At 31.5% G+C, this 121,896-nt stretch overlaps 14 protein-coding genes, 1 long non-coding RNA gene and 1 pseudogene across 20 annotated transcripts; 8 read left to right on the forward strand and 8 right to left on the reverse strand.

Annotated features, from left to right (window-relative positions):
- The first annotated feature begins 742 nt into the window (after window positions 1-742).
- Window positions 743-9,618, forward strand: AstC (Allatostatin C). The gene is made up of 4 exons (XM_085194320.1): window positions 743-869; window positions 7,516-7,616; window positions 7,859-7,992; window positions 8,885-9,618. Exons 2-4 carry the CDS (start codon window positions 7,530-7,532, stop codon window positions 9,042-9,044), a joined length of 381 nt encoding a protein of 126 aa, XP_085050446.1. The 5' UTR covers window positions 743-869; window positions 7,516-7,529; the 3' UTR covers window positions 9,045-9,618.
- An 11,741-nt stretch (window positions 9,619-21,359) lies between these two features.
- LOC146533895 (ovarian-specific serine/threonine-protein kinase Lok-like) lies at window positions 21,360-27,542 on the forward strand. The gene is made up of 9 exons (XM_085194893.1): window positions 21,360-21,674; window positions 21,763-21,892; window positions 22,232-22,368; window positions 22,454-22,581; window positions 22,928-23,053; window positions 23,170-23,373; window positions 24,132-24,343; window positions 26,293-26,494; window positions 26,739-27,542. The coding sequence occupies exons 1-9, from the start codon at window positions 21,503-21,505 to the stop codon at window positions 26,997-26,999; spliced, it is 1,572 nt and encodes a 523-aa protein (XP_085051019.1). The 5' UTR covers window positions 21,360-21,502; the 3' UTR covers window positions 27,000-27,542.
- On the reverse strand, window positions 27,532-52,879 carry spin (lysolipid transporter protein spinster). Of its 3 annotated transcripts, XM_085194896.1 has the most exons (10): window positions 52,428-52,879; window positions 37,357-37,553; window positions 36,626-36,777; window positions 33,957-34,157; window positions 33,629-33,760; window positions 32,245-32,512; window positions 30,312-30,410; window positions 29,613-29,799; window positions 29,396-29,421; window positions 27,532-29,263 (listed from the first exon to the last, which is right to left on the reverse strand). In XM_085194896.1, the coding sequence occupies exons 1-9, from the start codon at window positions 52,630-52,632 to the stop codon at window positions 29,402-29,404; spliced, it is 1,461 nt and encodes a 486-aa protein (XP_085051022.1). In that variant the 5' UTR covers window positions 52,633-52,879; the 3' UTR covers window positions 27,532-29,263; window positions 29,396-29,401. The 3 variants fall into 3 exon arrangements, with proteins under 3 accessions (XP_085051022.1, XP_085051020.1, XP_085051021.1); XM_085194894.1 differs by lacking the exon at window positions 29,396-29,421; XM_085194895.1 differs by lacking the exons at window positions 29,396-29,421; window positions 32,245-32,512 and adding an exon at window positions 31,360-31,621 and having other exon boundaries at window positions 52,428-52,878.
- A 436-nt stretch (window positions 52,880-53,315) lies between these two features.
- On the forward strand, window positions 53,316-55,240 carry boca (LDLR chaperone boca). Its single transcript, XM_085194898.1, has 3 exons — window positions 53,316-53,569; window positions 53,633-53,887; window positions 54,744-55,240. The coding sequence occupies exons 1-3, from the start codon at window positions 53,439-53,441 to the stop codon at window positions 54,916-54,918; spliced, it is 561 nt and encodes a 186-aa protein (XP_085051024.1). The 5' UTR covers window positions 53,316-53,438; the 3' UTR covers window positions 54,919-55,240.
- RPA2 (Replication protein A2) lies at window positions 54,742-58,355 on the reverse strand. The gene is made up of 6 exons (XM_085194897.1): window positions 58,189-58,355; window positions 58,020-58,102; window positions 57,357-57,578; window positions 56,837-57,022; window positions 56,487-56,692; window positions 54,742-56,141 (listed from the first exon to the last, which is right to left on the reverse strand). The coding sequence occupies exons 1-6, from the start codon at window positions 58,196-58,198 to the stop codon at window positions 56,057-56,059; spliced, it is 792 nt and encodes a 263-aa protein (XP_085051023.1). The 5' UTR covers window positions 58,199-58,355; the 3' UTR covers window positions 54,742-56,056.
- A 1,116-nt stretch (window positions 58,356-59,471) lies between these two features.
- LOC146533899 (uncharacterized) lies at window positions 59,472-66,007 on the reverse strand. Its single transcript, XM_085194892.1, has 12 exons — window positions 65,705-66,007; window positions 65,451-65,614; window positions 65,223-65,379; window positions 64,631-64,816; window positions 63,662-63,819; window positions 62,558-62,717; window positions 62,374-62,442; window positions 61,858-62,001; window positions 61,322-61,529; window positions 60,750-60,927; window positions 60,140-60,243; window positions 59,472-59,698 (listed from the first exon to the last, which is right to left on the reverse strand). Exons 1-12 carry the CDS (start codon window positions 65,819-65,821, stop codon window positions 59,550-59,552), a joined length of 1,794 nt encoding a protein of 597 aa, XP_085051018.1. The 5' UTR covers window positions 65,822-66,007; the 3' UTR covers window positions 59,472-59,549.
- An 806-nt stretch (window positions 66,008-66,813) lies between these two features.
- Lap1 (leucine rich repeat containing protein 7 lap1) lies at window positions 66,814-69,831 on the forward strand. Its single transcript, XM_085194494.1, has one exon. It carries the CDS (start codon window positions 66,946-66,948, stop codon window positions 69,688-69,690), a length of 2,745 nt encoding a protein of 914 aa, XP_085050620.1. The 5' UTR covers window positions 66,814-66,945; the 3' UTR covers window positions 69,691-69,831.
- Window positions 69,832-79,388: 9,557 nt separating this feature from the next.
- On the forward strand, window positions 79,389-84,105 carry LOC146533901 (cationic amino acid transporter 4). 3 transcript variants are annotated; one of them, XM_085194498.1, is made up of 7 exons: window positions 79,389-79,525; window positions 79,680-79,829; window positions 80,122-80,388; window positions 80,466-81,448; window positions 81,539-81,755; window positions 82,428-82,589; window positions 82,806-84,105. In XM_085194498.1, the coding sequence occupies exons 2-7, from the start codon at window positions 79,688-79,690 to the stop codon at window positions 83,024-83,026; spliced, it is 1,992 nt and encodes a 663-aa protein (XP_085050624.1). In that variant the 5' UTR covers window positions 79,389-79,525; window positions 79,680-79,687; the 3' UTR covers window positions 83,027-84,105. The 3 variants fall into 3 exon arrangements, with proteins under 3 accessions (XP_085050624.1, XP_085050626.1, XP_085050625.1); XM_085194500.1 differs by having other exon boundaries at window positions 80,140-80,388; XM_085194499.1 differs by having other exon boundaries at window positions 79,525-79,586.
- Window positions 84,106-84,108: 3 nt separating this feature from the next.
- On the reverse strand, window positions 84,109-90,604 carry LOC146533902 (acetyl-coenzyme A transporter 1). Its single transcript, XM_085194502.1, has 8 exons — window positions 90,464-90,604; window positions 90,143-90,373; window positions 89,669-89,958; window positions 89,072-89,429; window positions 88,502-88,621; window positions 87,540-87,722; window positions 86,768-86,989; window positions 84,109-86,672 (listed from the first exon to the last, which is right to left on the reverse strand). Exons 2-8 carry the CDS (start codon window positions 90,353-90,355, stop codon window positions 86,505-86,507), a joined length of 1,554 nt encoding a protein of 517 aa, XP_085050628.1. The 5' UTR covers window positions 90,356-90,373; window positions 90,464-90,604; the 3' UTR covers window positions 84,109-86,504.
- A 377-nt stretch (window positions 90,605-90,981) lies between these two features.
- PNKP (Polynucleotide kinase 3'-phosphatase) lies at window positions 90,982-94,456 on the forward strand. The gene is made up of 6 exons (XM_085194501.1): window positions 90,982-91,366; window positions 91,443-92,131; window positions 92,405-92,674; window positions 93,281-93,430; window positions 93,722-93,927; window positions 94,285-94,456. The coding sequence occupies exons 1-6, from the start codon at window positions 91,234-91,236 to the stop codon at window positions 94,406-94,408; spliced, it is 1,572 nt and encodes a 523-aa protein (XP_085050627.1). The 5' UTR covers window positions 90,982-91,233; the 3' UTR covers window positions 94,409-94,456.
- On the reverse strand, window positions 94,451-101,136 carry tadr (torn and diminished rhabdomeres). Of its 2 annotated transcripts, XM_085194495.1 has the most exons (13): window positions 100,954-101,136; window positions 99,981-100,171; window positions 99,595-99,905; window positions 99,388-99,516; window positions 99,144-99,298; window positions 98,822-99,063; window positions 98,596-98,745; window positions 98,358-98,504; window positions 98,015-98,235; window positions 97,691-97,856; window positions 97,174-97,338; window positions 96,582-96,738; window positions 94,451-95,554 (listed from the first exon to the last, which is right to left on the reverse strand). In XM_085194495.1, the coding sequence occupies exons 2-13, from the start codon at window positions 100,159-100,161 to the stop codon at window positions 95,551-95,553; spliced, it is 2,028 nt and encodes a 675-aa protein (XP_085050621.1). In that variant the 5' UTR covers window positions 100,162-100,171; window positions 100,954-101,136; the 3' UTR covers window positions 94,451-95,550. The 2 variants fall into 2 exon arrangements, with proteins under 2 accessions (XP_085050621.1, XP_085050623.1); XM_085194497.1 differs by lacking the exon at window positions 94,451-95,554 and having other exon boundaries at window positions 96,578-96,738.
- A 2,029-nt stretch (window positions 101,137-103,165) lies between these two features.
- LOC146533905 (uncharacterized) lies at window positions 103,166-104,811 on the forward strand. Its single transcript, XR_014878568.1, has 2 exons — window positions 103,166-103,527; window positions 103,885-104,811. It is a non-coding gene; the product is annotated as an uncharacterized LOC146533905 (long non-coding RNA).
- A 1,582-nt stretch (window positions 104,812-106,393) lies between these two features.
- LOC146533906 (sodium channel protein Nach-like) lies at window positions 106,394-111,139 on the reverse strand. Its single transcript, XM_085195054.1, has 9 exons — window positions 110,988-111,139; window positions 110,573-110,767; window positions 109,697-109,984; window positions 109,267-109,348; window positions 109,104-109,189; window positions 108,568-108,767; window positions 108,046-108,211; window positions 107,280-107,386; window positions 106,394-106,726 (listed from the first exon to the last, which is right to left on the reverse strand). Exons 1-9 carry the CDS (start codon window positions 111,089-111,091, stop codon window positions 106,578-106,580), a joined length of 1,377 nt encoding a protein of 458 aa, XP_085051180.1. The 5' UTR covers window positions 111,092-111,139; the 3' UTR covers window positions 106,394-106,577.
- A 579-nt stretch (window positions 111,140-111,718) lies between these two features.
- Window positions 111,719-113,652, reverse strand: LOC146533907 (uncharacterized). Its single transcript, XM_085194438.1, has 3 exons — window positions 113,493-113,652; window positions 112,264-112,466; window positions 111,719-112,064 (listed from the first exon to the last, which is right to left on the reverse strand). Exons 2-3 carry the CDS (start codon window positions 112,459-112,461, stop codon window positions 111,885-111,887), a joined length of 378 nt encoding a protein of 125 aa, XP_085050564.1. The 5' UTR covers window positions 112,462-112,466; window positions 113,493-113,652; the 3' UTR covers window positions 111,719-111,884.
- Window positions 113,653-117,466: 3,814 nt separating this feature from the next.
- LOC146533908 (sodium channel protein Nach-like) lies at window positions 117,467-121,631 on the forward strand. The gene is made up of 9 exons (XM_085193810.1): window positions 117,467-117,667; window positions 118,084-118,249; window positions 118,601-118,749; window positions 118,864-119,005; window positions 119,104-119,184; window positions 119,293-119,545; window positions 119,779-119,974; window positions 120,956-121,062; window positions 121,369-121,631. Exons 1-9 carry the CDS (start codon window positions 117,480-117,482, stop codon window positions 121,629-121,631), a joined length of 1,545 nt encoding a protein of 514 aa, XP_085049936.1. The 5' UTR covers window positions 117,467-117,479.
- LOC146533909 (acylphosphatase-2 pseudogene) lies at window positions 120,294-120,641 on the reverse strand (annotated as a pseudogene).
- Window positions 121,632-121,896: the final 265 nt, after the last annotated feature.

The raw sequence follows: 121,896 nt of genomic DNA on the forward strand, positions 1-121,896 counted from the left end.
ACAAAGGTGTGACTTTAATCAAGTCAAATCAGCTTCACGATGTATCCCGCACACAACAGGGTAGGCAGAGGGAACCTAGTGTCAAGACATTTCGTTCTCCACTTTCCGCTGAATTCTGGAGGCATTGCGTGTTGAATGGCGGAACTCAACACCCGAGCGAAGAAATGAAAATATAAATATAAATAATTATGTTATTACCTCGAGTGGGGAATAGAACCCATAACCAGTCGATTTTATAGACACACTTTGTGCCCCTGCGCCACGACTGATGACACGATATTATTTATTAATTATATAACTAAGACAAAAGCCCGGCGTTAGGTTCCGCCACTCAACACGCAATGCCTCGAAAGTACGTAGGTATCCTTGTTACTAGATCTCTAATTATAATAATAGTTTTATTAAAAAAAAAAAATATGTATTCTGTTTCTGATTTATACTTCAAGTGGTAGTTCTGATTCTACTCAGTGTATTATTGGCAAATATAGCAAATATGTAGACAGTATAAGCACTTATGAATACTCGGTACGGTACTTGTTATTTCAATGCAATAAACAATTTGTCTGTAACATAATGCGTAAAGCACCTCTTTAACGTGATACAAAAATGAAATAATAATTATTATTGAGGCTTTGTTCTAATCAAGAGTAAAATAGTATTTTCTCTTGCATAAACTCGAATGAAACAGATTAATTAACCCTCTTGGTAGGGTTGTAAGGCCGTCACCTACGCGCGAGGACGACGCCGCGTGGTATATAATCGCGTACGCCGTCATCAAGCTCCCATTTGCTTTAGAACCATCGACTCGTCAGCCTCCAGATATCCTGATAGTACTGAAAGTTCGATCTTCACTGTCTAGCTACGGTCAAGTAAGTCAATTATGAATGTGTTTTTATTATTTTTGTCATAATAGAAAAAGTTTTTTTTTAAACATACATATGTATATTATAACAAATATACATATACATTCATATATATAAAATCTTTTATTATTTCTTTACGTCACTGTTTACTTTCTATATGTATGTTTATGCATATATATACATACATATGAATAAAAAATATTCTAAAGTTCTTCATTGGTACAAAATATAAATATATCTCTATCTCTATTTCTATTTATAATTTTTAACTTTGAAAAAGTATATTTACGCATTAAATACAACTAATAATATTTTTTTATTCTTCGTCACTATCATTTTAAATTTTTACATGTTTGTATTATACGACTAAAATTTTATTGGTAACGATACCTTTTAAAATCAATTCAAAATAATATATACATTTTTATATATAATACATATTTAAATATTGTTACGTATATAAAAATGTATTAAAAAAAATCTTCAATTACCTGTCTTTGCGATGATTATGAATAGAAAAAAAATTGTTTGCCTGTTAGATAAATCAAGAGATTTTAAAATTTACACTAATGGTTTATAACTTATTTCGTTTGATATATTATTTACTAAAAATAAAAGAACATTCGTATAGTATTTGTAATAAAATTTCATAAAAACGTATTTATTTATTCAATGTTTTTTTAATAACGTATAGAATAAAAACTCTTTTCTGTCCAAAAAAGACAAATCAAAGAGAATATTTACATAACAGCGATAACTCTAACAAAGGTATTAACATTTTTATTCAGCGAGCTTAAAGATAAATTGAAAAAACTTAATTAATTTTAAATCCAATACTAATTTCAGACTCTACTGAATATTGAAATTAATATGGAAGTACTGTATTTATGTAAATCTCTTTAAGTAACCTTAAATTGAAAACTAAGGTATTTAGGCTAAAACAAAAATAAAAACTTTAATTATGCTTTATTTATTACATATAACTTTGTATTTTTTTTAAATAAACATACATTCTGACCATTATTAATTAATTATTGTAACATCATTAAGGATACTTATAAAACAGATATTATTAAATTGAAATAAATGATATCACAAGGTTCGCTTTGGTTCTACAACATTCAGAAAAATGTGAAAATAAAAAACGTAAAAGTTACTGGTACACAAAAAAAATATCATGTTTATGACAATGAAAGTCAATACTTGGGAGATTATTTTTTATAAGTAATAAAGTTTAGTTTTAAGCACATAAGACAGTTTTTTTTTTGTAAGAAATATAATGTAAGTATTTTTTTGGTTGATGCTGTATAGCCCACACAGCTGTTTAGGCAGAAAGAACGTTTCCCAGGTTCTTTCTGCGTACTTAGTGTTAAAACATTTCCTTCCTTTAGGACAGTTCCGTTCTTCACTGTTCGCCGAATTCTGGAGGCAAACCTATTTACCAAACCGTTAAATAAGTTGAAAATATATATTCTAAAAGTAATTTTAAAAATATTTTAAGAGGTACTCTCTCTTCTATATCTTCACCTTCAATTAGCTCTGTATGACGTTTTAAATATGTAGCACAATTAAGTTCCGGGGCTATAGCCAGCTTAATGGTCATTAAGCTTAACCTTATTTATGGCTATTAAATTTGCATAACACCGAAACCGTAGAATGTTGAAAGTTATAAACTTTATTTATTCTCGGCATCTATCATATTAAGAAAAAATAGCTCAAAAAATAGCTAAAAATATTTGCTATAGCTCGGTAACCGAACACCACCACGTTATGAAATATATTCAACTTACGTAAATACTAAGAAACTTTCCTAATAAATGCAAAGAATCTTTATACTGTGGTCTTACGGCAAACATTGCAAATTTATTCATTTAATACATAATAATGACATATTTCATAATTTTGTTTTGAAAAGTTTCATTTAAATAAAACTATGTGGTCCGTCTAATATCTATTGGCGGGAAAACTTACAGATAAATTTCCTTTTACCAATCGAATATTTGTGACAATGACAAGACATTTCGGTAAAACTAAAGTAATATAAAAATAAATATATTATTCGTAGTCATAGGGACACAAGGGGGTTCACTACTCGGGAGAATGAATTATTATTATATTTCCATTTCTTCGTTCTGGCACTAAGGCAAAAGCCCGCCGTCGAGTTCCGCAACTCAACACGTAATGCGTGGAAATTCGGCAGAGTGGAAACGGAGTGTCTTAACACTAGCTTTTCTCTGCCTATTCTGTAATATGGGGGATACAGCGTGAAGGAAAAAAAATACACAAGTTGCTCTAAATATCAATAACTAAATAAGCGAAAGTGTTAAATAGAAGTTAGAATTTGGCTGAAAGATACCTAAGTGTGGTTATTAATTAGGTCAAAACGCAGAAAAAGCTTTTAGAGTTTTTAAATATAAAGGTCTACGTAGCACTACTTAATATTTAAAAGAAAGGTGTAGGCGTGATTTTATTTTAACTACATCCCCCAACAAAACAGGATAGAATCGATTAGCATTCTTCTAAATTATTTATTGAAAGCTGGTTTAGACCAAAATATATTCATTCAGTCTTTTATTATTAACATCTCTATATAAATTTTACTATGTTCGCAAATTGAACTGAATGAAAAGATGTATCTAAAACAGATTTCGTACTATGTATTTGACATGAATTAATTTAAATTATAGTACCAGCTATTAAGACATGACATACTTCTCGAACGCTCATCGACTTAACGGTAAATTATAAATATTTGTAAAATATACTTTCAAAACATATATAAACACTCGGTGTTGCTCGTTAATGTAGTTTAAATGTGGCTGTGATTTCTTTAGACGTAACTATTGTATTCACTTAAAAAACTTTTAACGGGAAGGATACTTCCAAAAAAACAAAAAAATCGAACGTAGAGGAATTTGAACCCACGCCTCTTGGAAACCGTCCAAGCGCTCTGACCAACTAAGCCATACGTTCTCATCGGGCTACGTCAAATATGCTTGTTGCAACTTATTTATATTGCTAGAATCATTGTAGGATATGAAGGATAGAGAAAGGAGGAGGTTATTAGGAAGTTCTCTCTGCTCATACCGCAGAATACGAGCAGTTGGATAAAAATATAAGCTTAATACTTCCTACTAGATACCGTAAGTATGCATGTACTGTAATTTGCTACGGGATATTGCTACGACATCTCGTAGCATTATATAGAAAATGATACGACGATGTATTTGTTCTTGATTATGTGTTGTATTATTATTTTTGCAAGACAATTCTTATATATTTGATTTATATATATATATAACGCAAATAAATACGTGTTGTTCAGTATGTTCAGTAATTTATTATATGGAATAAAAATTGAAAATATAAAAAAATATATAAATTATTCCTTAGCAATTTTCTTAAATTAAAATATATTTTATAGAGGGCTTTTATGCTTTTCTTAAGAACTAGCTACTAAGACTTTAAAAAGTTAATTGCACTCGGCACTATAAAGCAGCACTTAATATCGTAGACGGATGTCCTTTTTAATTGTCTTTAATAGATAATTCAATTAATATTTATTTTATCATTTAAGTTGAGAATAACAACACTAATTGAACTCTATCATATATATTTATATAAATCCTTAAAAAATAAAATCACATTTATTACCAGAATTTCCCATGCGAAATATAAAAGGCAGCCATTTATATAATTCTCATCACGCAAATTTGATTTTAAATGCATATAGGCCAACAAATTGTGATTGATACAGCCCATCTTCAATCTATAACGAAATTGGATACAAAAAACTCGTTACAGCGATTCATATAGCACATATACGAGTATACACATGTACCTAATATATGCATCTCAGAAGACATCCACAACATCCTGCTTCATTTATTTTTTCACTTTCAACGCCTTTGCATACTAATGTTGAGCTTAATCGAACTTGTATAAAAGTCTCGTTACTGCCAATGGAATTTTTATTTGAAATTATTTTTCATTTAAAATATGAAATACCAATCTAGGATAGGAAGCAATCTTTTTATATGAATTTCACATTTTCATTATTGGGAAACCCATTAGTATATTCCAGTAGGTGGGGTATTTCAACAGGTTATCACAGCAGTATGTTCATAGTGGATGTCATAAATATCACAAAATGTCTTTGTGTCCTTCAGGACCCTTCAGGGTTCATTGATAAATAGCATCTCGTGTATCCAATTATATGTCAAGGCGAATCTGGAATGCCGCGATTGTGATATGATGCCTTCTGGGACTTCCCTTATAAAGAGACGCAAAACGTTATTCTCATATTTTTCAAAGAGTGATATCTTTTTATTTAATAATATCTAATTCTATATATGTTTGCTATAATATCGAAAGCTTTTACAACTTTAATATATCTAAATATTAATGTACAACTTTGGAATATAATATAAAAATCATTAGTAAAAAGAATATATACTTTCTATTTGACTGCCAGCTGTCGTGGTGCGTGCACAAGCGTGCAATTGCAACAACTGTAAACGTGAAGGTTGTGGGAAATTGGAAAATGAAGTGTCTTAACACTGCGTTCCCTATGCCTACCGTGCTATATGCGGGATTCAGCGTGAAGCTAAACAAAAATATTACTGGAAGCAGGGTAGGTGGGCAGGGGAGCCAGAACGGTTTAAATTTTAATTAAATAATATTTATAAATAAAATGTATAATCGGAAATAGATACGTTATATAAATGCAGTCGGATCACTCGCCTGATCGCTTAATTGAGATATAAACTTCGTAGGCGACATCATAAAAAAGAAATAACCTTCCATTGGACAGTTCATCGCATTTCCCAAAGGTTCGCACATATGGGGTTCTTTCTTTATTTCAACTTGTACTATTTAGATTGTCTTTTTATTTTATGTACTTTTTAAATTATGTTACATTATTTATATTATTTATTTGTCAAATATTAGTTATATATATGAAACTAACTTAAAATAATTATATTGGATCAACTTATATTAATTCTTTATTTAAGTTTTCAATATGGTAGATATTTTATACCAAACCATCTAAAGCTACAATACTATTAACTTATGTCCACCAACGCTTTCAATCTTTAAAACTATAAACGTCGAAATAAGCCAAATGGAATTTGTGTTTTCTGGATTGATATTGCAATGAAAATAAATGTGAGCTTTCCAAATTATATTTATTTAAAATATTTCTATTATGAATGAAATATAAAAATTTCATCGTTTTCAAGTACAGAGAATGATGCGTTTTATTATACTTTTTGCCATTGCGTGGTAAGGAGAACTCAAGGCTGCACTTTATCGCAAAGAGCGGAGAAATAAATATATTACCTTGAATGGGAATTGAACCCATAATCATCAAAAGTTTCCCATTGCACCGTTATAGCCTTCTCTATTATTATTTTGTTTTAATATATTTTTATTATTTTAAATATATTAATAATCCATCCATTCATCAGCCTTTTGAAGTCCACTGTTAGACATAAGTCTTCCCTATTGTTCGCCACTCCATTTGATCCTGCGACCTTTGAGTCCAATGGATTTTCGCTGTCTTCTTCATGTCTGATTGAAGGGCGGCCTTTTTGTTTTTCTATTTCGAACTACGTTAATGCTGTTAGCCTTATTGGCTTTTACAGCGACACCAGGTGGATAGGGAAGAGCGTACTCTGTCCCCGAAAAAAACTTGTAAGAATGCCGACGGCGGTAAGTGCGTCCCTTGCGGGACTCGAACCTCGGCTTGCGGCCGTCGAGGGGACTGGGAAGGGCGGCCTCAATATATATTTATTGAAAACTTACTGGATAGCTCCAATAAATTTACAAGAAAAGAAAATAAATATTCTACATAAACAGAAGAACAATTAGCTTATCTATATTTATGTCAAGGATTAACTAACACTTAAGAACAGTACATGAAGTGAGTAATTAAGTTGCCCACGATCTACATTTTCTCCTGCTGTGTATTTGTCATTGAGATTTAGTTAAGCAACGTTGCAGCTGTGGTAAACCACTAATTGTGTATATAATTAGATAATATAGGTGCATATATGTATACTATAATTTTAGTTTCTACTAAACCTAAATGTCTTAACTATTTGTTATTATTATACTTAAAAAGCTTTGGTTCAGATACATCATTGAAACTTTACGTTTATTTTACTAATGCTTATAACTAAATAATTTGAATAAAGAGTCATTTATAGATAGACAGACAGACAACACTTTTCTGGAACAATGTCTAGAAGTAATTTTGAACCCATCTACGTGAAAGAAACTTATTTTACATTATCAGCTTCAAGCTATATGCCTATAGCAGGGTAGGCAAAGGGAGATTCCACGCCCTATTTTTCGCCTAATTTTGGAGGCATTGCCCAATTGAGATTTTTTATATTATTTAATATTAGATAATTAATAAATAATTTTATTATATGAAATATGCTTCTTTATGCTCGCGACGATAATGGGTTTGATTTTTATTCGCTAAATGCTTATAATTAAAATTATTTTCTTTTCTGGTCTGGTGAGGTGAGAATTTATTAAGAATTATTCAGTTTATTCATACATTTAAAAATTATTTAAAAGAGAGAACAATGGATTGAGTGAGTGTGAAATAGGCATGGAAATAAAGAAAAAAATCTTCCAGGTTTTCTCCACACGATGAACACGATGTCGTACAATACCAGCCTGATGCTCGTGATGGGTGTCCTTGCTACACTCATTATGACTGTAGTTGCCGCACCAATGGTAAATAATTATTATTAAATATAATAATATAATAATTCTTATAATACAGTTATATACAAAAAATTAAAAATAAAAAAAAATACTAATAATATTACAAGAACAATAGAAAATAAGAGAATTTATTAAAATTTCCATATAATTTAAAACGTTTCATATATATTAATTGTTTTATTCTATTGTTATGCTATTCTTTATTATAACACATTAAAGTACATATAATAATATTGAATCAACTGTATTAGGAGAATGAAGACGAGCAAATCGAAAATACGATGATAGCTCGTCCCGACGATCTGGCTGACCTCTCCGTACCGTGGGACGCTCTGAACACGGCCGCGCTACGCAAACTACTCTTGCAACTCGATACTGATGAAAGGTAATATTTAAATTCCATTGGTAATATTTTTTTTTCACAGCTAGGTAAGCAGAGGGAACCTAGTGTTAAGACACTCAGTTCTCCATTTTTCCGTCGAATTCTGGAGGCATTGCGTGTTAATGGGTGAAGATAATGGAAATATTAAAAATTTCATTTCCTCGAGTGGCAATCGAACCCACTACCTGCACTACGTTCACTTTGTAACCCTGCATTAATACTGGCCTCTCATTATTACCGTAACTTATATATAATACTAATATTCAATTGATAATCAATAACATGTTTCATAATTATAGATTAAAAAATTAGGTTAATTCGAACGAACAAAGTACTTTCTACCGGAGCTTACAACTGCTTAGCATATTAATTGCATGTCTCTTTGTAATTGCTCGCTTTTATTCTACCCATCTGATTTCTATTAGCACCGAGTTACCTAGAAGCTAGAAAAGTAATGCTCAATGTATTGAACTAAATAAAATAAACTATTTATTTTACAATCTTTTTAATATTTGTAATTTCTTAAAGATTCATGCTGTATTCCGTACAGAGCAGGGAAAACAGAGGGAACCTAGTGTTAAGACACTCCGTTCCCCATTTTCTGCCGAAATCTGGAGGCATTGCATATTGAGTGCCGGAATTCAACGGCCGCATACGATACCAAATACCATACAGTTACCAGTAATATACGATTCGATACCAGAGCTAAGAGATGAAGATATAAATTTAAATAGATATTTTATTTCCTCAAGTGGAGATCGAACCCACAGCCAGTCGATATTATTCGACTCGACTGGTCCCAAAAAAGATAAATAAAGAAAACTGAAGGTCGTATTTTAGTAAAATTGAATTTACAGAGGTCTTAAACTTCATTGTTTTTGGCAAATATCTTTAGATTGGGAGGACGTGTCGGTCGCTCCTGGCCGCAGGCAGAGCCACGTGGATGGGGCCTACGAACGGTCGACGGCAGGCTGGCTCGGCAGTGGCGCGCCGACAAACGGCAAGTCCGTTTCCGGCAATGCTACTTCAACCCAATCTCCTGCTTCCGCAAATGAATGCACCGACGCTTCCTGTATTAGTATTTTCCTTGCAAGACAATGTTTAAAAACAATTATGTAAATAAATCTATTTCGCAGATCAATAAAATTAGGTCGAGTATTATTGTTCTTACCTAGACGTATTCGCTATCCTTGTCTTACTGTTACATTTATATATATTAAATATGTTATATAAAATTATTGTAATTATTACGCTGCATAGTTTATTTTGAAATATTATTATTTTGTTATCATTTGATAATTTTACATCACTGTTACTGACAAAATAATATTTCTTAAACTGGAAAACCTTAAAACCTAATACATCACTAACAAAATTACCTCCTTGACCAATAAAATTAAACTCTTTCATTCACAGATTAAATACATTGAATTCCCCCGGAAATTTCTTCTTTACATATTTTCTTATCAAAAATGCGATTATATTTGTTCATTCATTTCTATGTATTTTAGTAACTTATTAATATATAATTTTATCTATCTAAATAACTAGTAGAAAATAATTTAATGTACTTTTAGAAATATTTCCTGTACACATCTAGTCAATGAATAAATTTAATGTTTGTCTTAATTGCGTTTTATTATCCTTTCTATTATTATTCTTTCTAAAATAGTCACAAACAATGGGAATTTTAAAATTGAGAACTAAAATTTATTAATTGAAAATTAGATTTTCAATGATTGCATTTCTCGTTTTCATTTATTTCCATAAAAGAAATGGCATTTTCTACTTTGTCCTACTTTCAAAACAAGCGTTAATTGCTTTGATCAACATTTTTTCAAACGTTTGCGAACGAGTCGGAAAATAACTAGAAATCTAACCAAGGTGCTATAAAGAAAGCTATTTTTTTATAAAAATAATACTTTTAATTATAATATAAAAAAAAGAAAAAATGTTATATATTCAAGCCACGTCTATGGCCTTTGAAAGTTAAAATAAAAGGAATATTTGTTGTAGTCCTTTATATCATAGTAACTTATGTCTTCAAGGCTATGTGTGTGTGTGTGTGTGTGTGAGTAGTGCACGGGCACAAGCGTATGACTGCGACAGGTTATGGATTCGATTCCTATTTGAGGAAATCAAATATTCAATATTTTCACTTCCTCGTTCTGGTAACGAGACAAAACTACAAAAGTTCGGAGGAAAAGTGGGGAACCAAAGTGTTTAATGGGAAAGGCTAATCATCATCTTAAAATCTCTATTATCAATAATAATAAATATTACAAAAAAAAAATTTACAATATAAATTGTTAACTAAGAATAAGATACCCTTCAACGGCTATAAACTGTCCAAATAATAAAGTCACATCTTTTGAACATTGTTTAATTTTTAAATAAGGCTTTTTTGTCTTTAAAAATTTTTTGAAACTCTTTGTCTCTTCATTTTAAAAATGAAATTATTTTCTTTTGTTTCATTTTATTCGTGTACTAGTAAAATTTAAGAACAATACATTCAAAGTAACTATGCAAGTACATAAGTAAGCTTCTTAGTATTTTCCCAAGGCCTATAATTTTGAATCCGTTTATTTATATCAGTTGTAGATTATTATTTGTTAATATTATATTTCACGAAACTAGTATTACGCTATATTTCATACAATAGACAAATATCTATATACCTATATAAAAGGACTTGTCCTCATTGACTGAGGTAAGACGCACGCACAGCCGTAACCGCTGTGCGTAGAAACGTGAAATTTTTTTTTTTTTTTTTTTTTTATTTTAAAAAAACTACATCCACGGGCTCATAGTTGCCCGTGCCTTTTTTTATTTTAAGAAAGTTCTTTTAATGTGGCGTACTTAATTTTGGGACAATTTAAACTGTACTTATATCTAGAGCTTATACTAGAGGGGTTGGATGAGACCCCTACCGACAATTTTTTTTTTTTTTTTTTTTTTTTTTTTTTTTAATTTTAAAAATATATATTATAATTATTAGAGAAATTATTAGAATAAAAATTATAATTATTAGAGTCTTTTGTATAATTATTATAGTCTTTTGTATAATTATTATGTATATAGGTGTGGAATTTTAGATTTGGCCTGGCTTATGCAGAACGCCTTCCTTAAGTTTTTGGATCAGTGCCTCTATCACCCTATCGTCTCTTTGTGACATTGCCCCTTTTAGGTTCGCCTCCACCACCTCCGTAAATGAAGCGCCCACCGCTCGGCTGATGAAGTTGCCTATTGCGTCACCGCCATCGTCAGAGTAATAGACACAGGTGTTGGTGTGTCTCGTCACTGCGACGACTGCGTGAGAGACGCTCTCATGTACTCGGATCCGTGCGCGTCCGGTTCGGACGATGACGACGTCTGCGAAGGTCTGCCCCTGAGCCTCATGGATAGTCATGACTCGCGAACCTGCTCCAGCTCCATATCCCTGGTCTTTCAGCTGCCTCTTCTCCTCCTGCGTGTGGACCAGATATAGGGTGCCGTCGTTACAGTGTGGTATTCGCGCGTCGGTATATCCGAGAACCTTTAGGGAGTGGACAATGGGGCTTGCGGAGTAAATGCTGTTATATACTCCGGCGAGGGCATAGGCGACGTCCATTGGGCTCTGATGTGTGCAAGGCAACTCGCATGTGATGTTGGTTGTCAAGCTAGGCCTACAGTACCTTAATTCGAATAGATTTTGTCTGTCGATGTAAGGCAGCTGATTGATATCTCCGATGAGTGTGACCTCGTTCGCTCCTGACAGTCTGGCCGCCATAACAATGGCCCCGAAGTGGTTCATGAGGGCTTCGTCCACCGTTAGCCGGCTTATAGCTATTCCCTCATGAAAACCATTGACTAAGATCGAGGCCATTGTTCGCACTCTCTTTGTCGCTTTCGTGCCAAGGCGGTGCGCCAGCTTCTCTCTTAGATCTTTCGCGGCCTCTACTGTGGTTGTCGCTACTACTTCCGTGTCCTCATCGAAGTGCTTGATAATGTGAGTTGTCTTACCACACCCCGGAACCCCATTTACCCAGGAAAGTTTTGGTAGCTCCCAATTCACGAAGGCTGCGCCCGGCTCAGGATCGCTTGAAATGGCGTTTGCCATTCCGAGTATCCTATCGTCCAGCATCACCCTCGTGCATTCGGCCACTACTACCACTTGGTCGCTCTCTGATGTAAGGAATTTGGGGGGATCGTCTACTCTTTCACTTTCGACCAGGCCTATAAAGCCCTTGGTGCTGCCATAGGCCGCCATGTACTGTCCCGTCATGCTTCCGTGAATGACACGGGAGCTGACGTTGTCATAGATGGCGGCTTTGGCTTCATCGAGTTCTACTTCCAGGAGTTTGAAGTTCCCTCTCTGGAAAGTCTGAAGGATCTTTTTACAGATATTGGTGTTTGCCTCGCGGGTTGCCTTTAATGTGGCTAAGAACTCGATGAACGCATTTATAGCATGTTCCTTTGGGCTTCTGGCTATTTTTAGGTCAGGTAGTGTTATGTTGCCTCTGCTGTGCTCTAGTACGCCTTCGCGGTGTCCTTTTTGTTCCCGTTGATTTCGGGTATCGAAAAAGGCTTTGACCTCTCTCTCTTGCGTGCTAGTTTGGCGCGCAGCCTTAGAGGCAGAACATTTTGGAGTTTCTTCGACTCCCGGAATGTCCTCTCCTTCTTCGGTGCTGGTTTGGCGCGCAGCCTTAGAGGCAGAGCATTTTGGGGTTTCTTTTTCCCTTGGAGCGACGACTCCCAGAATGGCCCTCACCAAAGTCCTCGAGATGTTATGTTTGGGGGTGGGTGTGTTGGTCTTGCTTGTGGATGGCTCGGGGTACAGCTTCTCTTGCAGCCTCTCGGATCCGCTCTGCTTCGGCGTTTCGGTTGGAGCCTCTGTTGAGGGGGAAGGTAGATGTTTCTTTGCCTTTAGGAAGTCAAGGCATTCCCCCCTGTCTTCGTAGACGACTAGCTGGTGTTTGTGGGCCACCTTGAGGCATTCGTAGTAATTTGCTATGCTGCCTCTATAAGGTTCTACCCTCATTGCGTCTACGCTTATGGTCTTAGGGGCTCCTTGCGGCGTGCATTCCCGAACTCTTCGGAGGATCGAGTCAAGTTGGGCAAAGGGAGATTTCTCCCCACATTCGAGCAATGCGATCACTTTGTTCTGTGACCGCAGTATTCGGCAGGGGGGTTCAGCCAGCCTTTGCCATGTCAGTGAGTCTATTTTTGCTGACCTCACCGATGTTTTACTCGTGCTTCCTTTGAGTAGGGCTGCTAGTCCTGGTGAAATTTGGACTCTATCCGGCGGTTCCGAGCGACTGAAAGCTATTCCCACCCTTTCTGATCCCTCGGCCATGAACAAGGCTACGCTCCTGACCCTTATTCCGGGTTGTCCGTCCGCTGCCTTCTCATTTAGCATTGCCATCACGTTGGTTGTGGCCAGTGTTGGTGGATTGTGCTGCGTCCAAAGGGCGAAGGGGTCCGGCCGCCTTGAGGGAAGCCAGTTAGCAAGCTGGTCTAAATTGCTTAACCCGTTCAGATGAAACTTTACACATCCAGTATAAGTTTATTCAGTACAGAAACGTGAAATTTGGACAGATGTTTACTTTCGTAATCTGGACATCCACTAAGAAGGGATTTTGAAAAATTTCAACCCTAAAGGGGTAAAATAGGGGTTGAAAGTTTGTATGGAAAAAAAATTAAATCGGCACCGATTTTTATAAGATTTGAAATATAGACTCTTAAAAATATTTCATTGAATACATGTTTCGTGGTTTATTAGAATTCACCCCTAAATAGGCAAGCGAAGCTGCACGCGTCCGCTAGTCTTTCTATAAATGGTGATAATGGATATTAAAGAAGATAGCATAGCGCTACACATACTACCTATATCGCCGGAGTCCCTTCAAAGATTCCTTTATAATTTGATCATAATCGGCCCAAGAACTTCAAAGATAATTCATAGTCCCACTAAATTCAATAATGATCGGCAGACAAAACAAACTTGTATGTATAGCACGTATAATATATTAGTTATGCGGTCAATTCAATCTAAGCTCCGAAATTACTCACTTAAAAACTTATTTAAAAACAGTTTCTTGAACAAATAAATTAATGGCTGCTCTCTGTCAATAAAAGCAAATAAAAAATACGTTTTATATTAAAAAACGAAGAAAAAAAAAGCACCGCAATTATCAAGCATTTTTTAAACGAAAATATAATTTTAAGTCAATAGAATTGAAAATCTGGCATTGAATTCCGCCACTCTGTCCGTCACGTGCAGAGTGTGTTAACACAAGGCTCCCTCCGCCTACCCTGCTGCAGGCGGGAACAACAATAAAAACAATATTTTTTATAGAACAATTAAAGAACTTTAAGCATCCTGTGAAGCCACTAGGTATAAATTAGGTCACTTATTGAATATTGCTGTCACAGCTCCTTTGAAGGATACAATTAAGTTAAATTCACTTTAGTGATGTGCAATGGATTTATAGTACACAAATATGCTACTTTAAATAAGTATGCTACTTTAAAAAAAACCTAGTGTTAAGACACTCCGTTCCATTCTTCTACATAAATGCATGCGTTAAAATGAAGTACCTACTAAACCTTACTTAATAATAGATTTTTTTAAAAATATATTATAATTTTCTAGATTGAATTACGTATTAAATAAAGATGCATTGATATCTCTTTTTTGCTCATTTTGATAATAGCAAAATAATAAATGATGTATCGTTTTTAATATAGCGTATAAAATTACATTTCCCCGCGCCTTTTATAAAAAGCTTTAGGTAATTATGTTATTGTAAAATATAACATAAGTAACGGTTTGTTTATAATAATTGATACAAATAGTTACTTAAATTTAAATAGAATTATTATTTTTTTAATAATACAAATAGTGATAATTTATTTATACTTTATTGCACACAATATTAAAATATACATGCCCAAAAGGCGGGCTAACACTAAAAACTAAAAAACATTATCTACTAGCCAACTTTGTCAATTTTAAAGTTTAATTTGAAGTAATAATAGGCGTTCCTAATATAAGTTGGGTATTTTTCATTTTGTTATAAAAAATTAAAATTTAATAAGATTTTTAAAAAACGCATTCTTATTAGTATTATTAGTTATTTGATAATTTTATAAGCTCTCACGTTGTACCCTAACTATTGCATAGGAAATAATATAAATTTAATAAGGAATCTGCTTCCTTGTATTTTTCTTGTATCAATAATAAAAAACATCACAATTTAATAATTGACTACTAAAAAATTAAAAAATTGACGTTTACGTAAAAATTAAGTTTATAACTTTTGTTTTTACACCAGTTCGTTAAAACTTTTATAATTAAAAAAGATAACAAATATTAAAACTTAGGGGAACATTTCATATTGCTTTACTTATTTAATGGTGTCTCGTGTATGGATGCTAAAATATCGTTTAAAAAATATTGTAATTAAAAGATATACAAAAACATATTATGTTATAGATAATAATTCACGAGTGGGAATCGAATCCGTAAATTGTTGTCCGTATCCGTAATCCGTAAACTGTCGCGTTACACTCACACCCTTGAGCTCTTGCGCCATGACGGCCTTACTATACGGAATATATTGGAATGATAAGACAGCCAGGCGTGGTCCTAAGGGGGGGTCACAGGGGACATGACTACTCCCCCCCCCCCCAAAATCGTCCATGTTAATTTTAAAAAATCCAATTTTTTTTTAAATAACTATTAACTAGCAATTTACTCGACACATTATATTAGTGACCACCCCCCAAAATTTTAAGATGAGACCGCGCCTGAAGACGGCACGTAGATTTTGGGCTTATTTAATGAATTTTATTATATCAATTACTTATATAATAACTGTTGAGTACACGTGTCTTTATGTTCTTTATGCCTTACACGGGAGTTGATAATATAATTTGAAGCGAATAACTTAATTTCATATGAGCCGTCGCCGCCTATCTCAACGGGCGGTGCCGTCGCTCTGGGTAATTTCACTTTGTATGAATTACCTGTATTAGCGTTATAGAAGACTATATATTAAGTATATTTTTATTCGGCGAAACGATTGAATAGTGTTTGATTAAACTAAAAATAAATAATCAAACATTTGTATAGGTTTGTTAATAATAATGATAATTATGATTATATTGTTGCACAATTGGAACATATTTGACTGGATACTTACAAAAATATGTTTACATATATAAAACCTTTACTTTTCGAGACCACCGCGGCGCAGTACGACGGCGTCTGATTGTAAAAACAGTGGTTGTGCATTTGATCTCCACTTGAGGTAATCCATTTGTTATTGGAACTCTGGGTTTTGATTTATTACTACCCTGCTGTGTGCGAGATACAGCGTGAAGCTGATTTAATTAAATTTTTTATGTGTAATAAAAACGACAAGATATTAATCAATATATATATATTGTAAATTTTCAAATACTGTATTTATGTAGACATACCACCGAGAATTAAGATAATGTATATTGGCACTTACGTTGATAATAATAATTTGACAAATTTACTTACTAAAAATTTTTATATGGCCATAATCTAGCGAATCGTTTGAATATGACAAAATGTGTAAAAATATAAACGGTGTGACGTAGGTCAGAAATCAGAAAATTTCGTCGTCACAAAAAAACAAAGTCTATATAAAGGATATTTCAATTACAAATTCTTTTGAAATTTTTTCATAAATACACTTAGGTACCGGTCGCACAAACGTTTTATGCAAAAGGTTTTATATTTATTTTCTCTCTAACATAAGCTCTTGCACGTACACGAGGCTCACCTACGTAGCTTTGTTGGGAGTAAAAATGAAAAACTTACCACTGTAAGTCTAAAAATATTTTTGACTTGCAGTCGTGAATATATGCATAAAATATGCATTTTATGTACATTTAAAATATGACTAAAACATTATAAATGAGTATATATTGAAAAGTCATGATTAATATAGAACGGTAGTTTATTGATAAGGAGCCGAGGTCCCATACATATAAAGGGGTGAAATGGATAGGTGCCTATCCATTTAAAGGTAAAGAGAGAAACTCGATCAATTAAAGTTAGCAGTAATATACATTGCACAGTTCTAATGACTTCTGAAACCTAGACTTGGTGTCAAGTCCTAGGCACTTGTTCTGTCGCACGGCACTGGGCACGGAGCCCGCACGATAAATACATGGAATACCAAGTAATTTCATCTCTTGGCATAATATTATTTTCGGTCTTCGTTTGTCGAAATATATAGAATATGTATCTAGTAATTATATACTGAATTGTCCACAGTTGAATTATTATATTATTTTTTTATTATATCCTTTGATAGACAAGATGTAGCGTTGAGTTCCACCACCCAAAAATATTTCGATTTTTTCGCCACTCTACACACAATTTTCCAAATTCGAGTGGAAATAGGAGAACGTAGTGTCATGATACTACCTTATGCTTTACAATACAGAAAAAGAACATTTTATATATACGAATATTATTGTTATTTTAATGTTGTCTATCTAGAAATTCTCTGTATTTACATGAATGTTGAACAAATAGCAGTATTTGCCGAATAAATATTTGAACACTTAGAAATAGCATATTAAGTAGGCCGCGGAAAATTATAACGCCACAATTATATTAGCTTGTGAGATACACACGCCCGATGTGATATTACAGTTTCAGTAGAATAACGCGATCAAAGGCATCAAAACAACACACTTAATTTGAACAATTGAACAATTCAAATATGTGCTAAGTACAATATAAAAAATATCAACAGAAATAAAAAACGAATTAGCTTTTAAAGTTTACAAAATAAAAGAGAGAGAAAAATCCTAAGAGACTCTTATAAAAAGTATTTTAAATCATTATACAGTAAAAACAATGTCGCAATTCTATAGTACAATTATATAGTACAAACATATATTATACTAGTGGACCCGGACGCGGCTACGCCTGCTTGAACTATAAGAATAGAATATTATATAGTATATTTATTTTTATAAGGATGAATATCAAAATATAAGTTCATTTTGGGTGACATTTTCTTAAAACAACAAAGAAACTTTGCAAACCGTTGCTTAGCAACGACGGTTGTTATTAACATGGCAGAATAAATTGCATGTCAAATTAGAAAGTATTTTAATTTATTAGTACATATGAGTAATGTAATATTATATAGCCTATAGCAGTTCTGAAGAATGCAGCTTTCATACAAAACAAAAACATAGTAAATCGGACCAGTAGGTCCAGAGATCTTAGCGTTCAAACAAACAAACAAACTCTTCCACTTTATTATATTAGTATAGATATTAAAACACGAAAGTAATTAAGTAAATAATTAGTAGTATAAGCGGACGAAGTCGGGAGCTGGCCTTCGGTTTATTTATAAAAAAAACATTATTTTTAAACAAATAGTAATAAAAAGCAAAGAATGTACATAATAAAATTATTTATAAATATTTATAATATATAAAACATAATCTAGGTTTACCATTAAAAATCCATAAAATATTTTAAGCCCATATTAAACAGCACATACGTTTAATACTTACTTATTGACGAAATAATTTTGTGTAACTAATTAAAGTGAGCACGAAGTTGTCAATTACTTCCTCCGAAAACTCATTTATATTTTTGAACTTTATTAACTTTTAAAATTAATTATCTTTAAAATTATATAGATTTTCCAAATATAAAACAAATTTAGAACATAATACATGGCTGTTGCTTAGGTTAAGTTAGATTAGCATTGTTTAGAATATATAAATATAATAATAATAAATACTATGGAAAGCCAATATTCAATTATGTTTTTTTTCTGCCTTTATTAGATTATTTTTAAGCTACAAATCACTACAATAAAACTTTTAAAATTATAAAAATATTAAATAAATAGCATTTCCTCTTGCCAAATGATAATTCTATGTAGGTACCTAACTATCTTTGGGTAGCGGAAATTTCTAAAAATCTTACACGGCTTACAAGAGACGCGGGTTCAAAGCTATCTGCGTTTAAATTTTTATACGCTTCTAATAAAGTATTAATATTATCTTATTGCTGTATATCAGAATATTTAGCTTGGCCTCTTAATTTTATATTACCTCACAAAATTTGATTTCAGAAAAATTATCTATATATTAAATAAATAAATATTTAATATACTAACCTTTTTGGCTTCTATAGGTAGTCTATTAGTCTATACACAATAGCAATTAAGCTATTCTCTAGAAAAGCATCGCCCACTCTAATGTTTGCTTTACCATTTCTTATTTTCATCATTTGAGTCTTATAACAAAGTCTTATACATTGTACCTATAATAATAAAAATAAAGCCAAAAAAGTCTCATGTTCTCTTTTAGAATTGTGTAAACCCACCATTCGAATTTCGAACCTCTCTAGTGGTAACGATCTAGTAGTAAAAAACAGAACTTTTGTCCGAAAAAAACTGAAAGAAAAAAAATTAAAACTTAAAATTTATACATAAGTATTTCATTAAAAAAAAATATCACGAACATCATCACGATCATTTGTAGTTTTTTCACAAAAGTTTATACATATTTCATAAAAATAAATCATTACGAGCTTATATTTGTAATTCTTTTCATAAAATAATGAATGTATTTGTTAAGGAACTCTTGGTGGTGAGTCCAACTCGCGTTTGGTTGGTTTTTTGTTCTTTATCATATCTTTATGATACAAAGACTAAATTATCTATAAATATATTATGGGTTAAAGTATCTAAACTATTTTGATATCCATGTTTCTTTTTGAGCATGAACCCTCAATATCAACCTATAAAGGACACAAACACATTTTTTCCATTTACTTTATTGCTAACACGTGATACCCGTCCTCAATGCGCAGGACATGCGATAGGATTTTGTTCATTAAAAGTTAACATCCAATTTATAAAAAAGCTTAACAAAGGTTCTGATCTATAATTTGTTCGTGATATCAATTTAATTAGTGAATTCTTACTTTCCAATATCCTATATATAAGTAAAAACCACATATACGATGCTCGTATACAGGATGGAATTGTCAGCACCACTTTAAATGAAACCACAGTCTTAACTACTCTATAAAAGCCTAATATAATTCGGAAAAAAAAGAATTCCCAAAAATACAAAAGTTATTTTTTCAAACAAAATAAATAATAAAATTATCGTTTTAAAATAAAACGCCATTTGTAAAATATAACATAGGCACGCACACACTTACCTGTCAAAGCGGCAATGCCGCACGCGTATGTGTGCGTCACACGAAATACAGGTATGGATAAAAATCGTGAAATGAAAAAAAAATCCTACGTCCAAACTGTTGAGGTACCTTGATTAATTTCTTAGGTGTGGGTTTGAAATATATTACCCTATATGCAGTTTCAATAAAAGAAGCGCTGCCTCTTCCACTGTGTATATATATATATATATATATATATATATATATATATATATAGCAGGGTAGGCAGAAGAAACCTGAGAAGGAGAACCAAGTGTCATGATACTGTATATATAAAAGAGCGATTCATTATTAAAGCAAACAAGACACATTCATTAAGATGCAATATTGCAATGTCAGGGGTAGAAGATTTTTTTTTATGTTTGAATTTTTCTATTGATTGCCAGTAATAAACTTTATGTTTTAAATATTTTATCTGGCTCTACTTTTAGTGTTCACTACAAAACTGAAGTGCAAAACTCAGCTTAAGTCTAGCGAACTGTATAATTGAATTTATATTTACAGTATTGTAATAAATATGACTATAAAATTATAATCAATGATACAATCAAAAACAAATTCAAAATTACTGACCGCTGTTTATATAACATTGCTGGATATTTTAAGAAAATTTGAATTTTCGATAAAGTTTTTTTTTAGCTTCACTCTGTATTTTGCACTTAGAAGGTAGGTAAGGGGAACCTGACTGCCTAGTGTTAAGACACTCCTTCCCCATAACACTTCCTCGCCTCATCTTCTGTCGATATCTTTCCTCATCTTCTGTCGATATCTTTGAAGAATTGTGTGTTAATGCGTTTTTCTCTCATTACCATGTGAGATGAATGAGAAGTTGAAAGTATCGAACACTTTATTCCCCCGAAATGAACCTAAAACCGTCGCGTTTACAGTCTTGTACACCTATGCCATGTATATCTTAATTAAGTTATATAAAGTTTAATTTATTATATTGGATTTTCGCAGTCTTATAAATAAATTAATAAAGATTATTTAAGGTAAATAAAGATACATTTTATATAATCTTTATTATTATTATTTTCCGTAATATAATAAATGATCAAAAGCCTATAATCTAATCCATAATATTTATAAAAAAAATCGTTTGTCTTTGGTCTTTCAATTTCAGAATTTGAATCTATGCAACGTGCATTATTTTCTATGATCTGTCAAACGACTTATAGCCGCCTAACTTAAAACTTTTTGAACTTTTATTCTTTTTTACTAGATATTTAATATAATTTATGGCAACTAAAATAATTAAAATATTGTAAAATGGGTGACGATTGTGAAAACACGCAAACACAAACTCAAAATTCGCAAGTCGAATGGAGCCAAACGAATACTCCGACTTTTATACCGAATATATGGGGTAGACTTTATTTAACAAAAGTCTCTTCAACTGGAAAACATTGCTGGAAAAAAACTCAAAATCTTGAATATTATGGTAAGTACTTATTATTAATTTATCAAGAGTATCTAAAATATATTATTGTTAAAATATTTTTTGAGTCATAAACCGACCTGTGTTTTAGATCTTATTCAAGGTGAGTTTACATTGGGAAGATCTTTAAATTGCACATATGTAATGAAAACTGATATTATTAAGGATAATATAATCAAAAATGTTAGCAAACAACATTTTCTCATAAAAAAAGATTTAAGGTAGGTTGAGCAAAGCAGATATGAAATTTTGTACTAGAACTTTTATAGTAATTCTAATCGATTATTAATTGTAATATAAATAATTTAACTGAACTTCATTTTTAATATGTTTAGTATCTAAAGAAATATATGATTGTAATCTTACATTACTTAGTTATGTTTTATGTTCTTACAAGCAATTTAAAATGCTTATAAAACTTGTAACCATGGTTAATAATCGAGGTATAAGCAATAAAAGCATGATTTTTTGTACGATATACTTTGGAATGATAAAATTAAATTTATGCTTAATAAAAAATCTTTACGTATTCATTACAACTACATTGTATTTTTTTACAGTGAACCTCTTAGTCCTGCTATTATAACTGACTTATCCCATAATGGTACATTTATTAATGGTGAAAAAATTGGTAAAGGCAATAGTAGAGTGTTAGATGACAATGATGTAATATCTGTTACACACTGCATTGTTAAAAGTATGTACCTCTTCTTCTACATTTTTAAATCATAATAATCATATATTTTATTTTTTTATATTTTTTTCTAAAATCTTTTTTTCAGTTTTTTTGTTTAAAAATTTATTAAAAAATGAGCAAGACGAAGTACCCAAAGAAGTTTCTAAGAAATATTATATCTCAAGGGTACTGGGACAGGGTGCTTGTGGAGTTGTTAAATTGGTTTATAACAAAGTTTGTAATTTTTTTTACTTGTATGTTATTGTAATAATGTAATTGTAGTATGGTTTAATAAATACTATTTAAAACAAATTGCATATCAACCATTTTCAATCAAATAAATTATTCATATAGAAGCAAAGAAAGCTTTATTAAGTTTGAATTTAATAATATTAATCTGAATGAATCTCAATTCACATCTTTATCTGAATTAAGATTCTAAAATTAAAATAAACATGCTTTTCTAATAATTTCTGTTACATTTCACAAATATTATGGGACTATAATTGACATACATACAATAAATATTGTGTATTTCTATTTTTTTATTTGCTTCTATATTAGTAAATATTTTTTACAGTTGAAATGTACCAAATATGCCATGAAAGTGATAGCAAAAAGTAAACTGAGTAATGGACATAATAATCATTTGAATAATCCTGACAAAATTATGAATGAAATTTCCATAATGAAGGCACTGAGACATGTAAGCCTAATTAAATATATAACTAAAATAATGCATAATAAATAAGATAATATATTGTCTATCTGACCTGTATTTATATTTTTTAAATATTGAAATTTAATTATATAATGTTTTAGCCCTGTGTAGTCTCAATAGAAGAAGTATTTGATTCCCCTGATGCAGTGTACATAGTACTGGAACTAATGCAAGGAGGGGAGTTGTTTGATAGAATTACAAAACATGAGCGGCTGCCAGAGAGACTTACTAGATTTCTGTTCAGACAGATGGTGCTGGCGGTCAAATATCTTCACTCTAAAGGAATCACACACAGAGACCTTAAAGTAATTACTTTTTCACTTCATGCTGTTTCCCCTAAAGTATGTATTAGGATACCTATCCTAACTTGACAACATTACATTGTCAAAACTTGAAGCAGTGCACTAAATTAACTAACACATATTTTCTTTTATTTTTGTAAATAAATATATTCTATTATTGTGTTTTAATAATTACTTTAGTTTCTACTATTTTAATTTCCTCCGGTAATGAGGCAAAGTAATGTGTTGACTTCTGCCTCTCAATATGCAATGTCTCAAGAATTCAGTGAAAAATGTGGAACATCTTAAAGAGGAATAGACTGTTTTAACACTAGGTTCCTAGGTTAATTCTACCTAGAATTGACAATGTAATGTTGTCAAGTTTTCAGTTATCTAAATAATCTGATGGCAATATCTTATTGGTGAGATATCTTCTGATGGCATAATATAAAATTCTTAACACTGCTACTTCTGAATCTCTAAAAGATTTTGGGTTGTTCACAATTACAGCTATAAACGGCTTTAACCACTAGACATATCACAAGCCAAAGCATTAATTATTAAATAATATTTTTAAATATGTTTGGGATATCAGGTACAATCTTATTTGATAAATAGTGGCAATCAACCCCAATCTTAATAAACAAGAACGGGAAATTTATTTCATTATAATTATACAATCATAGCGTTTACAGATGCTACCCCATTGCGCCACATCGGCGATCATAGTTACTAATATATTTTAAGATTAATTATCATACACACATAAATTTTCTATTTAGCCTGAAAATGTGCTACTAGAGAGTGGGGATGACGAGACGCTAGTAAAGATCACCGACTTCGGCCTCAGTAAGTTTGTTGGCGAGGACAGTTTCATGAAGACTATGTGCGGCACCCCTTTGTACTTAGCTCCGGAGGTACTTAAAGCGAATGGACAAAAGCCCTATGGGCCTGAAGTTGATGTTTGGAGTTTGGGTGTCATATTGTTTGTTTGGTGAGATATTTTTTTTATTTAAGGTAGGCTCTATATTGTTATCTTATTTCAATGTTTTATTGCACTAAATTTTCGTCGTGATGCAGGGACATGTGTGGTGTCACTGTAACAAGAGGGGAGGGGGATACCCACTTGAGTGAATGATATATTTAATATTTTCAAACTGTCAATAATTGAAATTTCGATGCCTTGCGTGTGACTGCCATGAAATTAGGGTATCTAAAAGTTTAGTACACTCAGAAAGAAAATAATACAAAACCAGCGACCCTCTTGCGGCTTCGCCCGCTTTTACTACTGGATTATTCATATAATGTATGTTTGCAAAGCACTTAAGATAATGTGAAAATTAATTTAACCCTAAGCAACCCGCATTTTCGTAGTTTCAATAAGGATTTTCCAATTGTTTTACAGCAAAGATTTTTTAGTAGGTACCGTAATTTTAAATCTGTGCTACTAATCTTTTCAAGTACTTATTAAAATATTTTTAAATGACTATTTTTAGATAGTTAAATGACTATTTTTAAACGGAAGAAATTATAAACAAAAGCCTACCTACTAATAACTACTACAAAATATATGAAACCAAATATATAGCGCTGAAATAATACATTCAACTCCAATTATCCAATACGTGCAAACGCATCTAAATCTTCGTTGCTATAGAGACAGGCGGGTTTTTTTTTTCGAGCTTGTGGTTAATGCTGAAGAGGGTATTCTGTCCCTGATGAAAAGCAAGCACTACGTGGCTGCCTGTGAGGAAAATTAAATAGAATGCATCGGCCGGGAATCGAACCCGGGCCGCCCGCGTGGCAGGCGAGCATTCTACCACTGAACCACCGATGCCTGTAAGTCAGGCGGGCGCGGCGGACACATGGCGAGAGGCGAGCCGTTTCGCAGCAAGGATTTTTTGATATTGTAACAACTTCTAAAGTACTTATTAAAATGAAAAATAGTAAAAGACAGTTTTGATCTACATTAAATGGCCAACGTAACTAATATACTTATTTATATGCTAAGAGTAAAAGATAAGTGAAACTTGAGTAACATACAGCTGATGTGTCAACAATTAAATGCGTTTTTCTGTAAAACTATTCGCAATTTCGAAATAGTGTAAAAAGCAAATTTTATCTTCGTTTAACGTAGAAATTTAATAAAGTGTTTTAAAGGATAAGGATTAATACCATTATGGAAAATTATCGCTCACAATAAAAAATATATTGAAATTATTATTTTTAGACAGAAATATGATCACTACACGTTATTCTTAAAAGATACGAATATGCCATCGCGGACTTTTTTGTAGATCTTATTAAAAGGCACAATACTCCAGTACATTATTTTCATGTAGTACTTACCATTAAAGCAGCGCATGCGCGAAAGTGTCTCAACGGGTAGGACTTTATATACATTTATCGTATTTATGTTAATTTAAATAAGAATGTACAAATAATAATCTATATATAAACTTCTACGAAAAATACTCGACCTAATGGTGAAAACCGCATCAAAATCCGTTGGGTGGTTTAGAAGAAGAAGAGTTAGAAACAACGGACAGACACGAAAAGCGACTTTGTTTTATAAGATATAGGATAGGATAAGAATAAAATTTAGGCCAGTTGTGGCATAGAGGCGCAAGGTGCGTATGTAAAAGCGACTGATCGTGGGTTCGATCCCCACTTGAGAAAATGACATTTATGTACATTTATATTTCCATTTTTCTTTGCTCTGATATCGAGACAAAGCGCGGCGTTGAGTTTCGCCACTCACCACGCAATGCCTCCAGAATTCGGCGGTTAAAGTAGGGAACGGAGTGTCTTAACATTATGTTCCCTCTACCTACCCTTCTATGAGCAGGATATAGCGTGAAGCTGATTTTGATTTTTTTAAGAATAAAATCGTAAAATGAACTCTGTGCAGCCACCCACAGCTAACTGATTGTACTGTCGCAGTCTAATGGGCTACCTGCCGTTCTCGCCGCAATACCGCGAGCAGTCCCTGCGCCAGCAGATCTGCGCGGGCGCGTACCGCGTGTCGGCGCCGCACTGGCGCGGAGTATCGCCGGCCGCGCGCCGCCTGGTCGCCGCCATGCTCACCGTGCCCGTGCGCGCGCGAGCCACGCTCGACGCCGTGCTGGCTCACGAGTGGATGCAGGTAACCAGATGCTGGTGTGAGTGTGGTGGTTGGGAGGTCGATCCCGTTTTTTAATTAGTCCCGTCATTCAACATGCTCCGTATCTTAAGTAGGAAGCAGAGAATAAAGTGTGTGTGGAATATGGATATTTTGTTTACAATATTTTATTTTAACCATATAATGGTTTATATAATAAAATGATTTAGTACTATTGGAATTGTTCATAAATATTTACACTGATTATATGAAATCTATTTTTATACAGGACAGAGACGTAATAATAAGGATAGATAAATTGTTGTCGCGAACACAACTGAAGGAAAATCAAGATTCTATTCTGCCAAAAGACGATTCAGAAGAAGAGAACAATAACAAGAAAAATGTTACAGTTTTAAAATTAGTGGCGACCGGGAAGAGAGCACTGAGCGACAGTTACAATTCATGTGAACCAATCCCAAAGAAATTACGAGTTGAACTCGATACTAACGATACAAATTCCACTAATAGCTACTGCTCAGAAGAATGATTTATTCTTTTTGTTTTTTCAAAACGGTGATGCCTCAAAACTCCTATTGAGGTCCTAAAATGACTGAATACATTGTTATTTTTTTTATAAACTTAGGATACTTTTAACGCACAAAATACGCTCTGGTATTGACTGAATAGCGTATAGCTAGAAGTGCGGCTTTGAATCTCCGTAATTGTGCGGGTTGATGTTTTAATGATTATAATTTTAATTTGTTATTTTAATTAAAATCTAGTTTGTGATGATGACACGACTGTGCAAGATTTTATGTTTCTGTTTTCAATTCTATTTTAATTATTGATTGTTTTTTGATTATTAATAATATTTTTAATGATTATTCTTCAGTGACAATTTGAATTGTAATATTTTACATTAGTTAGAATAGAAAAATTTAACAGTATTTTATAATAAGTTTTGAATAGTTACATTGTTTCCAATTTGCCCACCGATTGATTGATTGATTGTGCCATGTTTTATCATGTTATTAAATGATTGTGACGACAGGGTTCGTTATACAAATAAAACCTTGTTATAAAAAATAAATTATGTATTTATTTTCAATTCCATACTTTACACGATATTTACAAACAACTCTATTATTATTATTAGGATTTTTTAAACAAACAATTCAGTCTTATTAATATTCTATACAGTTTAACTTCCAAACAAATCTAATATTAATTGACACTACTGGTATATATTTCAATAATTTAAAAAAATATATTAATGTATGGATATTACTGAAATTGCTTGGTGATATCAATTAATAATAAAACAATGTCATATAATTAATCTATTGCTATTGCATATCATAAAATATGTATTTGTGATAATTTTTAACTAATACAAATACATTAAAATATAATAATGAGATAATCGCAGTTTTGTCTAATTGGACAAACTATCAAATATAAATTCTTCTGTAAGGCAAGTTTGTTAAACTGTATACGAATACATAACATGTAATTCCGAAAACCTTACTTAAGTAACATTCCATTCAAAATTGCATTTATAGATTCAAAAAAATATTAATTACAAACACAAAAAATAAATGAATAAATAAAAATAAAACTTTGAATCTATTTTTTTTGTAACAAGGTCTTGAGGTAATTTAAATAAACATTTAATTCCCGTTACCATTCACTAAAAAAAAAACATCTGATTAAGATTACACCCTCGTATTCACTAAATAAGCAAATAATAATTTTAAATTTAAATCCAAAATGTGTAACTTACAAATACAAAAATATTATTTATTTAAAATAGTCATGTGTTACACGGTATTAGCCATTATTTAAATCAATATATTTTATTAGCTTCACGCCATATCCTACATCTATATGTAGGATATGGCGAGATATGCAGAGGAAACCTATTGTTGGAACACTGTTCTCTGCACCCAATTATTAATTATAATCAAAAAACGGACCAATATAACATTATTTTTTTCCAAACATATATCATAATTTAAACCTATCTAGTAAATACGAAGCTAAAACTAATTTGGTACCGATATAAATAGTAGAGAAATAGTATTTATTTATTGATTGTAATCTGGTAGGCACATGTGTCAAATGCAGCCAGTAAGTATGGGACGGCCGGCTCCCTTTCTAATAAACCTATCTCACTTTCATAACTCCATACTCTTTGATCAAGTGCTGTGCAATTACGGATCAGTCTTCTTTATAACATTCCAATCAAATCATTAGCATTTCAAATTTATTATAATATATATTATAACTCCACGCTACATCCCACATATAGCAGAATAGGCAGAGGGAACCTTGTGTTAAAACACTCCCTTCCTCAAGTGCCGCCTATTATTGAGTGGGAATAGAACCCAAAACCATTGCGTTAACAGTCAGACACTGTCTTCTTGAGTTACAAATGCCTCTTTCTATTTTTTTTTAACAATACTAATATTATAATATTATATTGTTGAGACATAATACTTTTTATTCACTAAATGTATGATCAAGCTAACATAATACAAACAACCAAAATAAAGCATCAATACATTCAAATTTATAATCGATATAGGAAGTTTCGAGACTCGCATTAGATTAATAATCGATTGAAGCGAATTGTAACAACACTTGCATTTATGATTTGATCGAAATATGTTTCAGCATTAGTGAAAGTTTATAGCTTTCAAAGATCTATGTTTAATACGACTGATGTAACACCGCTCTTGCTTTATTCACCTTCTAAGTTGTCTTCTTGGGCGTTACTGTGAGACGGTTCAGCACTTTGTGCTTCTGCCTCTGTAATAAAGAAAAATAATATATAATTATTACTAACGAAATATAATTTTATATTTAAGTATGTAAATATCCCCATTGTTTAATATAAGAGCTAAAATTATGTAAGCAGTTAGTCATATCCTAAACACTCACCCAAAACTAAACTATTTTCGAAGCAACTGAAACAATGTAAAGTTTCACTAATTGTATTGAAAGCTATACTAAATATATAAACTAAATCAAGGTTACACTACAGAAAAATACACAAACAAAGAAATATGAAAGATATTATACAAATAAAAGTCTAGTATTTACAAAAAGAAAAAAAAGCACAAATATCAATTTTTAAACAAATATTGGAAGTACCAACCTGCAATGGCCCTTTCAACTTTTAACTTGTCTCGTACAATGTAGATAGCAGTTATTAGGAAGAAAATGCCACCAATCACTTCAACAAAGCAAGTTATGAACAGTGCGTACTGCAGTGACCTGAATTTCACAGCCTGAGACGGCACTTCCGTGGCAGGTGATAATGACTTCTTAAGAGTCTCCGAAATCTGAAAGAAACATAGTATAAAACATGGAGATTAATGGAAACATAGCATAAATAAGTATTATTAATTATTATTTTTCATCATGAAATAAATTAATGACACATGTTATCTTTGTTTTCATCATGGACCTGGTGAGATATAGTGATAACAAATGATAGTTAAGGATGCCAAAAATATATATTTAGTATCAATAAATCCCTTGAATATACAAACAAATGAAGACTATATATAGAAATATTTGCAAATAAAATATAGTGCGACTGTAAACGCGACATGTTATGGATTCGATTCGGACTGGAGGGAAATAAATATTTATTATTTTCATTTCCTCGCTCTGGAAACAAGGCAAAACATAGCGTTTAGTTTCGCCACTCAACACGCTATGCCTCCAGAATTCGGGGGAAAGTGGGGAAACGGAATTGGCTCATGGGTTAAGTTTACTCTGTATACTCTTTGCTATGGGGCGGGATACAAAGCAAAAAGGAAAAAAATATATAATGTTAATGAAATCTTACCAATCCCACTAAATAAGGACTTCCAGCGTCCCCAAACATATGAGAAATCAATATCTGGAAAGCTTCAGCTGTGGATCTTCTAGGTGGAACAACCACATACTGAAAATAATATAAAATAAAATGTTACGATACGTGTGATAGGTATTAAGTGTAATGTAAGGAAGGATAAATTTTAACAAATATCCTTTAAAAACTAATGTTAAACACGGACAAATTTTAATGAAATTAAATACTTTTTTATTACACTAATCAAATATTTTATATATAAAAAAATCAGCGCCATCTATGTAAATCATACTAAATTAGAACAATAGATTTATATAAGAGAATCAAAGGCCATAGAAATTTGCATAAACTCCAATAGATGTCGCTGTTTTGCAAATATTAAATGAAATCAGTCCTCACTGTTTATTTATTTATTTATTATAAATATTCGAAATATTCCAACGAGAAACTCGTACACAATAAAAACAAGATTTTAGATATTTTTTTTAATAAACATTACTGTACTCGTGACTGACTGATTTCAACTGCATGCTTATGAAGCGACAACATACTCGGAACACATGCTACCAAAGATATTATATATTTATTTACACTAATGTGTCTACGATCAAGATGATTTATTTTAATAAATCTCTTTTATTTATTACTTTAATTTACATTAAAATATGGGTATTTTTTATTTATCTAGTGTAAATAAATATATGTACCAAAAGAAAACACCCATGCAAACCAAACCCATTTTTTTAAGACAAACGAAATGACATGTACGTAATCTCACATTTTCATACCATGCTATACAGCAACAGTGCACAAGGCTTAAATTTTATATTGTACCTATTGCACTATAAATAACTATATACATCACAATGGGATTCGACTTATAGTGAGATTTATACTAACTAGTGTTGTATAGGTAATTACTATAAAACTACATAAAATCTTACACATATGTAAGACTTTTCTAAAGTAGTATAAAACTAAACTAAAAAATAAAAACGTCACAACCCTATTTCGTGAACCCAAACCCTTACAAAGTTCTTACCAGCGACATATCGGCAACGATGGCCCAATTGAGATTGAGCGCTAACTCGCCGAAGAACATGAGAGCGAATGGCGCGTAGAAGTAACTCTCCGTGGTGATCATGGCGAGGGCCATGGCGGGCGCAGAGAGCAGCAGGCCGACGCCGCAGATGACAGCATGGGCACGCCCCCAGCGCTTCACCAGCGCCGCGCCCAGCCACGTGCCCAGCGGCACGCCCACCAGCCCCGACATCATCGTCAGCGAGCCGAAGATCAACGATACCCTTCGTGCAACACCCCGCGTCAGTACACCAGTACGGCAGTACTCCGCGGCGGTATACGCATCGCACGTTTTCTTTATTTTTTGTAATTAGACTAATTTTGCTTTAACCGATTCATATTTTTTTGTTAAATTAATAAATAAAACGTGCGATGCAATTTTTTTGATCACGCATTTTTGCGTGTTGGCCGTAAGCGATTGTCACTGGTAAGAGCTAATATACACATAAATAAAAGTAAATTTGTGATATAGTATAATTTAACTATAATATGAGTTGTACCAGTGACAGTCGTTTACTTAAGTAATAATAAACTTAAGCTCTACTAAATATAACTTAAAAATAACCCTAAACGTGGTTTTAGACCAAACGTGAATGACGTAACCAAGCAGAAATAATAATACGCTACACGAGCAAAAAAATGAATATATACGTTCAGTGTAAACCCTACTATTAAATAATATAAAAGATTGTATGCAAACGTCAAGCAAAATGAGCTCGCAATATATATGTATGTAATGAGCATGCTATCGATGGCGCGCGAATGACGACAATCAGTGAGTCTCGGTACAGGCGTGAGGAAGGGAGGTCTTGTTGGAATATCCCGGGGGTCGGAGGTCGGCGCTCACCAGCACGACGTCGGCGACGATGGACCAGGTGAGGTTGAGGGCGAGCATGCCGAGGAACACGAGCAGGTAGGCGAGCGGCGCGGCGCCGGGCCGCTGCAGCGCCACGAGCGCCAGGTACACGAGCGGCGCGGATACGAGCAGCGCGCCGCCGCAGATGAGCGGGTCACAGTCGGGCGCGCGCCGCCGCAGCCGCTGCGCCAACGCCGCGCCCGCCGGCACGCCCAGCGCGCCCGCCGCCATGCCCGTCAGCCCGAACTTGTACGACACGCTACCACCATACACCACACAAACACCCTATACTTGTGCGCCATCACTCGTTCATTTTACATTTTCATTATTAATATTTCCCATCAATATTATTGTAACAATATAAACATCTAAATATGACTGTGTAATAATTTGTATTTTCTAGTGTCTTTGCGTATGTAAAGTGAAATTAAAACTTTTATGCATATATCTGAATACAATTAGTGTTTATTATCATTTTTCTTTAAGTATTATTCGAAAGAAGCGCAAAGAGTGACGAGTTAAGCATTTTCATTTATAAAATATATTCTTAAAATTTTTAATGACTATTGGCTCAAATAGTGGAATTGAATTTGTAACTTACCATACGAATAATTACAGATACGCAAAACGAAAGCAAAATAATTTCAATATGGCACAAAAGTTACAGTTTTCATTATCTGTGTCGGCTGTAAAAAGCTGAAGTCAACGCGAGCGAAGCTACAGATAGAAGCGGATAAAATAAAATATTGAATTATAATAATTAATTACTATTTATAAAATATGTAAATTAACAGTGTACAATTATTTTTATTTGTTTTTACCCCTATTAAAGTATAAGTGTGTGGCTATAAAATTTTAAGATGTAGTTAAATGATTAACTGTTAATATAATATGTATATTAGTAATTGATGTGAAATTAATTTCATGTAAATGAACATTTATCGCAGTTTTTTTGTAATATACACATTATTTTGTCCATTTTTCGGTATAATTATTATGGATATTCAATTAAAATAATAAAGGTTACAATTAGTTCTTTACCCATGTTATTTTCGTCATTATTCTATTTCTCTTCACAAGTTTATAACTATATCAGACCCAGGAAACCCTTCTATTTAATGCCACGAGTTCGTAGTATGACTATGAAGTAGTTCCTAACTATGGGCATTGCTTATATATGTCTAAGACTTTTAATAAAATTGAAATAAATATGCTGCAAATATTTTGATTTCTGTTTATGTTTTACCATACAAACAGAACTACCATACTGACCTATGTATTTATTTAAAAATAGTTGCTCTTCTATTTTTAGACCAATAATTGTAACCTTATGGAAAAAAATATTTCATCTTGTGATGAAAAGTTAGTTTCTCACCTCTCCAAAGTGACGTCATTGCCGGGCTGAAGGTTGAGCCCGAGGAAAATGAACTGGGGCCCCCACCACGCCAGGGCGCCAGTGACAAATGCAACGCAAGTAAATGCCAATGTCGACAACATGAATGAAGGACTGAAATATACATATCTTATTATAAGTAAAAGTAAAATTTAGATTGTTTAGTTCTTTAACTTAAAAGTAAACTTTAAGACCTATTCTTATTTGTTTTGTTTTAAAATGTGTGAAACAATTAAAAACAGTTTAACGCTCTAACTACACTTGCATATACAATAAATTACACAAAAAAAAAACATTAACAAGTACTCACTTCCTTACAAGAGATTTCAAATCATCTTTATACGACGTAGGTTTCATGAGACTCTCTTCAGCCTGACCCCGCTCCGGATTTTGCATGACCCACATTATGAGCGCTACGGCTATAGCGCCCAAAAATGGGGTGACTCGTAACCCCCAACGCCAGTTGCCCGTTGCTGCACCCATTACCGACCCCACGATATAGCCGAAACCACTAAAATGGATGATAAAATAAATCAATATTGACTACTATTGTGTTTCTTAATACACTGTGGTAAAAGGTAAAATGTAAAAATGTTGATAATATAAAATAATGATAAATTTATATATTTCATATTTATTTTGTAAGAAGTTTTTGCATATTATATGAAAAACAAAACATGCCTCAATAAAATGATTTGAATGAGGTGCAATTGATACGTGTCTCCACGATTTTGAGTTCAAATTGCATTAATTTTTTTTATTATTTAATTATGTAGCTATTTGGTCGGTCATTCGCCTAAGTATTGGATTTCAACAGAAACTTCGACAGAATACTTTAAAAAATTAGGTAAACATATGAAAATATTAATACAAAAACCCTTTACATAATAAGATTTCCATAACGATATATACTAACTTTAGAGTTCCTAACGGGAACGAAGTGCCTTAACACTAGGTTCCCAGGTCCCCTCTGCCTACCCTGCAATGTGCGGGAAACAGCGTGAAATTTAAAAAAATATGGAGATAAAAATGGATAATACCGTCAAAATAACTATCTAAATAAGTTTAAGAAGATCACGAAAGAGCCACAAGACTTAGCCGTTCGAAAACAATAAAATTTCACACTCGACTAGCTTGAGCATGATGTGAAAAATTGCATGATCATGTTACTTCGGCACCAATTGCATGTCATGAGTGAAGGGAAAGTTTGAATATCAAACTTGCTAAACCTTTTAACTTCTATATTATTTTTAATTATGTAACCTTAATAGATACGCTTACGAAAATAAACAAAAAAAGGTTTTCAGTAAACGATGTCGGAGTGTTGGATTTTTATTTTTATTTAAAACTGGCCCCCTTGCGGCTTCGCCTACATGAACTACGTAACTAATAATTGACTAATTTGCATTACTTTCGTTTTCAAACATCAAATATTAAAAAAAAAGAAAAATAGAAGAAGCTTGCCGAAATACAACAATGCTAAACTGTAATTAAATCGTTTGACCGTTTCAGAAATTAGAAGGCAAAAAAATTAAGTATCATTGTTTTTTGTTCTATTACGTTATTAAATGTCATCAATAACATTTTTTTCTTCTGTCTCACATGTACAAACATCGATCCGTTACGATTTTATTATATTTATCGATAAAAAAATCTGCAATAGTTGTAAAGTAATATAATAAAATAAATACAGTGCGAAACTGATTTTATTTTTAACATTATAATTTTATTAAATTTTAAAAGTTCATATAAACGTTAAAAGCATAGTAAAGTAAAATGTTTATAACATTGAAACTAAGTATACAATTACAAAATTGTAAAAAAAACATTAAATAATTTTTATTTTCTAATAAAAAAAAGTTTTACGCATCAACCAAAACAATCTTATCGTCACAATATAATACATAATTGTATACAAATAAAGATCGTACAATCTTAAAAACCGTACATTTCGCACCAAAAACGTAAACACTAGTAGCGTAATATGTATGAATCAAATAATTTATCGGATAATTACTACGATTATTAGTAAGATACCTATAATTAAAAATCTAAATCACACCATACTTGGGGCTGACTAATCACGCTATTTAAAGCCCGGCAATCTGTTCGTAATATTCCACTCGACGACTGTTCCGTCTGTGTCTGCCTGCGTGTCATCATTATATTATCAGTCGACCCAATGGGGTCTCTGTCAAGGGTTTTAGTTGAATGCATATCTCGAATGTATACAATGTTGTGTTGAAACGTCTGGGCCATTGTTTTGAAACAAACATTTTAATATACAATGAATAAATGTTAAGAAATTTTTCAACTTAATTATATACTTAATATGTTTTAACTTAAGCTTGAAATAATTATTTCGAGTTAATTTTAATACATTACGGATAATTCATTAATAATATTTTTTAAAGTACATTAATATGGAACGTTACATAAATAATACATTAACGTTTACCTGAACAATGAGGACTATATGGTTATAGGAAAGTATAAGTAATTTAACCCGCACGTCGTATTGGACATTAAAAGTCATAAAAAAGACGTTACATTTTTTAAACAGAAATATTTCGCAAATATTTCTTATATACAATTAAATGAATACTAACAAACAGAAAGATACGAGTATAATGGCGCATTCGAGGAACGCCAAGTACAAAATTTTTGACCTACAATCTTATATTTTCTGTCTAATTTCTACTCCCACGTCTTCAAAGTGAATTAGATAGAAGATAGAGAATGTAAGTCCAAATTTCCGAGAAGTCGCATAGCGGCAATAAGCAAAACACAAATGAATTAGCTAAAATTGTATTATGTTCAAAGATCAAGAACAGACCTTTATAATTTCCTACGGTCGATTGGTCATCCTCTAATTGACCTCACTTATATAATATAACCGAAAACTCTACAACTGTTGACCTAAAAACCGAACTAAACACTAAACAACAGAACAAAATAATAAATAATTAAATAAATTACCTTCCTACGGGAATGGCGAAGTAGAAGAATGCTAGCATTTTAGATCGGACATTGCCGACGAAGAGGTCACTTATGAGCGTAGGAGCTATAGTTGAGTAAGAAGCTTCACCGATGCCCACCAGGCCACGGAAAAATGCGAATTGGACGAAATTCTGAAAAAAGATGCGTTTTACAAATCGTACAAAAATATTCAACGTAGCAGAAGTGTAGAACAAGACTTTTAAGTTTTTAAAAATAATCCTAAAAAAAGTTTGTTGTAAACAAGTACTATTAAGAATCATTATAATATATTCAATTTTATCAGTATAGGGAAATCCATATTGGATTTCACATCACGCCACTCTAAATGCTATAATTATAGTATATATTGTATGTTTCCAGAATACATATATATAATTGTTATTTTTTAATAGAAACAGTATTTTGTTTCCCTGTGGGAACCAATTTTATGACGTCGACGTTATGTATTTACTACAATAATATGCTGCTATAAAAGTACGATATAATATTTTTATTAAAACTATAACATTTCTCAGCTTCAGGCTATTTCCCACATGTAGTAGTAGGTTTAGGCAGAGTGAGCCTAGTGTTAAAACACTCCTCTCCTCACTCTCCACTTAATTCTAGAGGCATTGCGTATGGAGTGGTGGAACTTAACTCAAACTTTTAAATTACACCACAACAGACATATAAAAAAATACTACATAAATACGTTCGAAACTCATACGTACCGTTATAAAGGAGCCCACAAAAGTGGTTATGCACCACAACGCTACTCCAAACGCCATTATGGTTCGTCTCGAGTAACGATCTCCCAGGTAGCCGAAAATTGGAGCAAATACCATGTAGGCAATGACAAACACCGTCTGCAGGAGGCCAGCCAAATCATCGCCGATAGAAAATTCTTTTTTAACATCATCTAGGACCCCTGTAAAAAATAAATATTTCTAGTCTATATTCTATTAGAGATATAAGTTTTTTTTTATACAAAATAAAAAATATATATAAAAAGAAAAATGCATTCTATGCTTCATTCTTAATTTATTCAAGTGGCCGCTAGAAAGCACAACGGAATTTCTTAAGTAAAGACATGTGATGTTTGGTTCAAGTCATTCCCAAGGGGCCTTTTATACTTTCATAACTTTAAAGCTATCCACATATTATCATAGATATTCTTGCTTATTCAACGATTAAAGTAGTTAATCATTAACAAAGTGAAGTACTAATTGTAATTGAAGTAACAAACACAAGTAAATAAATATTATAGTGTAAAGTCCACCTGTTTCAAGCTTAAGCCATACAATTACAACGTAAACGTAAACGTAGATTACGTTGTAATTGCATGCATTTTCTTCAACAGAAATATATAATTACTTAGAAGCCTTCAAAGGTTAAAACAAAGAAAGAGTGTTAAATTAACAGTATGCGACAATTTTCATTTCAGCAGCAGTTGTATTGATTTCTACGTTGTGCAACCTTAAAAGTGACCTTGCCGGGGAGAGTGGATACTCGCCAAAACGATAAACCGGAACATGGGTTATGTCTTTTTGCATGTTCTTTTTTGCTGCAGTGTACGAACATTTTATATGCCTTTAAACGATACCGGAATCAGTTTCTAAGAATTTTTAAAATATTTCAATATATTTATATTTCCAATTATTAAATTTTATTTGTTGAATGCAATTAATATTCAAGCTCGTATCTTTTACAAATTCTACTTAAATAAAAAAACAAACATAAAATCAGCTTCACGCTTTATCTTTCACAATCGGGTAGGTAGGCAGACGGAACTTCGTTTATTTATTTTCATATAAATTAAATAAAAAATATTTTGCATAAAAATATTAGACAAGCCCTAGTAGAACATGGAAAATATTGATACAAGGACCATTCAATCAAACGTAAGTGGTTCCATTATAATGCACATCGAAATCAAATGCAAGATAATTTTGGACCAATAGCGTTAGAGTACTTTATAGCAGTACCATATCAAATCAATACCCATCGTTGATATCGAGATAGCAAAACACTATCTTAATGTATTAAACACACTGCACTGGCAGTTACATATATAGAATGTAAATAAATGCAATATAATAATTGAACAGATTTGAAATGTTATATATATGAACATGTAATATATATGCACACTGGCGACTCACAAGCGGCTTCGCCCGCTTAAATTTATTGTTATATTATATTGTGGGCTACAGTATTATGGCGATGTTGATAAGACGAGACTTAATATTGAACTCTTTTATTGTATTGTATCTCTAATTTGGTTATTTATACGCTACAAAACAATAGTGGAACATAATTTCACAATTGCATTAGTAGCGAATAAATTCGGGGCGCTGATATAACGTGTTTATAAAGAATATAATAAGACTTGTGTAATACCCCTACAATATCAAATTATACAAAATCTACAAAATTGTAGTCTATGCTTTATTTCGATGTAATAGTCATATTTTGTGTGAAAGTGGACCAAACCTTTATCCTCACAAATTTTCACATTTATAATGTAAAAGGATAGCATATCTTTTGCTTCTGATTTCCACTAAATATCTGTTTGTATCTGTATATTTGGACATAGCTGTGCCTCGATTTTCTATTTTCTTCCCATAATCCGGAAGTATAAAAATATAGGTATACAAAAATATATAAAAAATGTAGGTCTATCAAATTGCAAAACATATTGTCACATATTTTCTATTTATTCAAGCAACGGAAGGGAGTGGTTTGCAGTTTGCAGAACAAACACACATGACAGATAACTAGGGGGTAAATAAATAAGACCTCTCAAACGTTGGCATTCGTACAATATTCTCGCCAGATATTAATTTTCCTTTTTTTTTGTATTCACTTATTTAAAGTTAACAAAAACGAGACTAGCCAATTAATACAACGACTTCGATAATGATACAACCTGTTCAATATAGTGGTTTACATAAAAACTATTTTAGGTATTTAAGTATTGGTTGTACAAATTTATTCTTAAAATAAAGTTGAAAATAAGCAAAATAATTCAACCAATGAAATTCTTTATAAAATATAGAAAATTGTTAAATATTGTAATTTGTTATCAGTTTGATTAATAACTAAAATTATTATTCTAGTTATAGTTGCCTAGATTATTTTCTATAGGTAAATATTTAATTGAAAATCCGTACGTAAAACCGTATTTGCCAAATATTAAATAAAATTAAAAGTACGCCAAAAAGAAACAAACATCTCCAAGTAGTACTTACTTTGCCACATATTTTTTATTTATACCATACGTTCAAACGTTCAAAAGATTTATTTGGACACGTACATAAATCATCTCTTATACGATCCCCTGTGTTTAGAGCCATTATTGTTGAGGCCCCAACTTTATACATTCAACACGATTTTTTGTCGTCCCTTCATCTTTAATGAAATAAAACGAAAGCTTTAATCGATAGAATGATGTAGTAATTTTAGTCAGTTGTCACGCTGACATTTTATTTGTAGTTAGAACAGCAGGGTAGGCAGAGGGAACCTAGTGTTAAAACACTCCGTTCCCCGTTTTCTGTCGATTTTTTTTCGAGGCACTGCTTGTAGAGTGGCGGAATACCACATCGGGCTTTTTTGCCTTGGTGCCAGAGCGAAGAAATTAAAAATAATCCATTGCCACGAGTGCGATCAAACCCACAACCGTTGCTTCCATGTGCTTCTGCGCCACGAAAGCCTCACAATAAAGAAAAATAATAAAAACATATTGTGTGGCTTTAATGAAAATAAGGCCAAGAAAATTCTATAGCCAGCCGGGCGAAAGTTAAAAATCTCAGGTAGGTACTCTTGCAAGTATGTAAGCGTCGCTAGAAAGTTCGCAAGTAATGGAATTGTTGATTAGTTTTATGATGGTAACTATGTTTTCTGGTATATACAATATCATTAAATAATAAATATGAAATATTTAATATCATTGTTTATTATGCAATGGGAATTTCATTTAAAAATAATTCATATAAAAACAAACTGTTCAAAAACCGTTCAAAAATCTTAAATTTACATATATTATTACATTACGCAAAATATTGAAAATAAAATATAAAATTATTTATTCATATTAAGCAATAATATAACAATATTAAAGTAAGTAGTAGCGACATTACAATCATATTTCATCATTGAGATAACTAAATAAAAAACATAAGACCTTTGAGAAGACTGTTACCCAAGGTTCTGTGTTATTAATTTTAATGATAAAATAAATAAGATATATATATATATATATATATATATATATATATATATATATGTAAAGTTTTTGACGATTAGTATGTAATCTCCATACACTAAAAATTAATCTTATACTTGCATTAGATAAGAACCACATAATAATATAACCTAGCTTTACCTACGACAACGGAAGAGGTCAGTATCGGACACAAAATAAGAAATGGACCGCGACATGCTACCAATCCTAATGAGTCGCCGAAATTCGTAATGCTATTAACGCGATGACCTTCCGTTTCTTTGGTGATTTACGTCAGAGCGCGTGGCGTGACACCACGCGTACGCGGTGCCTACGTCACGTACACATTAGAAACGTGGTCTGTGGCGTTGCATGGGGGCAGCACCTCCGCCAGTCTGTCAGTAGCAGTACAAACACACCCGCTCGCTGTGTAACCTCACGCCATCCGCCTCGACCAATGGCGAGCGAGGAAACCGTGGCACGAAACAGCGCATGAGTGACTTCATGACTTGTCATGCGGTGCGCCGGCTCAGACGCGACGCCTAAATGATCTTGCGGCCAAAATGACGAAAGTCGGTTATTTATTTATAACACTTATATAATGATTTGCTAAAATAGAACTACAGAATACCTGTTTCAAAACAGGCTAGGGTTTCAGTCACTATTATTGACAATATTAAACGATAACGTAACTGTCATATATTACAAATACATAAGCAATCTTTTCATATAAGCAAAATTCATAACTCTATTAAAGTATAATTTATAATATATATTTCTTTATAAAGTAATTAAAAATATATCTACTTAACTAAAATTTAAATATTTTTTAATATATTTGTCCACTAGTGTTAATACAGTACTGCACTAACTACTGCATCACCTTCAATCGACCTGCCAATGCTTCTATGGTGTGGGCGTACTAAATATATGTACTTACTAGCAGACGCGCGCAGCTTCGCTTGCGTATTTAGGGGGTATGTGTTATTGTGTTTAATTAAATATTTTTAAGAGTCTAAATTTAAAATTTTATAATAATCGGTGGCGTTTTAAAGATTTTTCCATACAAACTATCAACCCCTTATTTGCACCCTTAGGGGAAGAATTGTAGAAAACGATGAAACACGTGTTCAATTAAATACTTTTAAAAATCTAAATTTCAAATTTTATAAAAATCGGTACCGATTTAAAAAATTTTCCATACAAGCTTTAAACCCCTATCTCACCCCTTTAGGGTTAAAATTTTTCAAAATCCCTTCTTAGTGGATGTCCAGATTACAAAAGTAAACATCTGTCCAAATTCCACGTTTCTACCATCAGCGGTTACGGCTGTGCGTGCGTCTTACCTCAGTCAGTGAGGACAAGTCCTTTTATATATATAGATAATTAAAATACTGGTTTATTATGCTTGTAGATTATTTCAGTTCAATTTTTATCGAAATACAAAAAATATGTAAATTTATATTGTAAGCTGCACTTAGTATATATTATATTTCTATTGTGATAATGTATTAAAATAAAAAATAGATCTAAATATATTATAATATTTTACTATTCTACATTTATCCATGTCTTTCTATGTATTGAAAGGGGATTAGGCGTGAGTCAATGCATTTTATTTCCGGAACAATGGTCCTCTAGATGGCGTTCCATCACGCACGTTCTTCATAGAAGAAAAAGCCATCTTTGTGTAAATCTGATGAATAGAATAAACCTGATTTAAATGTTTCTCTTTTCTCTATTTAAAGAAGATTCTTATAAGATATTAAAAAAAAAGTTGATGAAAAAACAAACGCTTCAAAAGACGTTTTGTCTGTGGTCACAATTGTTACAACAGCTGAATTTGTTGCAAGGTTAGATATTAATTTACCTTCACAAGTACCTACTGATAAGCCTTCTGTAAGTTTTGCTTTTAAAATTTATATTATAATACAGATTACCAATTTGATAATTGTGATAAATTATCTATATGTAAATAGTTTACAAAAAACCGGAAATTATTTAGATTTTAAGTACTTACTATATAAAATTCTTTATTTTTCATCTGTTTATTTTAAAAAAAAATTAATGATTAAAAAAAAAAAAAATTAAAAGTAAAGCAAATGCATGTTGAAATCACGAATATTTTCAGTACACACATTATGAAATCAAGTGAGGATAAGCTATTGTTTGTTTTGCTGTCTTAGAACTAACTAACAACTAAATACAATTTTTTCTAACAGTCTTTATTCTACAATAGGACGGTAGTAAACATTGGAGGGACACAATATTAAATTTGAATAAATAAAAAGAGATATATAATTAAATATGTTCATATAATTAACTTAGGTTATAGGCTTAATTTTCTATAACAATAATAATATTTTCTATAAAAATAATACGATTTCATTTAATCACATCTATAACATTTTATACAATAGACTAATATTTAAAGTTATTTTCTGTGTTTTAAACAAAATCTATTAGAAATACTAAGAAAATGATCTACAAAGCTTTATGGGCTTCAAGAGAAGATCGTAAAACGTTATTCTAAAAATATAGGTAGGTACATATAGGTATTTCTAAGCATATAGGTAGGTCCTCTCAGGAGAGATTTTTTTAATAACGTGCTTTTCTTGTGTTGATGAAAGTGAAAAAGAAGAAAGTACACTGACCACAAGACCCTCATGTTTTTATAATTCATGTTAATTAATAGGTAAGTACTCTTTGAATTTTTTTCTTTGAAAATTCCCATACACCATTCCCCAAGCATTCCGGTTAGTGTTAGTATAGCACAGTTTCACATACCCCGTAGATAAGTAATAAGACGCTACGGATATGACCAAAATAGTTTACTTTTAAGCTGTAGATATGTATGGTTATTTTTATAGCCCACTTAACAAAGCGCTTCCTACAATACGCACTAAAAAAGTTTTATTAGTCAAGAAAGAACTTTGAGCTAAAAGTCTTTTTATATTTTTTATTAAAAAAAATGTTAAGTAATTGTATATTGTTTCGCAATCATTTGCTATTTAAATTATGTAAAATAGTTGTGTAACGATTATATTTTTTTATTAACTCTTGCGATTCATTGTTATAGTCAATTGTGTATATATTTAATTCTGTTCCTTATATAAAATTATACTCCCGGGTTGCCAACTTATAGTGGCCGTGGGAAATGACATCAAACATGGTGTTTAGGCACTCTGTTCTGCAACTTCCCTCGCTGATATTGTAATATTTGCTTCAAATAATCAATTTATACTGTAAAATAAGAAAGTATATCTCTTTTGAATTCTTCAATTTGATATAGGCAACTACATTCTCTTGTTTCATTGAAAATCCAAACTTTGATTCCTTTGAGGTAACGGTGGCCGCACAGGCCCACAAAGGCACACACACCGCTGGGTTTATTGCTACTTAAATTGAAACAAGTATGTATAATTATCACCGTTTCACGTACCTAGGCTAGTGCAGGATATATTTCAAGTTATCATCATAAGAAAACGTTAAAATCAGGGATTTATAAAAACGTAAATATTTTGTCGTTATATTATAAAATAATCAATTGTAAATTAATGATAGAGCTCTTATAATTATAAAAAGAAATTTGACGGTGCTATAGTGTAATTAGAATGGGTTGTTGAATGAATGAATGAAAATGAATTTATATCCCACTTGGAGACATAGGTAAAATATTAAAAATAAAGACAATTAGGAATTATATATGCTTTCTTGAATTATCCATATACATTTAAAAATAATTTCTATGTTGGTAGCTGTACCTAACAATACTTACGTTGCAGTAGTTATATTTATATTTATAAACTTATCCTCGAGTAGGTGTATAGATAAAGTACACTTAATATATGTAGATTTAAACACAACACCTTAAGAATAAGTCACTTTAGAATGTAATTTGAATGAAGACGAATATAAAGCAGTAGTGCACTGTATCATCTCCAGTGGAACTAATTGGCTCCAAGTGCATACAAGTCTCGATGAGCTCTTGTGTGGAACACGCTTTACGAATAGATATAATGCGGGTTCAGAGCTGCAGCAGCTGTGTTTCATCATATCAAAGACATTACTGTGGTAGCAAACCTCATATAATATCAATAACATTGCGTTTGATTGCAATTTCAGTTGCGAATACAACATACACGTAAGAACGTATCGAGTGACTTATTGAAATTAAGGTTAACAACCTACACGACACTAGATGTACAGAGTACAGGCACGAACGTCATTTCAATATTGATGAATCAAGATTTATTGTAAATAATTTGACCAATAGTTTGATTTAAGACATGTACATATAAAATGTTTTTTTTGTTGCTCGGAAATGCATTTACGCAGACGGCAAAATCGACGTAGTAGGATCGCATGTCTATGCCACTACCACGCCCTGGTGTTCCATGGTTTCTTCTAGGTCACCCAATGACTTCCAGGACGTTTGCTCTGGCCCTCCCGCAGTAGCTCCTCTTGGCGCCTCCTTCGCCCCCAAAGGCGTGACTCGTTCGCGGAACGGGTGTTCCGCGATCTTTTTTAATACGATAACAGATTTGACCAGTTTACAGACCAGTTCTCCTCACTATCCAACATGCCCCTCATCAAACTCGACAGTGAAATATTCCTACCCTTAGCATCTATGAAAGCGTGGCGTTGTGGGACAAAAGCGGGGCCTACGCTGCCAGAGTATGATAGACTGGCGACATCTCTTGATAGGCAATTTTGCTGTATTTTGTGCCATCTTATTAAGTACCTGATCGCGAAAGCAGCCATGCCCCGTCAGCACCTGCACCTGAACGTCAGAACTCTGAACCCTCCGGTTTTTAATCAGCGGATTAGGTGGAAGCGAACTGTCTCCACTCATTGGTATTTTACTTTGACCTTGACATTTGATAATTAATTCAATAAGTCCCATATTTATATTCAATAGTCAATGCAAATTTGTATTAAAACTCTAAAAGTATTAACTTTGTAATATTATAAAAAAAATACAAATACTTCCCGCTCAGATAGATACAATTCAGTAAGTGGGGTTAAAAAAACATACTTTTTCTTCAATAAATACCAAAAGCACGTTACCCGACGGAGTAAAATAAAATAATGACAAAACCGAAACTGTTTAGTCATCCTGTTATAATGAGAGAGATAAAGTTAAGTGCACAAGAATAGAATGCACATTATGAATAGTAAACATTCTTCCAATATTAAAGTCGATAAGAACGTTTTTTAAAATGTTTCTATGTTCCTTTCTAACTTTGATCTTTGATATTAAATAATAAAAAAAATAAACAAAAAGAATGTACTTACTAATAATCTAATATAGAACAATAAGGATTAAATTTAATATTATTGTAAAATAAAAATTGAAATAAATCAGCTTCACTCTGTATCCCGCAAACAGCAGGGTGGCCAGAGGGAACCTAGTTTTAAGACATTTCGGCGGACACTCCGCCGAATTCTGGGCGCATTGAGGTAAGTAGCGCAAGGGCGCTTTAGTAATTCTTGAGGTCTTAGGGGTCTTGAAGTAGGTATTTACAATTTGCAAAAAGTAACAAGATATTTTGTTGTAAATATTTTAAATCTTATAAAATACCTATGATATATTTTATGTATTAAAAACATAATTTCTATTAAATAAGAACGAAATATCTATTATTTCATCCCATTTTTTTTATTCCTTCTCTCTCTACAATGTTTCTTGAGGATATTTTTTTTAGTTGATGAAACTGTTCGGTGGAAACATATAGATAGATCTTCGTTCAAATAATATAATCATAGATTTTTAAACAATCAATTCTAAGTATACTACTTTATTACATCTATAATTATTGAAAGGAAAAAACGAAAACAATTACTATCATTTATATTATGAATAATTATATAAATATAATGCGTACTATAATAAAACGTGTTTAACGAATAGCATATAATAAACATAATGATGACATAAAAATTGTGCTTGTTAGAAAAACGATTAGGTTCAGATATTACGGCCTTTTAAAATGTAGTAAATATTTTTTAATCTTTAATTAAATATTAAAAAAAATATATAACAGATAATCAATTTAAAAATAATATTTTTCCATTAACTTTAATTAAATGTGTCTTAAGTATATGTCAGTGTATGTATCTTAAATTAAACACTAACTATTAACAGCACGCAACGCCTCCAGAATACAGCGTAAAATGCGTAATGGAAGTGTCTTAATGAGTACGGAGTGTCTTCTCACTATGTGCTATGTGCGGGATACAGCGAAGCTAAAAGATATTTATAAATAATTACACTGAGGCAGTCGTGGCGCAGCGGTACAAGGATGTGTCTGTAACGCGATGGTTGTGGGTTCGATTCCCACTCGAGGAAGTGAAATATTTATTTGCGTTCATATTTCCATTTCTTCGCTCTGGTGTCGAGGTAAAGCGCGGCGTTGACTTCTGCCACTCAACACGCAATGCCGCCAGAATTCAGCAGAAAGTGGGGGAACGGAGTATCTTAACACTAGGTTCGCTCTGCCTACCCTGCTGTGTGCGGGATACAGCGTGAAGCTGATTTAATTTTTTATTTTTAATAATTACAAATATGGCAAACTATAAGGGTCGTAAATAAACGCAGGGAATGTTTTAATCAATATCTGGACACCGCATTTTTAACCCCTCACTGAGAACCCGACCTACGCTACGGCGCTTCCACATATTTCATTTATAAACGTGTGTACACACCCGCACCCCATAATAATTTAACAGAATGGGAACAGCAGGGTACCTTTTATTAGACATCACAATTTTTTTTTATGTTTCATACTAGTCACAATGAAAAGTAATAGTTAATCTTTTTGAATTACACAAACAAACATTAATTATTAGAAATGGCGTTCAAGCAGTTAAAATAAAATATATCTTTTGCCATTTATGGTTTCGTGCTTAGTAATTATTCAATACAATAATTATTTTGATTGCCACTATTACTTTTTCGATCATAACAATTATAAAAGAATGTGGAAATGTGGAATGTTTACGAGTCATATAAATATGCGCTAGCTACGTATAATGTACGTACGAATAAAATAATTTAAGCAAAGTATTTTAGGTTAATTATTCCAAATAAATAGAACTGTTTTTTTATATAAAAGACTAAGAAAGAAGAAGATTTTTACCTCGTAACTTTTATGTAATTGATGAAAATGTAAAAACTACTTACACTAGCTATTTGTTTAAGCTTTACAAACGGTTCTTTTTAAAAGAATTTTTTTTTACTCTAACGAGGATTCGTATATCTTTAAAGAGTCTCTTTACAAATCTACAAGATTAAGAATTATAGCTCTACTTTTCCTAAGTGGATTTACTGACTGAAAATAATCAAATGTGAGAATTAAATAAAAACTATTTTAAAATATAACTTCGTGACCCGTTTACCCTTGGAAAGTGATTTAAACAAAAAACGTAATAAAACATGTATTGATTGAGTTTTTTAGAGGTATTATTGGAAGCAATTATTTGAAAAATTACATTCATTTGATAATATAATCTTCATCATAAATTAATGAAGACTTGCTAAGCATACATGGTACATATTCAATATTTTTTTGGCCTGGTTATCGTAAGGTGTAAGGTACTATAATATAAATAAAGCAACTTATGATGTGTAGAATTATAGCACAAAAGGTGTAGCAAGATAGATAGACTCATATAACGAACTAACTTTACCTGAGGCTTCGCCCGCTTCGTCAAATGGAAATAACTAAGACTTTTTCATCATGCTCTCGTAAGCTCTCATGCTCACTATCTAATACAAAAAGATTTTTTTAAATTCGCATTCCATTACTTTCTGAGATTAGTGCGTGTTCAACCGAACAAACCCTTAAGTTTAATAATATTAGTAAATCTGGACGCGCGTTTCCTCCATATTCAAAACATAATTATTCAAATAAAAGTTTTGAATCTTACTAAGATAGTATACAACTATTTTAGTTTTTGCCTTTTTATTAGTTTTCGGGCCATTAATGCAGAAAAGCTCTTTTTATTTTTGTCGATCAGAAACAGAAAGCAGAATATATATAAAGATTGATGATGTGATAGTATTTGCTCCATTTCAGCATATAAGAATGGTAAATATTATATAGAGTACTAACATGAAATGACTCACAGTTATATACAAACAACCAAATTGCAGTTATATAAGTCGAATACTTTGTACAAAGAAATAACTTAGCACGTGCCAAAGTATCAAAATGTTTGTTTCCTTGAAGAGTTGCCAACTTAATATCATATTGTGTAATATCTCCCACTTTAAACACGCCAACAACATATCAAACCTTTGTACCTACTCTAGATTTAACCTGGCATTTCTTTATTCGGCGGCGTGATAAAACACTATCACTGTAACACTATATCGTGCATTTTGCAACAGGTGAAAAATATTCAGACACCTGCATTTCGTAAAACCGGTAATTGCATACATTGTGAATTATACAAACAAATACATACTGGCATTATTGTTCACATATATATATATATATATATCTATATATATAAAATCGAAAGGTCACTCACTCATCACGAAATCTCAGAAACTACATGTGCTAGAAATCTCAAATTTTGCATAGGAGTTATTTATAGGACGTAGGTGCTCGCTAAGACGGGAATTTGCAATATTCGACTTCTAAGGGGTTGTTTTTGGGATCGAAAGTTTGTATGAAATTTCGTTACTACAAATGCTAGGAGTCTCAAATTTTGCATAGATGTCACTAGGACGTAGTCATGGAGACAGAAATTAATAATAACATAGTTCACGCGGGTGAAACCGCGAACGGGCCGCTAGTATATATATATATATATATATATATATATATATATATATATATATATATATATATATATATATATATATATATATGGCATAAAGATTTTAATTTAGAGAAAATGAATTCAAGAAGTGGCACAACTGGGGACCCAAACCCCAAAATCTACAAACAAACAGAGTGTCGATTGTGCCTCGGGGAAATCATCTGCCTTATGCAAATATCAGTAGAGATTACATATTTGCTTTACGCTGAGACGCGTCCCCTATATTCAAACATAATTATTCAAATAAAAATTTTGAATCTTACTATACTATAAAACTATTTTCTTTGCCTTTTTAAAATTTTTAAACCATCAAGGTAGAAAAGTTAATTTTTTTTTACAATCAAAAACAGAAAGTCTACTTATTCAAATATCAGATACACATTGTACATACATATTTTATTATGTAATTTTTGCATTTACTTAGGCCAAATGAGGTTTAACCGCAATAATAACGTGTTCTTTAAAAAAACTTTTTTTCTTTTCGCGCTGTAACTCGCGTATATAGCAGAATAGGCAGAGGAGACTCAGTGTTAAGACACTCCGTTCCCGACCTTCCGCCGAATTTTCGAGGTATTGCTTGTTGAAAGGAGACACTCGACGTCGCGCCTTTGCCTTGGTATTAGAACGAAGAAATATTAATAAATAAAAATTTATTCCACCGAGTGGGATTGAACCCACAACCGTCACGTTACAGTTACACACTTGTGCCCTTGCGCCACGAAGCCATCTTTAAAGAGTGATTAACAAAAAATCATTAAAGTATTAATAGTTTTGTAAATGCCAAACTATTTTTTTATAATTTACGTGCATGTTAAAAACATATTCATTGAAATTTAAATAAGCATTTCATATTTAATTAGTCTTTAGTGTAGTCTTACTTCAGGTACTACAGGTTTTTTTATTAGTTTTAAAGTGTAAATATTTTGAGCACTCGGGACAGCAGCGGGACTCAAACATCAAACCCACACCCTCTTGAAGACTGTCTAAGCATACTGACTATAGGTCAGAGCCTATCAGGTCAGGTCAGGTTCTTATCAAGCTATCTCAAAATTCTTCTAGGCTTGTTACAATTTCATTTATTTTGTTAGAAGCCCCACTCATGATTGCTAATAGACTGAGATCCCAGGGCCTCCAAACCTATGTCATTATAGCAACGCTGAAATTTTGAGGATCAATAGTCTAGTATGTAGTTAACACTTCTGTTCTCTTTCCTCCCAATTCTGATGGTATTGCGTATTGAATGGCAGAACTCAAACAAAATTAAATTTTTAATTCCCTCCAAGTGGGAATCAAACCTACAACGGTTTTACAGTTGCACACTTTTATGTTTGCATTCAAATTGTCCTCAAGTCCTATGTATAAAGATAAAAATTAAGCTCACATCAAAGCTGTTGGAATTTAAGTTATATATACTGATAAACAGAGCTTTATAGACCTGGTTATGTAATAAAACAAACTTTTCTAAAGCCAAGAGATATTAAAACTGTGGCAAGCTTATTACATCAACAATATTTATTAAGCTTACACATATTTTGTAACCACTCTTTTCAAGTATATCCTGAATTATGAGATAATATGATAAAGTGTAATCTCAGTTAATCTCAAAAGCACTTTTATGAATAATTTCATCATCGACACAAGTTTAAAATTTTTGCTGGAATCAGAGGTAAATTGTTAAACATGCCAGCCTCTAGTTACCCAGACTATTAGTGCTGGGTAACTAGAGGCTGCAAATTATTAGAACACCCCTAAAAATCCTATTTTTCTTGAGCAATGCAAAACCAAATAAACACTATTTATTTCCTTTTATCAATTCAATATTTCTCTCTATTTTACTAACTAATGTTATTACTACAATGCAGTGCAGAATTGTTGATTGGAAAATTTATAAATAAAAAATTGGTTGTCTTTAATTTATAAATTAAAAATTGGTTGCCTTTTCTTAACAAAACTTTAAACTTTGAAATTATTCATAAAGTGATAAATTCCTCTGGATGCAGAGCAATCCCCACAGAGAATTTCATATGATAATAAAAATATTTAATTCTTTCTAAATGTATACATATCTATATAGGACTTGAATATACAATTTTCCATATATTTAACATGAGATACAAGAATATCAACAACATAAAAAATTCAGCTTCACATTTAATGGATATTAAGATCAAGATTTATTGTCATACTTTTTCTTATCAGAGTAAGGAAATGGAAATAGTTTATTCTCCCAAGTGGGAATCAAACTCCCAACCATTGTCAACAAATAGATTTTGTAGTACAGCTCCAACCTAACACTGTCATATAACTCCAAAATGGTCACCAATTTTTTTTTTTACTAAATATCAAAATGCTAAATCTAATGTTCTATAAAATTGGGCTCAAAGTAAAGCAAAGAGGGACTTGATGCTATCCCTCTACCTAGTCTACTACACTTATTTCATTCGTGACTAGCTTGAAACAAAATAGCTCCTACATAATATAATGAGAAAGTACCTATGAGTACATAATATAATATACATCAAATAAGAAAGTTCATATAAGAGTTATCATATAAGAATTGAAATTTGGTTTGTACTATAATTGTTTAATTTTAATAAAACATGGATAAGCATCGTTTTAGTTTAATTGCTAAGCTTGGTGAAATTAGTGTAATATATTCATCATATTAAAATTACAGTATTAAAATCATATTAAAATTCTATATTTATTGTATTGATTTAATTGAATGAATGTTTCTTTTAAACTTACCAGCAAGGGTGAACCTGTCCATGTAGTTGATGAGGTTAACGAAACACAATATGAAAACCGTCAGGAATTCCATGAAGGTTACATCACTTAAAGTCTCTCTTCTTCTACTCTCCTTCTCGTGGAGTAAAGTTGTCGCAGAATCATTGTCCCCATTTGTAACTAACTGCTGATTCGACGTGTTTGGAGTTATACTACTTTGGTCCATGGTGCCCACCCCAAATTATGCTGACTTAGTGATATAACTGCAGTTCAAAGCACTTAACCGGAACGATTATTAAAATTTAATTGAAACCGAAATACATACACAGCACGTCAATATAGTCAAAAATTAATAAAAAATACAAAAATTAAAAAAACATATTTTCTTTGATATTAAATATCTAAACAAAAATCTTAAAACAATACACGACTAAAAAGATACCCGCCACTGTGACAACTAAAAGTGACGTTCATAATTTCATATATTCGTAACCGGTGACGTGAGCGGCTTTCAAAATTCTTTAACTTGACTTTGACCGTTGACATATACATAGAAAACCTCATAATTGTGTGACACTTTGTAGTACAGTACTGGTTTATTGGGGTGAATAGATAAAAAAACAGATTTTTTAAAATATTATAATGTTTTATGATTTTCTTTAGTAAATATACTATGTTATTCCGTTCCAATAAAGAGAGAAACAAAATCATTATGTACTGGAAGATCCTGGGCACATAATTTCTTTTGTCAATTTATTAAAATAGATGTTGAAAGATAAGGAAAGCTATTTATTGAAAATATATTATATTCATTGAAAACTATAGTGAAGGCTTAGTTCTAAGATATATTGAATGTGTTAAAAAGGTAAAAGACAATCATGTTAAATCATAAATGTCATTACGGAATGTTGTCAATTGTGAATTGTCAAATCTCTAATCTCCATGCACAACAAGCCTATGTAGATGTTGAAATATTTTCCGTTTACTAATTTAAATATATTTTAAGTAATAGTTCATTTACGGCTTTTAAAAATGTCGAAGCTTACATACTTCATAATTTTACTTTGTATTAGTGCTAAAAGTGCCAAAAAATATGATAACGAGGAGAAACCGGCTTGGGCTAAAAAAGATATCCGCGATTTTAGCGATGCTGATATGGAACGGTAAGTATTATTTGTAATTCCTTTGTTTTTTTTAATTGACAATTAAATAAATTAAACTTTTAGTCTTTTCGATCAATGGGAGGAAGACGAGGAACCCTTGCCAGAAGACGAACAACCAGAATACATGCGAAAGCCTCCTTCTGTTGACCTAAATTCCTTGGATATGTCAAACCCAGAATCAGTTTTGCAAGCTACTAAGAAAGGTCAAACATTAATGATGTTTGTCACTGTAGCAAATAAGCCCTCGCGTGCGAGGTCGGAAGAGCTAACTAAAATTTGGCAGAGTGGTCTTTGGAGCAACCATATACAAGTTGAAAGGTGAGTTCTTAAATATCAGTGCTGCATTGTAATGTAAACTTCAGTTATTACCTACTAGTTGCTGTTAACAATTTTATTTGAGTGAACTGTGTCTGTGTGGCCCTTGCCATCCTTCTTCCATTTATCTTATGTTATCATTGAAACTTGCAGTAGATAGCCAAAGAGTAACGTAATGCCATTATGAAGACACTCAATTATCAATTTTGTACCTGAAATTAAGAAATTATACGGTTAAGTGGCAGATCATAATGCTGACCTTTTTGCTATTTTGCTCTTTGCTCTGCTCAACAATTTAATTTATCAAGATCTTAATTTGTCAATGAAAACAGCTCACCATATCTATCTTACAAGTTTTCTGAAGCTGCATTTCTTATTTCATTTTATTATTTTTATTGTTTAGTTAGACTCCTTCTGGTTTGATAATCCTTCATCATATGTTTTATGTAAAGTTAAATGTGTATTAAAAATATCTTTAATACTTACAAATTTTATTATGGGCGCCTTTTGTTACTAACATAGTTACACTGACCATTAGGGCTCTACACAAGGTGGACCTGTCATTAAAATCAATATACAACATAGATCTTACCGTGGCCTAATAGATATATGGCAAAAAATATATTCAAACCCATTCAATAGTTCCAAAGAGGTGCATGTATAAACCAACAAAAATAGACAAAAAAATATAAATCATTGATTCAAAGTCTTTATTCAATAATTTTTGACATCTCTTTAAATTATTTTTTCCCAAATTATTCAACACACACCATATTTTTACTGTCTTACATTAAAAAAAAATACCACATGAAAATATTTTCTAACATTAATTATAACTATTGCTATCATATTATTTCAGATACTTAATAGATGACGATAGAGCTATATTCATGTTTAAAGATGGTTCCCAAGCTTGGACTGCAAAAGAATATCTTTTACAACAAAATGAACTTAAAAATATACAACTAGAAAGTCAAACATATGATGGAAAAAATCCAGATGTCAAAAACACAGCAGTGAGGGATGAGCTTTAAGTCTGGATCTGAATATCAATTAATACATTTAATAAATGAAAAAATAACTAAATGAAGACTTATTGTCTTTATAGAACACATATTTTGCATTTATAATATTTGAAAAGAAATCATGTTATTTGCAATGTATGTATGTATTTTGATACAAAATGTATTGTAAACAAATTATTCTATAAATATAAACAAAGATAAAGTAAAATATATTTTACAATTCAATGACAGATTAAAGTGACATGACCTCTTTGAATATGTAATTATTTGTATAATATATGTATGTATATGAATAATGTGATCCATATGCATTAAAGTAAAATAATATTAATATTTTTTTTCTATCAGATCATCCCTTGATTATTGAAATGCTTCAGCAGTTTTTTTCCAGTTTATATTAATTTGATACAAATAATAGGGACTGGAGTTAGGTTCTCAAAATACACATTAACTTTATTATGAAGTGTAGGATTTTATTTTGAAAGAAAACTGCAAGATGCCATACAGAGTGATTTACGTCTTGTCTTGGTAAACAAAGGAAATTACTTCATGTAGTTTATAATTATATAACACCATTAGGTGTTGACTCAGAAGCGACTTGTCATAAGTGACGCCATGACGCTGGTGTATAGTTAAAGTGTAAATGCACATACTTCTAAGGCCCCAATAAAGAGCCCTAAAATAATTTTCACTGTACCTACGTCAGGCAGTCTTTGGTGATTAAAACATGTGTAAAGGTATTAATGTATACATCATCTTCAGCTCTACTTTTGCCAACTTTTATACCCAGTGCTCATCTGAGGATATATCCGAGGTCTTGGACACATGAATTTAGGGCCCAGTTGAAAATTTGGATGTAAGTAATTAGTATATGTAAGTTGTATATTTAGAACTTACATATAGTAATTTCTAACTGACCTAGTGGCCATTCTGTTTCTGTTAGGTCATGCATATTCCCCAAGTAAATTAGACAAAGTAGCAACTGCTTATATCTTTATATCTAATAATATTGCCTGGCATAGACTAAGTGTACTTATTAGAGATATAAAAAAAGAAAAACTATTACTAACAATATTAGTATTTTTATTATATTGAAGTTACAAAAATATAATTGTTTTAATGAATTAAGGAGAATTGAATACAAAAATCACATGGCATCAGTGGCACGAAAATGATCTTCATCAATAGTTGAATATATGTGGCCTTCATTCCACATCCATTCCAATATTTTTCTGAAAAAAAAAGTTTATTAGAAGTATACAGGTAGTAGTATAATTGAAATTATAAACATATTATCAAAACATTTAATGATTCCATATTGGGAGTGACACAATGAATGATTGATAAACAGACTATAAACATGATTATTGGGGGTGTGATCCCCATTTGCAAAATATTAATATGGACTTCCCATCATATTTTTTTATTCCGATAGCACAAGGTGTTGAGTAGCACCCACTCAACACACTATAGTTTTAAAGACACTAAGCTCCTTATGCCTACCAGCCTATATGTGAAATCTGGTGTGAAGCTGAAAAAAAAATATATAAATAAGTTTAAATAAAACTAGAACATACTCAAATTCTACTTTAGATATTCTGCCTTGCAACTGAGCATATATGTCTTCCTTGCTGATGCCTTGTTCAAGAGTAGAAGCTCTTATAGGATTATACACCATCATTTGACGTTCATTTAAACCGTTTGTAGAAGCATTATCATTCATTCCAACCATAGAGTTAGCTGGCACAGTGTTTGTGAAGTTTGATGAGTTATCAGTTTTTTCCTGTAACACCAGATAAAAACAAGGTTAATTTAAATTAATAAACAAGGAAAATATGGTTTATATATTTTTTAATTAGAATTTATTAGTCTCAATAATAAATCTTTCTATAATATTACTTAAATATAATCATTAATATCATATTACCTTTTTGGCATTAGCCTCCATTTTCAATTTGTTATTGATACATTGGAGATAGTGGAAAGTTATGATATTAATGTCTGTAATGGGTGTTATTTTAAAAGCCATCAAAACTTTTTGTCCTTTGTTTGTTTTTACATTTCCGTAAATCTGTATGTACTCATTAACTTGGATCTTTGCATTGGTATTATCCTAAAAGTCAATAAGATTAATTGCTATTCTTCTTCTTCATGTCAATGCTTGGAAAATTCAGATCATATTTAACCACATTGACTGCAGTATCTGTTGGCTTAGTCAAGTTGTCATACAAACAAGACAATGGACATTTGATTTGGTATCAGAGTAATTTGAGATTAGCGGGTTAAACCAATAATGTGAATGTAATCAGTTACAGTGGGTTAATCACCTTTATTTCATCCAACACAAAATAATATCAAATCAAAGTAGTAGCAATATTATTACTATTTGAAAAATGATAAAATAATTTTAATGAAAATTTATAAAAGTAATAGGTACATATACTTACATCTTCATCCATTGCCTCTTGGTCTAACCACAAAACGGCTCTCATTCTACCTGTAATATCTTGTATAGTATATGTAATTTTAGTACTTTGTACTCTTATATTCCTGACCCTTGCAACAATGCTTACTATTTGTATATCAGTACCCCAGATTTTAACTCCATCATCTCCACTGTGTAAAGCCTGTTTTATAACGATCGGCGCTGTTCGTGATGCTCGTCTACCCTTTAAAACCCATTCAATTTAACTAGATAAATTTAATATTAATTTAAATCAACATTGCTGATGATGATAAGAACTTATAATTTTGACATTGGTTTTTATTATATATTTATTATATTGCAGATTATTTCAACAAAGTATACTTTTAATATATAATTAAATCAGCATATAAACTTGAGATATCACAATGCAACAGATGAGTCATCTAATCAATCTTGTGTGCGAGATTAGAATTCAATTAAATTAAATACATATTGGATTCTGCACTATTAGATATTAAAACAAACTAATAAACTTTTACAGATCTGATAGTGCCAATGATGAATGATATGAACATGCCAATTTTATGTACGTATTTAATAAAACCATTTTGTGATTCATGTTTGAAGACATGTTTTAACTTGACCTTGGTTAGCCTGCATTGTTTATTTTCATTTTACGTACCGATTTTTGGGCAGTATTCGGTGTATTCGAACCTCCAAATTGATTAGATGTATTTAAAAACCCACCTCCGGCTATTGATTGATCTAAAATATGTAAATTGTAACATAATTTTTATGAACATAAAACATTGTTTATCGTTTCAACATTTTCATGTTGTGTTACAACTTACCATTCCACATTTTTACAATAATAAAGAATATGAATTGTAATTAAGTTAAAACAAATAAGAAGTACTTATAATAAAGTTGTAAATCTAAAAATATAATACTAATTACTGTATGATAAAGCTACGGAAATTAGAAACAGGAAAATTTAAATTAAAAGGACTTTACCTAAATGTTGCCTACAAAAAATATATATTAGTGTTGTCAGTGAATATTTTTTGAAACTACTTTTATATACTACTTACCGCTATACTGGGATGAATAGACACATAATCATTTAAAGTTTGTAATGTTGAATGATTTTCGTTAGTAAATTTTATTCATTTTTATAACAAAATACTGGAATATTCTGGTATTTACGTAAAGTTAGGAAAAGGTAAAATAAAATACGTTTAAATGTGTTTAGTTACACAGTATAATTCTCTATATTTTCGCCAAATTTTCAAAGCATTGATATTGCATGTTGAACGAGTTGAGTGGCAGAACTCAACGCTACGCTTTGCCTCTATAGCATATATTTAAAAAAATAGGTATACTCGTATATTAGTAAATTATTCGCTATAGTTCATTTATTTTGACGTGAGACAAAATGTAAACAAAAAAATACTGTTACTAAAACTTTTCAATTTCTATGTGATTTGGTCCAGGTTTACTTACTTATTATTTAGGTTCATTACTTATTTTTTTTATAAATAATTTCGAAATAGGTTTTTCTAAATCTGGCTCTTAATATAATGATGTCGGTCTGTTTTTTTTTCATTAAATCTTGATTAGACATTGTTCGATAAAAAAGAAATTGTTCGATTGTATCTTTTTAAAAGTTTTTTACTCCAGCTACACCCATACATCTAACTTTCAATAAAAATTCATTCAGTTCACATGTGCGAAATTTTAATCATTTGCGCGGTCTATTTAAATTTTGCTCTTGGTTCCTTAAGATATTATATACAAAATGCAATCTTCTTCAATATCAAATGTTACCCCAATTTAACAGACAATAAAAACTTGATAAAGTGGAATTAGAATCTAATGGGAATAATATATTACTTAACTAACGTTAAATCTTTACAATATGTTGCACTATGGCAATAATTACTAGTTTTCATGTAAACTAGTAGAAGTAATTGTAACAGTAACTAGTAGTTTGTCTATTAATTGTACCTTCGTGAGATTATGTTTGTTTACAATTGGTATATCTCTATAGGGTATAAGTTCCTTGATTTCATTGACATTCATATGTTAATTAATAAGTTATAGGTTAAGAGACAGAACAAAGATTGATAATGCATTTTACAGACAATAATATATTATATTTATTATTTCTAAAGATGCCTAAAACAATTATAATAAAATATGTAATTGTATATCATGGAAAATAAGCCGATACAGGTGTTGCTCGATATGTAGTTGGTCTGGAAGATTTATTTTCTCTATAATTAACTTTTGGCAATTCTATGCATTTATTTTCTTTTCCTTTTTTACTGAGAGTATTCTTTGTAGCAGGTCTTGAAGATCCTATAATAAATAAAGTATGTTAGTTATAATATAAGTAGGATTAGTACAATGTTACCAGGCGTAATATTATTTAATTAGTTTCAACAAAAAAAAATATTTAAAAAAACTATAAGTCATTCTTCGCTTTCCATCAAAAATGGAAAGAATGAAAAGCCGCAATTTGTCTACCAGAGTAGGGACATTCAAATTGTATATTTCTGCAAATGGGGATCAAACTTAGAATCATAGTATATGCAGTCAAATGTTAGCCCCACTGCACTAACAGACAATGAAGTACTTTTAAACAAGCCTAGCCAAGCCTTTATGCCTACCCATACTGTATACAAGTAACACTAAAATATGAAACTAAGAAGACTAAAAATATATAATAAAAATTATACTTGTTTTTATTTTTTGCTATGATTTGAACAGGTTAAAACTGTCAGAATTAGTTATACAAACCCTTTTCTGAAACAAGGTTATCCGCTGGTGCAGGGTTTAAATATTTTGGATCTAACCCTTTCTTATTTTGTACTTGAGGTTGTGGACTTTCTTCTAGACTAGATCTAAAAATATATTAATCAATATTTATATCTGTAGTTCTATACATATAATAAAATTGTAATTAATCATTGTCCGTATATGGATACACAATGATACAAAGAATAATTTATATATTTATTTTATTTCTATGTTAATGTACGCTGTTCTCAGAAATGGCATAAACGATTGAAATGCAGTTTTTACTATTGTATTTTGGCAAATTTCCTTTAATATTGTTAGTTTTATTTCAATCGGTTTATAAATAAAAAAATAACAATATGAAGTTTTTGTTTTTGCTGCTACAAAATTGTTACAAAATAACTGTCTTATTAGACAATAAATATATTGTTTTTAAAATGTACGTTGCTATTAGAACACGAAAGTAATTTAGATTAGCAGATACATAACTGTGTTGTTAAAGTGAGCTTAGCCGAGATCCAGTCACTAGTATAAGTATAATTGTATATAAAAGTAATATTTTTAAGCACATAAATTAAATAAATAAATACAAATCAAACAGTTGACTTACAGTTTAGATGTGGCATAAAAATTCATGGAACAATCAGAATCCTGTGAATTATTTTCTATATTTTTCATAGCAATGTATGGTGTTGAACTTGTTGCAGATTGAAGATTTATTTTAGAATTAGTTTTTATGTATTCTGTTCTTCCGTTGTCTTCTATCTTTTTGTGAAGCCATTGTATTACTAAAGTAAATTCACATTAATTAAAAAATATAATAAATAAATCTTTATTGAAATATATATAATGGAAATAAATATAGCTATGTTACTGTATGTTGAATACTATTTATTTTAACAAAATATTAATAAAACGATAAAATGAAAATATCAACTAATATTTGAATGGTTTGATAGATGCTGCCATATTTAAGGCTTTATAATATATACAATATTCTTTTCTTTATTAGCTTCATGCTGTATACCACACACTAAAATAAACTTCTCTTAACTAATTTGAAAAATCAATAATAACAACACTAATAAAATTATTGATCAAAAAATATGTATTATAAATTATTCTTAATATAAAATTTGACAGTATTTTACATTAATTAATTTGAATGTAATAAAGTTATACCCATGTTGTTATTTTTAATAGTGTCATCGCGATCCTTCAGTGCTTGTTCATTGAGTTCATTCTTTTCCTTGAGTGTATCAAATTCTTGTTTTATTTTATCCCAATGTTCTTTTAAAGTTTCCTTTTCACGTTTTAAATCATATATTTCTTTAGTGTTACGTTCAATTACTTTTTCTTGCTCTAACGCAATTGATGTTCTGCATAAAAGCTTAAATAAATAACAAAATTAAAGTAGATTAGAAAAAATATATTGTTTTTGAGTTTAATAATCCCGCATTTAGCAGGCTAGGCAAAGGGAATCACGTGTTAAAACATTTCATTCCCACTCTCTCCGCCCAGTTTCGATTTGTGCACAGCAGAACTCAACGCCGAGCTTAATCCTCTTTTCAAAGATATTTCAGTCCCCCAAGTAAAAATAGAACGTACAATCATTGCGTTTACAGTCAGATGTTATCTCACTGCGTTACAACGGCAACAGTATAAAATGTTACTTTCGAAATATTTAAAATATATATATATATATAAATATATTTTACCTTGTCCTTCATTTCAATGATATCAGTGTTTTGTTTAGATATTATCTGATTGGCCTTCAATAGTTGCTCAGTAGTTGTATGGGCGGCCTCATTGTTCTTGTTTGCTAAGGATTCGCTTATGGTTAACCGCCTTTCTAGATTACTCTAATAAAATTAATAGTTATTATGTATGTATTAATGCATATTTATTACATGTAAATAGTATGGATATTTATAATTTATGTAGATATATGTAAATAGATTTATTTAGCGTTTGTTAGGTTCACGTTGTATACCGCATATAGTAGGGTAGGCAGAGGGAACAAGTGTTATAACAGTCCATTTCCCTTTTCCCATTATAATTTCGACGCATTGTTTGTTGAGTCTCGGATCTAAACGCCGCGCTGTACCTTGTTACCAGAGCGAGGAAATGAAAATATTAGTTAATTTTTTTGAGTGGGAATCGAATCCACAAACGTCCCGCTTAGATTACGCGGCGAATTTATAAAATTCGACTTATTATATGTAAATACAAACCTTTTCTGTTTTTAATGTGTGTATGTTTTCATTTAGTTCCTTTATAACATCATTATTATCTTTCAGTGACTGTAAAGAAAATTATACGTCAATTTAAAATAATATATTTATTAAAATGCAAGAAATTAAAAATAAACATTAAATAAAGATTTATTAATAATTTTTTTATAAAATTTTAAATTACCTTTTCTATATAAGTACATTTGGAATTTAAGTTATTAATTTGTTTTTCTTTTTCAATAATTTCTCTTTCTAAGGCACTGTTTTTAGCTTTTAAAGTGGCCACTTCAATATGAGTTTTCTGCACTTCGCTTTCTAACACATTCAATCGATGCATTTTATCACTACATCATACAAATTAAACTATTTTCAAACATTTTAAAATTAAGGATAGAAATACATTTTAGAAAATATTTTTCTATCCTTAGTATATACTGGAAATAAAATTTTTATATATAAGTTGAAGTTCCAAGATGTTAAATTATAAACCCATATTTAACAATATTTTATAAAAATGAATATCATCGTGGCGCAGTGTCACAAGCAGTGTAAACGCGATGATTGTGGGTTCGATACTCAGGGGAAATAAAAAAAAAATCAGCTCCACGCTGTATGCCGCACACAGCAGGGTAGGCAGAGAGAACCTAGTGTTAAGACACTCCGTTCCTCACTTTCTGTGGAATTCTGGAGGTATTGTATGTTGAGTGGCAGAACTGAACGCCGCGCTTTGCCTCGCCACCAGAGCGAATAAATGGAAATATAAACGAGAAATAAATATTTCACTTCCTCGAGTGGGGATCGAACCCACAACCGTCGCGTTACAGTCACACCTTTGTGCCGCTGCGCCACGATGACCTCAAATATTGAATATTTTTAGTTCCTCACTCTGGTAACAAGGAAAAGTGCGGCGTCGAACTTCGCCACTCAACACGCAACTTTCCGAGAATTACGGCAGAGAGTAAGGAATTCAGTGTTTTTAATCTGGGTTATTTCTGGCTACCATGCTATGTGTGGTATACACTGTAAAGCTAATTAAAAAAAATTTTACAAATACAAACTGAAATAAATTAATTCTTAGGATTCCAAAACAAATTTTATTCATCTGTATGTCTATCTGATACTATAATGCTACATACTTGACACTTGTTAGATGTATTCTTTAAGCCCTTTCACAATATTTATACAAAACAATTTAAAAAATAAAAGGAAGTCAATTAAATCTCTAAATATGACTCCATCTAATAATTTATTTTTAAAATAGTTATAATAAAGCAAACTCAACATTTACCCTATTTGATTTTCTAAGTGATTGACTTTTTCTTGTAGTTGTTTATTTATATAGCTTAATTCATCAATTTGTTTATCTTTTCTCTGTAAATTTTCTTGAGAAGAACTTAGAACCTTATTAGTTTGACTTTCTGCATTTTTTTGCCACTGCACCTTTTCCTAAATAATAAAATAAATTAATGTTAGAGTAATACACTTATTTTTTAGCTTAAAGCTCTCTAGAGGGAACCTAATGCTAATAAAGGTATTAACTTTACAATTACGCTGCGTAGGTTTGAGGTTTATGTGAGGACACATAGGGGATTAAATTATTTTCATACTCTGGTAGAATAAGTATTAGTAGTAGTTGTGTCAAAGAGTGTGTAAGTGTAAACGCGGCAGTTGTGGGTTTGATTAGTGCTCAGGGGAATGTAATAATTCACATATTAACACTAGGTTCCTCATGCATCCCCTGCTATATGTGACGTAAAGAATGAAGCTAAAAAAACTCATTTCTGCCACTTCAATGCCTTTGGGCAATTTGGGCAGAACAGTTTTTTTTTTTTATTTAAAAGCTACATCCACGGGCGCATAGTTGCCCGTGCCTTTTTTTATTTCAAAAAAGTTTTTTTTTTTTTTTAATGTGGCATACTTAATTTTGGGACAATTTGAACTGTACTTATATCTAGAGCTTAAACTAGAGGGGTTGGATGAGACCCCTACCGACAATTTTTTTTTTTTTTTTTTAGCATATATTATTATAGTATATTACATAATTGTCTTTGATATAATTATTTTATACATTTATATAGCTGTGAAATTTTAGTTTTGGCCTGGCTTATGCAGAACGCCTTCAAGTTTTTGGATCAGTGCCTCTATCACCTTTTTTATTGTCTCTTTGTGATATTGCCCCTTTTAGGTTCGCCTCCACCACCTCCGTAAATGAAGCGCCCACCGCTCGGCTGATGAAGTTTAGAATATATGATTATACCTGCACTAGATGATCCTTTTCAGATTTCAAAGCTTCTTGAAATTCTTTCTCTTGTTTTAGTTTATTTTCCTCCATTTTAGACAGAGCTTGGGTCAATTCTTGAATATTTGCTTCCAGTTTCAATTGTCTATCACTCCATATAACTTCACTACTTGAAACTGAGCTTTTAAGGGCTGCTAATGTCCGCTATTTAATTTTAAATAATTGACTTTAAATAAATTAATATTATTCTTTTTCATATTATTAAAAATCTTAAAAACAAGTCTCAACTTCTATAAAAGCAATTTTTATAATAGGTTTTAATCACTAACTCCTGCATATAAGAGAGTAAGCAAAGGTAAATTAATAGCAATATGTTTAAATTGAAAACTCTCTAGAAGGATAATCATGGCTCAGTCTACCCATAACCATGGCTGTTGGATTTCCATAAATGTATAAATTTGGCTAGAGTTTCATTTAAATCATAACACCCCCACTTTTAGTCTTGTCACCTTGTGAATGAGGAAATCAAATAGTGTTTAATTTTAGACGCAGTTGCTGTAACACCACAGATACCTCTAGTCTAGCCTTATAATAACAACAATAATCTTACTTTTAAGTCCCCTATGGTCTCTGCCATATGTTGTTTTATTTCATTATCACAAGCAGGTGCTGTTTTAAGGCATAAATGAATTAATCTTCTGAACTCATTATGCTCTACAATTTCAAAGTTATATTCAATAGGTGTAATTTGTTGTATAATAAGAAACCTGTAAAACAATTAGCTTAGCAAAAATTAAAAACTTTACATATTTAAACTTTAAAATTGTATATAACTTACATATTATTTGTCGCACATTGTTGTAAAAGTCTAACAACTTGAGATGGAAAATTGTCAAAATCAATTAACAGTCCTTGTTGTTTCTTCAAGTCTTCATAATCACAACGTGTTAAATTCATCCTACATAAAAATGTGGGATCGTCATCGTCGGATAAAGTTAATCGCTGAAATAAATATATATTTATATATATACATACACAGAAAACAAAAAAATGTTGTAATATTTATTTTAATAACCAAACCACGGTACTAACCAAAGTATCCGTATTAAATAATTTATCTACAGTGATAGTTAGATTTTTTTTGCTTTCGTCAAAACCTCTTTTAAAAGAAATAAAATATTTTCCTTTGTGAACTGTTTTTGCTATCATTTTTATATAATTTCAAATAATACGTATTATAAAATTATATATTGAGATATTTTCATTCCTTTATATTTGCAACTGTCGATAAAATTTACTTATTAATAAAAAATAAAAAGAAAAATAGCATTGCCAAAATAAAATTCAAAACAAGCCAGCACTCCACATCCACAAGCACAACAATTATAAATATTGTATTGACATTAACAATTGACAGTTGACATTACTCACATTAACGACATAACATCTTGTTAAATAGTAGTCAAAGTTGAATTTTTGTTTATGGTGTATGGATTTGAAAAAAAATATTATAACGTCCACAAATATAAGGCCTGCTAAGCGTCTACCAATTCCAATGTGTAAATAGGATGCTTGGCTTAGTTATGAGAGCTTATCGCCGACATGGACCAGTATCATTTTCAAACTAAGATCAAAGGAGTTTGCAGTTTATGACAAACTAATGTGTTTTGGTGGGCAATATAATAATAATTTAGAAACAAATTAATAGAAGAGTATCACACTGCCTACTGGTTTATTTTAATGTAAGGCAATTTAAAAAACATTAACCAAAACGGATGGTAAATGAGCTAAAACATTATTCTTAGTGTATTATTTGCTTATTAATTTAGAATAAATAAATACTCATAGGTGTTTTAGGCTCAAAAAGTATATTAATTTGTTTCAATATTGTGCCGATGTTCGGCAAGCGAGTAAGCGTTGCATAAAATATTTCCTTAACTATCTATATATTTAAAAATTTGGGAAAAATCTTACTTTTTTATTGTAATATGATTTCAATATATAAAACATAAATTATTTTTTGTTCATTTATTTATTTTTTACTTTTATTAATCTATATAATTTGTTATTTTTTTAGAATAGTATTATATATTCTGTGTTCGGGAGTGGAAGATGAATCAGTTGTGAATTTTTGTGATTCATTTCACAATATATTTGTTATTATAAATAAAAAACACTTATTGAGTGTATTTCAAAGAAGTACATGAGATAAAGTTGACGTTAAAATTACTTACGACTATAATGGCCAACGCTCTTTATTTTGATAATGCCTGATATACGTGTTTCACATATCTGTTCTGTTTCTGCCGTGTTCAAAAAGCGTTAGTTTCATTATGCCATTCGATTTCTTGTGCTGTGTTCGACCCGGTGTGGAAGATATAGTGGAATTGGATTATTCACATCATTCACTCACAGATGTACCAACGGACGTCTTCGTCTACGAAAGAACACTTGAAACTTTACTTTGCCAGAGTAACCGTATTACAGAATTACCAAGACAGCTTTTCATGTGTCATGGCCTTAAATATTTAGACCTTAGTGATAATGATCTTCAGGCTATTCCTACAGCGATATCATCATTGGTAAATTTACAACATTTAAATATCAGTAGAAACAGTTTAGCATCCATACCAGATAACATGAAAGCTTTAAAGAATTTAATGTTCTTAGATCTTAGTGTTAATCCATTAGAAAAATTACCTGAAACTATCACCAACCTCATAGCTCTACAAGATTTATACTTAAATGACACATACCTTGAATACCTACCTGGAAATTTTGGTCGTCTTGCGAATCTTCGTATACTTGAATTACGAGACAACTATCTTATGATATTGCCAAAGTCACTGTCCCGTTCAACTGAACTTTTAAGATTAGATATTGGTCAAAACGAATTCCAACAATTCCCAGAGGTGATAGGAAGATTTTTGAAATTAAGGGAATTATGGATTGATAGTAATAGTTTCACAAGTATTCCTGCAGTTATAAAACCTTTAGAAAACTTAATTCACTTAGAAGCAAGTAACAACATGATAGAGGAATTAGCTCCTGAAATTGGATATTGTACAAGACTTGAAGACTTAACTCTTTCAATAAATAGCTTAACTCAGCTTCCTGATAGTATTGGTCAATTGAGTAATTTGACAGCATTAAAACTGGACAACAATAGGCTGTATTCTATACCAGAAAGTATAGGTCAATTAAAAAATTTAGAAGAACTAATGTTGATGTGTAATTATATTGATGTGTTGCCATCTTCCATAGGGCTGCTAAGAAAATTAAAGTATTTGAATGTGGATGAAAATATGCTAAGAGCAGTGCCACCAGAACTTGGTAGTTGCATAAAACTGTCTGTATTATCTCTTCGTTCTAACAAACTGACGAATATACCACCAGAAATTGGACATTTGTCATGTTTAAGAGTTTTAAATTTAGTGAGAAATTCATTAAGTTGTCTTCCTCAATCTTTATTAAATTGTGATAATTTAGTAGCCCTCTGGCTCTCTGAAAATCAAAGCAAGCCCTTAGTGCCTATGCATTCTGAAGTAGATCCTAATACTTATGAACAAGTCCTTACTTGTTTTCTCTTTCCCCAAGTGCCTTTGACTCCTATAGAAGTTAAATCGGATAATTTGAAACCTGAAAATATAGAGGCACAAAGTGCAACACGACACATTAGTTTTGTGGATATGAAACCAGTAGTGAAGGCAACAGAGAAACCGGGTCAACTGCGTCGAGCTCCTACACCATATCCAAAAGAATTAAGGGCTATGGCCAAACATGCAAGGAATATTCATAAAGATGGCACACAAGATGTGTCACCACCTATGCATAATGCCCTTCACATAAAAGCTGCAAAAATAACACCAACATTGCAACAAAGATTTGCATCTGACAACAAGATAGAAACTTCTGCTAGTGATGACCATCCTAATGGTGGCCAGCAGGATCCTATGAAAGTGTCCACTTATGATAATTTGCTACCAGAAAATTCTTATGACAAACCCTTAGACCTTTCATATGAACAAGATAAAACTTACAAAAGTGTTGATCATGCTCTTTATGTTGAAAACAATTCAGAACCAAATACTTATAAAAGTAATAATATTGAAAGCTGCGGACTGGTACCAGCGCAATACACAATAAAACAAAATGAGCGGTACTCACCAAGACAAGATGTAGTACGATCTTGTCCTTCCATGGCAACAAATAACTATAGAGCTCATCCAATAGAAAACAAAAGTTATATTGTGCCAAATGATCACAGTTATCGCAACTGTTCTGATGAGTCATGTGAACAATTACAAAGACTTAGTATAGCTACACAAGAGAGGCACTCTAATGATGAAGCTGTGCTAACCACTCAATACCATGAAAACTCGTATAGTACAAGGTGCAGCAGGTCTGATAACATACCCGCATTTGAACCACCATATGTAAGGAAAGAAGTAATTTGCCCTGCTGATGGGAATTATCATAGTAATTCATATGGAAATGAAGCTTATTCTTGTGGTTCTGAAAAAGTGTATGGACAAAGAAAATTTGATGTTTTTAATTACCATCCACATGAACGGAGGGATTTACCAAGTCCAAGAGTTCACACAGTAAGCCAAATAGTCAGTTCTACAACTATGCCTAACTTATGTAATTATAATAAAATGTACTCTGCTTCTAACATTGACACAAACCATTATCCGCCAACAATGCATCAAACATCATCATCAAACTGCAATATGTATGATATGGCTACATCTAGTCCTACATATATTCCTTCACAATCTCCAGAACTATATTCCCCTACAGGCCACACTAATGCTACTAACCCTTATCGTATGACAAACACCCCACTCATATCAGATGATGGTAGTTTCACACATATACAATCTCTTACTAGTCAGAATATGTATGATTTGTATGATGCCATACCAGCTTCATCTAATGCCCCAAGCATAGTGAGTCATAGACATAGTCCTAGTGGCCTGTCAGAGCCAGTATATGTAAGAGGGCAGCCTCCGCCTTATCACATTGCAGCACCATACACAAAGCATGCTCAATACTTTAATGGTACTGGAGGATAGTGGTACATGATAGTTTAAAACATGAATTTTATGAAAACTTTTATCTTATGAACTTTTCTATGCACATACAATCTGAGTTTAATCTACGTAACTTGTCATGTTGTCCACTGGTTTTGGATGTGCAATTTAAATGTGATATAATGAAGTTTAAGATAATTTTAAGGTGCTAAAATGGATCATGTTTATGTTTGAAAGTGGTGTGTTAAAAAATACAAATGCAATATCAAATTGCATAGGGTACCCTTGAGTACAATTTTGTAACAACTATGTTGTTTTCATATAATGTTGTTATTAAATATTTGAAAATTATCTGTATTGTAAATGTCCAGAAATATTTTTTATCTTCTACTTAAAATAACTTTGTTAATATAATTAATTAAGAGTTAACTTGTGTGATCTATTAAATGTATAGTTGTATTACAAAAATATAAACATTCTGGGCAAATTTAAATTCCCTGTACTATAACATTATTTATCATAAATTGAAAATATATTTTTTTATAATTTTTGTTTAGTATGATAGCTACTATCAATACTTTAATCATTATAGTATATAGAAATAATCTATCTAGTATATACAACATGTATTTTCTTTATTTTTTTTCGGAAAAGCTCTCTATATTTTTAATACTTTAATTGTTTTTTTACGCAAATATTTCTTACTGATGAACATATTCTTTAGTGTATGCTCGTGTCGAGGCAAAGCGCGGCGTTTAGTTCCGCCACTCAACACGCAAAGCGTCCAGAATTCGGCAGAAAATTGAGAACGGAGTGTTTTAACACTAAGCTCCCTCTGCCTGTCCTGCTACATGCATGAGTACATTTAAGAATATGTTCTTTTCTTTCGCTATATCTTTTATGCTACAAATAAATATTGTTTTGTCTGTTAGTATATTTTTGGTAATATTTTATACATTCTATTTTTCTTACTTTGCCTATTTGAGAGTCACTATTTTCTACTTTACTAAATAAATAAATGACTTAAGCTAACGTACATATAAATTTTATAGTGAATAGTGCTAATTCTTTATAAAGTGTAACGGTTAAATGAGGGTCCGAATCCAGAGGTACTTATTTCATCATTATGTTTTAATATAGTAAATAATGAAGGAAACCATTAAAACTAGTTATAGTAGTTTGACTTTGTATTATATTGAACATACTGTATTAATTATTATGAGTTTTTAATATTTAATGTAAATTTTATAAAATATGACGAGAATTGTAATTTTTTTTACGCGAGTGCAATATTTCATTGCGTATATCAATAATTGTAATTATTTAAAGGATGAATATAGTATAAATTTGTTGTAATATTTATATATTAGATAATCGACACTATTAGCTATTAGCTGATTCATTGTAGTCACATAAATAAAGTCACAATAATAATTCGATTCTATCGATAAGTATCTCGATAAAGTCACAATACTAATTTGGATATTTAAAACCGTCGAGGTTTTAAATATCCAAATTAGTATTAATATTAAAATAATTTAATTAATTTATTGTTTTTTTCACGAGAAACGACGAAAGAGTGACAAATGCAACGTAAAATTCCACAGGACAATTACTTAACTTTTACCGATGAAATTTGTAAATTTGGAATTATTGCATAGGATCTTACGCGATGAGTTTTAGCTGCTGTGGGTTAGCACCGTGACCTAATCCATATGTTTCCGCTTGACCTACTTAAAATGCTGAAAAGAAATGGGTTGCAGAAAATCCTATTATCTATTATTTTTTTTTATGTCATAAACTGCAAACTTTTGTGTAACACATTTTAAACTATTCTGCTTATATATTATGTTATAAATTTAATTGAAAAAAGTGATAGGGTTAGAAACGAATTCTATACCTGCCGGCTATTTTTTCTAAAGCATCAATGTAATAAAAAAAATATTTACGAATATACGAAATTATGTATATAATACACTAATTATTAACCATATTTTCTCTTTCGACGATGTGTTAATAACCGATTTCTATCGCGAGCGGAGCGGGCCCATTAAGGACTGCGTTGAACTCTCAAGAGTAAACTGTATACTTTTATTTCCACCAATAAATAGTCGGGCGGAAAGGACTGAACGAGCAGAAAGAGTTGAAATGAACTCTCTCAATTCTTGGGAGAGGATCGAACTAATTACAAAATATAAAACTCTTTGTTGGTGGAAATGGAAAACCATTTTATTTAAAAGGAGTCCGTTCCGCCTAAGCAACACCCGCTCTCGCACTCTTTCGCGGTGGAAAGCAGGCTTTAGAATTACAGGGAAGTCTGACTACTATATTTGCTGTAAGTCTTAACGTAATGTTATAACTATTTAAATCGAGTAAATGTTAAATTAATGTCGACATGAGTAAATTGTTTTTTTTTTTTAATATTTATAGAGTTAAATTCCTAGAAAGGTTTCATTACTAGTAATTGGATAGTGTTAGTAAGGAGTGGCATCATAATTAACTAACATCACATTATAAATATAGTTTTGCGAAAACCGAAAACCGTTAAAAAACTCCAATCTTTTACCAAGAGTTTTACACTATTGAAATTGACGCTGCGAAATATTTTTGGCACAGATATACGATTTGTACTATATCTTTTCATTTGCTGACTGTAGTTTTGATTAAAATAAAAGATACCTACTTGATAAGCGCACAAAAATGAAATTAATCTACTCGTACATCTAATTTGTCTACTTATTTTTGTTTGTCTTTTGCTTAGTATTTCTTGCTTCGTGTACTTTATATATGAATTTAAGGTTAATAACTTATTTATTTGTCATTTGTCAATATATACGCCCCACTTTCTAAAGACTGAAACCTGAAACATATCATTTAGCTGGAAACTCGTTTATATGAACTGCCTTTTCGCGATTACAGCTTTTTCACGTTCCCGCGTTTAGGTTTATTAATTGCTATAATTGTTCTCTATGTCTATAATAATATATGACCTTTTATAAATTTCGTCCATTCTATCCGCCCATTTGTTGAATTTCTATATAACTTTTCTAAAAGTACTTGACTTTCTCATGTAAAATAAACTTTCCCGTCTATTTATTGAGAAGATTGGGTGGTTTATATTTTTACCCGACTTCGCAACGCAGGAGGATAATGTTATTTTCCTCAATTTACTCGTACATCACAAAGTTTAATATACTTTTTGATATATTTTTGCTGCACTCTGCTGTTTATTTCAAATTCTGATATGTCAGATATGCACACCTATAAGGGTCGTTAATGCGTTGTAGTTAAATAAGAACCTCGCAGTATCCATATCTCTCTAGTTATCACCTCTGTTTAAAATAATTATTAATTTGTAATATATTATTAATATTTTTTCTTTATTTGCGGAACCTCTATTTCCTATTTTTTTCTATTAAACTGATTAATAAAATGTTTATTTCTAATGTCGTTACTATTGTTTCTAAAATTAGTAAATATGGGAGTATCTAAAAATTTTCTTTAATTTTTATTTACCATTGTTTTACAATAATTATCTTCCTTCAATCTACATTATTAAAAAATATAATATTGATATAGATATTTAATATGGAAAACAGAGAAAATACAGATATAAAAAGTATATAATTAATTAAGATAATAGTGCAAATTAGGTTTAAAGCAGTTCTAACACATAATAGTAGGGGCGGCGAAGAGGGGACTTTGTGGAGTCATTCGAGCGCATCAGATTAAGATACTGGGGATTCCTTGTACTCGGTTACATACTTCCACCAAATATGAGCTTCCTATGTATGGCCGCGCGTCTAGGTTAAAGGATCAGATTAGTAAAAAAAAATTGATCATCGGACATTCTCGAGCGCGTCAGATTAAAATAGGGTAAGTTAGTTACATGCTAAATCGTGTATATTCCACTAATCTGACAATTCGAGAGTGACGCAAAGGAGGGAGAGGGCTGCAAAGTTGTAAAAAAAAAACGTTATCTGGACATTCTCGAGCGCGGCTAATTTTTTTTTTATTTTGAAGAGAATCATTCAAGGATTACGAAAAACATATAATCTGACAAATTCCACAAACCGAAGTAATAGAAATTTATTGATAAAGTTTAATATACCTAAGAATTGCATATATTCCTCTCACCGTATTTCTATTCCTATCGCACTCTTTTTTTATTTATTGGTCCCTAACTTATCAATGAAGATGATAAATTAAAAAAAATACTTGAAAAAAATTTTTTTTTGTACTTTTTTTTATAAATACAAGTATTCTATTTCAAACATACATTCTTTTAGTTACATTCTATTTCTTGAGCTTTTCTATTGATTGCGTTCAACGAAAAAAAAAAATTGAGGCCAGTCGTGGCGCAGTGGCACAAAGTGTGACAGTAAAACAGACTGGTTGTGGGTTCAATCTCCATTCCAGGAGATGAAATATTTATTGAAATTTATATTTCCAGTTCTTCGCTCTGGTGTCGAGGCAAAACAGTGACGTTAAGTGCTGCTACTCAACACTCAATGCCTTCAAAATTTGGCAGAAAGTGGGGAACAGAGTGTCTTAACCTTAGGTTCCCTCTGTCTACCCTGCTGTGTGCGGGATACAACGTAAAGCTGACTTGTTTCTTGTATTGGTTTAAAAAAAATATTAATAATTGTCAGATTAAGCAAGTCCCTTCAGATAATCGTCTGATTTTGAGATATCACGTCTAGGGCATGAAGATAAACCATATATATCTTAATCTGACGCGCTCGAGTATTTCAAGATGACGATTTTTTTTTGCATTTTCAAACAACGATTACGAGCTTGCGTCACATCCAAATCGTCAGATTATTACATAAGAGCTTTTTTTTAGGTTCACTTAACACCCCCTTAGAAAATCTGACGCGCTCGATAATATTTTTATTTTTGCCATTTTTAACTCTTATGTACGACCACCTCCACCACGGAAACTGTCAGATTAACATATTTTCATGCTTAAGAAGACGTAGGCAATTGATGATATCAATATCTGACGCGCTCGAGTATGTCCATGGAACAGTTTTTTTTTACATTTTTGAAAATCTATAACCCCTCAACCCACCGGTAAAACGAAATTTTTTATATGACATTTTTTTCTTGTTATCATCTAAGCTTCGCAACCCAATAGGTCTCCATGACGCTCGAGTGACTCCACAGTTTGCTGCTTCGCCTCCCTAACTATAATATATGAATAAATAGAGAAAAATTATACTTAAGTTGATCGGTGCGCTTTTGTTTTAATTTTGACATGTTCATATTCTAGGTTTTCGATTTTTGAACTGGAACCTTTTCATGTTATAATAATCAACAGAAGGTTCCTATTTAAAAATGGCTTATGCCAATTGCATGAGAAAACCTTAAAATATTGAATTTTATACTTTTAATTTTTTCATTGAGTAACTTTTATGCTACACAAAAAATATATGTATGTTTAATGGAATAAAACTTTAATCTCTAACAAAATATGTCCAATACGATAAAAAATGGAGGAAAATCGTGTCATATTAATTTCTACCTCAAATGTTAAGGCCAAATTTTGTTGTGAATGTTGATATTTCCACATTCGCATATAGGTACATACTGTGGAACTTGTAGATTCGTAAAACACAACTCATTTTAAAATTTCCCACTAATAATTATTTCTGTCTTTTTTTGTTAATCATTTCATTAACTTTGCCTTAAAATATGTACCTTAATTTCGTATAACTGAAGTAAATTGTTAAATAAATATATATAAATATTTGATAATTATAACATTTTCTTGTCTCACGATTTGACATTTTGTTAACACATTTGTGAATGTTATTTTTATTGTGTTCATATAAAACAGAAATATATTTGTTGTCGATAAGCCAAACTTATATAAAATGATTTTTATATAAATCTTCTATAGGAGCATGAATATCATATCCATACCATGCATAGCTAAGTATGAATGTACTTGCTTAAGGGTAAAAGCGTTAGGAATTTGTTTTTTGTATTTTATACGGGTCAATATTTTTGTTTTTCTCTTTTCATTATGAAATAAGCTCAAAATATAAAATTATATAAATAGTAATTTAATAACAATGTCTTTGTACAACTTAATATGTATTTATTTTTGGTTTTGTATACCTATCTATAATATCACCGAGAATAGTAAGTAGAATGTGAATAAAATTGTTTGAAATAGTTTGGTTTTTGATTTAAATATTATAATAAGAATTTATTCGTATTTTATTCGTCAATAACGAAATGATGTTAAAACCCCATTAACAGGCGTTAGATAAATTTCCATTAAATTAGTAAGTTATGTTTATTCTTATTTTTAATTATAAAAATATTTAATTATAAGAATATATAGGTACCTTAAAGTTGAAGTTGTATTTAAATATGTACTTGAATTTCTAAAAAGTGCAGGTTCAAAGAAATCGCGTTTTTGCATAATTTTTTTACACGTCTTCTAAAAAACTTCATTTCTTTCCTCAGTGTGGAATACTACTTTAAAATGGTTAAAATAAATAATGGTATGTATAAATATCATCACAGTATGTACAGAATTCGAATTTCTTTTATTCGTAATCCAACCGTCAACCCACGCTAGACCTTTTGATTGGTAAACTCTTATCGTTATGTAGGGAACATTACTTATTCTAAATTAATATTATTACGTTTACTAAAATCATCCGCACGCAGCGCATTGGAACAATTCAAACCTGTTCCGAGTTTTTTTGCTATGCGTGTCGTAGGCTGCTAGCTAGCATCGCCACGTTTAAAGAGTCGGCTAGAATCGCTTGCGACATTCACTTGTGTATCCATTGCTCTCTTAGCTTGCATTCAATTCTCAACCTTAACTTCTTGCTATTACGTGCTAGTTTAGCTTGTATTTTCTATTGGTATTTATTTAAATTTCTTTATTTCCTTCTGTGATTATTTTCTCTTCACGTATCTGTGAGTTAAATAAATTTGGACAATTTCTCCACAAAATTTGGATTTTTAATTTTACTCATTTAGTGTAAAATAAATAAGATCATATTAAATAGTGGTATCACATCTCAACCGCTATATTGGTGACCCCGACGTGATATCGGTACTTTGATTATATTTCTCAGTTCACAACTTTTATTCAATACTTACCAGGACGTTTGAATGTAGTGGCTGATACTCTGTCGCGACTGGAAGAGGTGAGTCGATCTATTGATTACCAGGCTCTAGCACTTGCTCAAGATACTGATCCTGAACTGCTAGGTCTGCTTCAAAAAGGCTCATCGTTAAAACTGGCTAAAGTAGATTTGCCAGACTGTAACCAGAAGTTATACTGTGACGTATCAATGTCTTCTCCGCGCCCGTTCATTACTGAGAAGTTTCGCCGACAAGTTTTTGAAACTTTACACAGCTTGAGCCATCCTGGTAGGACAGCTACAGTGCGGCTGGTTACACAGAGATTTGTATGGCCAGGGATTCGCAAGGACTGTAGAGAGTGGACACGAGAGTGTATACTTTGTCAAAAGAGCAAAGTTCACCGTCATACCCTTGCTCCCTTATCCTCAATTCCAACTCCTACATCGAGGTTTGCACACATCCACCTCGACATCGTCGGACCTTTAACTATTTCGTCTGATTTCAGATATTGCCTTACTGTCATCGACCGTTTCACACGATGGCCTGAGGCATTCCCACTTAAGGACATCACAGCTGATTCCTGTGCTGCCGCTCTTCTCTCTGGTTGGATAGCAAGATTTGGTTGCCCTCTTCGAATTACAACCGATAGGGGTCGGCAATTCGAGTCGCATCTCTTCAAGGCACTATCAGCCATGGTTGGTGCACATCACTTTACGACTACTTCGTATCATCCAGCTTCCAACGGCTTGATCGAGAGACTCCATCGGCAGCTGAAGGCAGCTATCATGTGCCATCCCTCTTCGACCTGGACAGAAGCACTTCCGTTAGTGCTGCTGGGCATTCGTAGTGCCTGGAAGGATGACATTCAGGCTTCAGCGGCTGAGCTGGTCTACGGGGAGCCCCTTCGAATTCCAGGGCAATTTCTGGCACCCTCAGAAGACTACAGGACTGCAGATATCACAAATCTGGTCACTCGTCTTCGTGCTGGTATGGCACGACTCTCACCGAAGCCCACGTCATGGCATAGGACAGGTCCTTTTTATATGCCAGCTGACCTTGCAGAGACAACACATGTTTTTTTACGGCAGGACCACGTCCGCAAACCACTGGAACCACCTTATGCAGGCCCATACAAGGTTCTCAAGAGGACTCCTAAATATTTCAAAATAGACATATGTGGTAAGCCTAATAACGTTAGTGTGGACAGGATCAAGCCCGCATATGTTACGCGAGAGGCCGTTCCTGCATCAAAGAAGATAATAACAGCACCAAAGGCTATCTCTCAATCTGACGTGGAGCAGACACTTGAGAAGCGGACAAGAAGCGGAAGAAGAGTCAAGTTTCCAGACTACTATCGCCCTTAACCAGGTCTCTGGGGGGGAGTACTGTAGGGAACATTACTTATTCTAAATTAATATTATTACGTTTACTAAAATCATCCGCACGCAGCGCATTGGAACAATTCAAACCTGTTCCGAGTTTTTTTGCTATGCGTGTCGTAGGCTGCTAGCTAGCATCGCCACGTTTAAAGAGTCGGCTAGAATCGCTTGCGACATTCACTTGTGTATCCATTGCTCTCTTAGCTTGCATTCAATTCTCAACCTTAACTTCTTGCTATTACGTGCTAGTTTAGCTTGTATTTTCTATTGGTATTTATTTAAATTTCTTTATTTCCTTCTGTGATTATTTTCTCTTCACGTATCTGTGAGTTAAATAAATTTGGACAATTTCTCCACAAAATTTGGATTTTTAATTTTACTCATTTAGTGTAAAATAAATAAGATCATATTAAATAGTGGTATCACATCTCAACCGCTATAGTTATATATATATTTTCGTTTCATTTGCGAAACAAAAGCGAACGGCCTTTGCTTTTACATCTGTCTCCAAAATTCAATAGATTTTTTGTACCCTAATTAGGATTGTAAAATATAAGTATTAAATATTAATATAAAACCTTACGTTCAACGATATTATTGTGTTCGCAAAAAGAAAAAGAGACGACTACCCATTAAACGCTAGGAAACGTTAAGAACGTAGGTGGGTACTTAATGATAAAAAAATATATGTACCTGCATATTTGTATTGATTCGTATTTGTACTTAGATATTTCTATTTTTAGATACTGAACAAAACGAATTACATCGCGTGGGTTGCGTAGAGAGCTTGTTGAATTATTCCTTGGAGACAAGTATTTTTTTCCAGATAATTTAAAATAAATAATTTGGTAGGTAATAAATAGGTATACGTGTAAAACTGAAAGATTTTAATAGAAAATAGTAGGAATTTGTTCATTATTAGTCAAAACTAGCAAAAGGTTTAGGTCCAACTTGTGGGATGTAGATAAGACACGTCCTATGGCTCACTTTAACATCACAGAAAGTTCTTTGAATCTAAGAAGAGGTAGTTTGGATTTAGATATTTAAAAAGAATAAAAAATGTTTTACAGAATTTACTACGGTAGTTATTTATCGGTAGTTAAGTTAAATATTATCATATTAGATATAACAAATTATAAATTTGAACCGCAATTAATATCAGCTCAAGAACTGGAACTTAATATTATTTAAAACTACAAGTACAATACTACAACGAAATTAAAATGCCATGAAATTCCAGTATAATTTCAGCATGCATTGTCCACATAACATAAATAATATCGCGCGCATCCCCTACTAATCGATTAGATGCGCGCGCTGACTTTTTTCATCGGAGCTATCACTGGGACATCGCAAACATCGTCAGCTGGTCAAGAAATTAAGAGGTACTATCATAAATTGTAAAAATATTATATTGAAAATAATTATATTAACAAACATTATTAGGTGATCTTTTTGTTTGATTAATAAAAATATTAAGAAATCATAAAAGTAATGAATTAGTGTATGTTTAATATATGTATTTCTTGTCAATTAAAGAAACCATCATGCCGGGGGCCAGGCATAAAATCCTGGGACATGTCCTCTCCGGGTTTTGTCACAAAATGAATCGACGCAAGCCTCTTTATGGAGATGTCTTGGATACTCCCCTTAACCGTTGTCTTACAACTTTTGATATAACACTTTTAGGTGAGTTATTTAAATTATATTTTTGTAACGTTTTTTTCTTTAGAAAAGAACTTACCACAGCATTTTAATATTTTTATTTTTTTTACGGGAATAATTTAAAAATATCCAACTTGGTACATTTGCATATATGGATTGTGAGCTAAAAATAAACTACATACCTATTTCAAAAATGCATTTTGGTGGAAAGTAACCCAATATATAAAAATATAAACAAATTCTTAGAAAACCTTTCAAGTATTAGTAAAAATAAGGTTTTTTTTTGTGTCCAATATTATTCTTACTTTTTCTATAGGCAGAAAACGATTTTTAGGTGTCGGTCATATGGTTGGAGCTGGTATTTATGTGTTAACTGGAACAGTGGCTCACAGTATGGCAGGTCCTGCAACAGCTTTAAGTTTTTTACTAGCGGGTATCACTTCTACCCTGGCTGCACTGTGCTACGCTGAATTTGGTACTAGAATACCGAGGGCTGGAAGTGCTTACGCCTATACTTATGTGAGCATTGGAGAATTTTGGGCCTTCATTATTGGATGGAATATTGTACTCGAATATATGATAGGTAATATACTAGGAAATTTAAATTTTTCATAGATATAAATGTAATTTTGCCTAACGTGATATATTCAATTGTTTTAGGAGCTGCTTCAGTCGCCAGGGCGTGGTCAGGCTATTTAGATGCCATGTTAGATGGTACTATTAGTAACGCAACAAAATCTATCACAGGCGAATTAAACGTGACACTTCTCAGTTCATATCCCGATGTTTTGGCCTTTTTAATATGTATAGTAGCATCCTTAATTCTGGCAGTAGGGGTGAAAACTTCAGCGTATATCAACAATGCTCTAACAATTTTAAATCTCACAGTAATATCTTTGGTAATATTCCTTGGCTTCTATTACGCCGATATTACTAATTGGTCGGAGAAGAATGGCGGTTTCATGCCGTTTGGTTTCAGTGGAGTACTTGCTGGCGCAGCTACATGTTTTTATGCTTTCGTTGGATTTGATAGTATATCTGCTTCTAGTGAAGAAGCTAAGGATCCTTCGCGATCCATTCCCATTGCAACTATCTTGTCAATGGCTATGGTAGCTTTTGGCTACATTCTCGTGGCCATAGCATTGACATTAATGGTGCCGTATACAAGTATTAAGCCGGAAGCCGCGATACCAGAAGCGTTAGGCGCAGTTCACGCAGAATGGGCTAAGTACGCAGTAGCAGTTGGTGCTGTTTGTGGAATGACCACGACATTGCTAGGATCATTATTTTCTCTCCCACGTTGTTTATATGCTATGTCAGCTGATGGTTTATTGTTTGGTTTTCTGAGCGATATAAGTAACAAGTCACATATTCCTATTTCGAATCTCATAATATCCGGAATATCTTCAGCGATAATAGCGCTTTTATTCGATCTAGAAAAGTTAGTAGAATTCATGTCGATTGGCACATTATTAGCTTATACGATTGTCAGCGCGGCTGTTATAATATTACGATATCGACCAGCTCCTCCTGCAGAAGATAAAGTTTTCGGTTCTCCTCACTTGGATTCACCAATGGATAGAGAAGATAGCTCAGCTACTGGCACTCCTGGGAGTGGTGACGGAGGGTCATCTTCTTCGGAGGTATCTTTGTTTTTATTTTTACCGTCAAATTATTAAATTAATGTCTTCCAACACATACTTAATGTAAAACTTGTAAAATATAATCAACAGATGTTCGAAGCGTTAACAGTAGGTAGACTTCGAGCGCAGTACGCCTGGCTGGAGCCTCTCGCCGGCGGCAGGGCTCCAGGGAGTGCAGTCACGAGCTGCGTATATGTATTCACTGCGGCCGCGGCGGCGCTCTGTGCACATAACCACTTCTTGGCTGAACCAGCAGGACTTTGGGCACTGTTACCAGATTTCATATTAAGTTTCATTATTATAGCTTGTAAGTATTCTATTACATTTTCTTACTATTGGAATATCTAAGTATTTAGTAGATAAGTATATATCTATTAATAGTTTAAAATTTAGAAAACTTGAGATTTAATATGGATTGATTTGTAAAAACTTGTTCTATTAGATTGGTGTTTTTAATGACTATATATTAATTTAAAGGTTACTAATTCAATACGCAGAGCTAGTTATGTTTGAAGATGTTAGGTAGTTTATTTTCGCTCAATGCCATTCACAGCTGTACCCATCGCTCTATTGTCAATTGTTACTCATATAAATAGCCTGTAATTAATATAAAGGGAATATGATAAAAATGTATTAGTGTTTAGTCATTTTAGTTCATAACTGTATTAAATTTAAGTGCTGGTGTGTATTGAAGCAAATAACGGTTTTTTATAGAAAAGCTAAAGACGAAAAATGAGTAGACACGTTTATTTTATTGTTATTATTAATGATTGGTAGTTGTTTCTCTTTTCAAAAAAATGTACAACGGTGGTATATGTCTTTAATATAGGTAGGTATATGAAACAAGAGCAAGAGCATATATATTTAATATTTTTTATTTATTTGTTGCCACAAATACAACTATTAAAATAAAATTTCATAGAAATATGAATCTAGGTGATATTTCACTTTGATACTTACTTACTTTTCTTTTTTCCAGGTTTGGTAGTGATTTGGGCGCACCAACAAAATCCTTTAAAATTACCATTCCGAGTGCCTTGGGTGCCGTTGCTGCCAGCGGCTAGTGTGATGCTTAACGTTGAATTGATGGTCAACCTTAATGCTCTCACTTGGGCGCGTTTTGCAATTTGGATGACTTTTGGTAAGTCTCATTTTGCGGTAACAGCGGACACAGTCTAATGTTTTGATTTTTACGTTCCGCTTATTATAGATATATGGGTTCTAGGGCGTGGTAAGCGGTAAACCAACATCGCAATTTGTTTGATCAAAAAGCAATATAAATAATCGCCATAATTAAAGAACAGAACAGAGCTGAAAAAAATGTTGCACATTAAAATTAATTATTTTTATATTTCAGGACTCCTCCTATATTTCCTCTATGGAATACATCATAGCAAACTCGGCGAAGGAGTGACTGGTCTGCTGTCCAGGTCGGGCAGCGGGTCTGCCCACAGTTGGGGGGCGGTGGACAAGACTAACTCATTAGCGCGCCGCGTCGGCCGCTTGGGCCGCGGCAGTAAGAGCGACGACCGCAAACCAATCATATGTGATGACGAGCTCGCGAGGCGGGAACCTTGATTTTGAACGTTTATTAAAACCGAAATTTCCTTTTTATTTTTAACTTGACTCTGTATCCCGCTGGGCACGCTGAGGAATCCTAGAGCGAAGACATGACAACAGAACACAAACCAGCGTTATGTCTTCTTGAAATTAATCCATCCAATAACACTAGGACATACTTACAACCGTCGCGTTTATAAGTCAGACGGCGTCTACTGGAATGACTGTTGTGTTTTATATTTTGCAATACATTATTATTCTATATTATTAATTATTAATACGTATCGATGTCTCTGTTAGAATTAAAAAATGTAATTAATTATTTTATCAATTGTTGAAATCAATCCGACGCGACGAGCGAGTCAATTTGTGATCTGGCATTAGATTAGAATTTAAAAAATATTTAAAATTGTTATGTTCTGTGTTATAGTGAAAACTTTTTATTATATTTAAAAATGAAATAAAAAATATATAGATTATAGATTTTGTGCTGAAATATAATCGTATAGATTATAAGGAATTTTGCACAAATATTGCAAATATCGAACTCAAAATTTTTACCACCAAATATTTTTTCAATTTTGAACCAATAAAATGTTGCCAAAGTAAAAAAATATTTCACATAATACAGATATGATAAATTTTAAGGTTTGGAAACAGGTTAAAAAAATGACACTGTTTTAGTCCCTATTAATTTATTTATAACAAAATATGATTTTAATTATACACTCCTCAAATAGAATATCTATTAAATTTATACACACTCTCTCAATAGCGACTTCAACAGCACTTTAAGTATTGTTGTATGAAATATTTAAATTGTTTGAAATGCACAAATTGTTTAACTTTTTATATATTTGATAAAAATTAGCTCTTCCAAGTGCTTTATATTTGTAACTTACATACCGTGTTTATTATAATTACATTAAATAAATGTTGAGCATTCACAGTTTCATAGGAATGTTATCAAATACTCAGTGTTCTTTATAATTCTAAGTTGTCACATAAAAAAACGTTGTCAAATTTACTGTTATAAAGAAACGTAAGCTGTGTATTTTAAGAATTGTTGATGTGTATATAAAGAAATTATAGACAAAGAATGTTTTAATTCCCTGTATTTATTTAAAAAACACGCAAATATTATTATTATTACTACTATTAAAAAAAAAAAAAAACAAACAAATATTATTACTATTATTCGTTTTGTTTATTAGTAATTTGTACCCAAGTTAAATACAAGTTGGGATACGCATCCCAAGAGTGTCAAATTGTATTTAAGGAGATAAGAACAACCAAATAAAATACTATCTGTATTTGTACTACAACCTAGAATATTATAAACATAAGATCTAACACAAAAACATTAAAATAATATATTTATAACAAAGAACTCAAAGTTCTTCAAAAACAAATTAAATTTACAATTGCAAGACTTTTAGATTTCTTGACTAATCATAGATAATTTAAAAACAATATTTACATCATTAAATGATAATACATATTTTACAAACAAAATATAAATAAGCTTATAAAATATCACGATATCATTCGCCTATGTTACTTGTAATAGACATTGTTATGTATATACTTAACCTAAATCTTTTAGTATTTACTAATTACAAATGTATTTGAGTTTAAAAGTGGCGGGAACGAGGAGGTAACGTAGGAACGTCACAATACGTAATTTTTTTACTTTATTCCGTATACCGCATATAGCAGGGTGTCTACCCTAATAATATAACAATAATATAATAGGGTGCAGAGGGACCCTACTGTTAAAACACTCAGTTCCCCGCTTTCCGCCGAAGGAGGCATTGCGTATTGCAAATATATAGGAACATATAAATATGTTCCTATATATTTTCCATAACCTTATTAACTGATATAAATGTTGAAGTTTTGTTTGAAAATTTTTTTGCACACAAATATATAATAACTATATTAAAAGAAATATTCATATACATTAGCTTATATATGTCAATGCTATACGCAGATTAAAGAAAAAATGAAGTTCATTGACATCATTTTGAAATATTTTAAAGATAACACACAATGTACCTACAATAACATACTGACATGTTTTTTTTAAATTCATGTCAGTATGTTATGACTATCATAGTCATAAATTTAACACCTTTTTCTGTCTATTTTTAATTTTGCAAAGACAAAAATAATATTTGTTTCGAAATTATTTATTTTCCATTTTATGAAATATATACTGTTTTAGCTTAAGTAAATAATTTTTTATATTATCCATGGTCATTAAGCTTTTAAATAGCAAACCTTCAAATTATTTAAATTAATGGAACTGAATTGCAAAGGTTCATTATTATTTTATTCTACTTATTAACCACTTATTATCAATATAATATAAAATATAAAATGTGAAATACTACTAAAATATTATCAATATGTCAATATGAATGTATATCTGCATATTATTTTAATTATTATCTGCAAATTTATAGTAGTACCTTAAAAACTTTTTTATATATACAAAACTATTTTTCGCTCATATAAAACTAAATAAATAGATGAGATATAAAAATATAATGAAAATATTACTGTAAATGGAATTATCTTATAATTGAATGACAAAAGTTAGTTATTATCTTAGTTAGGAATATTCGAAGCCTGTTGTATTTTTTTTCAGGTTCACACTTTATTTCGCTCATAGCAGGGTGGCAGAATAACCTAATGTCAAGACAATCTGTTCTCCACTTTCCGCCCAAACTTGAGACACTGCGTGTTACCACTGTCGTACCTGAGCGGGGATATTAAAATAATTGATTCCCCCAAAGAATCAAACCCACATCGCGCAGCGCTTAAGGTCAGACGCTGACACTTTGTGCCACAATGGTCGTTATGCTGTTTATGAATCAGTCAATAATAGAAATAGATAGTAGAAAATATTAGTAGATAATATAAAAACGCTACTTATTTAATACAAAAATTTCTGCCAAAATATTTTGTGCCTGGTATATAATGATATATTACTGTTATTTCTAATAGTAAATAAATATTTTATATTATTCTTTATTTATGTTCTACAAAAATAGTAAAAAATACAGTGAGTTTTCACAAAATACGTCTCCAATTTATAAAAATTGGGAAAATATAGAATAAATTGCATTAAGCGAATTATTTACTTAAAAAAAGATATTATTCACTATAAATATTATTACAGCTAATATAAACTACAAGAGAACCAATTGACGCGTTACCATAGCAACGTGAATATTCAAGTGACATACAAAAGTGTGAATTTCCAAACATATGATAGCATGTGTTATGTTTTATTTTATTTAATTTTTATGCATTAGATTTAAAAAATATTACCTGCACTCCTTCTCCATATAAACTATCACTGCTAAATTTCATACTCCCTTATCCGTAAAATTTTCGTAAAAAGGAGTACAAACTTTTTGCTTCACGTATTGATAATATGGATAGTAAATTTTTAATTATAATTACAGAGTATAGTTATAAATCAGTCTTATCGTTTGCGTGGAATCTCCCAAGCGGAGGCGGGAAGTCGTTGTAAGCGGTTGATGGTTTTCCGCCCCCATTGCAACCAGAGGTAACCGGCAACCAGACAGACAACCACTTCTATGTAGAAACCGTCGATTCTTGTCTCGCATACTCCACCGTTGTTCTTGCAAACCTAGAAATATTAATAATTTGTTTTAAATATTAGAGAAATTCTTACTATAATTTTAAATTAGTTAATTTTAAAAAAATCAAATATTAATAACTCACATCACTCTCCAATTGCGTAGCACACGTGTTATCATTCAATAATTCAGAAGTGCAATTCTTATACGTGAGGTGGTCTATAGCCCACAGGGCCAACGTATTGGGCCAATTAGTACCAAGGTTTGTTACGGTGTTAAGTAACGTCATGTAAGTGCCCCCCACAGCAGGATCTGACACTTTGGCGAAGAAAGCCATTACCGCCACGAACATACAGTATAGACATGTCTGGAATATATTAGTAAATATATATTATTTTTAAAAATATATAATCAAAAGTAAAGTAAGAACATAATTAAAATCGTATAATCGTTTACTTGGAACTTTTTGAAGTAATGAAATAAACTATAAATATATTTTAATGTACGAGTAGTAATCACGAAAATGCACTAAAAAAGTTGAGTGATTTTGATAATAAGCTGTTAACTCCTTATGAACAAACTAACAAATATAAAAACTATGTAAGTAGGTACATAATTTATTATAAATAATTTTTCAAACTAAAAAGTCAATATTACTCTAAATGACTAGACTGTTTGTTGTTGTGTTTCTGTTTATTAATGGATATATTTATAATTGTGGCACAGCAGCACATTGTCTGAATGTAAACGGGACAGTTTAAGGTGCCCACCAGGGGGAATGAGTTGCCGAGTGCTGCGTTAAGTTACACAAAATTAGTTGTATATCGGAAATTAACTTATATATGAAATTAGGTTCTCTCTCCCTATCCTGCTATATGCGGGGTAAAGTGTAAAGCTAAAAAAATATATGAACATACCTGATGAAACACATAAAGGCACATCAACAGAAACAGGTAGGAATATGAAGGGCCAGAGTTGCCCAACAGGCTCGGCGTGACCGCTACAAGCGCGGCCGCCAGGGGACCCACGATCAGACGTAGTGGAAAAGCTCGTAGCCACAAGGATAGTGGAGCAGGACCGGTTGTGTGTTTAGCTAGATACTAAAAAGAAATTTTTACATTTTATAACAGTATTATTTATACAACAATGTTCCCTCTGTCTACATATAATATTTTTTCTTTTTTTAGTTTTATTCGGATAATCTGTTGAATTCCGTACATACTAGGGTAGGCAAAGGGAACCTGGGAACATATAGTTAAGAAATTTTATTTCCATTAAGACCAGAGACCTTTTCCTCTAGTGGGAATCAAACTCATAACTGGCCGCGTTAACAGGATGATTGTAAACACGACCTTTTTATTTCAATAATAAAAATATACATTTTGTAGTAAAAGTATAAATTTAGATTTACACTTGTACTCAATGGATAAGCATATTCTTAGTATCTATGTTATTATATACTTCTATGAAGTACTAATATATCATAAATAGAATTATGGCATATGATATTAGTGCCATAATTAATCATGATGTTATTTAAATGATTTATACATTCAATGACGTAATTAAGTAATTACTTTAATGCCTTTCTGGTGTAATGGGCTGTAAAAATAATAGTTGTGGGTTCAATCTCCACTTAAAGAAATGATTATTTTTAAATTATTTATATTTCCTAATGTGGAAGACAAAACGTGAAGCTTAAATTTAAAAAAACGCGATAAAAAAATATAAAATGATCTTTTCCTTTTTAAAGGTTTTCTATCAACCTTTTAACTTATTTTTTTACAATTAAGTACAAACTTTCAGCTCAATGGGGTGAATTTATCTATTTCAAAATTGAGTTGCATGTTGAATCTAGTAAAAATATATAAATAAATACCACAGGCATGAGGATTTGAACTGGAACTAGGGGGATAGCTAAAAGTGCTAAATCCTCACGGGGAACTCCAGCTTCAACAAGTTTTAAGCCAGAAACTGCATCACTTGCACAGAAACCAATCTGTAATACATAAGTTGTTTATTTAATACAAGAAGCGATAATACGAAGTAATTAAAATTAAATATGTTCAGATGCCATAATGGCACAAATAGAAAACATCTGAATGTAAATAAATGGTTGTGGGTTCAATCTCTAATTGGGGAAATGAGTTATTTTCGTTTCATCGCTCTGGCTTGTCAGATCATGTTGTTGACATGAGAAAACTTGGAATTTCACTTGGTTCTGGACACTCGGTTCTAACCAATATATGTGAAGCAAATTGATAAAGATAGAAGCTGAAAAAAAAAATATATTCATACTAATTTTACACCTAGAATATACTTACATCATTACTACTATCATTTTCATATTAGAGCTAAAAACTATTTAATATAGATACAGTAAAATAAAATATTAAAGTGTAAAAACCATTTTGTTAAATTATTTGTATAAATTAGCTTATAACTTTACCTTAGCAGTGAATAACACCAAAGCTAGTGTCCTTACAGCTGGTAACTTAACAATAGTGTGCAATTGTTTGTATGCATTAACAATATCACTCATCCCTTTGACATTATTTTCTCTGGAATCTACTGAATCATTTGTTTCATGTTTGAAAACTGCTATAATAGTTGTTGTTATAATAAATATCCATCCCCAAAACATAAGGAAACTCGATAATGTTACTAAGCCCGTCTCTTCTGGTACAGTTCTTAAATATTTGTTGCAAAAGTATGGAGATTCTAATGCCAAAAATACAACATATCCTAAGAAAAATCCAGCTGTTTGGCCTACTGAATTGCATGTGGAAGCATGTCCAACGTTACATCTGAAAAAATATTAAGTAATCATTTCCTATTTTATTTACATATATATATATATTGAGAATAGGTTGTCTTGACATTGTACACTTATGTGATACAGACCGAAGCTAAAAAAAAAGTATTGAAAGGTGGAAATCAAGATGAAGGTTTGTATTGTTATCACAGGAAATAAAAATTATCCATTCCTGCAAGTGGGAATGAAATCCACAATAGATCAGCTAATAAATAAGTATTAGAGCATTACCGTTTCAACATTGTCAAAGCCCATCCATCTACTGCAATATCTTGGGTAGCAGCTAAGAAGTTGAGAAATAAAAACGATATTGTAAGTACTGACATTGATGGCGCTTCATCATTTGACCCTAACCAACTGGTCACACTACTTGACATTATTATCATAACAATACCAAGTAAATATTGTACAGGCACAAGCCATGTTTTTCTCCGACCGAACTTTGGCCAAAACAGTGCATCAACTATGGGTGCCCACAAAAGTTTTACACTGTAAGGCCAATTAACAAAGCTAAATTCAGCCTGAAATAAAAAAAAATAGTAAGTATATTAATTGAAGAGGCACACAGAGAAGAACAAGAAGTATATTAATTACTATTGTTTACTATTTACAACTAACCAATTTAATTATAAATAATTCTTAATATAAAATTTATAAATAAGATATCATTTTCATTCAATATAAAATAAATACACTGAAATCTACCTGCTGTGTGTATGTGATACCTCGATTTTGTAATAACATAGGCACTGCTCCTGCAAGCCCAAGAGGAATTCCTTGAAGAGTGTATAAAAATAACAAAACAGCAATATTGAATTCATCCCCTTTTATATTGCTTTGGCTGTGGTGACCAGCAGCATCGCCATTTTCTAATAGTTCTTCGTCTTCAACTGAACGTTTTCTTTTTGTTAATGACATTATAACACTGCGAATAGCCTAGAATAATACATAATACATTAAATTTACCATGCCACTCGCCAGCAATAATACACGTAGACATCGTATTAGAAAATAATAAAAATAAACCTGAATTTTTGGCCCGGTAAATATTTACAGAATAAGTAATTAATTATAGGATTAAATTTATATATATCAAGAATATTTATATAGTCATTCGATACAGTTTATTTAAATGTTTACGATAGAAGTTCTTATTAATATAAATCGTATAAGCCACACAGCTTACAGCTATCCACACACAAAAAACCACGTAAGTTCGGAAAGTCCAATTTCGAAATGGTAATTGAAAATGACATTGACATATGCCCGACAGTTCCATAAATTACAATAACAATTAACAAAATGCTTAAATAAATATAATTATTGCTATTTAAAATGTTATTGTAGAATATTTGTTATACAATTTTCTTCGATTCGTGAAGAAATATTTTGTTGGTTCGATTTTTTGATCGATCTGTCGATAGTAGCAAGTAGCCGATTATAGAAGTATCGATTTCAAAATCAGAAGGATCGTATTCCTTTTCTATCGATTTGCGCAACCATCGGATCGAATTGAATATCCTTACGTATTATTTGACATGACATATCTAATTGTTCTGTGATACAGTGTGTAGGTGCTATACTATTGCTATATTTTGTGATTTGTTAATTGTTATTGACATTGACGTTTACCTTGCAAAATTGCAAATTTGAAATATATTATAAAAATCATGATCTTTCCAGGGCATTTAATTATAGAAAAAAAATAATAATTTAAAAGAATTTAATAATTTGATGAAACATTTGTTATTTGCGTCTCTCTTAATATGTAATAAATATACCGAATACGGTCAAATATGTTACGCCAATGTTTTTTGCGATGTTTACTGGATACGCATGCGGCTATTAAATTACCTCATGATGTCGAAATATTTGTAGGTCGAAGTAAAATAACTAAAATTAAGGATCAATCTTGTTCGAGACAACAAAGTCAGTATAGAATAATCATAATAAATAAAACATTTAATATTATAATGTATTTTTTATATATTTTTGTTGTTTATAGTTAGTCTAAAAGCTGATTGTGAACAATGCCAAGTTGAAGTCAAACCTTTAGGAATAAATCCTTCTGGATTAGATGGTTTTGCCTTAAAAAGAAATGGGATATATCAAGTTAAACATGGAAGTAGAGTTGAAATCCTATTGAACAACTATATTCACGTTATTGAATTTGATCCACCGCCTGATGACACTGATAATCCTAAACAAAGAAAAAGGAAACTAGAAGAAAACATAGAAACATTACCAAGAAAAAAATACAAAACTCAATCTAAATTAGAACATTCAGTTAATGAAGCAGTGGAGAATATGTGGGAAGAGATTGATAAAGGTGAAGTATACATATTCACAGCTAAAGGTGTAAAATCCTGTAACAAAATAGCTGCATTTGATATGGATGGTACATTGATTAAAACTAAGTCAGGAAAAGTATACCCTGTAGATACAAATGACTGGCAAATAGCATTTTCTCAGGTAGGACACAAATTAGCAGAAAAGTTTAAAGAAAATTATAAATTAGTAATATTAAGCAATCAATCACCAATTGGAAATGGTAGAGTTAAAATTGAGGATTTTAAGAAAAAGATAGAAGGCATAGTAGAAAAATTAAATGTGCCTATACAAGTCTACTTTGCAACTGGGAAAGGATTTTATAGGAAACCAGCAATAGGCATGTGGACACTGCTCACAGAAAAGGTGAATTTACATAATGTTGTTTTAAGTTTCAGATTGCAAATGTGATGGCTGTAGCCTTGAGGAAATTTATTATTTCATTTCTATGTTCTCGTATGTCAAAGTGCAGCTTTAAGTTCATCTGCTTAATATGCAGTATCTTGAATTCACTTAGAAATAGGAGAAACAAGTGTTAACACTAGAATGTCTACCAACTATTCTATATGTATGTGGGAAAAGTGTGAAGTGAATTACGTTAATAAATAAATAATTTAAATATTAATTGTTTACTTGCAGAAAAATGATAATATTCCAATTGATTTAGATAATAGTTTTTACTGTGGAGATGCTGCTGGTAGGGTGGCAAATTGGGCTCCAGGTCGTAAGAAAGACCATTCTATGGCTGACATTCTACTTGCAGATAATCTAGGATTGACATTTTACACACCAGAACAATTCTTTTTAGGCCATTCTATATCTAATGTACCAATGAGTAAACCTGAATTTAATCCTAAAGATCTAAAATCAGAACCTTTTAATGAAAATTTAATAAGCAATGAGAAGGAAGTGAGTATTATTGAATTGCAATATCTATAAATAATTAAATACTGTAGCATTTTCAGAGCAGAATGTAGCACAGTGGTATTTATTGTGCAACTGTCAATGCCATTGCAAGGGGAGAGGTGTGACTAGACAATTAACACTCAAGTTTTTACAGTTTGTTGTTTGTTTAAATTATTTTGATATTATTAAGTGTTTTTTTATTAAATATGTTTTTAAGTATTTTTTATGCTGATTAAAAATATATAGTATACAAATATCAAAAGTTCTAGACTGATATAAATTTTGACAAAAGTTACCAATTTGATGAGAGTAACTTTGACAGACTATAAAATGCAGTTTTTCTTGAACATGGATGTATTTTAAAAGGTTTGTGTGAATGTCTATGGGTGAAAAGTATTATGAGAGCTCCAATAAAAGAAAAACACTTTCACAATGTGTTTTTTTTAAGATATCACTTATATCTGTCAAAGTTACCCAAATTGACTATATGTCCTTGAATTTTATGGAATATCTTGAAAATTAGATGGCATGTCTGCTTATCCTGTTATATGCGGTATACAATGTGGCGCTGAAAGAATATTTATTATCACTTTAATATTTCATTTTTAGGTTTTAGTATTAGTTGGGTTTCCTGGCAGTGGAAAATCTTTTATTGCAAAGCAAATAGAGAAAAAATCTGCCAAGAAATATGTAACTGTGTGTAGAGATGAGTTAGGCACTTGGCAAAAATGTGCTTCTGAAGCAGGAAAATTATTACAGGTGAGGATTATACAATATGCCTATAGCTTTAATAATTTTTTTCATGAGTTTTGACATCCTATTTCATACAGCAGGGTAATCAGAGAGAATTAAGTGTTAAGACAATCTGGTTAAAACTTAAGCTAAGCTGAAAATGAAGCTGAATATCTTTTAAGACACTACATTTCGTTTTTAAGTTGTTGCTGTTAACCCTGTTATATGCGAAATAAGTATACAGTTAAGCTTTAATATTCATTTCTATATAGAAAAACAGTATATATTTATTAAGTAAAAGAATTGTTTCTTATAAAGCAAGGTAAAAGTGTGATAGTGGACAGTACAAATCCAGACAAAGAGTCAAGAAGTCGCTGGACGTCACTTGCTAAAGACAAAAATGTTACTTGTCGTTGTATTAGAATGATGACGAGCAAGGCTCACGCATTACACAACAATAAATTTAGAGAAATTATGAAGATGAAGCATTTAACAGTTAATGATATTGTATTTAATTCATACAAGTAAGTACTTTTTTATTTTATTTTCTTCTATTCTGTTTAGTGGACATGGAGCGTTAAGAGACGGAACTCAAGCTGTGCCGCTTTGTCTCATTGCGGAACTTGGAATGCATTGTCTCTTGTTCTATTGAACTCACAACTATTGTGTTTCAATTAAACACTGTCTGCTGCGCCAAGACGGCATCTTTTTATTTACATTGTGTTCTATAAATGAAACAAATTCGTATAGGAAACCGTCTTTTTTGTTGTTTTTGTTGTCTTTTTTGCCCCACCAAAGTGTAACTCAAAAATGCAACATTGTTTATTTGCAGTCCAAAATCAGTTGGGTATAAACAATTTCATATTTATTTTTTATTTCAGGAACAAATTTGTGGAGCCTAATGTGAGCGAGGGTTTCAAAGAAATTATTCAAGTAAAATTTAGTCCCTCTTTTGACGACAAGGAAGCTGAAAGTGTGTATAGACTTTATTTATTAGAAAAATGAAAATTCGGGATTGTAACATCGTGAATGATAAATAAACTCAGAAATGTTTAGCGTACTTTTATTGCAATACCTCTGACAAATGACATTAATTAAAATTGTGAGTTAGGCCATAAGCATAACATATTCATATCGTTACAGCTATGTTAAATAGCAACAAAAATATATAAAAATATATTTAAATATGATATTAATAAAAAAGACAACTTTTTACGTAGTTTTTGTAAAACAATATTTATGGCTGTTTTAAATTTAAAAAAATACAGATAATCTATAAAATGCAGTATTTTCCTTTTTAAAATGAAATGTACATTATTTAATATTCATAACTTACTTCTTTTCTTCTTTGTACCCTAGTCTACAGTGAAAATAATGTAGGCACAGTATATTAAAGGCAATTTTGGCTAATATTGCAAAAATACTATTTACAGTTATAATATAAGGCTTCTTTTTAATTTTAATATAGTAGCAACACTAGAACGTCTTAGAAATAAAATCAAATACAGTTTTTCACTACGTTTTTTTCGTACAGGCTGAGAACATTGACTTCTACACATTTATTACACATTTATTATTTATATTGCACTACAAGAGAAATGAAGGTAGTGTAACTATTTTATATTTATATCACCAATTGACAATGTTTATTCTGTAAACGTTCAAAATGTAAATTTGACCACAGTAAAGTAAATAATTTTGCAGTTTATAAGTATCCATAACTCTGTTTTATTACATATCAACAGCTTTACTAATGAATCATGGACGGACGATAATAATTAATTTACAACAATATTGATTATGTAAGATATTATGTTTTTGGGCACTAAGGAGTTATAATTGAAAACGTTGTAATAATATATATATATCGCGCCTATTATTACGTAGCTGACTTAGCTTCAAGATAAGATTTTCAAAATTTCTAGCAAGCATGTTAAAAAATCGCGAATTCTTCATTTATATAATTATCAACACTACATTTTTGGTATGATTTTCGGTGGATAAAAGTATTGTACCGGATCCACAAAATGGAATGTTTATTCGGTAACAATTATAATCGTTTTCGGTGTGTGTCATTCGCCATCAGCATCCGGGTCTTCATCCTCATCTATCAAATTATCCAGACTCGTGTCCGAGTCATCTTCTTGTCATCTATAAGCATTAAAATGTTGAAATACTTGAAATAAATATATGTACCTACATAATATTTTTAAATAAAAGTTCTTTGTAAGATATTTGATAAGTAGTCCATTATAAATACTTAATAATTAATTTTTATTTATTAATCTTAAGTACAGGGTGAGTCATATTGAACTTTCCGATTTCAATAAGGTGTGTATTAAAAACAAAGCGACATGCAGTAAAAATTATTTTATTGTTTGAAAGCACATAACATGCAGTTTTAATTTAGTTGGTTTTAAAAATGATATCCTGTAAATGTCTACCTCCATTGACCACACACTGCTGAAGCCTTTCCCGGAAGTTGTCCATTACTCGTCGAGTCATATTCAGCGGAATAGCATTGATTTCTTCCGTGATTGCAGCCTTCAGTTCATCGATGGTTCGGGGACGATGCGTGTACACCTTTTCCTTCAGGTAACCCCAGAGAAAGAAATCGCAGGGGGTTAAATCAGGTGATCTCGGCGGCCACCCAACGTCACCTCGCAAAGAAATGAGATGACCGGGAAACATTTGTCGCAGGATTTCCATTGAACGCCTGGATGTATGGGCTGTAGCACCATCTTGTTGGAACCAGATGTTATCGTTGTCATGATTCTGCGTTAATTCCTCCAATTCCTAGTGAAGCGGCATGTTTCCGAACAGAACGCCGAGGGGATTGTTGAATTGAAGCCCGCACTCTATCCACGTTTTCCGCCATTTTTAATAAACTCTTCAACTACGAACGCACGATGTTGTCCCGACCAAGCCATTGCTCACACTAAAACTGCATGTCATGGCGCGTCTAATGACACCATCCCCACCCTTCTACTCCTTCCCTTCTTCGTGCAACGTCCTTCCAAAACCGGAAAGTTCAATATGACTCACCCTGTATATGAAACGTACGTAGAGGATAATAATGATTTATCATTCTGTTTTTTCTTTCTGACTGTTCTGGTTGACTATAGTATTATGACTCATAAAATAAAAAAAATCGTTATAATATTTTTATTTGTGTTACCTGGCAATATAAACAGTGTCGATATGAGTGAGACGGGTGCCGGCAATTGGTACAGCAGATGATACGTGACGCAGCTTGCGTCTCTCTATGGTAGTTCTTGCATGCTGCACGGCGAGGTCGCCGCACCAACGTTCACAACGAGCATAAATGACTACCCCTGAAAAGTTTTAAAGTTGAAAATTTTATATGAATTCAATAATAATATGATACCTATACTAAAGATTTTGTAATGTTACATGATACGCAATAACTTAAAAATAAATGAAAAGTAGAAATTACGAGTTTTTATGTAGTAGATAATAATTTTAGATACTTAACTGTGGTCGTAAAAGCGCGAGTTTGGCTCGCCCACCGAGGGTTTCGTACAAAAATTGGCGACCTGGAGCTTTTCCCTGAAATTCCAGGGCCCTTTCATCTGATACCTCACTAGAACATGCTTGGGCTGGGGCTTATTATGGGAATTTCAACTCGATATCCCCAAGCGTTCCTGATATAAGTGCTCTTGACAGAGAGACAGATGGACGGACAATAAAGTGATCTTATAAGGGTTCCTTTTTTAAAAGGTACGGAACCCTAAAAATAGAATACCAACCTGCTCCTGCAAGGAGTATTATCGCAGGCCAAGAACTCAGGAGCAGTGGAGTCAGCAGTAGCAATGACAGCATCATAGTAATAGGCCCTTGAAGTTTGTGTAGTCGTTTGATACCAATATTGTGTGCAGGCTGCCAGACACTGATTAGTGTTCCGCACAACCACACTGAAAATATGTTATCGTGAAATTAGTGGAAGTCATTATGAGTTCAAAATAAAATGAAGTACCTAAAAGGACTTGAGTGAAAGAATTGTAAATCAAAAATTAATTTATCAGTTTAGGTTGTGCTGGGACTGCTCTGTAGCGCATATGCTGAGTGTCTGATGATATAACAAGGATTCAAAAGTCATGGATTTAAGTTAAACTTGGCGGAACATTTTAAAAAATCCTTTATCCAGCCAGGTAGGATGAAGTAACAGTTGTGGTTTGACAGTAAGATTTTGCACTGCCATTTTACACTAAAGTATTTTATTTTTATAAAGTCATTTCTATATAAAAGTGTTGACTATGCACTTACACGGTATTCCGGTAGCAAACATCGGCACTCGCACAGCATCGTTGCAGAAAGCGACTGCAATAAACGCATCGGCGACCACTTGTACAACCGCCCCAACTGCCGCCCAACGTGCGCCTCGCATACATGGCGGTACTGGTAAGTTAGCTTCCGGGATTGCTGTCACTACCTGTACAATAAATAATTACTATTTTTTCTCTTCTTCTACATAGAATTCCCTTAATGTTAACTTTATACGTTTCAAAAATTTACAAAAACCCTAATATTTACTATCTATCTAATACTTACCCATAACAAGAAGAATAATTACTATTACGCCTTTATTACCTGTATCGTATCCTTATATTCTTTAACGACTGCATCAATGTCTGTGGAGTCATCTCCCGATGATATTTCGCCGTCTGTGGCTTCAATATCAGACTGCATATCCTCTTCTTCTGCAAGCGCCAGCACTCTCGTTCCGCTACTACCACTTGTAACTTGATCAATGTCTTCCAATGGACAACCTGAATATTCATCTAGTAAAAGACATTCACGATCTTCAGTCTCTGTAAATATAAACAAATCGATCTTAAATGCTAAAAAATATTTTTAAAATAGGTTTATCAAACAATCACTTTAGTTACTAATACCTAATCAATATAATAGATTAATTAGTTAAATATAATACCTTTTCCTACTTTTGACTTTATGCTTTCTAAAGTCTTTGTGTGGCGAATGGCTGATGGTATAAACCAAAGTCCACGTTTTGCTTTCTTTTCAGATGATTTTGCTGTTCGCGAGAGATTTTCAGTCCCTAGTCGCTTATATTCAACTTCTGCAAAATTTTAAAGTGTTATATTCGTAGAAATATATTTATATCAGCAAAAACATTTAATTGTGATTTTATGTCGGTTTTTAAAACTTACCACCAGCCTCCATCTGCTCAGCGGTCGGCACACATCTCATGACAATAAAATGAAACGCTTGTATAGATACGTTTAGTAAATGACTAGCATTCATAAGAGTTATCATGTGTGACAGTGGACAAGCGAACGCGAGAATTGCAGCAAGACTTCCTAAAAATATATTTAATTTTATAAGTTCCTTTGTCAAAACTTTAAATGATTTAATTATTAAAATATTATCAACAACCTGCGGTAAAAACAGCTAAAACAGGGCTGCCAGTGGTTCTGCTCTCATAGGTCATAGACCTTGTTAATACCTTCCACTCTGGAGACGCTAATGCTACAAGTACGGAGAATAGCAACGGGCATAGCTCTGTTAGGGCAAGGCAGATACCCGCAACGGTGATAGCTGCTAAGACTGGACAAACCCAGCTCGCAGTTCTTGCTTCTAACAATGTAGTTACGGGTAAAGCAGCGTTGATACTTGTCCTAAAAAATTTACAATTATTAATGTACTCGTTAAACGTCTAACAATTCCATAATAATATTTTATAAAGGTAGATATTTACCCTTTCAACATGTTCGTGTACAGGAAACATAAACTACTTAACACAATTGTTGGTAAAATAATCATTAGGATAATTTTCTTTTTCATGGTTTCATTTTCTTTTGGTGGCGAAACGACACAGAAAGCATATGAAATTGGAGCTCCTGCAGCAAAAAGCTACAAGAAGATCCATTTAATACATTTATAAGTAAAAAATAAAATAAGTATACATTTCGAAACAAACAAGTATGAAAGTAATAAAGTACCTCGTAAATCGTTATTGGTATTGGTATTTTAATATTTGTAATATCCAAGTTCATTAATCCGAAAATAGCGAAACATTGACTAAATATGTACAACACGACCAATAGCATAAAAGTAAACATCATGCTTTCCTGAAAATATTTTACAGTTATTATGTTTTATTATTATATTTATATTATTGCATCGTGGTTACATATGAATAATCATACCTCGAGACCACACATGAACATAGCACATACGACCATTACGACCGTCACTCCTAGAACATCAGGCCAGGGTTCACCCAAAGATCTCGTTTCGTATCCAAAAAGCCATCTCCTCGTGCGTCCTCCAGTAACATGATCTGCCGTAGCACTTAGGATCCTAGCACACACGGCCACAGCCACTAAATGTGACAAAAAACACATCCACATTGCCATGAAATCGGCAAAGGAACGTAAATTTCTCTCCCTGCGACCTCGTCCTGTTTTTGAAGGAGGCAGTAATTCTGCTAATTTCTTTAAGTCTCTACACGTAAAAGCTGAAAATAGACAAAAAGAATATAATTATTATACTTTTCTAATATTTTTACAAAATTATAAAAAAATCCACATACTTCCTAACGTAACGAAGGCAGACAAAAGCATCACAGCAGGTACAGCACAGTAGCTAGAGTTGGCTGCAGCTAGAGGAGCCAGGAGCAGTGCTCCGAGCGTCCACCTCGCACCACACGCCTCTCCTCCACCTAACACGCTTAACTTGCTCATTTTGATTGTGCTATCGGTTTCACTCGGCATAATTCATATCCTAATGTTTGAAAATTATTAGAGTATTTAATAAAAATCAGCTTCACGCCGTATTCCGTATAAAGGGCGGGCAGAGGGAACCTAGTGTTACGAAACTCTGGTCCCCACTTTCCGCCAAGGGATTGCGTGTTGAGTGGCGGAACCCAACACCGGGTTTTGCCTTGTTGCCAAAGCGAAGAAAATATTAATAAATTTCACTTGGGGTATTTTAAGTTGTATTTAAATTATTCAAGGGCTTAATTAAGTAACTATATTTCGTCATTTTGGTTACCAAGAGCAAAGCTCATTATACTCTTGGAACATCATTTGTTGTAAATATTTGTTATATACAAATTAGCTGCAAGAAAATTAATTGAATGAAAATTGATTTGAATATATCATATAGATATATTGATTTTATAGTAGTTGCTGTTTATTAGGCTTCTGTAAATTGATGATATTTGCGACCTTCATTGTGTTTGGTATTAATTGACTTAGGCGGTCATTTTCACGGTCAAATCTATAATATTTACGACAATTGTTTGTATGCAATTAGATCCTAGAGGAAAAATATTTAGAGCTAATTGCTAATATTACTTACTAAACTCTGTTTGGTATTAATGTATACGAAACAATAATTATTATGTACAATTACATACAATTTAAGATTGTTCAAAAATGACTTTTATCTTTAATCGCGATACACTTAAATTAAAATAGAATATATTAAATATTAAAATAAAAAATCGAATGTTTCCGAAGATTAGGTAATTCCTTAACTAAAGAATAATAATTGAAACTTACCATTGCTATGATATTTCATTATTACAACACTTTACTTTAACTACATTTTAAGGTTTTAGTAATAGTTTTTAGTAATATAAAATTACTGATTTAAGAAAAACCGACAAATTCGTGAGGCAACTGGGGTATTTTGACGCTTTTCATTTTTATGCGACAAACGCGAGCAGTACGAAATTATATCTAGGTCTCTTTTGTTTGGCTGCAAATCGATATCGAGTACAGTTGGGGTGACCATTATATATACAGTTGTAAGTACAACTTTCTTCCCTTCTAATATTTTTTAATTACTTTCTTTTATTACTAGAAAATAATTTATTAATTTAAGCTTTCAAGTTATCGAAAATGCAGTTTATAATTCTACCATATTGGAGTTATATTTCGTACTTGACATATATTTATAATTTTATAATAAAATCTAGATTTGGAATCATTGCCTTTGAAGACCTTGTCCGAAAAAGTTTCAAGCACATTTCTCAATTCCTAGATCTAGATCTAGGGCTGATAACTGAAACTGTAGACGGTCACGAGGCCGGTCTATTGGACGCGGTCTTAACTGGATTTGATTACTCGAACAAATTAACGATTTATATTACTATAGACAATGACTACGTAGATTTTTTTGTTATATATTTATTACTTTATAAGTTTTCTATATCAGACGTGTTAAGTAATATCTCCATACAACATAGCTCTATTCATTATTCAAAGAAATAACGATTCAAGAAAGCGAAATTTTAAAATATTTAAAATAATTTGGAATGAGCGTACCTATACAATGTAAAGAACATTATTGTCCACTTATCTCTATAATTCATGGTTAACATATAAAAAAATTATTAGGCTTCATGATATGTGGCTTACTTTATAATTTACTTCTTTTATTATAAGTTTAACTTAACATGCAGCTATTATTGTATGAAATGATAGAGACTTAGATTTTAGTAATATTTCTAGAATCTCAATGTTTGTAGGCAATCTAAATAATTGAAAGGACACGTAATCACACTTTACATCAGTTAATCTAATTATCTTTTGACCTGACGGTTAGCTGCAGTTCGCGGAAGAATTACGGGGATATCACAGGAAACTACCAGAGGAATTGTGCGTAATCAACCGTATAAGCTTTCGAGTTAGTCATATGATACGTAGGAACTACTACTATTAAATAAGTTGTTAGAATAAAAGAGTAAGAAAGTATGTTATATATTTACACAGTTTAATTAATATTTATATATAGAATAATTATTATTATTGGGCAGCTTCTTTAGAGCCTTCAGCATAAATAAGATTATTTTGCTTCTTAAAATATTGATCAATTGTAAAAATTCCTCATCTGTAAACAATTTTTTTCTTTGATCTCTTTGCGTATCGCACAGTTGTTTTGATTTTACGACTCTATGTTTTTTTTTTAAATATCAGTTAAGAAGTTACCAGTGAATTCCTATCGCTTGATTTTTTTACTTTCTTGATAGTAATAGTTAATAATTATCAGTGTTCAGATTTTTTATTTTTCTTTCCTATTTGTATATGTCGTACCTGGGTCAGTGTTTCCAAGTTGATACGACAAGGGTGTAATTACCTTCAAATACGCGTTTGTCTCCACCTTAAAGGTCGGCAATGCACCTGTAGGTCCCCTGGTGATGCAAGTAATCGCGGGTGGAGGTGTAGACTTACTTACTTTCTTTCGTGTTTTCCATAAAAAATATATATACTTAGTGCCCTAAAGTACAGTGTATAAGTAAGCTTATTTACCTTACGTGCTGGTATTTTTTTTTTATTTTATAAATTTAGGATTTATCTTTTTAAATGTAAAAAAACTAAAGAAAACAGAGAAATTATTCTTATAAAAAGATCAATTCAATCATTATACATATGTACAAACATAAAAACGAATAAATTATGATTTAAATTTTAGCACATATTGCAATAAGATGTTTATATTGTTTTATCAAAAGTTTATAAATTTAAAAAATAATAATGATAAGCTTATTGCGATTTAGACTCAACCAGATAGCATCTTTTGTACATTTGCTTACCCTACAATAAATCTTTATGTTTTGTGCTACCAAAAAATATTTTCAATTTAAATGAAGCAAATTAATTAAATTAAAAGAAAAAAAATATATATATATTTATTCATCAAATTATGTTTTACAAATTCCTCTTAAAACTAAGAATTGTGCGTTGGTGGCCGTACCTACCAGTATAAACTGCCAAGCATCTTTGACTCTACAATAAAAAAACGATATATATATATATTTTCGAAATAAACAAAGCTTATTAAAAGAACAGAGTATTTAAAATATGTTATCCATTCCGCATATAATAACTCTGTGCCTCCAGTACATACATAGTCGGGAAGAAAGTGTGGGCGCGCTCCCTTATAAACCGCGGGAACGGTAATGTCCAGGCACTACACATAAAAATACCGCGACGATACCACGTTCGCAATAGGATAATTATTTATTTTTATCTCTCAAAATGAAGTCTTTAACATGCTTGCTATTAGTAGTTTTACTGTGTTTTATTGTGACTGTGGAATCAAAGCCATTTAGAGGCGGAAATATCGATTATGTGAGTATTTTTTTAAAATGTTTTTAATTTTTTTTTATTTTATTTAAAACTAATTTCGTTCAGAATTTAGGTAATATAATATTAGTAATATTTAATATCGAAATCGATAATATTAAAAGTCAAAAATATTTATAATAGGTATAGAAGATATTTAAGCTTGTGTTTACTACAATGAAAAAAGCTCTATTTCAAGCAAACGTGAATTATTGTGAAGTATTTTATATTTTTTGGTATACATCAAGGTTTTATGATACTTAAACATATACCTAATTTGTAGTATTTTACAAGCATTTTTAATAATACAGTTTTTTTTTTTAATTTATAGTACCAGTAATATAAATATTTTTTTTGTGGCAGCTAGAAGCTCTTCGACGTATGCAACAAGTGCCCCAATATCACTGCATGAGGTACCGCCGCTTCCATCCGCATGGCCACTGCAGCCGTTGGTGGTTGACGAGAAGAACTTGATATTCTGGTGCCAAAAACCGGTTAAAATAAAGAAATTATAACAAATACGAAGGTCGCAAAAATAAAATCTGGTTTCAAAATCTTAGTACAACGTAAAAAAAATACTTAATGGAAAAGTTTACAGTGTTAGTCGTACTTTCAATAAAATATGAAGTTATATAAATTAATTTGTAAGTGAAGTAGGTTGAACAATAATTTTATCTGTTAATATTGTGTTTAAATATAGGTCGGAGGTACAAGTGCATTGTACGATAGTAGAACTTTTATCGCAAATTCATTTGAACTCACTATTGTAAATCTCTTACTGGTTAGTTTGCCATAGTATATTTTTTCATACCTTAAAGTTTACATGTATAGTACCCGAATATAATGATTTTTTGTAATTGTAAAAATTAAGTTTGACGAAAGCTTTTGAACAAATATTATTTCTTAACCATATTCGCACTGTACTCCGTATGTAGGATAGTAGGCAGAGGTAACCTGGGAACTTAGTGTATACTTCCTTTCTTCTAATTCAGCCGAATTTTAAGTACAAAACATTTTTATGTGAATTATTTCATTATATAAAATTCCACAGATAAAAATTACTTTGTGATTGTTATTTACATAGGTAATAATAACATTTTTTTATATAAACTTAATAACGTAATTGTGCAAAAAAAATAATCACTGAATTTACTCTTTAATAGTTATTTAGCTTAGTAATACATTTATAAAATATTTTTGTGTTCAAATAATTTTAGTACTTACTATTAATTTTACGGTTACAATTATAAATTATAATTTAAAATAAAACAAATATATGTTTAAAAGTTATAGCTGTTTTATTTTATGGGAAATAATAGAATAATAAAAGCTCTTTTATCTAACAATAATTAAAAGTGGAAGATAGTGGGAAAAATAGTGTTTCAGCGTATTTAATGTAGAGTATTCAAGTGTATAAAAATAGTGTAGTTATCTAATGGCAAATTAAAAAATCTTTAGCATAAATTCTATTGAAATAATTAACCGCTAACACTTTAAAGATATCATATTTAAAGATTAAACACGTTTTTTATACAATAAAAAATATTTTAGATGAATATTAACAATTAACATATTTTTACGGACTCTCTGTTTACTACGCTCTCTTTACACAAATCAACCAAAGTCGTATAATAGCAAAGTTGCAATTATAAGTTATATTACTTTAATTTAGTATTTCAACTTTGTTGTCAATAAAAAAAGGAATAAATTGAGAGAGTTATTATTTAAAAATATTTAGAAAACATAAAATTAGGATGAGGAAATTAGAAATAAATATCGTCGAAGGCGCAGGTTTTAGTTCCTCTGCGTAATTTTTCTTTAAATACAATTCCTAAACAATTATTATTCTTTTCTTAATGTGAACTAACATTTTAAAAATATTAAAATAATTATTTTAATTTTATTTATTCACGCTGACGAATAGAAGAAGTCACAGCATAGAAAAATACATTAGGTATCCTATATACGCCCTTTACATTAGATATTGTTAAGATGTAGGACAGTGATTTGGTTGCATCAATCTTAACTATGGGCATCCTGTCAAAAACTGAGTCCAAAGGTTACATATATGTAAGCTTTCATTCACTAATGTGACTTGTAATTGTAATTTTACAACATTTTATTTCTTACTATTAAGCTGTATGTTGCCCACAGTAGTGTAGAGGGAACACAGTGTTAAGTCATTGTTTCCATTTTCTGTCGAGTTCTGGAGGTATCGAAAGTTAATTGGCGGAATTCAACGCCGCGCTTTGCCTTGACACCAGAGTGAAGAGAATGGAAGTATGCAATGTTTAACTTCCTCGAGTGGGAATCGACTGTCACGCTTTATGCCCCTATGCCACCGACGGGCCCCAACTTTGTACTTTGTACGTAATATTATGTAATTTAATGCATTGTGTATTTAGGTCATTCCCTTATGCTGGACTTGAGTGATTATGACATCATATTGTCACTGCTGTATTTAAGTGCCAGTGACTTGTAAATTTAATTCCAAATTAAAATATATCAGCTTCACGCTGTGTCCCCCACGTAGCAGGATAGACAGAGAGAACTTAGTATTAAAACATTCCGTTTTCCCCTTTCCGCCGAATTTGTGAGGCATTATGAGTGGCGGAAATCAACGCCGCGCTTTTTTTTGTTATCAGATAAAGAACTGAAAATATGCTAGACTCTCTGATACAACGACCACGAATAAAAGCTTATATTATATACATCTATATATATAAAATCGAAAGGTCACTCACTCATCACGAAATCTCAGAAACTACAAGTGCTAGGAATCTCAAATTTTGCATAGGAGTTACTTATAGGACGTAGGTGCTCGCTAAGACGGGAATTTGCAATATTCGACTTCTAAGGGGTTGTTTTTGGGGTTGAACGCTTGTATGAAACTTCGTTACTACAAATGCTAGGAGTCTCAAATTTTGCATGGACGTCACTTATAGGACGTCGGTACTCATGGAGACAGAAATTAATAATAACGTAGTTCACGCGGGCGATGCCGCGGGCAAGCCGCTAGTATAGGTATATTGCTCAGCATTATCAACTTTGATAATTCATTTTCTTATTTTGACAGCGACATTATTGTGTTTACGTTTTTCCATCCAAACGTTGTTGATAAAGCGGACAGTGAAAAAGAATATTAGCTCGACAAAGCTGAGCAAACTGGCACCGACAAACAGCCCCGCCGTGCCACCCACAGACACTGGAATTGTAAAAAATTATGTTTACTAAACAGTTAGGAAAACAAAAGCTGTTGTTGATTTTGCAGGACCCTAATATTATGTATTCTAAGTTGATATTACAAGCTATTTATAAACTATATCTACTCTAGACGGTAAATAGGTGTAAAAGATTTTAAATTATGATAGGATAGGATTTTTTTATTTGTATTAACCGAAAGCAGAGAAGATCTATTATTTTGGCAAAATAGAGCTAACTTCGAAAAGTTCCATAACATATATATCTTTCACAATTTATAAAATGTGTTCAATTCGTTTTAAGTATGTTTCAATTTGCCATCTTTAAAAAAATGGCGGACGCCAATTATATTCTGCTAAATGTAATTACGAAGTATATACGCATTTTGTTTAATAATTCAAATTCAAGACATTTATATTTAGACATATACAACCTCAGACATATTTTCAAAAATTAAAAAAGCTTTTATAATTGGTGATTGGTGCCATTACTTACTTATTTTACTAGAGTACTTTTATTCTATTCTACTATACTTTAAATAAGGATTTATTTTTTACCTACTAAATCCAACCTACTTCTGACTACATTTCTTTTAAACCTTTCAGTTGGTAAGTACGTAAGAACCATCTCTATATCAGAATTCTTCTTTTTCTTTGTTTTCACACTGAAATATATAAATTGAAAATAAAATTAATAAAATAATAAGAAAAAACATATTATAATATTAAATTGACTCAAAAATACGATAAAAATCCACAAGGCCAACAAATAAATAAAATTACTATATATTTTCTGACGATACATTTTTCGAAGAGTGAATACATGGTATGTAAAATATGCATTATATATATATATATCTATGATATCCATACCTACATTATAAATTCGAAAGTAATCTGTCTGTCTGTCTGTCTTTTACGCAATCAGGGCTAAACCGCTAATTTAATTGTGATAAAATACTCATATTATATAGATACTTGAGGGTTTCGGGATGAACATAGGATACTTTTTTTCTCATATTTGTAATATTTTCGATATATACAAATATATTAAAATAGTTATTAATTTGACATGCAATTTATTCCGCCATGTTAATAACAACCGTCGCTATGCGATCGTTGCTAAGCAACGATTCGCAAAGCTTGTTGTTAGAAAACGTCACCCAAAATGAAAAAAAAAATGAGCTTGCTTAACGCATCTCTCCGTTGGAAACTGAAAATAATTTCATAAATATATTTAGTAAATATTCGTATAGTTCAAGCGGGCGTAGCCGCGTTCGGGTCCGCTAGTTATTATATAAAGCATAAACAATTTCAAACTTACGATGTGATGACATCTTTAATCACAGTTATTTCTGTTTCATCGCACGAAGGCAGACAATCGCAACTGAGGCCAGGACGATTTGCCCAACTTGGTTTGAGCGTCGTCAGGTGACTGTAATGCGTATGTAGACACCACATTCCAGAGATATTACATCTTTCAGATTCCGCTATATAGAAAAGATAAAAAAAAATATTTTATTAAAAAAAATACAAGCAAAATCCAATTTTATTCACATTTTTAAATATATTTATTTAAATAAGTTAGAGCTATAGAAAGTAAAAGTGAATTGATAAAGCAAATAAATTTATTTTTAGGCATCTCGTTATATTAATTTAAAAAGTTGAATTAAATCGCTTCTCGCGTCCATTGTGAATAGAAAAATTCAGCTTCACGCTGTATCCCGCACACAGCAGGGTAGGCAGAGGGAACCTAGTGTTAAGACACTCCGTTCCCCACGTTCATGTTCTCAAAAATTAACGATATTTGTATTACAATTATAACTATAAATAAAATGATAATTACTTGACCCCAGCATGAAATGATCGTTACACTGGCAAATTTCCATTTGCTCCCGTTTTCTACACAATATATTACATGCGCTATAAGAATAATGTGGATAGAGTCCGTCGTCGTTCTCGTCGTGGAAACGACAAGCGCGTTGTTTTGGTGTTGTTTCTGTAATAAGTGGGTCGTTTTCTATATTTCTTACTATTACTTGGCGCCTGGAAGATCAATTTAAAATATTTGTATTGCATAGTTCTGTTCTCTGATAGAAAATGTTGAATTGTGAAATTATTTTGTATGTAAATTAATGATAACTTAGGTTCCTAAATTTAAAAAAAAAACAATACGTCAGAACTTTACATTTTATTTTATAAATATATCATGGTTTTGTTTAAATTTGATATATTAGTGTATATATATTTATTGTATGGAATTTGTAATAAGCTGTTTGATAATAACTAAAGGCACTTTTCCCAATTCCTTATAAATTTTCAATTTCGTATAAAAAACGATATATGTAGCCGTAAATAATTGAACAATACAATTGATCTTACCGATATATTTTCCCGAGTGTTATCTTTAAACTTGATGAATATAAAGTTGTTATACTGGGAATCTCATCTTCTCCCAAAGTGTACATCTTGTGAAATAAATAAGTAACTATTATTCGTGTTTAAATTTACTATCTAATAAAAATAATTACTTCCTAATACTCACCATAGAAGTTATTAATACTTGGAACTTAAGGGTGCCTCGCTTCTTTTTCATATTACTGATCATTGGATATGGGTTAGGATTCCTAAAATATTATTTAAACATATTTTATTTCGTAATAAATAAGTTATCTATAATTTAAATGCAATTTATATGGAAATAGTTTGCTTGCGTTGTTTTATTTCTAAACTTTCTAATTCGTAAGAAATATTTAATTTGTCAAAATAACACACACTGTTGCTAATATCTGCAAGAGATGAAAAATTCCATTTTTCTCTATAAAATTATATTATTATATGTATATATTATTATATTATAAACAAAATCCCTAATCTGGGCTTGAACCCATTATAATTAATCGAAACAACAAAGTTACTAGATTAACATGCCAATCATCAAATCAGCTTTAAAATGTCAAATAGAAAATGTGTACTTAGTCTGTATAGAATTTATTATATAGCATATTCCAAGGTCTGTCTCTATGGGTTGAAAATATTCGCAGCAATTAAATTCTTCATCGTTATATGAGCAATTATGCAATATCTTCGGGCATGAGCTTCGAACGAGCTGGGCATAATAGCTGTAATTGGAGTGCGGGCACAGCGGACTCTGAACTTTTGACATGTAACACACTTCAATTAAACTATAGGCAACGCCCTGGAAATAAGCTATATCTTTAAGGACGTCTTCAAGGTCCAAAAGATGGTTTGGTGTCCATATTCTGTAAAAAAGGTTTTGTTTATAGGTACCACACCAGTGCAACGGCAATCATTTTTATTTAAAAACCAATGAGTTTTTTCATTTATGATTTTTATATTTTATAAAGCAATTTAAAATCACGAATATCAGGCATATATCAGTATGAGCAGGCATTCGATTATGCGTCGACCGATCTAGCCACTAATAATGGATAATGACGACAAGCAATGGGTGATCGGTGATGAGTGAAAGAGGACGAGTGACGAATGAGGCATGACTGATATCAGATGAAGAATTATACCTGATGGACGGATGGATGTAAATCTCAATCTCCCTCTGAATTAAATTATATTTGAAAATATTTCTGTACCTTATTATTATTTTAAAAAAATGTGTGATTATTTGTTATAGTTTATGAAGCAATGTAAAATAAAGGATATCGTGTATGAGGAAACGCTGTTGTAAATGCTAATGAAAATAAAAAATCTAGTTTTGTATAAAAATATTAATAAGCTAATATCGATAGTAATGACTAATGGAGAGCATTATTGTCTTCTTAAAGACAATTTTTTAATGTAGGATAGATTCATTCAATAGTTAAAGTACTTACGTGTCAGATACATTATAGATTTTTTCATCATTTGACAATTCGCAGATCGCCACCGTGGGCAACTTAGTATCCCAGTTAGTATAAGTGGTTTCTACACCAAAACTAATGGGACTTTGGACAAAGGCATTCCAGGCTGATATAATGAGAAGCGCTGAGCCATACCAAGATAGGATGATAAGACCTATCCAGAGCCACCTAATGTACGGAATATTTAATTAAATATAGATATCTACTTTTTGGTTAGATACTTTGCATATTTGCCTTCCTGATCTCGAAAACGTCTCTGACTTTAGTTTCAATTCATTTTTAGTTGTTTTTTTTTTCTTAATATACGTGTTTTAATGCTATTTTTTCCTATATTACTACATGAAAATGAGTTATATTGCTTATAAATATGTATTTACACACTTACTACCTCTCAGTCCAATGCTTTGAATCATCAGCAACGAAATGGACTCCAGCAAATGAGCAATTAGAACAATATTCTTTTATATGTGATCTACAAGAAATTGGTGGCATTTTAAATTAGCACAAATTAGAAAGAAACTAAATATTCAAACAAGTGTTCTGGGAGTTGTAAAACAGTAAGTATTAAAATAAATTCTTCTATATTGTGCAAGTCAATTTATATTTTATACGATAATTATAGCATTAAGCAATATCGTGCAATATAGTGAAGTACAGTGGCGTTGAAGGTTATGGCAATTACGATGGATTAAAAATTAACTAAGTGGTATATGGTAACACTGTTGTGGCACAGTAAGGGCGTGTCGGACTGAACTTGGAGGGTATTGGTTCAAATCTCTATTGTGGAAATTATTATTTTTATATAAAATTTGTCAAGTGTTCTAGTTGGTCAAAGTTGGGTTTGGTAACCTAATAATACTATAAGGAGATGGTTTAAAATGCAATTTAAAACATGATTAAAAATATAAAAACACTATAATGATAATGATTTGATGGAATTATATAAATTAATTTAATTATAACAGTTAATGAACCTGTAGTAGATACCTACAGAACCTATATTTTTTTACGAATAGGTACTTGTTAGGGCTTATTAACAAATTTATTATAGGAAATTATCATGGCTTATAAAATATACAACGTTTATGCTATTAAATATATTAATATTAAAACTATCAGTTTCACATAGATTTTATTTTGAGATTCAAATGTTTAACATAGGTATGTAAGATATATTTAGAAATTAAGTAGATAATTAATTTACAATTTATGTTTTATAATATTTATTTACAATTTACAAATTGTATAGTTTATGCTAAATATATATTAATAATTTACATTTACATTATAAATATTGCAGTAAATCAGGATTGAGTAACAATAAAGGGTCGTGGCTTCGAAGATGGTTGTAACCGTAGTGGGAAGGAAATTGATGGGCCACTTGGTGTCGTCCTATTAAACCGGCATGTGTCAAAATATTGTAGATTTCCTTTCGAGACACGTTATCTGCTTCTCTTTCAAATACCTGAAAAATAAGAAGAAATAAAATAAACTTACTATTTATCTCAATATTAATAGTTTAAGTATCTTAAATTATATGACGTAATTACATTAGGCACTTTGCAAATTCTTTATAATCGAAAAAGTTAAAAGACAAATAGACTAAAAAAAAATTACAACAAAGGGACAATTTAAAATGAATTAATTAATATTTGTAAAATTACCGGTTTTTCACCATTATGCAGTAGACTGGTTAATTCTAAAGTTTGCAATAAATGAGGATTTCTGAGCGCCGGACTTCTTTGGTGAGGTGGTAACAGCTCTTCAGCTCGCCGAACAGCCACTACCGCTGGATGCGGTGGTGGGATGCAGCCGACTAGAGCTGTACTTGTCAGGACTACGAGCAATATGCTGGACGTCATATTGCCTGAAATATTAGCTTTTGATATAGATTAAGCTATATTGAGATAAACTTTAAGTGATATAAATTTAGGTTAATTTAAAAAAAAATAAGAAGTAAAAATATCATATTAGAACACTACTAGATATAGGTACGTATAAATTATGTTATGAAGAAATCACTAACGCCACCAAAAATAAATGCAAACAAAACATGTTTTGTAAACAAAAGTATTTTATGTGAACGCTATTGAGACTCGAACAATACGCCAAGGTTAAGGTGACCTTACTTTCAAACGCCCATCATTCGAGAATCATCATTATGACCCCAATTTCAGATTTGCTTGTTTTAAAAATATTTTTATCTAGATTAAGCAATTTTTCTGTTTGGCCTAGTGGCGCAGTTGTTATATTTATTGTATATTATAGAACGTGATAATTCTAGGTTTAAATTTATTTCGGGGAAATATGTATATTTGCAACGGTTGATTAAATGTGAATTTCTGTATTGGTTAACTACAAAAGTGTTATGTCTCGTTCCGTCATGCATACAATGTCTTCAAATAGGCGGAAGGTATTGAATTACATGATATCTCTCTTCTCTCTTTCCTTTCACTCACCCCGCAAAATGCAATATATACGTAAAAATTGATATGACAGTAACTTTTTTACTTTTCATTTATTAACAAATCATTTATAAACAGAATTGTTTTAGCGAATATAATTAAAATTTGATAATTTCTAAAAAAAATCTATGATAATGAAGTGTTGTCAGGAAATATAATTACAAGAAAAATAATAATAATAAAAATAAGTAATGAATAGGACGAAATTGTGAGCCACGGCCAGTCAATACAATATTCAAATATTACGAGTATTTGCGTGCTAGAAACTATTTTACCTATGTATTATAATTGGTATATGATTATAATCTAAATTATCATTTATACATAATAAATATTTATTATCTGTGTTATATTATATAAACTTACCAACATATATAAGTAAATAATAATTACTGAAATATTGTTAATTTAAAATGAAAAGTACATACTGTATTCAATAATTGATAAAGACAATCCCTTTGTTTTGAATAGTTCACTTTACACAAATCATTCACACACAAAATGATAAATAAATTGAAACTAGTATTAATTGAATTAAGCACACAGACCGACGCGTTCTCAGTAAATGTGTTCAAGTTAAAGTTAAGAGAACGTTTCACCCACCACCGGGCACCCAGCATTGCTGTAATACACGAACCTTCAATTCTAAGAGTAATTTTAAGCTGCGCATTTGTTTTAGACTTAAAATTAGTAAAACATAAAAGGATTAATAATTTATCAAATTAATAACACACACTATTTTTCTTAATATGACTTTTGTTAGGCTTATCTATATATATAAAATCGAAAGGTCACTCACTCATCACGAAATCTCAGAAACTACATGTGCTAGAAATCTCAAATTTTGCATAGGAGTTACTTATAGGACTTAGGTGCTCGCTAAGACGGGAATTTGCAATATTCGACTTCTAAGGGGTTGTTTTTGGGGTCGAAAGTTTGTATGAAACTTCGTTACTACAAATGCTAGGAGTCTCAAATTTTGCATAGACGTCACTAGGACGTAGTAATGGAGACAGAAATTAATAATAACATAGTTCACGCGGGTGTAACCGCGAGCTGGCCGCTAGTATATGTATATATGTAGGTATTATATATTTTTTTAATATATACATTTTTAATTAAAAAAGAAATAAGAGCGCTCAATATGTTAGATGTGAATAATGACGTCGTATCAGAATATTATCATAATTTCTTTTTATTATTTATGTTTTTATATTTATTGCTTTTTTTTTAAAAAAACAATGACTTATCATAGAATCGTGATTGCAGCCCGTTTGGTATTCCTATAATATGTACCTACTATCGAGCTGTAAATGTTTACGAGTTTCGTGTATGTGTATAATTTTGAAGCGTGTGTCTGTTTTATTATGAGCACATATTTGCACGTGTATTCTACAATACATTTTCGTAAATACAGAATATTTATAACTATTAACTGTATTTCCTTATCTATGACTACTTAGAGTCAGTCGTAGCGCAGGCGCACTATTGGTGGGTTGCGGGTTCAATTTCCGCTCGAAGTAATTAAATATTTAATATATTAATTTCCTTGCTCTGGTGTCGAGGTAAAGCGCGGGGTTGAGATCCGCCACCTCAACACGTAATGCTTCCATAATTCGGCGGAAACTGAGGAGTTGGTTGTTTTATCACTGGGCTCTCTCTACATGCTGGATACAACGTGAAGCTAAAAAAATTACAAAATATCCGTTTTAATTATTATTGTAATTATTTTTATTTTTTCAAAACACACTAAAACTTATTAAGGCCGTCGTGGCGCAGCGGCACAAGGGTGTGACTGTAACGCGACGGTTGTAGGTTCGATCCCGACTCGAGGAAGTGAAATATTTATTTACGTTTATATTTACATTTATTCGCTCTGATGTCGACGCAAAGCGCGGCGTTGAGTTCTGCCGCTCAACACGCAATGCCTCCAGAATTCGGCAGAAAGTGGGGAACGGAGTGTCTTAACACTAGGTTCCTCTCTCTACCCTGCTGTGTGCGGGATACAGCGTGAAGCTGATTTAATTTTTTTTTAACTAAAACTTACAAATATCTTCATCAAAACGATAATACATACATAATTATGAACATTTAAATATAATGTATACTAATTCGTATGCAAATATTGAAATTACTTACACAATACAATTTAATAGACTCAAAAACCCATTTTAATAACATCACATGACAGCATTAGACCATTGACCTAGTCTTTAGTGAAACAAAAGTTACGTAATTGCTATAATCTTATGGCATGTCTTTACTCGGCTTTAATTTGAAAAATAAATGATTTTTTAGCATCTCCATCTTAAAATGATAGAGAAAGAGAACCTAACACTTCGTTCTCTTTGTATTTTGTATAATATGTTAATTAATGCTAAGATATTGTTGTTAAACAAAGAGAAATTTTATATTATCAAGTGAACATTTTAGAGTTCTAAAATATTTATGATTACAAGTAATTTTACAAATTCGATTTTGTGAATATATTAATATATACTATAAAATGCAAATGAAATTGCGTAAGAACTCGTGACCGGCGCCCGGTAGAGAAAGGATATGGACGAGATCATCTGACGCTGTACATAATAAACACTCGAGTTCTAGTTACTTAGTTGTTTATAAGTTTAAAATAATATATTTTTCTCTATATTTCGTTTTTACTTTTATACGATGTTAGTGTAATTCTCTCTCTCTTCTTAATTCTCTTTACTTATGTGTCAGCCAAGCATAATAAATAGAACAAAAATTAAATAAACCAAGTAAATAAACAAATACAGCAATAAAGCTTTTTTAAATAAATATTTAATTTAATAAAACTTAAATATAAGTCAAGAATTTCTATAACAATAGCTTTACTATGCCTATGCGGGATACATGAAACTAAAAAAAAACTATAACAATCTTATGATAATAAAGACGTTTAATAAAGAGGAAGTTAGAGAGTCAGACCCTTAACCAGGATTACAACAACCTGCATCATTACGACATCTACTAAGTCTTGTTTTTGTTATGTTCTTATTAAACTTGTTTCAAATAATATTTTTTTGATTTCATCGTAATAACAATTATATTATACAGATTTTAAATAATTCTTAAATCTAAAGTTTTCAATATAGCATACGTCACATTCAGTAGGTATGTAGTGTAAATACTATTAAGTCCATTTGTTTTTTAAATCAATAGCTAAAAAACGATCAATCACAGTATTTAACCTCACATCAAGGCACGATCTTATCATATAATAGAATATTTAACAACGACAGTTAACCATCTGCTTTGAAAAAAAAATGGCTTAAAAATGTCACAACAACCTCAAAGGTGTTCTCGAAAAGACTTGTATATTGTTTAACAAAATGGTAGACTCGAATTCCCATCACTCGCCATACGTTACATACCGCAAACGATTCCAAAAGAAAATTGTGAAACCAACTAAAATGGAGAGTTTAAAAATAAGTATTAAGACAGTTAGCAAAGAATATTGTGAGGAGTCATCCATTTGTGGACTAAAGCATCTCGTGGACGACAATACATCATGCTGTGAACGGTATGCTTGTGAAAGTACTCGAAGTGAGCTCGTTAAGGTTTCTTGCTCAGGCCTGTTTCGCGCAATCACGTGTTAAAGAGTTGATTATTATTACTTAACATATTATCTAATGTTGTCACATAATTGTATAGGAACGTAGGTTCATATATGTGAGATTATATTACACGTGTATATTACATATATGGTATTTTAAATATAACATTTTAATGATCGTGCAGTGGATTATTGATATGGAGAGTATATCTTTATATCTAAACTAGTGGACCCGGACGCGGCTACGCCTGCTTGAACTATAAGAATATTTATTAAATATTATATAATATATTTATTTTTATAAGGATGAATATCAAAATATAAGTTCATTTTGGGTGACGTTTTCTTAAAACAACAAAGTAACTTTGCAAACCGGTGCTTAGCAACGACGGTTGTTATTAACATGGCAGAATAAATTGCATGTCAAATTAGAAAGTATTTTAATTTATTAGTATATATGTGTAATGTAATGTTATATTTATAGCACTTCTGAAGAATGCAGCTTTCATACAAAACAAAAACATAGTAAATCGGACCAGTACCTAGATCCAGAGATCTTAGCGTTCAAACAAACAAACAAACAAACTCTTCCGCTTTATTATATTAGTATAGAAGTATAGATATGATAAAATATATAAATTAGATGAATAAAAATTATAAATTAATAGTATTATTCACAAGAATATATTCCAGCTATAATTGTTTGATAGATATCCTAGCAGACGTACAAATAGTCTATCTCCATCTGCCTCCATCACTATATTTTATATTAGAATTTATTATGCTTTATATTTATATTATTTCTATATTTTACAGAGTTTTCTGGATAATAATAATGATCGGTGCTCTGGTGTGCTCCGTGTCCTTAGTCTTTATAACGTTCAGGAGGTACTACCGCGCGCCGTTAGTAACTACGCAAATGCCCGAGGGAGTGTCTGTCAGTAAAATAATTTTCCCCGCAATTGGAATATGTACTAATAACAGAATTAGCAAACGAGCGATAGTAGATCTAGCTAGAAACCTGTGAGTTTCAAAAATATTACTTAAAAAATATTTTTAGGGTTCCGTACATCAAAAGAAAAAAATTGAACCTTTATAGGATCACTTTGTTGTCTATCTATGCGTCTGTTAAGAGCATTTATCTTTGGATGTACTTCTCGTTGATCTATATTTATGAAATTTGGTAATAAGCGAGATCTTGAAGTACAAGCAAAACGAGAAATCTAAAATATAAGAAAATTTGTAAATATTTCATAGAAAAAAAAAACATTTTATACAAAATAGGTGCATGCGTCCGCAAATTTAAGTTTATCAACGTTTACAAAGTGTACTTCCTATTGATATACAATCCTAATATTGGTACGGAACCCACGGTATTCTAGCCCGATTCGTATTTGATGGTTTTATAACATTAATCTATGTTTTATACATTTAATTAGACTACAAGAGGAGCGCAATCAAAATTATACTGAGAAACAGATGCTATCATTACTCCTTGGTCTAGGCTTGTTATATAACCAGTTGCCGATGAACGAGAAGCAGGTACAACCTATGAAACTCCACCGTGCTTTAGGCGATTATGACGTCAACGAGCTTATGAGAAATGTTAGTACGTAATACATATTAGCTTGTTAATTTTAAGCTTTTATTGGTGTTTGAGAAAATAAGTGAATCTCTTACAACATGTCGTTATCGGCTATCCGAGTCCAACCTACAAACATGGCTGTACTTTTATTAATATAAATATGTATGATGCCATTATTATGTGGGCTGATATCTGGTGTCTGGTATATGAATTATTAGGTACTCTGGGGAACGATTAACTTAAATGATTTTATTTTTATTAAAATTATTTTTATGCAGGAAGTGTGCGAACCTAAAAAATACTATTATTTACTTATAGCCAAATAAATTTAATAAAAATTAAGCGATAACATTATTTAATATTCTGTATAGCTAACACCCAGATGTGAAGATCTACTGATGAGATGTGCATGGAATGAGAAACCTATGAATTGTTCGGAACTTTTTGATTTTCGCCTTACAATGAATGGATATTGCTGTACCTTTAATTATTTGCGTCAGTCTGATATTACGTTTGAAGAGTAAGTTATATTTTCCCCCAAATAAGAAAATTATAGAATAATTAGAAAAGTTAATATATTTGTATTTTTACAACTTGTATTAACATAAGTATATATTAAATAAATGTATTCCAGAAAAAGCAATGGATCTCGTAGTATGGATATGTATAAATATGGAAACAAGTCCAATTTTGATTTCGATCAAGGTCTGAAAGTTTTAATGAAATTAAATGAAAGCGATGACTTTTACTACAACATGCCCCTGCAAGGAGCTCAGGTACATACTAAATAATAGATACGATGTCTCAATAATATAATTTGTTTACGAGTTTTACGAGACTTTTCAAGGTTGTTTTTGTATTTTTTTTATTCCAGTTGCAATTTTCTGATGCCTACGATTTTCCGGACGCTCCGAGTGGTAGTTTTTCTATGCAAATTATTAGTCCAAACGTTCAAGTAAGAAAATACTCTAACCTGAATCTATTTTGAGACATTCTTATAAAATCCTGTGTTATAATATCTTAGAAACTTACTTTAGCAAGTTGTTTAATTCACTTTCTTTAGATGACAGTTATGGTCACTGCAAGTTTCACCGAAGCTTCTCGAGATATCCAACACGTACCGGTTAAGCTCAGAGGATGCCTGTTCTACGATGAGTCTTCATATTTGCCTTTCTACACTCACAGTGACTGCTTACTTAAATGTAGAATGCTTTTTTTACTGGCAAAGTGCAAATGCACACCTTTTAATATGCCAAAAATGATTAATAAAAGAACTTGTGATATGAGAGATATGGCGTGCTTGAAAATGTTTAATGGTAAGAATAAAAGAACACAAGATTTTTTTCAGCTTTTCTATCCTGCATGTAGCAGGGTAGGCAGAGGGAGCCTAGTGTTAAGCCACTCCTCAACCCACTCTCCGTCAATCAATCCGTCAATCGGATGCACAGCGTGTAGAGTGACGAAACTTAACGCCGAATGAAATTAATAAACATGATTTTTTAATATATTTTATATTTTTTAATATCATTATTTGCTATATAATTTTTAGCACAATCAACAACAGTTCGCCCAAATGTGGATCCAATACCACCAGAGTTAGAGCTTGACATAGTACGTGGTGGTATTGATTGCCCCATGTGCTATCCCAGTTGCTCTAAGACAGCATACAGTTACGATTTTACAAATGTCAAGATTTATCCCGATTATCTAAATACTGTTCCTGACAGCGACCGTATCAACTGGTTGTGAGTATAAATTTTATGAAAATAAAATGGAAAACGAAAAGATTTTCCTTCTTTCCAATTTTTTATTTAAATATTTTTTATATACTTTACTATTTCAAATATTTAAGAAAAATGAGTTATCTAACGAGATAAAATATCTACATCTCACAATATTTGTTTGCTTGCCAGCTTGGTATAGAATAACAATTACAAGGTTAGATATTTTTAATATAAATGTTAAAGGTACAAAATAATATTAAATAAAACAATTAAAAAATAATATAAAATTTAAATAAAAGTTAATAGCACAATTAATTATATATCTAAGTAGAAGGTTATTTTATCGACGAATTTCGAAAGTTCTAAATGCGCATTTATTAATTGGGCTTTCGTTCTTAAAATTAGCTTTTTCTATTTTAGATTTTGGACTGCCAACTTTTTCAAACCACAATTTCATATTATCTACTGCTTCTCGGGGACCTTGCATTTGCCCTACGACAGTTCCTTGGGCAGTGTTCATAACCCATCCTTTAAGTCCTAAATCCGTTGCTTTTTTTTGCGAATGCTTCCGGAAGTACACTCCTTGTACTTTGCCAAATATTTCGAAATCGGTGCTCATTAAATTGGCTTTCTTAGTTGAATCCATTTCAAAACAATTTTCATTGAAAATTTACGAGTAACTTAATGATTTGTGTTGTTACCTTACAGTTGTTTACATTTTGACATTTATTTTCGTTGTTTTAGAAACGGTTCGAAGTCTTGTAAACATATCGGTTGCCAGGCTTAGTGTTTTTTTTAGTACAGAATATTAAACAATAATTTTATAATACTTGTTATTTTCTACGATACATTAGGATTATAATCAAAATAAATGCAAAAAGTTAAATATAACCACAATTTTAATATCATCTTTTACTTACTTCGTATATGGAGTTCCTTCCTTTAGAGTAGCATTGAAATGAAACTTTGCAAAAGCATGTTATGTTTGTTATCGGTTTGCAGACAAGGCGCGAACTTCACCGGAACATCTATTGTGCATGTGAAGTATGCGAGGGAAGTTGCGGACTGTTACGGACAGAATGTTATTATGAAATGGTTCGATTTAATAAGTGAGTTTCTTTTATAATATATAATATTTATTAGTATGTTAATAACTAAATTTTAAAACGACTATTTCTGAAATGCCTAAAACGTCATAGAGTCTCGTGGAAAACTACGGTCTTGGAACTAATCCCCGTTTGGAGTAAATGTCTATTTTTATTTCTTTGCTCTAGTGTCAAGACAAAGCGCAACGTAGAGTGCCGCCACTGAACACTCCTGGCCCTTACACATGCAGGATACACAAAAATAAAGAAACTTTGAAAACTGCTGTAATCAACAATTAGATTTCTAATAATTAAATTTGTCTTTATTAGGTAACATCGGATCAACCTGTGGCTTCGTGACAGGTTTCAGTTTTGTCTCGGTGCTTGAATTCATTTACTTTTTTACTGTCAAGTTGGTAAGAGAGATACATAGTCGACGTTGTCAAGACATCCGCGTCTCTAGCGAAATGTCTGCTCCTGACAATTTTGAACCAATAAGCCGATACCGACCAATTTATTGGAACGAACTTGGCGGTTCGACCAAGTGGAGACAAGGAACGCCGTTTGACAAGCAAGTCGAATTTCGATCCTAGGTTTATTATGTAATTAAATGTATGTTCATTATTAATTATTATTAAATAAAATTAATTATAAAATAATATTTTGATTTTTTTCATAATAATTATTAGATACTTTTTTGTTTATTTGTAAATTATCTTAAGTATTTATATTATTCGTATTATTTTGTTGTGTTAAAAAGATTGATCCAAGAAGTTCAGTGTTTCAATTGTTATTGAAAATAAATCCTTTTATTAATAAATACTAGTTACTATTAATAAACTAGCGACCCTATTGCGG

Source organism: Heliconius melpomene, chromosome 12, assembly GCF_056956725.1.
Source record: "Heliconius melpomene rosina isolate 202511_hmr_F chromosome 12, ASM5695672v1, whole genome shotgun sequence".
Classification (NCBI taxonomy): Eukaryota; Metazoa; Arthropoda; class Insecta; order Lepidoptera; family Nymphalidae; genus Heliconius; species Heliconius melpomene.

Bases quoted from the DNA above. Each gene is read 5' to 3' on its own strand.
- LOC146533902 (XM_085194502.1), bottom strand. From the start codon at position 90,355: ATGTCATTAACAAAAAGAAAACGTTCAGTTGAAGACGAAGAACTATTA. The intron at 87,723-88,501 runs GTATTTATTTAT...ATTTCTTTTTAG, and splicing joins TTCAAATCCTCATGCCTGTG to TATCTAGCTAAACACACAAC. The intron at 86,990-87,539 runs GTATGTTCATAT...AATATATTCCAG, and splicing joins GCCTTTATGTGTTTCATCAG to ACATGTCTATACTGTATGTT.
- LOC146533895 (XM_085194893.1), top strand. From the start codon at position 21,503: ATGGGTGACGATTGTGAAAACACGCAAACACAAACTCAAAATTCGCAA. The intron at 22,582-22,927 runs GTTTGTAATTTT...TATTTTTTACAG, and splicing joins TTAAATTGGTTTATAACAAA to TTGAAATGTACCAAATATGC. The intron at 26,495-26,738 runs GTAACCAGATGC...ATTTTTATACAG, and splicing joins TGGCTCACGAGTGGATGCAG to GACAGAGACGTAATAATAAG.
- boca (XM_085194898.1), top strand. From the start codon at position 53,439: ATGTCGAAGCTTACATACTTCATAATTTTACTTTGTATTAGTGCTAAA. The intron at 53,570-53,632 runs GTAAGTATTATT...TTAAACTTTTAG, and splicing joins AGCGATGCTGATATGGAACG to TCTTTTCGATCAATGGGAGG. The intron at 53,888-54,743 runs GTGAGTTCTTAA...ATATTATTTCAG, and splicing joins AACCATATACAAGTTGAAAG to ATACTTAATAGATGACGATA.
- AstC (XM_085194320.1), top strand. From the start codon at position 7,530: ATGAACACGATGTCGTACAATACCAGCCTGATGCTCGTGATGGGTGTC. The intron at 7,617-7,858 runs GTAAATAATTAT...CAACTGTATTAG, and splicing joins CTGTAGTTGCCGCACCAATG to GAGAATGAAGACGAGCAAAT. The intron at 7,993-8,884 runs GTAATATTTAAA...AAATATCTTTAG, and splicing joins CAACTCGATACTGATGAAAG to ATTGGGAGGACGTGTCGGTC.
- PNKP (XM_085194501.1), top strand. From the start codon at position 91,234: ATGTTACGCCAATGTTTTTTGCGATGTTTACTGGATACGCATGCGGCT. The intron at 91,367-91,442 runs GTCAGTATAGAA...TGTTGTTTATAG, and splicing joins ATCTTGTTCGAGACAACAAA to TTAGTCTAAAAGCTGATTGT. The intron at 92,132-92,404 runs GTGAATTTACAT...GTTTACTTGCAG, and splicing joins GGACACTGCTCACAGAAAAG to AAAAATGATAATATTCCAAT.
- LOC146533908 (XM_085193810.1), top strand. From the start codon at position 117,480: ATGATCGGTGCTCTGGTGTGCTCCGTGTCCTTAGTCTTTATAACGTTC. The intron at 119,006-119,103 runs GTACATACTAAA...TTTTTATTCCAG, and splicing joins TGCCCCTGCAAGGAGCTCAG to TTGCAATTTTCTGATGCCTA. The intron at 119,546-119,778 runs GTAAGAATAAAA...TATAATTTTTAG, and splicing joins GTGCTTGAAAATGTTTAATG to CACAATCAACAACAGTTCGC.
- LOC146533901 (XM_085194498.1), top strand. From the start codon at position 79,688: ATGCCGGGGGCCAGGCATAAAATCCTGGGACATGTCCTCTCCGGGTTT. The intron at 79,830-80,121 runs GTGAGTTATTTA...CTTTTTCTATAG, and splicing joins TTTTGATATAACACTTTTAG to GCAGAAAACGATTTTTAGGT. The intron at 81,449-81,538 runs GTATCTTTGTTT...TATAATCAACAG, and splicing joins GAGGGTCATCTTCTTCGGAG to ATGTTCGAAGCGTTAACAGT.
- RPA2 (XM_085194897.1), bottom strand. The intron at 57,023-57,356 runs GTAAGTATATGT...ATTGACTTTTAG, and splicing joins AAGAGGCAATGGATGAAGAT to GATAATACCAATGCAAAGAT. The intron at 56,142-56,486 runs GTATGTTCTAGT...TTTTTTTTTCAG, and splicing joins ATATCTAAAGTAGAATTTGA to AAAAATATTGGAATGGATGT.
- Lap1 (XM_085194494.1), top strand. From the start codon at position 66,946: ATGCCATTCGATTTCTTGTGCTGTGTTCGACCCGGTGTGGAAGATATA.
- LOC146533907 (XM_085194438.1), bottom strand. From the start codon at position 112,461: ATGACGTCCAGCATATTGCTCGTAGTCCTGACAAGTACAGCTCTAGTC. The intron at 112,065-112,263 runs GTAATTTTACAA...CTTATTTTTCAG, and splicing joins TGCATAATGGTGAAAAACCG to GTATTTGAAAGAGAAGCAGA.
- LOC146533899 (XM_085194892.1), bottom strand. From the start codon at position 65,821: ATGATAGCAAAAACAGTTCACAAAGGAAAATATTTTATTTCTTTTAAA. The intron at 65,615-65,704 runs GTTAGTACCGTG...TATTTATTTCAG, and splicing joins TATTTAATACGGATACTTTG to CGATTAACTTTATCCGACGA. The intron at 61,530-61,857 runs GTAAAATATATT...TATTTATTTAAG, and splicing joins TCATTGAAATGAAGGACAAG to CTTTTATGCAGAACATCAAT.
- tadr (XM_085194495.1), bottom strand. From the start codon at position 100,161: ATGCCGAGTGAAACCGATAGCACAATCAAAATGAGCAAGTTAAGCGTG. The intron at 98,505-98,595 runs GTAAGTTTTAAA...AAAATTTTGCAG, and splicing joins TGAGCAGATGGAGGCTGGTG to AAGTTGAATATAAGCGACTA. The intron at 96,739-97,173 runs GTTGGTATTCTA...AAAACTTTTCAG, and splicing joins AATACTCCTTGCAGGAGCAG to GGGTAGTCATTTATGCTCGT.
- LOC146533906 (XM_085195054.1), bottom strand. From the start codon at position 111,091: ATGCCACCAATTTCTTGTAGATCACATATAAAAGAATATTGTTCTAAT. The intron at 108,212-108,567 runs GTAATTATCATT...TTTTCTATATAG, and splicing joins TCATTTCATGCTGGGGTCAA to CGGAATCTGAAAGATGTAAT. The intron at 107,387-108,045 runs GTAAGTTTGAAA...TATATATTTCAG, and splicing joins ATTAAAGATGTCATCACATC to TGTGAAAACAAAGAAAAAGA.
- spin (XM_085194894.1), bottom strand. From the start codon at position 52,632: ATGGACCAAAGTAGTATAACTCCAAACACGTCGAATCAGCAGTTAGTT. The intron at 34,158-36,625 runs GTAATTTATTTA...CATCCATTTTAG, and splicing joins TTCGCCATTCCCGTAGGAAG to TGGTTTCGGCTATATCGTGG. The intron at 33,761-33,956 runs GTGAGTACTTGT...TGTATATTTCAG, and splicing joins TTGAAATCTCTTGTAAGGAA to TCCTTCATTCATGTTGTCGA.